The following is a 144179-nucleotide window of genomic DNA, read 5'->3' as shown; positions in this document are numbered from 1 at the left end:
CTATCACCCTACCCGTTCCCTATGTGCCGCAAATGACTTTTGACTAACATCTCTACTAATCCAAACCTCCCACTCTCAGCTCCAAGACTTTTCCCGAGCTGCACCATTCCTCTGGAATGCTCTACCCCAAGAAACTATGACGAACCACAACTTACTCAGCTTCAGATGATTCTAAACCACATCTTTTTAGGGTGGCCTATCACATTCAATAATCAAATTCAATTCACAGAGTCCCTCCACTACTCCTCAGAACATAACTCTCTGTCAAACTGCATTGCGCCCAAAAGCATCACAGAGATTGGCTGATGACTGGTTCATGAAAGCTTTGTCTATCCCCATTTCTTTGAGATGGCTGAATTGTCGTTGTAAATAAGCACCTGTACATTGTCCTCCCACCCCACCTCATTGTAAATTGTAAGCTCCTACTAGCAGGGTTGTCTTTATTTTTGCTGTAATTATTGTATTTTCTATAACTGTTATTTGCTTGTATATGAACCTCTGTATTGTAAAGCGCTGCAGAATAGATTGGCGCTATAGAAATAAAGATTATTATAACCTATTTATAATGGGAATTGTATGGCTGAGTCCATTTATTTATGTCTTTAACCAGTACAGGACCAGGTAAGGTGAACTTCATTTTATTTTCTCAGATTAGCTAACCTTACTTAAGACATTTGGGAGATAATTGTATTTTCAAAGATTATCCATCATCATCATGGGTGATTTCAAAATCCCCAATGGGACCCATCAGTCAGCCACCTACACTCTTATCACTTGCCTCATTCTTAAATTATATGCAGTAGTCCTCTAAAGCCAGTCACACAGATTGACATACAAAAAACCTCATCTCTTCACCTACCTTTATACACTATGTAACCTTATTTCTCCCCCATCTGACTACTATATTCACTTTCTTATACCTGACCTCTTCACCTGCCCCCCCCCCTGAAGTCCAGTAGATAGGCACATTCATGCAGAAACGGCTCGCACTTTGACACACACACTTTTTTACTCCCTTTTACCATTGCCCGCCATATCCTCACTTTACAATGCTGACACAGCCACAGTTGCATGTATAGCAGAAGGCAACAAATCATTACACATTCTTGGCACACCAAATTCGCAAAGAAGCTGTGCCAATTGTCCAGGGTTGTAAGCCACACTGGAAGAAAACAGAATCACACGAAAACCTCACCACATTCAAGCAAGCAATGTTTATATTCAAGTTGGCACTTGCCTCTGCTAAACAGCACCATGTCACAAACTCTCATATCTTCTCCATCCCAATTATTCAACACTTTTAACTCCCTCCTCCACTGACCACCTCTTGCTGCCTCAAACTCAAAAATATTTATACAATTTGTTCCTTCCTCAACCCTGAATCTGTTAAAATTTTAGTGCACGCCCTCATCACCTCCAAACTCGACTACTGCAATATCTCCCTCTGTTGCCTCCCAACTAACACTGAAGCAGCCCTCCAGTCCCTCCTTAACTCTGCTGCCTGATTAATCCTCTTACACCCCTTTTATTTAACGTAATCTCTGGAGGCGGAGTTATCTTCCAGGCAGTATCTGCCCCATAGCCTGTGAGAGCTAATTTACATAATGGAATAAAAAATTATATTTCAACAACGAGGCATCTGATATGAGACTTACAGGTATGACATTTTTCAGCATTCTATAACCTGTATGCCCATATTAATAGTTTAAAAAGGTCAAAGTGGTGACAGATTCCATTTAAACTATTAAGAATGACCTACAAAGCTATTCATAATGTCTCCTCCACACATCTTCTAAATTATCTCTCATCCTCACAAGACCTCTCCTTTTCTCTCAGACGTTCTGACCCAGTCGCCTCCAAGACTTCTCCCGAGCATCCCCATCCTCTGGAATTCAGTATCCCAACATGTCCGATTGTCTCACATATTGGGAACTTTCAGACATTACCTGAAACTCAGCTTTTCAGGAAAGCCTACGGCTTGCAATGACCCTGCTGTAACATCACTACCACTGGCGCTGCTGCAACCCACCGACCTACTGTGTTTTTTCCCATTACCCTGTATACTGTAGTCCTGCAAGGACAGGGTCTTCTTCCCCTTCGTAACAGTCTGTCACTATTATTTTGTCCATTGTAATTTTATTTATACAGCATCATGGAATCATTGGTGCTATAGAAATAAATAATATGTAGCCAACATGTCGTTACTCTTCTTTACCAGTTCATTTAGAATGATACACTACAAGTGTCACTTGCCACGCAAGGAAAAAAAGAGAATTTTGTTTACTTACCGTAAATTCTTTTTCTTATAGTTCCGCCATGGGAGACCCAGACCATGGGTGTATAGCTTCTGCCTCCGGAGGACACACAAAGTAACTACACTCAAACGTGTAGCTCCTCCCTCCTAGCATTTACACCCCCTGGTAGCCAGTCCTAGCCAGTTTAGTGCAAAAGCTGAAGGAGGACATCCACCCACAAGTAGAGATAGAGTAAAACCCGGAATAACCGGAACCTCTGTCTACAACAACAGCCGGTGATAACACACGGAACAAGAAACCTGCCAACAGGCAACAGGGAGGGTGCTGGGTCTCCCATGGCGGAACTATAAGAAAAAGAATTTACGGTAAGTAAACAAAATTCTCTTTTTCTTTATCGTTCCTTTATGGGAGACCCAGACCATGGGACGTTCCAAAGCAGTCCATGGGTGGGAATAAACAGAAACACTGAGAAGTAGGCGAAACCTAACTTCACAAATGGGCGACAGCCGCCTGAAGGAGGCGTCTGCCGAAGCTCGCATCTGCCGAAGCATGAGCATGCACTTGGTAGTGCTACGAAAAAAGGCATGCAAAACTAGACCAAGTGGCAGTCTGACAGACCTGCTGAGCCGTAGCCTAGGCCTGAAAGCCTAAGAGGCACCAACAGCTCTGGTCAAGTGTGCCTTGATCCCCGACGGGAGAGGCACTTGAGTACACTGGTAGGTATCGGAAATGGCCGACCTAACCAACGAGCCAGGGTCGGCTTAAAAGCCGAGAGGCCCTTACGCTGACCAGCGGTCAGTACAAAAGAGAGGTGCACCGCCTAAGAACAGCGGTGCGAGACACATAGATCCGGAGCACCCGCACCAGATCCAGAGGATGCAACGCCTTTTCAAGCGATGATAGGAGCCGGACAAAAGGAAGGCAGGGAAAATGCCCCGGTTAAGGTGGAAACAGCAACCACCTTAGGGGGAAAGTCCGGAGTCGGACGGAGAACCACCTTGTCTTGATGAAAAACCAAAAAAGGGGGGACTCCGAAGAGAGTGCAGCCTAAACAGAGACTCTCTTAAGGGAAGTTATGGCCACTAGAAAGACCACTTTCTGTGAAAGACTAAACAAAGAAACCTCCCTAAGAGGCTCAAAGGGGGGTTTCCAAAAACCGCGAGGACCGAATTAAGGTCCCAGGGCTCCAAGGGCCGCCGGTAAAGCGGAATGATGTGAGATGCGCCCTGCATGAAGGAACGCACCTGAGCCAGCCTGGCGATACGCCGCTGGTACAACACTGACAGAGCCGAGACCTGTCCCTTAAGGGAATTGAGGGATAGTCCTAGCTGCAGACCGGACTGTAGAAGGGACAGAAGGGTCGGCAAGGCCAAAAGGCCAAAGGATACTTCCAAGCTCGAGTCATAGTGGAGATGACTTCAGGAGGGATACCAGAAGTTGTCAAGATCCATGACTCAAAAGCCACGCCGTCAATCTGAGAGCCGCAGATTCTGGCGGAAAAGACGGACCTCGTGAGAGGGACAGTCCGGGAGATGCCATGGCACCTCTACGGACAGACGGAGCAGGTCAGGGTACCAAGCTTGCCTGGGTCAGTCTGGAGTAATGAGAATGACCCGACGGCCCTCCTTTCTGATCTTGCGCAGGACTCTGGGTGAGAACCAGAGGGTGAAACACATAAGACAGACGAAGCTGGGACCAAACTTGAACCAGTGCGTCTGCCGCAAAAACCTGAGGATCGTGGAACCATGGTTTTACGGCTGAGACAATCTGCCTCTCAGTTTTCCACATCTGGGATGTGGGCTGCGGATATGGTGGACTAGGAGTCCTCCGTCCACAGAAGAATGCGATGAACCTCCAACATTGCCAGGCGGCTGAGTGTCCCGCCCTGGAGGTTGATGTAGGCAAACGCTGTAGCGTTGTCTGACTGGACTCGAATGTGCCTGGCCGCCAACAGAAGGTGAAAGACTTAAAGAGCTAGAAACACAGCTCTGAATTCCAGCACATTGATCCAGAGGGCTGATTCCGACAGAGTCCAAGTGCCCTGCGCTCCATGGTGGAGATATACTGCTCTCCAGCCGGATAGACTAGCATCTTGGTGAGGATCACCCGGGACGGAGTCAGGAAGGAGCGACCATGAGGCAGAGGGGCCGAAGCCACCACTGAAAAGAGCCCCTGGTCTGTGGCGAAGCCACCACTCCGTGGAAGGAGTCCGCTTGCTCCAACAGCGTAAAAATATCCAGCCGCAGAGGACGCAGAAAGAACTGGGCAAGGGAATCGCTCCCATTGACACCACATCTGATCCAGCACCTGTATTAGGTGCCTGATGGGACGACATCGACCGCCAGCGGAGGGACTGCTGTTTGACTCAGGGCAGCTTCACAAGTGCCGACAGAGTCTCGAAATGCGTCCCTGGGTATGGGAACTTCTGGGTCGAAGTCAGAGTGGACTTGGACAGAAGACAAACCACCCGAATTGGCTAGAGTGGCGAGAGTGAGCGAGGCACTCCGCTAACAGTCTGCACTGGATGAAGCTCAGACTAGAAGGCTGTCTAGGATAAAAGGATCACTGCCAACCCCTAGGGGTGCAGGACCGCAATCACAGCTGCCCCGACTTTGAGAATACTCGAGGGGCCGTGGCTAACCTCAAGGGAAGAGCCACGAATTGGACCACTCTGATTGCAAAACGTAGCCAACGCTGGTGTGAAACTGCGATTGGCACATGCAGATAGGCATCTCTGATGTCGATGTATGCTAGGGAATCTTCCTTAGGTCATTGATTGACCGCAGAGATTCCATGCGAAAATGCCACACCTGAACATGCTTGAGAAGCTTGAGATCCAGGTCGGAGGCACCGTCCTCTTCGGGTACTAGGAATAGATTTAAGCAGAAATCTCAGAACCGTTCCCAGTCGGGAACCGGTATAATTACCCCAGTGGCCTGCAAGAATGCCCCAGCCTGTGAGAAGGCGGCGGCCTTGGAACAGGGGGGAGTTGACAGAAAAAATCTGTTTGGCGGGCTGGATAGAATTCTATCCTGTAGCCGTGGGAGATGAGTATCTCGCACCCAGTGATCGGAGACGTGTTAAAAACCATACGTCGCCAAAATGGGAGAGCCTGCCACCGACCAAGGACATTGCTGGCGTGGCCAGATAGCCAGGAGGAGGCTGACTTAGTGGCAGCATCTCCTGCGGTCTGCTGAGGACGCGGCTTCGTGCGCCATTTGGGTTTACAATCCTTAGCTGAGCTAGTGGACGAGGCCGATGGCTTAGAGAACGATCAGAAGGAGGAACGAAAGGAACGAAACCTCGACTGATTCCTGCCCTGGACAGGTTTCCTGGTTTTATGGCATGGAAGAACTCTTTCCGCCAAGAGCTTCCTTAATAATTTCATCCAGTTGTTCCCGAATAGACTGGTCCCAGCAAAAGGGAGTCCAGCAAGGAACTTCTTTAGAAGCATCCGCCTTCCACTTCCGAAGCCACAGGGCCTGCGGATAGCGAGGAAATTAGCCGAGGCCACCGCAGAGCGGTGAGAGTCTCCAGCATGGCAGATATGGCAGAGGATGAAAAAGACAGAAGTCTGGAAGATAAGGTAACCATTTCGGGCAAGATTCCCTGTGAGGGAATGCATCTCCTCCAGAGAAGCAGAGATGGCCTTGAAAACCCGCACTGCTGCAAAAACTGGGGAGAACGAGGCCCCTGCCGCCTCCATACAGACTTGGCCAGAAGGAAAACCTGACGGACAGCAAGGCCGTAAGTGAGGAACCATCAGCCACTGGTACAACGGTCCGGGCTGAGGGTCTAAACACCGGAGGGATCACCTTTGGTGAATGAGCCCACTCCTTGACCACCTCTGGTGGAAGGGGAAAACCGTCCTCAGCACCACGCTTTGGGAAGTGTTTGCCAGAACAGACCTGGTCACAGTGGCCTGAAAACCTGGAGTGGTTAAGGAACACACTCGTTGCTCTCTTAGGCCAGGTAAACTGGTGCCCTTTTTGCCAGAAAGGGTGCTCCTCTGATACTGGCGGGTTGAGCCAGTACCGAAGTAATGTACCGTGGATCCTTAGGGAGGTGCCGTCAGGCACTGATACAACTATCCGGGCTGAAACACTAGACACCGGAGGGACCACCCTTGGTGAATGAGCCCACTCCTGGACCACCTCTGGTGGAAGGGGGAAACAGTCATCAGAACCACGCTGTGGGAGCGTCTGTCTGTTCTCTTTAAGATATACTGATGCCTTTCTGCCAGAGGGGGATACTCCCCTGATACAGGCGGATTGAGGTCCAGTACAAATATAATGGACGCAATCAAATCATTAGCATCTGCATCACCTTCGGACAGATCAATGGTACATGAAGTAGCGTCCGAGCCCCCAGTAAGGACATCCTCCTTGTCCAGTGAGTCAGCTCGTGAATCAGAGCTGCGGGACGGAAGGACAGGGGACCCTGCGTCTCCTTTAAGGAGGACGGGGTCTGAGGCCAGAAGAAGAGTCCTCTGAGAGCTTTGCTGAGCGAGCCGTAGCAGCAGAAACGCCCTGAGAAGGGGGCTAATGCATGCTCAGCACCACCTGCCGGAGCAGCTGGAGGGACCCTCCAGGCTGAAGAATCACTGTGTTTATGTGCTCGGTACATGTACATGCAGTGCATAATAACAGCCTTGCAGTCTTGCTCTGATGTGAGACATGCTGCAAAAGTGGGGGCTCTGTGAGAATGCATCTCCAGAACGACCCCCAGCAGAGTATATAAACAGAGAATATAAGCAGCTGCACAACCGGAGGGTGTGGCTGCCAGACCGTTTAACATACATTTCTGTGCTTCCAGTCCCCCAGCCCAGGCCCCCATTTGTCACAATGATGGTATCTCTGTGCTTAAGCAGACACAGAGAACGCTGAGAAAATGGCGACCGGAGCGAGGAGAGGGGGCGGGGCCTACTCTGAGAGCGGGCAAATGAAGTATACAGGGGAGGGAATCCTTCCTCAGTGAGGAGTGTCCGCTCCCTGTGCTAAACAGCCGCTGGGCGGAGCCACGCCGTCCCTCTGCAGTGAATGACATGCAGGGATGGAGAATCGAAACTAGGCCTCAGGCGAAGCCGGGGCCTAGATTTAAAAATGCGGCCAGCGTGCAGGCACCTTCGGCGCGGTTCTCCAGTGAAAACTGGGGAACCGGCCGGAAACGTTAACACAGTGATAAAACACACTGTCCCCAATAAATAAAGTACAAGGGACCCCTGGAAGGACCACTTTCTGTGGTAATAACGTCTCAATACTTAGCTTTGAGACGCAGGGCCATGTCCCTGGAGAGGGGTTAACGCTCCTTCCAGCAGGATCCATAGAGGCTGCGGATGGAGACCGGTCTCCTGCAAAGCAGTGAGAACCGTGATGGCTCCCACTTCAACCCAGAGCCTCTCAGAGGATGTGAAGGAGCGCGGCATGTGAAGGCTCCAGCCTTGTAAATTCAACCTTAACAGCACCGCCGACACAGTGGGGTGAGAAGGGACATGCCGGGAGTCCAGACTGGACCCGCTTTTCTTCCAAATCTTTGAAATCCAAAAAAAAATCAAAATCAAAAATCAGAGAATGCATGTGTGTGTGAGCCTCCTGAACACAAAGCACTGAAACTGGCTAGGACTGGCTACCAGGGGGTGTATATGCTAGGAGGGAGGAGCTACACGTTTGAGTGTAGTTACTTTGTGTGTCCTCCGGAAGCAGAAGCTATACACCCATGGTCTGGGTCTCCCATAAAGGAACGATAAAGAAAGAACCTATTAACCTAGTAACACACTTTTTTATGAACAAAAACCAAGATAAAAATAAAATAAAAAAGTATACCCTGTGTTTTTTGGTGGTGGCACCATGTTTAGAAGAGTAGTTTGCCGCATTTTCCTATACAGTTAAATTAAATGTTATGTAGATGCATTCTGGACAGACAGAGGCCAAAACAACACACTTTTGGCTTCTGTTTAGTGAATGGGGGTCTATAGAAATTCTAAAGTATACATTGGAAAGAGTTTCTGAAGTTAGTGAACTTAGCAATAGTAGTACCTAAATGAGGAGAAAAATGGAGGCTGTCATTGATTGGAATTGTCACAATTATTTTGCACAAACTTTGCCGACTGTCATGGCAGCGTCGGGAGCTGTTTAGATTTTGACATTTCGTCTGATGGTTTCTCTAGTGTCTGTGATCATCAACGGCAGACTCGGTCATCGACCTGCTGTGTGCTGATTCATAAGCAGACTAGCAAGAGTTAATCTCTGCTGTCTGCTTGTTTCTTTGATCACATGTTCTGGGAGGCCTATCACATCTGCTCCCCTTCTATTTATGATGGTTGAATCCTTCTACCCATGCCAGCTATAGTTTGTCTTTGTTGGTCTGTGAGGTGTCGTGTCCCAGACTTTCTGGTGAAAGTTGTACTTATTGCTTGGTGTGGTTGTCGAGTTTACCCATTGTTTTGTAGCGTGCTTCCTCTCTTGTTTTTCCTCCTCAATCTCTTATTATCTCAAACTTTGTGTGTGCGTGCTGTGTGACAGAGTTTTGGTTTTCCCTTGTCTGTCTTTATCTGTGTCCTATTCCTCCCTGGGGGGAAGTGGAAGGGGAATCAGATCAGCACTGGTCAGGAGCAGGGCAAAGAAGGAGACTCAGGCATATTTACCATCAGGAGTATCCCTGAGGTTAGGGATAGCATAGTGCTCCCTAGCTTGAAAGCTTAGGAGCCCCGTGTTCATCATGAAAGGAATGATCAAAACCAATTTCTTCCAAAGAATGTCAAGGATGCTATCACTTTCATAAAAAAGGTGTATTCATGGCAACTCTGACCCCATCATTGTATACTTGCATTTTCCTATGGTAAAAAAAATTGTTGAAGTGCACATTTAAGCCAAATTAGTCTTATCACAATAAACTTATAGACTTGGCCTTGCATTCCACCACAACAGTATTTAGGAAGATAATACTGCTGGGTACTATCCTTAATCAAAATGGTATTGTTGTCAAGAAGTATGTTGAAGCCATCTTACGAGGCATAGTTGAGTGCATTTAAGATCTCTCCAAGCAGACATCCTGTTAGCTGAGACTCAGAGGCCCTTATCTCTGTATCATCTGCTGCAAATGCTTACAAAAACATGTTTCTACTTCTCTCAGGACTCTGTTTATTGGTGTTTTATTCCTCAACAGCCAGCCATATTTACTTCTAAAGTTTTAGGCCAAGTGTGGAAAACCTTCTGGGAGACCCTTGGACGTTTAGTGGGAAAACCCCTTTCAAAGTTAATTTTAAAGTTTATTTTAATCAATAGATCTTGGAATGATAATAAGTTCCACAATTGGATGTGTTTTTTTAAAAAAGTTCCTGTGCTAAGAAAATTTTATATTTGTCACTGCTATATAATGTGTAATGGCCATGTCTGACTTTATGGGGACATTGTCTGATATCGTACAACATCTCCTTGGGAGGGGAGGATGCGAGATTTATTTTGTGAGGTAAAACCTTTTCCTGCCTGTTTTTTTTTTTTTTTTTCAAAAATCGTTTATTGAAGTGTATCAACAAGACAGGATACATACAAAGTAAGTGCAATTGCACCATTACAATATAGACAGTAAATCACTCAAAATAGACCGCCCAAGCTCGGCAATCCTACCTGTTTTTTAAAAATGTTTTACCGCAAATAAAAAGACCTACTTTTTTTCTCCGCAAAATTGGGGGGGAAATTGGGATCTGAATATAGCTTACTTGGGGAATGTGGGAGAGGTGGAACGGGGTAATAGGAAGCCGGCGGTGGCATGAGTGGGGCGATGCTGTGGGCCCTGGACTGGGCAGAGAGGGTGTCTCGGCGGCATGAGGAAGGCACCATTAATCTCCTGTGCAATGCAATGAACTTCAGGAAGATGGTGCCAGAGGCAGCTTATGTGCAGGTTGAGATCTCGGCTCTCCAGAAGTCAGTAAATTGAGTCAACCTGTGTGTAATTTATTCTCAGTATAACTACAGCTGTTCTGTGAAGGTCTCAGAGGTTTACTTGAAAACATTAGTGATCAAACAGTATCATAAAAAACAAGGAACACATCAGAAAAGTCAGGAATGAAGTTGTGGTGGAGAATAAAGCAAGAGTAGGTTATAAAAAAAAATAGCCCAAGCTCGAACAATTCAACCCATCATCCAAAAATGGAAGAAGTATGGCACAATTGAAAACCTACCAAGACATAGCCATCCACCTACACTGACATCTCAAGCAAGAAGAGCAGTAATTAGAAAAGGAACCAAGAGGCCATGGTCACTCTGAGGAGCTGCAGAGATCCACAGCTCTGGTGGGAGGATCTGTCCACAGGACGACTATTAGGCGGGCTTTGCACGCTGCGACATCGGTAACAATGTGTTACCGATGCTGCAGCGATAGTCCCGCCCCCGTCGCACGTGCAATATCTAGTGAAAGCTGCCGTAGCGATTATTATCGCTACGGCAGTTTCACACGCACATACCTGCCGTGCGACGTCCCTCTGGCCGGCGACCCGCCTCCTTCCTAAGGGGGCGGGTCGTGCGGCGTCACAGCGACGTCACACGGCAGGCGGCCAATTGAAGTGGAGGGGCGGAGATGAGCAGGATGTAAACATCCCGCCCACCTCCGTCCTTCTCATTGCAGCCGGCGGCAGGTAAGGTGAAGTTTCTCGCTCCTGCGGCTTCACACACAGCGATGTGTGCTGCCGCAGGAGCGAGGAACTACATCGCACATGTCGCTGCACCGGCATTATGGAAATGTCGGAGGCTGCAGCGATGATACGATGACGACGCTTTTGCGCTCGTTCATCATATCAAAAAGGATTTGCACGTTGCGATATCGACTGCGACGCCGGATGTGCGTCACTTTCGATTTGACCCCATCGACATCGCACGTGCAATGTCGCAACGTGCAAAGCCGCCCTTAGTTGTATACTCCACAAATCCTTCGAGCTAGCAAGTGGAAGAATGGAAGAAGGTGCTCTGGTCATATGAAACCAAAGTAGTGGTGGAAAACTAACACTGCATATCACCCTGAAAACACCATCCCCACTGTCATACATGTTGGTGGCAACATCTGGCTGTGAGGACGCTTTTCTTCGGCAGAAACAGGAAAGCTGCTTAGAGTTGATGGATACAGCTAAATACAGGACAATCCTGGAGGAAAACCTGTTAGAGGCTGCAAAAGACTTAAGACTAAAGGGTGCTTTACACACTGCGACATCACTAGCGATCTCGTTAGCGATGTGACATGCCAGATCGCAGATGCGATCTGCCGAGATCGCACATAGGTTGTGTTTTATAAAACATATAGGAACCGTAAGTTACATATAGTAGGTAAAAACTCGGATTAGCTGATATCTTAAATTAAAGAGTCTTTAAATTTACCAGTATAGAAGATACCCAAGAACCAGACGTGATTAAAATGTGCAAACATTTTATTTTTAATATGTTCATAGGGTATAACAATTAATAATCATAATGAAAAACCAAGACATGAGAGGGTACTAGATCTCAGATTGATCTGCCCAAGTGCCCAAATAGGCAGCTGATTGCCCAAATGCAAGTGCAAAGATTGCCAGAAAAGAGATGAGAAAGTCTCATTGCATGGCATAACAAAGGCAAGATGGCTTACCAAGCTGGCAGATCACCAAGTACGACCCGGGTATACACGTGGGGACCGGCGTCCCAACACGTCTTTCGCCTGATGTGCTTCGTCGGGGGACAGATAAAATAGGTGCACGGTACAAGGGTTATAAATGGACCCTAATTGCCACAGAACCGCCCCTTCAGCGGCGCGTCACAGTGCACCACACTGCTACGGGTCGCGCTGTGGTTCAGCGTCGGCAGCGGAGGCCGGGTGGAAGAAAACTTCCGATGACGTCACTAGTACTTCCGGTTCTCCGCTGCTAAGGACGCCACCACAGACGCGCCCAGAAAGGCAGGCAATGCACTAGTGATGCGTCACTAGTACCTCCCATCCAAAGAAGAATAGCCCTTCTCAGCCGGTAAGATAGATATAGTTCAATCAGAACTTAATCATATCACGATCGCCTATGGACTATATAAACGGGAGGTATATACCTTCTTTACAAGGTTTTAAAGGGGATCGTGAAAAGTTAGAGATAGTAAAGGACAAGATATTAGAAGGAGAAAAGTAGAAAGAGCAGACGTCTGCACAGTGCACATAGCAATCAAAGAGGAAACATAAATAGTCACATAACAGTGCATATACAAAAATATACAAATGCTGTATGATTGCTTCATAGGTCCAGATGCCACAGATGCAGCACGAACATTCACAGTATTATATGGAAGAAAAGCGCAATATATGTGAGTGCGCCTAGTGGATGGCCCACAGCACAGACACACATATAAAGTACAAGTTATATCCCAAAGGGAGTCCCAAAAGAGGAGGGGGGGAGTTCAGTCTGCACACTAAAGACCAATTTAATCAAGAGGCTGGATAATTAAAGAAACGGGGCAAAGGAGAGCCGTTCATTAAGCCCGTGAGGTGCCTGAGTACCAAGGGTAAAGATCCATCGGCACTCCACCTGTGCCAGACGTTTTTGAAGATCTCCCCCTCGGATCCCTAGATGTACCCTATCGATACCCCGGACTCGCAGAGATGTTGGGTCACAATTATGTACCTCTCTGAAGTGACGGGGTATCGTTTTTAGGGATTCAGGGTTGGTGGTCTCTTTGGCCGCTAAGATGTCCCGCACATGTTCCCTTGTGAGGATACGGAGCTCCCGGGAAGTCAAGCCAATATATATTTTACCACAGCCACATGTGGCGTAATAAATTACGCCAGATGTGCTGCAGGAGATATATTCTTGGATGGAGAATTCTCTCCTTCCATCTGCAGAGCAGAAGGTGGTAGCCCTGATGATGTTTTGGCAACCTCGGCAGCTACCGCATGGATAGCAACCAACTCGTTGAGGACCGCAGCCAAAGAGGGGGGTTCTCTTGACAACATAATGGCTATGTACCAGTATGTCTCTGAGACTCCTGCCCCTCTTTGCTGTCATCAACGGACGTTCAGGCAGATATCCCTCAAGGGATGGTTCAGTTTGAAGGATGGCCCACTGTTTACTCAACACACCTCTAATTTGTTCCCACTGACGACAGTAGGTAGAAATGAACCTAGCTACTGGGCCAGGTGGTGTCGCCAGCGTGTTATTCCCAGACAATAGCTGATCCCGTCGGGAATATTTGGCACGCTGGTAGCCCTTTTTGATGGACCTCCCACTGTAGCCCCTGTTAATGAACCTCTCCCTCATGTCTCCTGTGTCAGACTTCCGGGATTTCCAGTTCTCTTTTGAAAGAGCTTGCCCTCGGTTAACATGGAGTTTGCTGTTCTGTTGCCCTACTTCCTGTCCAGCTGTTTAAAAGGCCGCCTCTAAGCTTAGTCCAGTGCCTGAGTATACTGCTTGCTGTGTACTCCTGCTTTGCTGCTCTTGGTTCCTGATTGACATTTTGGATCCTCCCGAAAAACAACCGACACCGACTTTGGACTTCACTCGGACTCATCAAGCTGTGCCCGGACTCCGTCTGCCGTCTTTGGTCAGCACTTCTGCCCTGTTCCTTCCGGTTCGTAACCACTCTGGACTCTCATCTCGTGCGGACATTTTTGGACTATACCTCTGGCCCTTTGTGTCCCGGCTGCTGCGCATTTAGGCCTTCTGGGGTGATTGCCAGACAGTCCCTGTATAGGGGTTCGCTCTTGGTGGTCTTCCTGGGGGAGTCCGGTGCGTGGCCCCGGGAATTCCCTTCGCTCCGATCCTGGAAGGTATTTCTGGTGTTTATTGTTCTACTGTGTTTTGTTCCGTTTATGTACATATCGTTGGTTACCTGTTATAAACATTTCTGCACCAAGAACTCGTCTCTGATTGTCATTGCCCTAACGCAATCGAAATCCTCAGTACATTCAATAGTATTACATTATACTCAGGCCATAAAAGGATTTCGCTGGGGCAATGACTGAGACACGAGTAGATCAGCTTTTTTCCATGATTAACTCCTTGCAGCAGAAGATGGAGGCGGTGCAGACTAAACTTAGAGATGTGGAGGCACAGCTGGGCCATGATCACCAGGTACTGGGTCCGGCTATTCAGGATTTGCAAGTCAGAGTGGAGGCTCAGGAAGCCGTCCCCACTACGTCCGTATCAGCTGCCGGTATGCCTAGGTTACCCCCATTTCGTTTCAGTGGTGATCGTAGTCAGTTTCGTGGATTTGTTAACCAGTGTATACTGTTTTTTGATGTACATGCTGATTATTACCGTTCTGACCGGTCAAAAGTGTTATGTATAATCATGTTATTAACCTCACGAGCACTGGCTTGGGCTAATCCTATGATAGAGAATCGGGATATCCGTTTAAATCACCTGGATGACTTTCTGACCGCAATGGCGCAAATGTTTGATGATCCGAATCGCCGTGCTACCGCTGAATCGGCTCTCCTTTCCTTACGTCAGGGAAAGCGGTCTGTCGTTGAATACGCCACTGAGTTCAAGAGGTTAGTGGTAGACACCGACTGGGGAAACAATGCGTTATTGTCAGTTTTCAGAAAAGGTTTGTCCGGTACCATCAAGGACGAGTTAGCTCGTTCCGAATCTCCAGGGGATTTTGAACTGTTTCTCCAACACTGTGTGCGTATTGATACCCGCTTGACGGAACGTAGACAGGAAAAATGGGCAGCTGTAAACCGGGTAACCAACTTTGCGTTTCCTTCCAGAGAACCCGCTCTCAGGACGCCACGGGAGGCCGAGGACGTTCCTATGCAAGTGGACTCTCTGCAAAAGCGAGAGACCAACGAACGTCGTGAACACCGGCTCCGTGAGCGTTTGTGTTTCTATTGCGGTCAATCGGACCATTTCTTGATTGACTGCCCGAGACGTCCAAATCGCCCAAATAAGGTATTGGCAGCCATGGCAGAGTGTGACAACACGGACGCAGAGTCCGATATCTCTGAGGCAAGTGGACACCTGGATGCGGTATTTCCCTTGACTGTAATGTCAACATCACCTAAGGACTCAGAAGGGAAATACACCCATTGCTCGCTTCCCATTCAGATTCGGTGGGAGGGACAGTTAATACCTACATCTGCTATGATAGACTCTGGGGCAGGGGGTAATTTCATGGACTCTTCTTTTGCCAGGAAACACGGTATCCGGACTCAACAAAGATCCTCACCGGTTACCATGGAGACGGTAGACGGATCTCCGTTAGTTTCTGGACCAGTTGATCGGGAAACAGTACCCCTAGAATGTGTGATGAAGCCAGGTCAGCAGGAGACCCTTGTTTTCATGTTGATTTCTTCTCCCCATTTTCCGATTATTTTAGGAATTCCATGGCTACGGTCTACAAATCCAGTCATCGATTGGGAGACTAAGGAAATATCCTTCCCACCGCAGAGTGGTCCGACCATTAGTCCAACTGTACCGGTTCCAGTAACACCGAATGCGGAGGGCACTGTACAGGTACCTGTTCTACCCCCGGTTTATCATGACTTCGCTGATATATGCGACAAAAGAAAAGCAGATCGGCTTCCCCCGCATAGACCGTATGATTGTCCCATAGACTTACTCCCAGGGGCGGAGATCCCGTTTGGTCATGTCTACCCGTTGGCGGCACCTGAGCTAGAAGCACTAAAGGATTACATCGATGAAAGTCTAGCCAAGGGTTTTATTTGCCCTTCTACCTCACCAGCAGGGGCACCCATCTTTTTCGTGAAAAAGAAAGAGGGGACTCTGAGACCTTGAATTGACTACCGGGAACTAAATAAGATAACCATCCGGAACCGGTATCCGTTACCGTTGATTCCTGAGCTATTGGAGAGAGTCCAACAGGCAAAGATATTCACTAAATTGGATCTCCGTGGGGCATATAATCTACTCCGCATACGTCCCTGAGACGAGTGGAAGACAACGTTCAGATGTCGGTATGGACACTATGAGTATCTAGTGATGCCTTTTGGACTTTGTAACGCTCCTGCGGCTTTCCAACACCTAGTCAACGATATTTTTAGGGATATAATGGACCAATTCATGGTGATTTACCTGGATGATATCTTGATCTTTTCTGATTCCCTACAGGAACACCAGGAGCACGTCAAGACAGTACTTACCCGTCTGAGGGATAACCACCTGTACATTAAACTGGAGAAGTGCGAATTCCATTGCTCACAAATACAATTTTTAGGATATGTCATCTCTCCTCAGGGACTGAACATGGAGTCTGGCAAGATACAAGCAATTCTAGACTGGCCGGAACCGGGAAACATCAAGGAGGTACAACGCTTTGTCGGTTTTGCCAACTTTTACCGACGCTTTATCCGTAACTTTTCAGAGATCGTCCGTCCCATCACTCTGTTAACCAAGAAAGGACAGAAGTTTGTGTGGTCCGCCCAGGCCCAGGAAGCTTTCAATCGTCTCAAGGTTTGTTTTACCTCAGCGCCAATACTAGTACACCCGAATCCCGCACTCCCCTTTATTGTGGAAGTCGACGCTTCCGATTATGCATTAGGGGCTATCCTTTCCCAAAGGACTGGGGACAAGAGTCTCTTGCATCCGTGTGCTTTCTTTTCTCGCCGGTTGTCCCCTGCAGAAAGGAACTATGACATTGCGGACAAGGAATTGTTGGCGATTATTTCAGCTTTTAAGGAATGGAGACACCACTTACAGGGAGCTGCGCAGCAAGTGATAGTACTCACAGATCATCGTAACCTGGAATTTCTTAAGTCTGCCAGGTGCCTGTCTCCACGGCAAGCCCGTTGGAGCTTATTCCTTAATCAGTTCAATTTTATCGTTACATACCGTCCAGGTTCACGTAATGGGAAAGCCGATGCCTTGTCCCGAATCCACGCCATGGACTCCGTGCCTGGAACCCCGTCTCAGACCGTGTTATCAGATGCCAATTTCGTTGGAGTAATCCAGGACCAGGACTTGTGGAAGGACATCAAGCTGGCCTATGATGGTGACGTATTTCTTGCTGCCCCCCCGAATGATGTGACTCTTGTTCTTCGGAATGGTGTGTGGTTGAGAGAGCGACGTATTTATGTCCCGGAGGCCGTAAGACTTCGGGTTCTCAAGTTGGTCCATGACTCCGTGTTGGCTGGTCATAGGGGGGTACAGAAGACGCAGGAATTTGTGAGTCGTTTTTTCTGGTGACCTACCTGTTTAAAGGATGTAAAAGACTATGTCCACTCATGTGTGGTTTGTGCCCGGTGCAAGGTCCCTCGTGTGGCTCCTACGGGACTCCTCCAACCGTTACCCGTTCCATCTCGCCCTTGGGGATCCATCTCAATGGATTTTATTGTGGAGTTGCCAGTCTCAGGCGGTCACAATACCATTTTAGTGGTGGTGGATCGGTTGACAAAAGCTGCTCACTTTATTCCGTGTACCGGTCTTCCCTCAGCCGCAGAGACAGTGGATTTGGTTATCCAGAACATATTCCGATTGCATGGGGTACCAGATGAGATCATCTCTGACCGGGGCGTGCAGTTCACGTCTAAGTTCTGGAAGGGGTTTTGTTCGGCACTCCAGATTGATGTCTGTTTATCTTCTGCATACCATCCTCAGACAAATGGGCAAACCGAACGGACTAATCAAACCCTGGAACAGTACCTCCGATGTTATGTCAGCCATCTGCAGGACGATTGGTTGAAGATGCTTCCTTTGGCGGAGTTCTCGTATAACAACACTCAGAGCAGCTCCACTAAGGTAACGCCCTTTTTCGCTAACTTGGGTTACCATCCGAATGTTTTGCCTAGGTCACCGGTTGCGGTTTCGGTGCCAGCGGTGGAGGACAGATTGACGGAGCTACGACAGAATCTGGAGGTTCTAAAGGACACTGTGGCTTCGGCTCAGGAGCGTTACAAGAGGTCGGCAGACACTCACCGGAAACAGGCACCCATGTATAAGGTAGGGGACTCGGTGTGGTTATCCACCAAAAACCTGAGATTGGGTGTTCCTTCGCAGAAGCTGGGACAGAAATTCATCGGTCCGTTTAAGATCACCGGGATCGTGAGCCCTGTGGCCTGTCGGCTGCGGTTGCCGCAGCATTTAAAGGTACACCCGGTCTTTCATGTTTCTCTCCTCAAACCCGTTTCCCCTAATACGTTTCATGGTCGTGTCGTGCCTCCTCCTCCGCCTGTGATGGTTGACGGCGAGGAGCAGTTCGTGGTTGAGGACATTATTGACTCCCGGCTCCATCGTCATCGGCTTCAGTATCTGGTACGTTGGCAGGGGTACTCCCCCGAGGACGATTCCTGGGAACCCGTGGGTAACATTCGTGCGCCCCGGAAGGTTGCTCAGTTTCATCGGCGGTACCCGGACAAGCCAGGCCCTGATCCGTCCTGAGGCCGTTTCTGGGGGGGGGAGTACTGTCAGACTTCCGGGATTTCCAGTTCTCTTTTGAAAGAGCTTGCCCTCGGTTAACATGGAGTTTGCTGTTCTGTTGCCCTACTTCCTGTCCAGCTGTTTAAAAGGCCGCCTCTAAGCTTAGTCCAGTGCCTGAGTATACTGCTTGCTGTGTACTCCTGCTTTGCTGCTCTTGGTTCCTGATTGACATTTTGGATCCTCCCGAAAAACAACCGACACCGACTTTGGACTTCACTTGGACTCATCAAGCTGTGCCCGGACTCCGTCTGCCGTCTTTGGTCAGCACTTCTGCCCTGTTCCTTCCGGTTCGTAACCACTCTGGACTCTCATCTCGTGCGAACATTTTTGGACTATACCTCTGGCCCTTTGTGTCCCGGCTTCTGCGCATTTAGGCCTTCTGGGGTGATTGCCAGACAGTCCCTGTATAGGGGTTCGCTCTTGGTGGTCTCCCTGGGGGAGTCTGGTGCGTGGCCCCGGGAATTCCCTTCGCTCCGATCCTGGAAGGTATTTCCGGTGTTTATTGTTCTACTGTGTTTTGTTCCGTTTATGTACATATCGTTGGTTACCTGTTATAAACATTTCTGCACCAAGAACTCGTCTCTGATTGTCATTGCCCTAACGCAATCGAAATCCTCAGTACATACAATAGTATTACATCCTGATTCAGTTTCAAAAGTACCATCCGAGGAGCACAGTCTGCGTAATCGCAGAAACTGGCCTGTCGGGATTGCATTCACCGCTGACCTGGGATGCCCTGAGGTAGCGTGGAGGAGGGAATTAACCGTGGTGGTCTTGCGAAATGTGGTAGATACTAGGCCACTAGGCTCAATCTATATCCGGATGTCGAGGAAGTCGATGGTCCTAGGTCCGATCTGATGAGTCAAGTAGATGTTAAGGTCATTGGAGTTGAGTCGACGCACAAAGTCCTCTAGCTCAGAACCGGTTCCCCCCCAGACGACAAAAATGTCGTCAATGTAGCGGAGCCAGCACTGCGCATGGGAGCTCGCCGGCACGCCGTCCCCGAAAACCTCCCTCTCCCAGTAGCCGAGAAAGAGGTTTGCGTAAGACGGCGCGCAAGCCGCCCCCATCGCAGTGCCGCGCTGCTGGAGGAAGAACCGGTCCCGAAACACGAAGAAGTTGTGCGTCAACACAAACTCCAACAACTCCATGATCAGACCGGACAAGGACCCATCGAGATTACTCGCATCCAGATAGAACTGTGTGGCTGCAAGACCATCGCGGTGGCCAATGCTGGAGTAGAGGCCCTCGACGTCCATGGTTACCAACAAAGCCTCCTCCTCCAAAGTAAAACCCTCTAGTCTCCTAAGGACGTCAGAAGTGTCTCTGACATGGGAGGGCAACGTCTCCACCAAAGGATGTAGGTAGTGTTCAATGAATTTACATGTGACGTCGCAAAGCCCTCCCATGCCAGAGACAATGGGACGTCCCGGAGGTGTCTTAGGATTTTTATGGATCTTTGGGAGGAGGTAAAACGTTGGAACCACTGGTGTTTTGACGAGGAGGCCCTCATAGATTTTTTTAAGAATAATCCCCGCCTCAAAGGCCCTCAGCAAAATCATCTCCAGGTCATTGGTGTATCCACGCACCGGATTATGATGGAGAGGCTCATAGGCCTCTCGGTCCCTCAGTTGGCGCCATGCCTCCCTTTCATACAATTCCACCGGCCATACCACCACGTTTCCACCTTTATCGGCAGGTTTGATCACGACACCCTCAAGGGACTGAACCTCTCTCAATGCCACCTGTTGTTGCCTGGTGAGATTGTTCTTCCCACCCTTCTGAGGGAGTTGCCGAATATCTGTTGTCACCGGTCCTCCAAAAATTTGAATCGGAGGACAGAGTGACAGAGGTGGAAACATGGTGGACTTCGGCATCGTATGGCGTGGAAAATTACCTGGTAAGTGGTGCGCAGACTCCTCCTCCAGTTCCTCGAGTGTGGCTATGGCTTCCTGTTCACGGATGGAAATACTAGATTCTCCTGTAGCTTGTTTAGAATGCAGCTTGTGTAGTACTAGCTTCCGCAGAAACAGGTGGAGGTCCTTAATTACTGAAAAAAGATTAAAGTTAGTCTGGGGTACAAAAGACAATCCCAGTTTAAGGACCTCAATCTGGATGGGGGTAAGCATATGTTTAGATAAATTAATTACCTCAAGATGTGATTCTGCCCCTTTCTTCTGAACTGGAGGAGGAGCCGCCCGTCCACCACCAGAGGCTATGGTTATTTTATTCTGAACATTAGTGGCCCTAGTATTGGGTCTCAAGTTCCTAGTTTTGTCAGGTGCGGGGTCCTCATCCAATGAAGAGATGGATGATGCCGAGATCGACATAGATGAAGTATGATGTTTCTTCTTGGGATGAGGTGTACCCCGCCAGCGAAAGACCTGGCCATTCTTATAATCCATAACATCTCGCTGATATTTTTTGGTCTTTGTGTTAAGAATTTCTTTCTCCCATTTAGAGAACTCCCTATCCAATGAATCATTATACTTGGATAGTTCGTCAGGGGTTAGTTCCGAGGTCAGGTAGACCTGGGCATCCGCAATTTCAGTCTCTAAATCACTAATGGACTTCTCATTCAGCTCAATCAGGAGCTGCATGAAAGTTCTGGAGCAGCCAGACGCGGCTTCCTCCCATTTAGTTTTAACTGTTTCATCAGAGACAATAAAAGAGGGAAATACCCTGACTCTCAATCCCCTCGGAACCAACCCTCTATCCAAATATCTCTTCATAAAGGCTACGTTCCACCATAATCTCGTCTTCCTATTGAGCATAGATTTCAGACTGTTCATGCGGTCTAGGGCAGTTCTAGAACTCAAATTGGGTAGCTCATCCCCTCCAGCTTCAAATACCCGGTCCAGTTGTGTTTCCCACGTTTTTTCGCGGGCTTTGAGATCCATAGGATCCTGAAAATAGCCTGTGATAAGCCACAGAAATACTGCAATATAAAACATATAGGAACCGTAAGTTACATATAGTAGGTAACAACTCGGATTAGCTGATATCTTAAATTAAAGAGTCTTTAAATTTACCAGTATAGAAGATACCCAAGAACCAGACGTGATTAAAATGTACAAACATTTTATTTTGAATAATGCCACAGATACAGCACGAACATTCACAGTATTATATGGAAGAAAAGCGCAATATATGTGAGTGCGCCTAGTGGATGGCCCACAGCACAGACACACATATAAAGTACAAGTTATATCCCAAAGGGAGTCCCAAAAGAGCAGGGGGGGAGTTCAGTCTGCACACTAAAAACCAACCAACCATTTAACTTTTCACGATCTAACTTTTCACGATCCCCTTTAAAACCTTGTAAAGAAGGTATATACCTCCCGTTTATATAGTCCATAGGCGTTCGTGATATGATTAAGTTCTGATTGAACTATATCTATCTTACCGGCTGAGAAGGGCTATTCTTCTTTGGATGGGAGGTACTAGTGACGCGTCACTAGTGCATTGCCACCCTTTCTGGGCGCGTCTGTGGTGGCGTCCTTAGCACTGGAGAACCGGAAGTACTAGTGACGTCATCGGAAGTTTTCTTCCACCCGGCCTCCGCTGCCGACGCTGAACCACAGCGCGACCCGTAGCAGTGTGGTGCACTGTGACGTGCCGCTGAAAGGCCGGTTCTGTGGCAATTAGGGTCCCTTTATAACCCTTGTACCGTGCACCTATTTTATCTGTCCCCCGACGAAGCACATCAGGAGAAACACGTGTTGGGACGCCGGTCCCCACGTGTATACCCGGGTCGTACTTCGTGATCTGCAAGCTTGGTAAGCCATCTTGCCTTTGTTATGCCATGCATTGAGACTTTCTCATCTCTTTTCTGGCAATCTTTGCACTTGCATTTGGGCAATCAGCTGCCTATTTGGGCACTTGGGCAGATCACTCTGAGATCTAGTATCCTCTCCTGGGTCACGTGGGGTATTTTTCCTTCCATCATTTCTCATGTATTGGTTTTTCATTATGATTATCAATTGTTATACCCTATGAACATATTCAAAATAAAATGTTTGTACATTTTAATCACGTCTGGTTCTTGGGTATCTTCTATACTGGTAAATTTAAAGACTCTTTAATTTAAGATATCAGCTAATCCGAGTTGTTACCTACTATATGTAACTTACGGTTCCTATATGTTTTATATTGCAGTATTTCTGTGGCTTATCACAGACTATTTTCAAGATCCTATGGATCTCAAAGCCCGCGAAAAAACTTGGGAAACACAACTGGACCGGGTATTTGAAGCTGGAGGGGATGAGCTACCCAATTTGAGTTCTAGAACTGCCCTAGATCGCATGAACAGTCTGAAATCTATGCTGAATAGGAAGACGAGATTATGGTGGAACATAGCCTTTATGAAGAGATATTTGGATAGAGGGTTGGTTCCGAGGGGATTGAGAGTCAGGGTATTTCCCTCTTTTATTGTCTCTGATGAAACAGTTAAAACTAAATGGGAGGAAGCCGCGTCTGGCTGCTCCAGAACTTTCATGCAGCTCCTGATTGAGCTGAATGATAAGTCCGTTAGTGACTTAGAGACTGAAATTGCGGATGCCCAGGTCTACCTGACCTCGGAACTAACCCCTGACGAACTATCCAAGTATAATGATTCATTGGATAGGGAGTTCTCTAAATGGGAGAAAGAAATTCTTAACATAAAGACCAAAAAATATCAGCGAGATGTTATGGATTATAAGAATGGCCAGGTGTTTCGCTGGCGGGGTACACCTCATCCCAAGAAGAAACATCATACTTCATCTATGTCGATCTCGGCATCATCCATCTCTTCATTGGATGAGGACCCCGCACCTGACAAAACTAGGAACTTGAGACCCAATACTAGGGCCACTAATGTTCGGAATAAAATAACCATAGCCTCCGGTGGTGGACAGGCGGCTCCTCCTCCAGTTCAGAAGGGGCAGAATCACATCTTGAGGTAATTCATTTATCTAAACATATGCTTACCCCCATGCAGATTGAGGTCCTTAAACTGGGATTGTCTTTTGTACCCCAGACTAACTTTAATCTTTTTTCAGTAATTAAGGACCTCCACCTGTTTCTGCGGAAGCTAGTACTACACAAGCTGCATTCTAAACAAGCTACAGGAGAATCTAGTATTTCTATCCGTGAACAGGAAGCTATAGCCACACTCGAGGAACTGGAGGAGGAGTCTGCGCACCACTTACCAGGTAATTTTCCACGCCATACGATGCCGAAGTCCACCATGTTTCCACCTCTGTCACTCTGTCCTCCGATTCAAATTTTTGGAGAACTGGTGACAAGAGATATTCGGCAACTCCCTCAGAAGGGTGGGAAGAACAATCTCACCAGGCAACAACAGGTGGCATTGAGAGAGGTTCAGTCCCTTGAGGGTGTCGTGATCAAACCTGCCGATAAAGGTGGAAACGTGGTGGTATGGCCGGTGGAATTGTATGAAAGGGAGGCATGGCGCTAACTGAGGGACCGAGAGGCCTATGAGCCTCTCCATCATAATCCGGTGCGTGGATACACCAATGACCTGGAGATGATTTTGCTGAGGGCCTTTGAGGCGGGGATTATTCCTAAAAAAATCTATGAGGGCCTCCTCGTCAAAACACCAGTGGTTCCAACGTTTTACCTCCTCCCAAAGATCCATAAAAATCATAAGACACCTCCGGGACGTCCCATTGTCTCTGGCATGGGAGGGCTTTGCGACGTCACATGTAAATTCATTGAACACTACCTACATCCTTTGGTGGAGACGTTGCCCTCCCATGTCAGAGACACTTCTGACATCCTTAGGAGACTAGAGGGTCTTACTTTGGAGGAGGCTTTGTTGGTAACCATGGACGTCGAGGCCCTCTACTCCAGCATTGGCCACCGCGATGGTCTTGCAGCCACACAGTTCTATCTGGATGCGAGTAATCTCGATGGGTCCTTGTCCGGTCTGATCATGGAGTTGTTGGAGTTTGTGTTGACGCACAACTTCTTCGTGTTTCGGAACCGGTTCTTCCTCCAGCGGCGCGGCACTGCGATGGGGGCGGCTTGCGCGCCGTCTTACGCAAACCTCTTTCTTGGCTACTGGGAGAGGGAGGTTTTCGGGGACAGCATGCCGGCGAGCTCCCATGCGCAGTGCTGGCTCCGCTACATTGACGACATTTTTGTCGTCTGGGGGGAACCGGTTCTGAGCTAGAGGACTTTGTGCGTCGACTCAACTCCAATGATCTTAAAATCTACTTGACTCAGATCGGACCTAGGACCATCGACTTCCTCGACATCCGGATATCGATTGAGCCTAGTGGCCTAGTATCTACCACCATATTTCGCAAGACCACCGCGGTTAATTCCCTCCTCCACGCTACCTCAGGGCATCCCAGGTCAACGGTGAATGCAATCCCGACAGGCCAGTTTCTGCGATTACGCAGACTGTGCTCCTCGGATGGTACTTTTGAAACTGAATCAGGAGACATGAGGGAGAGGTTCATTAACAGGGTCTACAGTGGGAGGTCCATCAAAAAGGGCTACCAGCGTGCCAAATATTCCCGACGGGATCAGCTATTGTCTGGGAATGACACGCTGGTGACACCACCTGGCCCAGTAGCTAGGTTCATCTCTACCTACTGTCGTCAGTGGGAACCTATTAGAGGTGTGTTGAGTAAACAGTGGGCCATCCTTCAAACTGAACCATCCCTTGAGGGATATCTGCCTGAACGTCCGTTGATGACAGCAAAGAGGGGCAGGAGTCTCAGAGACATACTGGTACATAGCCATTATGTTGTCAAGAGAACCCCCCTCTTTGGCTGCGGTCCTCAACGAGTTGGTTGCTATCCATGCGGTAGCTGCCGAGGTTGCCAAAACATCATCAGGGCTACCACCTTCTGCTCTGCAGATGGAAGGAGAGAATTCTCCATCCAAGAATATATCTCCTGCAGCACATCTGGCGTAATTTATTATGCCACATGTGGCTGTGGTAAGATATATATTGGCTTGACTTCCCGGGAGCTCCGTATCCTCACAAGGGAACATGTGCGGGACATCTTAGCGGCCAAAGAGACCACCAACCCTGAATCCCTAAAAACGATACCCCGTCACTTCAGAGAGGTACATAATTGTGACCCAACATCTCTGCGAGTCCGGGGTATCGATAGGGTACATCTAGGGATCCGAGGGGGAGATCTTCAAAAACGTCTGGCACAGGTGGAGTGCCGATGGATCTTTACCCTTGGTACTCAGGCACCTCACGGGCTTAATGAACGGCTCTCCTTTGCCCCGTTTCTTTAATTATCCAGCCTCTTGATTAAATTGGTCTTTAGTGTGCAGACTGAACTCCCCCCCCTCCTCTTTTGGGACTCCCTTTGGGATATAACTTGTACTTTATATGTGTGTCTGTGCTGTGGGCCATCCACTAGGCGCACTCACATATATTGCGCTTTTCTTCCATATAATACTGTGAATGTTCGTGCTGCATCTGTGGCAGTCCTATTATGACTCAATTTTAACAGTGTGTCTTTTTATTTGTCTAGCTAAAATGGATCCATTGCTATTTTTCCGCCACTTCCCTCCCATTCCAGGCCTTGTTGAGGAATGAATTGGATTTTCATGGCAATTTTGCCTTCTAAATGAGCTTGATGCATCTGGACCTATGAAGCAATCATACAGCATTTGTATATTTTTGTATATGCACTGTTATGTGACTATTTATGTTTCCTCTTTGATTGCTATGTGCACTGTGCAGACGTCTGCTCTTTCTACTTTTCTCCTTCTAATATCTTGTCCTTTACTATCTCTAACTTTTCACGATCCCCTTTAAAACCTTGTAAAGAAGGTATATACCTCCCGTTTATATAGTCCATAGGCGATCGTGATATGATTAAGTTCTGATTGAACTATATCTATCTTACTGGCTGAGAAGGGCTATTCTTCTTTGGATGGGAGGTACTAGTGACGCGTCACTAGTGCATTGCCTGCCTTTCTGGGCGCGTCTGTGGTGGCTTCCTTAGCAGCGGAGAACCGGAAGTACTAGTGACGTCATCGGAAGTTTTCTTCCACCCGGCCTCCGCTGCCGACGCTGAACCACAGCGCGACCCGTAGCAGTGTGGTGCACTGTGACGCGCCGCTGAAGGGGCGGTTCTGTGGCAATTAGGGTCCCTTTATAACCCTTGTACCGTGCACCTATTTTATCTGTCCCCCGACGAAGCACATCAGGCGAAACACGTGTTGGGACGCCGGTCCCCATGTGTATACCCGGGTCGTACTTGGTGATCTGCCAGCTTGGTAAGCCATCTTGCCTTTGTTATGCCATGCATTGAGACTTTCTCATCTCTTTTCTGGCAATCTTTGCACTTGCATTTGGGCAATCAGCTGCCTATTTGGGCACTTGGGCAGATCACTCTGAGATCTAGTATCCTCTCCTGGGTCACGTGGGGTATTTTTCCCTCCATCACTTCTCATGTCTTGGTTTTTCATTATGATTATTAATTGTTATACCCTATGAACATATTAAAAATAAAATGTTTGCACATTTTAATCACGTCTGGTTCTTGGGTATCTTCTATACTGGTAAATTTAAAGACTCTTTAATTTAAGATATAGGTTGTGTTTTTTTGTAGCGCCGGTCACATGTGCGATCTCGGCAGATCGCATCTGCGATCTGACGTATCACATCGCTAACGAGATCGCTAGCGATGTCACAGCATGCAAAGCACCCTTAAGGCATAGGTTCACCTTCCAGAATTAAACCCCTGTCACAATTCCCCCTAGAGGTGTGTTTGGATGTGCGTGACAGTTCAGCCATTTAAATCTGGGGCAGGGACGTTAGTGAGCTGTCAGCGTTCCCCCGGCAATTCAGCTCTGTTACATGCCTGCTGAGAGCAGACACACAGAGCCGCGCGATGAGAATGAACTCGGATGAACTTCACCCGACTTCATTGTCATCCCTCGGCTCTGTCTGTGTGTCGCGTCCTGATTTAGCAACGCAGTCTTTGAAGCTCCGTAAGGAAGTCTCTGAAAGTCCAAAGCGAGATGCAGAGCAGTATACAATGTTCAGAAAACAAACGCAGAGCATTTTCTAGTGTCCAGAACAGTCCCGTGCTCTGCTACGGCATCAATTCAATGGTGGAAGCAACAAAGCAGTATACAATGGTCAGGAAAAAAATGCGGAGGAGTTAAGTAAGCCAGTTTCCGTGACAGCAAAGCAGGTCAGGCTAGAACTACAGCAGGGGCTAGGCATCAGCAGCAGGTGAGCAGAACCTCAGAAGAGCAGCAACAGGAGTCTCACACAGGATTTGCTGAAATAACTTGAGATGCCACTAGGAGTAGGAAACCAGGCAGAATACTCAAGCAGAGGACTGGAGGCTGCACTGGGATTATAAAGGCAAGAGGACAGAGAACACATGGAGAAGAATGAAGCAGGGGACACCATCTTGGAAAAGGACAAAAAGCCCAAAAAGGATCAACAGAAAAACCAGAGTCCTGACATTACTTCCTCCTTAGAAGCAGCCTCAGGACGATCCCGGGGCCGGTTTCTCAGGGAATCGCTGGTAAACATTTGCAATCTTCTGAAGGGCACTGATGTTATCCACATGTTCCCAAGAGTCTTCTTCAGGGGGGATACCCTTGCCATCTAATTAGATACTGGAGCCGATTCCTGCGAATCCTAGAATCAATAATCTCCTCCACCACAAATTGTTCCTGCCCATCAATCATCACAGGTTGCGGAGGAACCTGGAAGGTATTGGGAGACACAGACTTTAATAAAAAGAAACATGAAAAACCGGGTGTACCTTCATGGTCCTAGGCAGCTTTAGATGACAGGCCACAGAGCTCATGATACTGCTGCTCTTGAAAGGACCAATGAACTTCTGTTTGAGTTTCTGAGAAGGAATGTTTAATTTTAGATTCTTAGTGGACAACCACACGGAGTCTCCCACCTTGAACATGGGTGCTGATTTCCGGAATCTATCAGATGCTGTCTTGTAACGTTCTCGAGCTGAGGTCAGAGACTCCTTCATAACATCTAGATTTTGTCTCAAAGCAGTCAACCTCTCCTCCACTGCCAGAACCGGAGACTAAATTGGAGACCTAGGCAGGATACTTGTATGGTAACCCAGATTGGCAAAGAAAGGTGTTACCTTAGTAGAGGCACTCAGAGTTGTTGTAGGAGACTTCAGCTAGCGGAAGTAACTCCAACCAATCATCCTAAAGATGGCATGGAATAGGCAGCAGTTAAAGAAGACCTGTAGGAGAAGCACGAGGAGTCTTAAAACGAGCACAGGCCTCGCAAGGGAGAACATAGTCTTTAGTATCCTTCAGGCAAGTCAGCCACCAGAAGAAAAAAAAAAAATCAGCTTAGGAATTCTTGTGTCTTCTGTACTCCCCTATTACCAGCCACCTTGGAGTAATGGACCAACTTTAGGATCTGCAGTTGGACAGCCTCAGGGACGTAAATACGTTGCTCTTGGAACCACATGCCACCCTTAAGGACTAGATTGATGTCAACGGGTGGATTAGCCAGAAATACACCACCATCATAGGCCTCCTTGATCTCCTTCCACAAGTCCTAATCGTGGATCACTCCAATGAAGTTGGCATCAGATAGAATGGTCTTGGATGGGGCTCCAGGTACAGAATCCGCAGCATAGATTCAGGATAAAGCATCAGCTTTCCCATTACGAGAACCTGGACAGTACGAGATAACAAAATTAAATTGATTCAAAAATATATTCCAACGAACCTGAATTTTACTGGATTCCATGTTCAGCCTCTGAGGAGAGATGACATAACCTAAGAATTGTATCTCAGAACGATGGAACTCACACTTCTCCGGCTTGATATAAACATGGTTCTCCTCTTTCAGACGTTTCAAGACAGATTTTACATGTTCGTCATGTTCCTGTACAGAGTCAGAAAAAATTAAAATATCGTCCAAATAGATTACCACAAACTGGTCTAGTAAATCTCTAAAAATGTCATTAGCAAGATGTTGAAATGTTGCAGGGACATTACAAAGCTCAAAGGGCATCACGAGATATTCAAAATGTCCATACTGACATCTAAGTGCTGTCTTCCACTCATCCCCGGGGCAGATACAGATCAAATTATAAGCCCCGTGAAGATCCAACTTAGAGAATACTTGGCATGATGGACTCTCTCCAATAATTTGGGAATCAAAGGCAAAGGATAACGATTCCGGATGGTCACCTTATTGAGTTCCCGATAGTTGATACAGGGCCTGAGGGTCCCATCCTTTTTGACAAAAAAGATAGGTGCCCCTGCTGGTGAGGAAGAAGGGCGTATGAAGCCCTTGGCCATGTTTTCATCAATATAGTCCTTGAGGGCTTGCAGCTCAGGTGCTGCCAAAGGGTAAACATGACTGAAAGGAATAGCTGCCCCTGAAAGAAACTCAATAGGACAGTCATAATGCCTATGTAGAGGGAACTGATCAGCGTTCTTCTTGTCACAAATGTCAGAAAATTAATTATACACAGAAGGTAACGTAGATACCTGTACAGGATGTTCCTAATCCAGAGACTCTGGGACTGCTTCAGTTATGGCTGAATTGCTCCTTGCTGGGAAGGTTATCTCCTTGGTCTCCCAGTTTATGGTTGGATTCTGAGAACGCAAGCAAGGGATGCCTAGAATCACAGGGAAATGAGGACAAGAGATTAACAAGAAGGAAAGCTGCTCCTAATGATTTGGCACCAATATAATGGTTAGAGGTTCAGTCTCCTGATCTACTGGCCCAGAAATTAAGGGTGAGCCATCCACTGTTTCCATTGTAATTAGAGAAGCTCTTTGTTGTACCTTAATACCATGTTTCTTGGCAAATGAAATATCCAAAAAATTACCTCCTGCGCCAGAGTCAATCTGCAATGGAAATCCACTGTCCTGAACACAATATCTTAGGCTGTTTTCACACTTGCGTTGTGAGGCATCCATCACAGTGCGTTGTGTGACGCATGTGAAGGATGCGTTGCAAATAGTGTGCTAATAAAGGTAATGGATTCCTGTAAAAGAACGTTTTACGGTTTTTTTTGGTTTATTTTATGTTTTGCTGGGTAAGGAGATTTGCGGTCGGGAGGAGAGAGAGAGGGAGAGGTAACCGCAAATCCCCTGAGTGACTGCAGTGAGCCGCGAGATCAGCTGTGCCGTCACCTCGTGTCACCTGAATGAGGGCACAGCTGATCGCGCGGCTCACTTTTGCTGCTGCGTGGAGCTGATAGAGAGCGGTCATGTTCTACGGCTGCTCCTGTCAGCTTCATGTAGCAGTTGCTGGATGCGTCGCGGGACCTCGTGTGGATTACGCCGGACCTGAAGGGGTATTTGGGGATTAATAAAGTGGGGAAAGTGAGTGTTTTTTGTCTTTTATTCCAAATAAAGGATTTTTTCGGGTGTTTGTGTTTATTCACTTTCACTTACAGGTTAATCGTGGGGGGTTGTCTCATAGACGCCTGCCATGATCAACCTAGGACTTAGTGGCAGCTATGGGCTCTTGCCATTAACTCCTTATAACCTCGATTGCCACCGCACCAGGGCAATTCGGGATGCACCGTCTAGAGTCCGGGACTGTCGCATCTAATGGATGCGGCAATTCCGGGTGGCTGCTGGCTGATATTGTTAGGCTGGGGGCTCCCCATAACGTGGGGCTCCCTAAATCCTGAGAATACCAGCATTCAGCCGTGTGGCCTTATCTTGGGTGGTATCAAAATTGGGGGAGACCGTACGCCTTTTTTTTTAATTATTTATTTATTTTACTGCACGATATAGACCCGCCCACCGGCGGCTGTGATTGGTTGCTGTGAAACAGTCACTCAGCGTGGGGGCGGGTCTGACTGCAACCAATCATAGGCGTTGGTGGGTGGGGGAAGCAGGGAATACGAGATTGAATAATGAGCGGCCGGCATTTTCAAAAGAGGAAAGGCCGCCGGAGCTTTGTGACAGCTGTGTAGTGCCGCGCCCGTCATCAGTGAGTATGAGAGAGGGGGTGAGAGGGGGGAGAGAGACCAGGAGTGATTTTAAACGATTTAGATCGTTCTGCTGGACATGCTGAGCATGCTCAATAGAACGTGACGGAATTTGACAGCGGATTCCGCCGCTTAGACACCTTGGCAGATTCCAACGGAATCCATCAAGGTGCGTTATTTTAATGACCCAAAAACCGCTACATGTAGCGTTCCCTCCGCCCGACGCTGCGTCAAAATAATGACTCCGCATCGTCCAGCGGATGCAACGCAGACACTTGCGTTACAGTGTGTCGTCAATACAAGTCTATGGAGAATAGCGCAGTGCGTTAACGGACTGCGCTATTCTCCATAGTGGCGGATTGCGCTGAACACAAGTGTGAAAGCAGCCTTAATTGAGAGAGAATAGTGAGAGTTCTTTTCCTCCTGCTCCCTGGGAGGTGTAGCTACAGAAAGAGAATGAATTACAGCATTTAACGGCAGGATAAATTCTGAGGCATCAGATTCATCATCACAGTTGTTATATTCATGTAACGCCCTGGCCTATCAGGTCGTCACAGGACATTGTGCAATCTGCCCTTCTGCATGGTGTCCATCTCCTCCTTGGTTACGGATCCCTAACCTATGGTGTTGCTAAGAACAAGCTAATCAAAATCCTAGAAACACTCTGCACCACACCCACCAGACACACCAGTGGACAGGCTGAAGGGAATAGGGCTGGACACTTGGGGGGTTGGTAAGGGGAGGTCAGGAGTGTCAGGAGTAGTCAGTCAAGTGGAGGAGAGTTCACAAGTCGTTGGAGGAGGTTAGGAGCTGGGCTCCTCAGTTACTAGGTGTCAGATGTTGGTCTGGGCCTGGTAGGAGCTGGATCCCTAGTCGCTGGGGATCGTGTCAGGGGGCACGGAACTGCTGATGAGGGCAGCCGGCGGCCATGAGCCATCTCCAGGCAGGAGCCAGGGCACGACGGGGTACGTGGACCCTAGGCCGGGAAATAGCTTCAAGCGTCCTGGTAATTTACTCGACGAGGGCGAAGATTTCACGTTTCGTCCTCCACCCGCTCCAAAATCGGGGTACTAGCGCAACGAGGGGGATAGGACTTTCCCAATATACAGTCCAGAAAATCCCAAGCGTGAACCCTGAGAGCAAGCTCACTCCGTTAGCCATACGGGTGAGCGGGACTCGTTCAGTTTCAAGCTGAGAGGGACCAACTACAGACAGAGGTGCCAAGGTCAAGTTTACAGGCTAACAGGCAACACCATAGGGCACGGATCCCAGCATGCTCCCTCCTTGCTGCAGCGGTGCTAAGAATTCTGGTTTACAAGTTGTCGGTGTCAACGTTATTGGACTGAGTGAGTACGCAGTGCCCCTTCCCTCTCCAATGGTGCTCCCCTCTCACCATCACCAAGCCCCGGGGCATCTCCCCCCTACTCACGGAGGGGTTAAACATCTGGCTGCCATTCCACCGCCACCGGGTGCTCCTAACAGCAGCGGTGGTATCCCACCTTACCACACACCGTGGGTGGTGTCACAAACTCTAACCACAAAATCCCCTGTAAATACCCGCCCTTTTAGCTCGAGTGTCTGCGTGACCCCACTCGGGTCCGGAGACCCCTCGAGCCACCCCGGATCCGGATCCGAGCGGTGGCCCGGCTGCTGGCGCTGGGGCAGTACATTCATCCACAGCTACTACCACCTTGTTAGGCCACTTGGAACTCTTAGGGCAGTTGATTAAGAAGTGGTCAGATTGGCCGCAGTATAAGCACCGACCTTCCCGGAGGTGGTGCTCCCAGCGCTCAATACTTTCACGCCTCTGCACTGAGTCAATCTGCATAGGTACCTCCTCCATCTCCCGAGATGTTTTACCTGCAGGATCCTTATGAGGAATGGAAAAGTTAGACATACAATTAAATACAGACATTTTCTCCTGCCTATGCTCAGTAAGGCGAATGTCTATGCGTACACAATGTTGAATAAACGTTTCCAGTTCTTGTGGTGACTCTGAGCGAGCGAATTCATCCTTTATAATGCTAGACAGACCTTTCCTAAAAATAGGCAATTGTGCATTACTGTCCCAATTAGCATCCACTGCTAGCCTCCTAAATTCAGTAGCATATTCAATAACTGAACGTTTACCCTGGAGCAAAGATAAACAGGTTGTTTCAGCAGTGGCAGTGGTTAAGGTCGACATCAAACATTAATGCCATAGTAGCTAAAAAATCATCCAAATCATTTAACCGTGGATCACGAGACTCAATCATCGGATTCACCCAGGCGAGCGCTCGTGAGATCAGCAGCATAATTATACACAACACTTTGGATCTATCAGTAGGAAAGCGGTCAGCATGTACATCCAAATATAACAGACATTGATTCACAAATCCGCGAAATTTGTCGTGATCACCATGAAATCTCAACGGTGGCAACTTGGGTAGTCCGACTGGTGGCAGAGACCCAGAGGAAGATGCTACTTGTGTCACCATTTGCTTATTTATGTCCTGAAAAGCCTGTCTGGATGGGACTCTTAACCCCTTCACGACCGCGGGCAGTAAAATTACGTCCTATTTTAACGTGACTTAACGACCAGGTACGTAATTTTACGGCCTAAACTTCATTTGATTGCCGTGCCCATAGCAACGGCTTTCAAATGATGTCCCCTGCTGTTTCTTACAGCAGGGGACCTTTGCTTGACCCCAGGGGGGGTGGCATCGCCACCCCCCATAGGCGATCGATGTGATTGGCTGTTCAAATCTGAACCGCCAACCACATTGTTCGCACTAATTTCGGCAAAAATAATGCCGGAAATAGTGCGATACTGTGAGATCCTGCTATGATCTATTGTAGCAGCTACAGCAGATCATAGCCGGATCTCTAACATGTCGCCCCCAGCCCCTGCAGCACTGATTGGAGCGATCGTGCTATGACGCGCAATCGCTCCAATCAGTGTGCAGTGGGGCGGTCTGATCTGCGGGTGGCCGCCCTCCCCAGGCCTGTCCTGGTCTGGGGACCCTCCCCCAACATGTCTGCAGCGTGGAGTGGCTGGTACTTTTGGTACCACGCCACCGCTGCTGCTGCCGCCGCCGCCTCTGATGTCACCGCCGCTCCTGCTCCAATGGTAAGTATTCCGCTCCCTGCGCGCTCACTCCCGTGAAGGCCCCTGCGCGCTCCCGTGAAGGCCCCTGTCCGTGCTCCCCCCGATCTGCCCCCCTACGCCCCGATCTGCCCCCGGCATCCCGATCTGCTACCCACGCGATCTGCCTGCCTCCTCTGTCATCTCTATTCTGCTTCCAAGGTTCCTTCCTTCTGCCTTTGCTTCTCCGCCCCCTCTGCCCCCCCTGCCCCCACCTCTGCCCCCCCTCTCCCCATCCCCCTCTGCCCCCCCCGACGTCCTCTTACCTGCCTTCACGGGTCGTCCGAGGTCTTCACTGGCCCGATCACATCTGCCTCCATCGCTGGGTCCTTCTGCTGATGTGTCCAACGTCCTGCCTGCTGCTGGTGTAAAGCTGTCTATCTCACTGCCTTCTTGTTCCTCTGCAACTCTTCTGGTCAGTGATCCTCTTGGTACTGTGAGTATAACTTTTTTTTTTTTTTCTTGTATCCTGTCCATTTTTACACTTCATCCGTCCGTGCGTCCCGCCAAGCGCTGATCAGGGATGCAGATAACGGATTGGCATCCCTGCTCAATTTTTGGCTTGACTTTTTTCCGTATTCGCGACGCTTTTTGTATCGCGTCCGTCCGTCCGTCCCGCCGAGCGCTGATCAGGGATGCAGATAACGGATCTGCATCCGTTGTCAGTTTTTGGCGTGACTTTTTTCCGTATTCGCGACGCTTTTTGTATCTCATCCATCCGTGCGTCCCGCCGAGCGCTGATCAGGGATGCACATAACGGATCGGCATCCCTGCTCAATTTTTGGAGTGACTTTTTTCCGTATTCACGACGCTTTTTGTATCGCATCAGTCCGTGCGTCCCGCCAAGCGCTGATCAGGGATGCACATAACGGATCGGCATCCCTGCTCAATTTTTGGCGTGACTTTTTTCCGTATTTGCGATGCTTTTTGTATCGCATCCGTCCGTGCGTCCCGCCAAGCGCTGATCAGGGATGCACATAACGGATCGGCATCCCTGCTCAATTTTTGGCGTGACTTTTTTCCGTATTTGCGATGCTTTTTGTATCGCATCCGTCCGTGCGTCCCGCCAAGTGCTGATCAGGGATGCACATAATGGATCTGCATCCCTGCTCAATTTTTGGCGTGACCTTTTTTTTTTCCGTATCCCCAACGCTTTTTGTATCTCATCCAACCATGCGTCCTGCAGCGGCCGATCAGTGCACTGCGTCTGTGCGTTTGAAAAGTCAAATGGCGTTCCTTCTCTTCTGAACCCCACCATGTGCCCAAACAATTGATTTCCACCACATGTGAGGTATCTGCGTACTCAGGAAAAATTGCACAATATGTTTTATGGTACATTTTTTCCTGGTACCGTTGTAAAAAAAAAAAAGCTACCTGGTTGATACAAAAATTTTGTGGTTAAAAAAAAATAATAATTTTCACGGTTCAACGTTATCAACTTCTGTGGAGCCCCTGGGGGTACAAGAGGCTCACCAAACATCTAGATAAATTCCTTGAGGGGTCTAGTTCCGAAATGGGGTAATTTGTGGGGGAGCTCCACTGTTTAGGTACCATAGGGGGTCTCCAAACGTGACATGGCGTCCGCTAATGATTCCAACCAATTTTGCTGTCAAATGGCACTCCTTCTCTTCTGAGCCCCGCCATGCGCCCAAACAATTACTTTCCACCACATATGAGGTATCTGCGTACTAAGGAGAAATTGCACAATACGTTTTATGGTGCATTTTTTCCAGATACCCTTGTGGAAAAAAAAGCAACCTAGTTGAAGCAACCGTTTTGTGGTAAAAAAAAAAAATTCTTTTCACAGCTCAACGTTATAAACTTCTGTGAAGCCCCCAGGTGTTCAAAGTGCTCACCAAACATCTAGAAAAATTATTTGAGGGCTCTAGTTTCCAAAATGGGGTCACTTGTGGGGGAGCTCCATTGTTTAGGCACCTCAGGGGGTCTTCAAACCCGACATGGCGTCCGCTAATGAGTGCAGCTAATTTTGCGTTCAAAAATTCAAATGGCGCGCCTTCCGTTCCGAGCTCTGCTGTGCGCCCAAACAATTGATTTTTACCACATATGGGGTATCAGCGTACTCAAGAGAACATGCACAATAAATTGTATGGTGCACTTTCTCTTTTCTCCCTTGTGAAAATGAAAATTTTATGGCTAAAGTAACATTTTTGTGTTAAAAAGTAAAATTTTCATTTTTTCCTTCCACATTGCTTTGGTTCCTGTGAAGCACCTAAAGGGTTAATAAACTTCTTGGATGTGGTTTTGAGTGAGGGGTGCAGTTTTTAGAATAGGGTCACTTTTGGGTATTTTCTGTCACCTAGGTCTCTCAAAGTCACTTCAAATGTGATGTGGTTCCTAAAAAATATTATTTTCTTAATTTTGTTGGAAAAATGAGAAATCGCTGATGACCTTTGACCCCTTCTAACTTCCTAACGAAAAAAAAATTTGTTTCGAAAATTGCGCTGATGTAAAGTAGACAAGTGGGAAAGTTTATTTAGTAACTATTATGTGTGACATATCTCTCAGATTTATGGGCATAAATTTTCAAAGTTTGAAAATTGCGAAATTTTCAAAATTTTTGCAAAATTTCCTACATTTTCACAAATAAACGCAAAAATTATCGGTTTAAATTTACCACTGACATGAAGTACAATATGTCACGAAAAAACAGTCTCAGAATCGCCAGGATTCGTTGAAGCGTTCCAGAGTTATAACCTGTCAAAGTGACACTGGTCAGAATTGCAAATAATGGCCCGGTCATTAGGGTGTTTTAGTGGCCGGGGGTGAAGGGGTTAAGCCAGTGAGTTTGCTTTCCTGATCCGCCATTCGTGCACTCAGGTCCTGTAAAGTTTGTGCAAACACTTGCCGATTGTGTTCAATGGCTCCAACTTTGCTCTGCAGACCTTGCACATCTTTCTGCAGAGATCTAATCAAGGAGAACATCTGCTCTAACTTAGGTTCAGTAGGCATTGCTCCAGCAGACTCCTTAAATGAGTATCCTGTTATAATTATAGTGGATAACTCAGGAATCTATTTGCGTGGAGCAAAGACACAACTGAACCCGGTTTATAGGTGATAAAGTTTGTATTGTAACACACGGTGATTATCAAACAAGTGCAGAGGAAAAACAATCAAGTCCATAAACACAGAGTGAAAATATCAAATGAAGCCTTTAAGGCTGGTTTCACATCAGCGTTTTTTTGCCGGTCAGCAAAAAAACGCAAAACGCATCTTACCAGATTCGTTGTCTGCTCAATGCAATGTCAATGGACTTGCGGCATTATGCGTTTGCATGCGGTAGTGTCAGGATCCAGTGAGTTGCAGTTTTTTACCTTTTATCAAAAACACAACTTGTTGCGTTTTTCACCTCCGTCCAAAAACTGCATGTCACCGGATCCTGTACATTGCGGCAGTAGCTGCAATGTATTTCAATGGGCGCCGGATCCGGTTTCAACAGATGCGGTTGTATGTTGCAGGAAGGATCCTGTTTGCTGTACAGAACATGGCCTGACTAACTGACTCTCTCTCTTCCTCTCTCAGGATCCAGTCACATGTAGTTTCGTTTTTTTGCCTCAATTCAAAAAAACGCTGATGTGAAACCAGCCTAAGGGTATGTGCACACTAGGCATTTTTTGTGGCATCAAAAACGCTGCGTTTCTGGCCGCTAAAAAATGCACCAAAACGCATAAAAATGCATGCATTTTTACCGCGATTTGGTGTGTTTTTGGCTGCGTTATGCTGCGTTTTTGTTCACTGCGTTTTTATGCGTTTTTTTATCAGTGAACAATGCCATTAAAGATTGGTGAAGGAAAATAAAAAAAAATAAAAAATAAAATGTGATGTCATTTCCTGCTTCAATCTGTTCTCCTTCATTCTCCACTAGTGTATGCAGGAGAGCATACAGCAGCATCAGAACTACAAGGCTCAGCATGTTCCATTCAGTATTGTATGCTGGAGGGAGAGGCAGGGAGAGCAGAACTACAAGTCTCAGAATACTCCATCCACTAGTGTATGCAGGAGAGCAGACAGCAGCTACAGAACTACAAGGCTCAGCAAGCATCCTCCATCCAGGACTGTATGCAGGAGTTTTTTTCTCAAAAATGTAAAAAAAAACTACGTGGGCTTCGCCATATTTTTGTATGCTAGCCAGGTACAGCAGACAGGTACGGGTTGCCCCCAACCCCCAGATGCCTATTTGTACCCGGCTGGGAACCAAAAATATAGGGAAGCCCTTTTTTTTTTAAATTATTTCATGAATTTCATGAAATAATTAAAAAAAACAATGACATGGGCTTCGCCCAATTTTTGTGTCCAGCCAGGTACAACTAGACAGCTGGAGATTGGTATCTGCAGCGTAGGGTGCTCATGCTTTCTGGGCACCCCTGCTGCGAATTGCAGTCCGCAGCCGCCCCAGAAAATGGCACTTGCATAGAAGCGCCATCTTTTGGAGCTGTATCCAACTCTTCCAGCGGCCCTTATGCCAGGTGGCTCGCTGGGTAATAATGGGGTTAGGGCTAGCTGTGTATTATCAACTGGATTTACTCCCGAAATTCATGGTGTCACGCCAATATTAGACATGGCCACCATGAATTTCTAGTAAAGTTAAAAAAAAACACAACAGAGAAAAATATTTTTATTAGAAATAAAACACAACACAATTAGTGACTCCATCTTTATTGAAATAAAGAACCCCCCTCCGCAGTAATCCTGGGTCAAGGGTCCAGTGATGTCCAATCCGGATCCAATATCATCTGATCGGTTTGCCAGAAAAGGGCAAAGCGATCAGATGATGTGTCAGGCTCAAGGATGTGAATCACATGACACATCAGCTGATTGTATAAATGGCATTTATACAATCAGCTGATGCATCAGTGGATAAAAAAAAACAATAAACACACGTCTGTGCAGACTCCCATCCGATCGCTGCAGGACCCGGCGGTAATCAGTGATGAGGTCACCTGACAGCATCAGCTGGTAGTTTAAGCCGGCCAGGCGGTAAAAACCCGGCCTCACCGCAGGACTTATACTATCAGCTGATGCCGTCAGTGGCCCGCATCAGGTGACCGCATCAGCGGATCACCGGCAGGTCCTGCAGCCATCGGACGTGTCCCGGGAGTCTGCAGAGAGGTATGAGATTTTTCTTTTACTGTTCACTTTTGATTTTGCAGCTCCTTCCACCTTCGATCCGGACATGGCGCAGGACGGGAGGTGGAAGCAGGGGTGGCAGTACCGGGAGGATTCACTCTTCTGTGTTTACCAACACAAGGAATCCTCTTCATGTACACGTCACTGTACTACCCACCCCTTGCATTTATAGCTGCGTTTTTAGTCATAGAAACGCACTAAGACGCAGCTATATTTAAAATTTGCGTTTTTAATTGCGTTTTTGAACAGCTCATTGAACTCAATGGGTGAAAAACGCAGTGAAAAACGCAGGAATAATTGACATTCTGCGTTTTTGTGGGCACCACAAAAATGCAGCTAAAAAAACCCGCTGTGTGCAGACAGCAAAAATGAAAACTCATAGACTTTCCTGGTGAAGCAAACTCATGCAGTTTTCTGAACAAAAACGCACCCGAAAAACGTGCATAAACGCTGCGAAAAAAGCCTACTGCGCACATAGCCTAAGCAAAGTCTCTTGAAAACCTCACAGGATAATGTGATTTAGCAATGCAGTCTTTGAAGCTCCATAAGGAAGTCTCTGAAAGTCCAGTTTCTAGGGTCTAGAACAGTCCCGGGCTCTACTACGGCATCAATTCAATGGTGGAAACAACAAAGCAGTATACAATGGTTAGGAAACAAATGCAGAGCAGTTAAGTAAGCTAGTTTCTGTAACAGCAAAGCAGGTCAGACTAGAACCACAGCAGGGGCTAGGCATCAGCAGCAGGTGAGCAGAACCTCAGAAGAGCAGCAACAGGAGTTTCACACAGGATTTGCTGAAATAACTTGAGATGCCACTAGGAGTAGGAAACCAGGCAGAATACTCAAGCAGAGGACTGGAGGCTGCACTGGGATTATAAAGGCAAGAGGACACAGAACACATGGAGAAGAATGAAGCAGGGGACACCATCTTGGAAAAGGGCAAAAAGCCCAAAAAGGTTCAACAGAAAATCCAGAGTCCTGACAAGCCTTTTTGGTATCTGACCCGGACCTCCAGACTACCAAGCCTCACAGCAAGCCCATGAGTAGTAACTAGCATCACATCACAACTGGGCTGGCATTTTTTTTCTTTCTTCCCTCCAGTATGAATCATATTCGTACACTTTACGATGAGGCGATGAATCTAACAGAGTTGGTTCAGGATCTAGCCAGGGAGCACCAAAGACTAGAAACCTTGTAGTCCCAGTTGCAGGTTCAGTGTTCTAGCATGATGTGCTTCCCAGAGCCCTCCGCTGCCAGCAGCAGCTTTGATGCCAGTAACTTCTGATGAGCAGTTAAGTCTCTCCTGAATCAGCAATGCCTCTCACTATTTTTTTTGAGGAGAAAAACTAGTATAGGCTACTTTTTACCCTGTGACCCAATAGGTGAGAATAATCATGTCCCTACTGCGAGGGGGTCTTCAGACTTGGTCTTTTTTTTTGTCCGAACAAGCCCTAGATTGGTCAGCCATTAATGCCTTTTAGGAGACTTAGGATAAATCTATGACGAACCCAGAAGTGTCCAACAATTGGTGCCAAAGATATGAACATGACACAGAGTGGCTGCATCACTGAGGACTATAGTATGGAGTTCTGGCAGGGATGTAACGACCGCGGTCGCAGAGGTCGCCACTGCGACCGGGCCCGCAGGGTTATAGGGGCCCGGCAGCCGCTCTGCAGAGCCGGCTGCCGGGCCCCTATGTGTAGTGCCGCTGTGTAGTGGCCGACAATGCGACCATCAGGGGGCCGGCCTGTGAGTCAGGGGAGCCCGGTGTCAGTAGAGGGGCCCCTGACCTGGAGAGGCCCACCAGCCGTTTCTGAGCTGCAGCAGAGCAGGAGTGCTCCAGTCCTGACCTGCACAGCAGACGGAATTCCATCCTGCAGGACCTGCGATGACGTCACGCCCATGTGACTGTGTGGGAGGAGACACAGGATGCCAGGCAGAAAGCAGAAGATACTGAATCCTGAAAGAAATTTGGACACATGATGAATGGTAATAAGAAAAGAGGGGACATGAGGGGGGGAGGGGGTGCAGGATGAGTGGCATATGAGGGAAGATGGAGTTGCAGGGTGAGTGGCATATGAGGGCTGCAGACTTACAGAAGGATGTGAAGGGGTACAGAGTGTTTGAGAGGGGTAAGTTGGGGTACAGGCAGGGTGAGATATGTGGGCAGGGTGTGTGACATATCGGGGTGTAGTGTGTGTGATATGGAGGTGCAGGCTGTATGGGAAGCAGGGTATGTGACATATGGGGGTATAGTGTGTGTGATCTGGGGGGTGCAGGCTGTATGGGGAGCAGGGTGTGTGAGATATGGGGGTGCAGGTTGTTTAGGGAGCAGGGTGTGTGACATATGGGGGTATAGTGTGTGTGATCTGGGGGGTGTAGGCTGTATGGGGAGCAGGGTGTGTGACATATGGGGGTGTAGTGTGTGTGATATGGGGGTGCAGGCTGTATGGGGAGCAGGGTGTGTGACATATCGGGTGTAGTGTGTGTGATATGGAGGTGCAGGCTGTATGGGAAGCAGGGTATGTGACATATGGGGGTATAGTGTGTGTGATCTGGGGGGTGCAGGCTGTATGGGGAGCAGGGTGTGTGAGATATGGGGGTGTAGTGTGTGTGATATGGGGGTGCAGGCTGTATGGGGAGCAGGGTGTGTGACATATCGAGGTGTAGTGTGTGTGATATGGAGGTGCAGGCTGTATGGGAAGCAGGGTATGTGACATATGGGGGTATAGTGTGTGTGATCTGGGGGGTGCAGGCTGTATGGGGAGCAGGGTGTGTGAGATATGGGGGTGCAGGTTGTATGGGGAGCAGGGTGTGTGACATATGGGGGTAAAGTGTGTGTGATCTGGGGGGTGCAGGCTGTATGGGGAGCAGGGTGTGTGTGATATGGAGGTGCAGGCTGTATGGGAAGCAGGGTATGTGACATGGGGGTATAGTGTGTGAGATATGGGGTTGTAGGTTGTATGGGGAGCAGGGTGTGTGACATATGGGGGTGTAGTGTGTGTGATATGGGGGGTACAGGCTGTATGGGGAGCAGGGTGTGTGAGATATGGGGGTGCAGGTTAAATGGGGAGCAGGGTGTGTGACATATGGGGGTATAGTGTGTGTGATCTTGGGGGGTGCAGGCTGTATGGGGAGCAGGGTGTGTGAGATATGGGGGTGCAGGTTGTATGGGGAGCAGTGTGTGTGACATATGGGGGTATAGTGTGTGTGATCTGGGAGGTGTAGGCTGTATGGGGAGCAGGGTGTGTGAGATATGGGGGTGCAGGTTGTATGGGGAGCAGGGTGTGTGACATATCGGGGTGTAGTGTGTGTGATATGGGGGTGCAGGCTGTATGGGGAGCAGGGTGTGTGACATATGGGGGTGTAGTGTGTGTGATATGGGGGGTGCAGGCTGTATGGGGAGCAGGCTGTATGGGGAGCAGGGTGTGTGACATATGGGGGTGTAGTGTGTGTGATATGGGGGTGCCGGCTGTATGGGGAGCAGTGTGTGTGACATATGGGGGCAGGGGCGTATCTACCGCAGTTGCAGGGGTCAGAAGGAGAAGAGAGGTACTTGTTTTTTTATTTTGCTGGCTGCATGATACATGGAGGCCCTGGGGGTGCTGACTCCATGATACATGGAGGTCTATGGGACTGCATAATAAACATGAAGGACACCTTATACATGGACTAGGGGTGCATTATACATGGAGGAGTATGGGGCTGCATAATACAAAATGAAGGACACCTTATACATAGAATATAGGGGTGCATTATACATGGAGGAGTATGGGGCTGCATAATATAATATGATGATTTATGCCGCTGCATTATAATACATATAGGACAATGGGAGCTACATTATAATATATGGAGGACTATGGAGGCTACCTTATACATGGACTATGGGTGTGCGTTATAAAACATGGAGGACTATGTGGTGCAGTATAATATATTGAGGACTATGGATGAATTATAATATATGGAGAACTATAAGATGAATTATAATACATGGAGAACTTTGGGGAAATGGATTGTAATACATGGAGAACTATGGAAGTGCATTCTAATATATGAAGGGTTATGTGGGACCTTTTATATTATACGGAAGGCTATGTGGAGGCCATTATAGTATTTGGAGATCTATATAAGAGGGAGGGGGACAAAGATACAAGCATGGGATGGGAATGTTTTGTGCTGAGGGAAAAAGGCTCTTTCCCTCAGCACCCAGCTTTCCCATGCTCTGCTGTACATCTCTCAGCACCCAGCTTTCCCATGCTCTGTTATGGGAAAGCTGGGTGCTGAGGGAAAGATGTATAGCAGAGCATGGGAAAGCAGGGTGCTGATAGAGGGATTTCAGATCATGGGAAAGCTGGGTGCGGAGGATAAAAGCCAAGTGTCAGCGTCATTATCCTGTACCCCGAGTGTCAGTGTCATCATCCCATACCCTAAGTGTCGGTGTACGTGGAGGGGGGCCCCAGTCCAAATTTTGCACCAGGGCCCATCAAACTCTAGTTACGCCACTGAGTTCTGGCAATGGTTCATGGTGGTTCTATGGAATGATGCAGCTCTAAGGTATCAGTTTCACCTTGACCTTTCGGATACACTTAAGAACGCTCTAACTCTACATACTCCACCCTGTTCCTTGGGAGAGGCCATTACTCAGGCAATCGGTAGAATCGCAGGATTTGGGAAAGGCATAATGAGTGACATGGGGTATCGGCTATTTTTTCCATGCTTGGGCACACAGAAGTGAATGTGCTTTACAGGAACTAAAGCAATGTGGAAGAAAAAAATTAAAAATTTAATTTTTCCCACAAATATTTTATGACATTAGCCCCAAAGTTTGCATTTTCTCAAGGGTAACAGGAGAAATTGCATCATATAATTTGTTGTGCAATTTCTCCTGTTTAAACTCTTAGCCCTACCAAGCAGGGACAGAGCTCTTAGCATTACCAAGCAGGGACAGAGATCTTAGCTCTACCAAGCAGCGACAGCGCTCTTAACCCTAATAAGTAGAAACAGCGCTCTCATCGCTACTACCCAGGGATAGCTCTTTTAGCCCTACTACTCAAGGACAGCTCTCCTAGCCCTAATTCCCAATGACAGCTCTCTTAGCTCTGTAAGAAACGTGGTCATAGCCCTATTACCAAGGGACATCTCTCTTAAAAGCCTACTGCCCAGAAACCTCTCTCTTATAGCCTGACCACCCAGGGACAGCTCTTTTAGCCCTAATACCCAAGGACAACTCTCTTAAAACCCTACTACCCAAGGACAGCTATTATATAGCTCTAGCACCCAGGGACAGCTCTTGGATAGCCCTACAACCCTAGCACTAGTCCCCAGGGACAGTTATTGTATAGCCCTACTATATGGCGGTGCCATATTTGAACTTGAGGGGACGCAGTCAGCAGGCACTTAAAAAGGGTGTTTCAAGCACAGAGAGTAGATTCTATCTTTGAACCTTTACATCAGTGCGTAACTAGCCAGTACTTAGCATAGGCTCCAGCAAAAGCGAGCAGGTTCCATCTTGATTTAGGTCAGATGCAGCCAATAGTTAGCATAAGGAGCAGTCTATCTTGTTGGACTCTGAGGTCCGGGACAGCACCCTTAGTCCTGCTAAGCAGGTACAGCGCTGTCAACCCTGCTAAGTGAGGGCAGCGCTTATAACCCTGCTAAGCAGGAACAGTGCTCTTACCCCTAATAAGTAGGGACAGTGCGCTTAACCCTGCTAAGCAGGAACAGCGCTTTTAGTCTATCAAGCAGGCACAGTGCTCTTAGCCTTAAAAATTAGGAACAGCACTCTTAACCCTAATAAGTAAGGACAGCGCTCTTAGTCCTAATAAGTAGGGACAGTGCTCGCATCGCTACTACCCAGGAACAGCTCTTAGCCCTGAAACCAAGGGACAGCTCTCTTAGCCTTTCTACTCAAGGACAGCTATCTGAGGCGTACTACTCAAGGAGAGCTCTCTTAGCCCTACTATCTAGGCTCTATTACCAAGGAATATCTCTCTTATAGGCTTACTACCCAGAAACCTCTTAGGGCACTTTCACATTGTGTTTTCACCTACATTCTCTGGTCCCATCGAGGCATCCGTCCGAATCCCCCTCCCCCCCTATCAAAAAGTGCTTTGGACGTATACGCCGACGGGGGCCATTGACTATAATGGAGCAAACGGATTCAGCGTGTACTCTGTCTTGCAGTATTTTTGGGCATATACGTTTTCTTCTGGTGGACATCCAAACGTAGTAGAGTTTGGTCGGATGCCCCGATGGGACCAGTGAATGTAGGTGAAAACGGAATGTGAAAGTGCCCTTATAGTCCGAACACCCAGGGACAGCTCTCATATAGCCCTACTACGCAAGGACAACTCTCTTAAAACCCTACTATCCAAGGACAGCTATCCTATAGCCCTAGTACCCAAGCAAAATTCTTGGATAGCCCAACTACCTTGGGACAGTTGTCGTATAGCCCCACTACCCAGGGACAGCTCTATTAGAGCCCTACTAACCAGGGACAGCTCTCTTACAGTCCTACTACCCAAGTACAGCTGTTGTATTGCCCTACAACCCAGGCACAGAAGTTATATTGCCCTACTACCCAGGGACAGGAGTTATACAGCCCTACTTCCCAGGGACAGCTCTTATAGACTTACTACCCAGGGACAGCTCATTTATAGCCCTACTACCTAGGGACAGCTACCTTATAGTCCTACTACCCAGGGACAGCTATTGCATAGCCCTACTACCCAGGGACAGCTCCTTTATAATCTTATTAGCCAGGGACAGCTATCTTATAGCCCTAGTACCCAGACACAACCCTACTTCTCAGGGACAGCTCTTGTATAGCCCTTCTAGGGAAGACCTATCAACTGCTGCAGTGCCAAGAAAAGCTGGTCGGGTACTGAACCAAATTAGTCTCATCTCCCACTATGGTGGCTGGGTCTTTAAATAGGTTGTCCATTACTTTTAACAGTGCTGTGAATTTGGAGTCTGTGTCCATTTTGGTGGAGGTGGTGTAAAATGAACCGACTCCAACTCCTAAGATAATAGAATATATACTCAATGCAGTATGTGATGAATAATTTTTCACAAGAATTTGGGAAAGTTATGAAATGTCCTATAAATGTCTGTTCTATTCCTGATCAAAGAATCTAGGCTTTTAGTTGAGATTAATCTGTGCTGCACTTCAGCTACATGATAAAAGTAGTGAAGCTCCTCCTCTACAGATAAGGGTAAAAACAAAGACACAAAGAATGCCTGCAATCATCTCAGAACTGCTAGAGACTCTAGAGCAGTGATGGCGAACCTATGGCACGCGTGCCAGACAGGGCACGCAGAGCCCGCCCTGTCAGCATGTGCGCTGTCGCCTAATCCTGCCGCTTTGCGGTCGCGCTGGCAGTTCAAAGTTGTGCTGGAGCGGAGGAGACATTTCTTCTCATTCTGACACTTCTCCTCTCCTAGGCCAAAGGCCTGTGGCCTAGGAGACGGTGGGAGCGTCAGTAACTGGAGCCGGCATAATGACATCTTCTGGCCATGCGGGAATTGAAGACCCATCGACGCACAGCGGTGGAGCGGGTGCTCGAAGGTGAGGTTTTTTTTAAACTGTGTGCCGCTGTGCCAAGGTTGGGGGGGACCATGGCAGCACGGGGGAAACATGGCAGCATGGGGGAAACATGGTAGCATGGGGGAAACATGGCAGCATGGGGGAAACATGCAAGGATGGGGGAAACATGCCAGTATGGGGGAAACATGCCAGGATGTGGGTACATGAACATGCCAGGATGGGGAGATATGCCAGGATGGGGGAAACATGCCAGGATGGGGGTACATAAAATGGCAGGATGGGGAGACATGCCAGGATGGGGGTACATGAACATGCTAGGATGAGGAAACATGCCAGGATGTCAGTACATGAACATATTCACAGACTAATAACTCCTGTGTTATATATGGAATAATGTTTTTAATAACAGAAGCAAATAAATACACAATACTTCCACAATATAATCCAACGAATAGAATTTGTGCCAACTACACAATAGGAACATGTATCCCCCTCAAAAAAGTGTACTGTATAATCCCCCAAAAAGGTTCAGGAACATATGATAAATAACTCTGTTCCCCTATAAGAAAGGGTTTTGATCAATTAAATTGATATAAGCACATTATAAGTCGACGAGGGGGACCCTAGTGATACTTGAATGTCAATCAAGCATTACAGAATTACCCCTAATCAGTTCAATGGTCAAAAGTCCTAAAGTCAAGGTCCCTAAGGGTAACACTTTATCATAACCGATGATTCTACATTGGGATGTAATTCTGAAATTGTTGATGTTTACCATATAGAAGAGGAGGTTGCACTATTGACAACCTGAATACCCCTAATCGACCCAACGCGTTTCCCCTCGCCACAGGAGGTTCTTCAGGGGCCGGTCATAAACAGAATGAAAGCAGTATACAAATGAAAAATACACAGATTATCTAGCAGAAATAAATATGGTTTATATAGTATCCTCTGGCTAGATCCTATCTTCAATATCCCACGTTGTCAGTTGATGCTGAATATCATGAGATACAAATATAGATGTCATGAAACAAATTATTTAATCCTCCTTATGTTGTTTGCCATCCCACCTGGAGCAAGGTTGCAAATTCAGAATGAATTGTTGTGAGATTGGTACATGAACATGCTAGGATGGGGAGACATGCCAGGATGGGGGTACAGAAAAATGCCAGGATGGCGGAAACATACCAGGATGGGGGAAACATGCCAGGATGCGGGTACATAAACATAGCAGGATGGAGAGACATGCCAGGATGGGGAAACATGCCAGGATGGGGGTACATGAACATGCCAGTATGGGGGTACATGACCATGCCAGGAAGAGGGTACATGAACATGCCAGGATGAGGAAACATGCCAGGATGGGGTACATTTACCGGGATGGGGAACATTTAGCAGGAAGAGGAACATGCCAGGAAGGGTGACATTTACCAGGCTGGGGGTACATTTACCAGGCTGGGGGTACATGCCGGGATGGGGGAACATGCCGGGATGGGGTACATTTACCAGAAAGGGGGACATTTACCAGGATGGGGTACATTTACCAGGAAGGGGGACATTTACCAGGATGGGGTCATTTACCAGCATGGGGGAACATGCCAGAATGGGGTACATTTACCAGGATGTGGTACATTTACTAGGATGGGGTACATTTACCAGGATGGGGTACATTTACCAGGATGGGGTACATTTACTAGGATGGGGTACGTTTACCAGCATGGGGGAACATACCAAGATGGGGTACATTTAGCAGGATGGGGTCATTTAAGAGCATGGGGGTACATTTACCATGAATGGGGTACATGCCGGGATGGGGGAACATGCCAGGATGGGGTACATTTACCAGGATGAAGGAACATGCCAGGATGGGGTATATTTACCAGGGAGAGGGACATTTACCAGGATGGGAAAACATGCCAGAATGGGGTACATTTACCAGAATGGGGTACATTTACCAGGATGGGGTACATTTACCAGGAAGGGGGACATTTACCAGGGTGGGGTCATTTACCAGCATGGGGGTACATGCCAGAATGGAGTACATTTACCAGGATGGGCTACATTTACTAGGATGGGGTATATTTACCAGGATGGGGTACATTTACCAGGAATGGGGTACATTTACCAGGAATGGGGGAACATTTACCAGGATGAGGAACATTTACCAGGATGGGGAATATGCCAGGATGTGGCCATAATGGGGACAAATATACCAGAATGTAGAAAATATATATCAAGATGGGGGACATGTTTACTATTAAGTGGCTCAGGAAGTGGGACATAACTACACAATGAAAAGGGAGGGCAGCAACTCGTATGTCTTTATGGGATTTCAAGATGTTTAGACTTCGAAATGCAGATGTGGATTACAGGGTGAAATCTGATTGCATTCCATGCTAAAATCTCTGCTTGTCTAATATGCTGCATTTTTTTCCAGAAAGATCAATCCAACTGCTGTGTCTGGAAAGGGCAGTGGCTGAGCTTCAATGTGTGGTAAGCATGCATGAGCGTGATGCCTCCTGCTAAGAGAAGATTGCAAAGGTAAGTTTAAAATTAATTATTTTCATAATAGGATTGGTTGGCACTTTGGAAAAAAAAATTGGGTTTAGGGCTACAATTTGGGTACTTGGCCTGTAAAAGATACTCCATGACTGAACTAGAGTGAACAAAAAGTAGGGATTAAGGTAAGTATTGCTTAGGCCCCCTTCACAGGTCTGTGAAAAACATTTGTGTTTTGCATGGCCGTGTTCAAAGTGCGTATGGCCCATCCGTGTGCCGTGATTTTGGCACACTAGTGTTCACCGTGTGCTATCCGTGATAGCACACGGAGAGCAGGAACCTTTTACTCATCTCTCCCCGGCATGCTGTCTCTGGTGCTGCTGCTTCCGAATCCGTGGTGCAGTGAATATTCATGAGAATAATGAACGGGTCTGAAAGCAAGTGACAGCAGCGCTGAAAACAGCAGCGCTAGAGACAGGCAAGTATAGAAAATCACTTTATTTCAAATACACGTGTTTTCTCCAGTGCGTGTCACACAGATCACATCAGTGTGTGGTCCATGTAACATCAGAGCTGCCGGAGAAAAACGGACTGGTCTCTGTGCGGAACACAAGGACACGCATGTGCTCCATACGGACATGCGGTCCTTGTGAAAACACTGTGCACACTTTAATGGGTTTGCGTATGTCCGTGTCTCCGGTACGTATGAAAACAGACGTCATACGTACCAGAATCACTGACATGTGAAGGGGGCCTTAAAGCAAGTCTAAACTTTCAATCAACAGCAAAATAATCCTTTAGAATTCTATAATCTTGTTGAAGCTGATTCACATCTCTCTCCTATTTATCACATGTGCTGTGTTGTGCACACGCTGCAGCTGGCAATAAGAGATAGTCTGCAAGGGGGACATGCTGGAACTCTGATTGGCAAAGTGAGGAAATTGGTTATTGTTACCAGAACCACTAAAATTGATTGCATCTTGAAGAGACATGCTGGAAAAGGGGCAATTGTTGATCAAGCCACTCAATGGGGCAGCACTTATCTAATGATTGAACGATAGCTTGAGCTGAAACCCTTTCTTATAGGCCTCTTTCAAACGTCTGTGAAAAACCACACGTTTTGCACTGATGTGTAAAAGGTGCGTATGGCCCTCCGTGTGCCGTGATTTTGGCACGAGTGTTCTCCGTGTGCTAATCGTGATAATACATGGAGAACCGGAACTTTATGCTCACCTATCCGTGGTGCTGATGTCTTCTGCTCTGTGGTCTCCAGTGCTGCTGCCGCTTCCAGGCCTGAGAGCAGTGAATATTCGATGAGCATAATGAACGGGGTCGGAAGCAAAAGACAGCAGCGGTAGAGACATCAGTGCTGGAGAAGGTGAGTGTAGAAATTAATTTTATTTCACAGAAATGTGGTGTTCTCCGGTAGGTGTCACACTGATCACATCCGTGCAGTCTGTGACACCCATGCTGCTGAAGAAAAACAGACATGTCTCTGTGTGCACGTATGCTCCACACGGACACACGTTCCATGTGAAAACACGCACGTGGGCACAGACCTATTGATTTTAATGGGTCTACGTGTGTCAGTATCACCGGTACGTATGAAAACGGACGTCTTGTATACCGGAGACACGGATGTGTGAAGGGGGCCGTAGACATATCCAACCCCCAGGTAACACTAAATGAAGATCAATGGACACAGGTGGCTGAATTACAAGCTGAGGATTTAACTCCTGGCATTTTCATAAAGGAGTGGAAGAACTTGCTGTTTTGCCTATCCCAAAGAGGTTTACTCGCAGATGGCATTGCTGCTTCAATGAAATGGAGAGAGACACTGCTTTTGGAAAATAAAATTCTACTGCCAACAGTGTATGTGGACCCAAATCATCATATATTGCTGTATGATTAACAGGTTACTAAAGGAAAAGAAGCTCTGACAGAGGTAGCAATTAGGATGGATGATTGGGCTACAGGACTGCCAAAAGCTAGAGGACTTGGATCCTGCCAGTGCTACTGCTGTCATATCTTCAGCCTCATCAGATGAGTTTAATTTTGAAAATTATTTGGACGACATGAAGCAGGCAAAGCGTTTCAGAAGTGAAAAAGATTCCACTCCTACCGTGTTTTTCCAAAAATAAGACCTCCCCAAAAATAAGCCCTAGCAGGGATTTTCAGCATTTTCGGAGCAAGACTTAAATATAAGCCCTCCCCCGAAAATAAGCCCTAGTCGCGGATCAATAATGAAGTGTCTGTTCAGCTAAAAAGGTTACAGATACTGCAGGACACTATATTATAGACAGCGGCACCCGGCAATTCCACTCACCCGATGCTGAGCGGCAGGACCTGTAGCTATCACACACCTGCACACATCAGCTCACACACACACACACACACACAATCAGATCTCACTCACACACCAGATCTCACACACAATCAGATCGCACACGCAAACATCGGATCGCGCACACACATCGGATCGCACACACACTCACCTCATCCAGCGACACCGATCTCTTCTCGCCGGCAGAATCCTGAGAGGCAGTGCAGTGGAGCGCAACGAACAGGACCTGTGGCGGGACACGTGACTTGCTCTCATTCCGTGTCCGTAAGCTCTGGATGTGATGTGTACGCGCGCGATCGGCTGTGTGTGTCTGCGATCGGCTTTATTTTCTGCGTTCGGCTGTGTGTGCCTGCGATCGGCTGTGTATGTGATCTGCTGTGTGCCTGCGATCTGCTGTGTGTGTGTGCCTGAGATCTGCTGTGTGTGATCTGCTGTGTGTGTGTCTGTGATCTGCTGTGTGTGTCAGTATGTCAGCTAGCAGCAGGGTAGGACGGTGTGCAGCACCGACCGGAGATCACAGGCGGAACTGGGAGCCATGCAGAAGTCCTGGTCTGGTATGAGTCTCCTGGGAAGTGGGGGGTCTGCTTTTTTGTGGGGGTAAACTTACCCCCAACCGTGTTTCTCCAAGAATAAGACCTCCTCCAAAAATAAGCCCTTTGTTGCTTTGTTGGGGGGCAAAAAAAAAAAAAAAGACAGTGTCTTATTTTTGGAAAAACACGGTATAGCAAACAGATTGACCATATTGCAGCAAATTTTTTCACTTGCTCACAAAGAAGAAGAGTTCAACTGTTTATCAAAACTGACTGTGCATGAGGCAATTCCTTTATACCCTGAAATTGTTAGAGATGTTGCCCATGTAGTTACCACTTTGCCATCAACCACAGTTACTGTAGAGAGGTTGATCTTTAGTCTTAAAATAATTAGGTCAGATTTGAGGTAATCTTTGAAGGAGAATCAGATGTAGGCGATACTATTTCTCAGAACAAATTCAAAGACTGTGCAAATGTAATTCCGTACATTTTTGTTGAAAACTGTTTTTCACCACTTACTGCAGTGTATTGCATATTTACAGTTTATTAAAGTTTTTTGTGTTCTAAACTTGTATTCTAATAAATATATTTTATAATCTAAGCAGCCGGATCATAGTATCATAATAATGATTAAATGCCTGATGTTACCATTTTACTACAGTAAATATATCACAAACAGGAGTCATGTATGAGGGAGTCAGAATCAGGGAAACAGGAGTTGGAGGTTTGGATAACTCACTCTACAGCCCTGACTTTTACATTGATTGACTATCTCTTGGATAGATCATCAATGTCTGATTGGATGGGGTACGGCTGCCGACACCCCCGCCGATCAGGTGTAAGGCTATGTGCGCACTGGGAAATGGAATTTTCTTGAGAAAATTCCGCATGCTCTCAAAGATTACCGCACCCGAGGTAAAAAAACGCGGGAAACCGCACCCGAAAACCGCATGCGGTTTGCTGCGGTTTTGTTCGCGGTATTGCCGCGTGCGGGTTGGGATGTGCTTTATTGCATTCAATGCAATAAAGCACATTGAAAAAAAAAGAAAAAAAAAAGTCATTTAATTCTGAGATAGTAGATAGATAGACAGAAGAATACATAGAGGGATAGATAGATAGACAGACAGATAGAGGGATAGATAGATAGAGGACAGATCGCTACATTTCCCACGGTCGGCAGTGAGTTCACATTACCGGCCGTGGGAAATGACCGGTAATTACCTCTGCTGTCTGCTGCTTTCATTCAGCGCTGTGTCTGTGACAGTCGCGGCTGGATGGAAGCAGCGCAGGACCTGTGGATTACGCCGGAGCGGTGGATTACGCCGGAGCTTTGGCGCGGGAGGGGTTAATAAAATGGTGAACGAGGCTTGTTTGTTTTATTTAAAATAAAGGATTTTTCGGTGTCTGTGTTTTATTCACTTTACTTACGGGTTGATCATGTCAGCTGTCACATAGACGCTGCCATGATCAAGCCTGGAGTTAATGGCGGTGGTCCCCCACCATCATTAACCCCTTGTATTACCTTGCTGCCACTGCTACATGGCAGCAAGAAGAGCCGAGGACACGCCGGTGCTGCCGCATAATGCATGCGACAGTGCCGAGGCAGCTGAGGCTGATATTCTCGGCTGTGGGAGGGGGAGTGAGGCGGGGGACATTAACCCTGCCCCTCTCCCTCCCCAGCCTGAGAATACCAGGCCGCCGCTGTGTGCTTACCTCGGCTGGAAGGTAAATATGCAGCGGAGCCCACGTTCTTTGTTTTCTATATTTCCGTTTTCTTTCTATGTGTCTGTGTTCTATGTCTGTGATGTCTGTGTGTGTGTGATGTGTGTGTGTTCACTCTCTGCACGGCTTCCTCTTCCTGTAATGACATCACTTCCCTGCAAACCGCAGACAGGCGATGTACATTACCGGAGGTAAACCGCGAAATACCGCAGGGAATAACGCAGGAAAATGCAGTGAACCGCACAGACTTTGCTGCCTGCGTTATTCCCTGCGGGATTTCATGATTAACATTGGAGTCAATGGAGTGAAATCCCGCAGCGATGTGCGGAAAAGAAGTGACATGCAATTGTTTTTGCTGCGGGAATCCCACAGCAAAACATGCAGCTGTCAAATTCTGCCCAGTGCGCACAGGATTTTTTTTCTCCATAGGATTTGCTGGTGATTCACTGCAGAGATGTTATGAACATTTTCTGCAGCGAAACATGCAGCAAATCCGCGGCAAAATCCGGTAAGTGCGCACATAGCCTTATTGGTCCTGGCAGCTGCAGTCAGAAATGCTTGACCGACCGGTCAACTGATATTGACCACAGCCGAGTACTGCACATCTGCCTCCCATTCAAATCAATAGGGGGCGAAGGTGCAGTGCCCAATATCAGAAATCGGGGCAGCTCCGGAACTAATCATTTCCGACCACCTGCTACTGCCCACAGCACCGATAACAGCTGATCGGCGGGCATGTGTGGTGTCCTACCCAGGCCGATTAGACATTGATCATCTATCCTAAGAAAAGGCCACCAATGGAAGACTAGTGGACAGCCTCTTACTGTACCTTGCTGCACTCACACAGCCGGGATCTGATTGGTGCTGCCCGTGGTTTGAGCAGCATGACTCAGGTGACAGATTTCCTATAAAATACAAAGGGTTTTTTTCTGCTAATTTGAAGGTTCAATGCAGTATTTTTCCTTTTTAAACCTACTTGCCGGCCTTTATTCAGGGGCAGCGGGCCCCATAGTAGCAGTGCTCATTGTGATGCCCCTTTTCACTATAGGCTGTCAGAATACAGAGGTTATATGACAGGCCATTACCATAGGGCAGGGGCACACAGTGCACTGATTGGACGCCCCGCTATTCCTCACACTCCCGCCACTGGGACACAAGGCGCCACGCTTTCATGACGGTTACAGCCACCACTCACACGGCCGGACACGCCCACTCCGTGCGCGCGCCTAGCAGCAAACTCGCGCTCTTCTGGACGTTTCTGTGACGCAGCGGGAGCGCGGACTGGAGATGGCTGCATGTGCCACAGTGCGCGCCTCTCGCCCCGCCTACACGAACACCCGCGGTGGGTAATGGCGGGCGGCAGAGTACCAAGAGCCTAAGTCACGCAGGCAGCACGGTCAGAGCTTAGTAAGACAATTCCCAGTCAGAGGCCACCCTTTTCCTCCGGCCACGTCATTCAGCGGGTGACGCACTGCCGCACCTCGTTGCGTAACACAGGACTTCGCCATTAAAGTAGAGCCTAGGAAAAATAAAAACTGAGGGAGCGAGTCCCGCCGCTTCCGCTCGTACCCCCGCAGCGTGACATCACTTTTCACACATTGCCATGTTTTGTTCTTCCCACAGCTGTCAACCAGCACAAGCCTCGGGCACGCGCACGTCAATTGGCTCCGCCCACAACCTAGTGCCGTACGTTTCGCTCCCACGTGACGCTCAATGGGCGTGTCTTACGTGAAAAGGAAGAGCGCGCGCCGCACAGCTCCAGCCGCAGCTCAGCCTGTGACGTATAGTGTGCGTGGCCGGGGTTAGCCCGAAGGTGGTCGCGACCAGCTGAGGACAGAGCCCGAGCACTGGGGGAGGGGACACAGAAAGCAATATTAATAGACGAGCCGCCGCTGGGAGACGCCCGCCTGCAGTCCGCGCTTACGACGTGTGTGGGCGGCTCCGGGGTGTAGCGTGTCCCGGATATTGGAGGGGGGGCAGCACCACCTCCTCTTACTCCGCCTCTTCCTCGACTCTCTCCTCCTCCGCCCAGCTCGCCCGAATACCCGCCCGGCACCGGCAGCAGCGAGAGCATCATGGCGCTGAAGCGGATTCATAAGGTGAGGGCTAGCAGCCTGTGTGGTATCCGGTATAGGTGACACTCCCGGAGGCGGGAGTGCGGCCCGGGCCTGCGGTGATGTCCGCCCTGCGCAGCAGCCGCCGGCTCCGCTCCCTCACTAGGCGGTGATTTTCGCGGGTTTGGGCGGGCGCGCTGTCCTGTGTGGGTCCGCGCCTTCCCATCCCCCACGCCGCCCCTCTGCCCCGTCTGTAGGTTCGCCCTGGATGTGGCGGGCGGGCGCCTGCCTCTCATGGCCCAGCCCGCAGTGTAAGATGGCGCCGCCGCCTCGGTGTTATTGCCGCACAGGCGACTGTCGGGCCTCGGCTCGCGGGGGACTGTCCGAACTGTCGGGCCTCGGCTCGCGGGGGACTGTCCGGACTGTCGGGCCTCGGCTCGCGGGGGACTGTCCGGACTGTCGGGCCTCGGCTCGCGGGGGACTGTCGGGCCTCGGCTCGCGGGGGACTGTCCGGACTGTCGGGCCTCGGCTCGCGGGGGACTGTCCGGACTGTCGGGCCTCGGCTCGCGGGGGACTGTCCGGACTGTCGGGCCTCGGCTCGCGGGGGACTGTCCGGACTGTCGGGCCTCGGCTCGCGGGGGACTGTCCGGACTGTCGGGCCTCGGCGATCTGTGGCCGCGCTGCTGCTTTCACTTTCCCGGGGCCTGCTCTATGCCCGGCTCTGTGCTCTCAGCCTTCTCTGCTGTTACGTCTCTACTAATAGGACTTCCTCCTTGTACTTCCTGACTACAGGCCTGTGTAAGCTATATTTTAGACTACACTGGAGGCCCACCACCACCTCTGACTGCACAGGGCCCCTTCTGTCACCACCTGCCACAAACATGACACAGGTGCCTTTCTTTCCTTAGCTGTCCTATTGTTGGTCACATCCTAAGGTTCCAGTCTACCAGTGTAAAATGTGCTAATTCTTAATGGAATAGACCTGCCAACAAACTGGATGAGCGGTAACTGTCCCGTCTGACATTTGCACTATGTAGGATGCTGTCTTCAGACTTGCGCTCTTTTTTTAATTCCTCCACCTCGTAGCTTTCACAGTAATGACGGATTGGGGTGACGCGATCCTAATAACTTCGTTAGGAGCTCTGATTATTTTGGTGGGAATAGTGCAGTGTAAGATGCTTTTTAGATCCAAAATAGTCCTGGAGCAATATAACTTTTCTCTAGCATACAGCTTGCCCTGTGATGTGCGTGTTTCCCCCACCTTCCCCAGTACTACATTGTGCAAAGAAAAGCTAATGGTAATCGTGAGTGTCGTCAATGGCACCTTGAATACAGGATACCGGTTTTCAACTAGCTTGTTAACACCTTATTTACCACTCCATGCCTTCAGTTTGGCTGGTCCAGAGTCTGCAGCAACGTTTATTCGTCATTGCTTTAAAGGGAACCTGTCACAGAGCAGATCAAAGTATTGTAGTGCGCCTGCGCAGGGTCGGCGAGTATGACTGGTGGATGAAGGTGGCCAAAAGAGGCGGCACCAGACAATGGAGACGCCCATATGACCAACCAAGCAACCATTAGGTAAGTATTATAAAGTGTTTTTTATGTTCTCACAGCGGCCTGGGTTCTTATATACAGCATGTTATAATGCTGTATATAAGAGCCTGGTGGTGGTGGCCGCAGCTTATAGGGCAAACTGGTGATGGGTTCCCTTAAAGTTCCTCCAATTCTATTAGGTGCAAGTCTGCTGCCTGACAGACAGTTGTGGACCGAGAAGACGGAAGCTCTTAGTAGTGAATGAAGGCAGCAGCCCTTGGTAACCTGTTCTGGGAATACTGCTTGTTCTTGTCAGATTCAGTCCCTATCAGGGACCGATGTCATGAGAAGGGACTGTTCTGCAAACTTAACTGGTCACTCTGGATTCACACTAGTGTTCAGAACTGTGTGTTTTTGTTTTTTGTTTTTTTTTTGGTAGGTAAAATAAACTGGCAAAATGGCAGTCCTTCGAGAATTGGGTTTGATCAGTGACCTAAATGGTGCCGAACCGACGATATTGAAAATAGGGCTAGTTTGGTTTCAGTGTGGTTTTTAATCATTTTGCAACCAATTGATAGGTCTCATAGGCTTACAGGTGACATATTGAGCAATCTTAGAAATGTAGCCCACGCTGTGCCTAGCAGATGCCAACTGTTACACAGCCATTATCTGCATGTAATGGCAGTGGCCAGATCTGACCGATGCTGTTGACAATCACTGACAGCTACATTTAACCTCTTAATAACCCATGACTTACTAATGACATCATGGTTGATCTCCCTGTCTTTGATGTGGGTTTGCATGCCAAGCCCGTATCTTTCCCTGCACATGATCTGATCAGCTGACAGGTGGATTGGAAATCAGTCAGTGGCTGTTAGGCCAGAGTCACACTGGCGTATGACTCAGCGAGTCTCGCATCGGCATCACCTGACACAGCCGCACACTTTCGGACAGGAGCTGGTCAGCTGCAAAGAAAAACATGCAGCTGAGAAGCTCCTGTCCATAGTGTGCGGCTGCCCCGGTTGATCGCCGAGTCAAACACAAGTGTGATTCTGGCCTTAACCAGTTAAATTCTGCTGTTGATCTGACAGCAGGATTTAATATGCAGATGGGGGTGTGATCGTGGGGCCCTGTGTTATTGCAGCCAATGGGGGCTTGGTATTCAAAGGCTTGGGAGACCCATGGTAATTGGGCGTTGCGTCCTGTCCCCCCAGCCTAAAATATCAGCCTGCAGCCTCCCAGGATTGCCGCATCCATTTGATGCGGCAGTCCCGTCACTTTACTCGGCTTTTCCTGATTGCCCTGGTATGGTGGCAACCGGGGTAAGGAGTTAATTGCAGCCCACAGCTGCCACTAAGCCCTAATTAGTAATAGGGGTGTCTCAGACATCTCCAATCTACGTGAAAGTAAATAATCACAAACACCCAAAATCCTTTATTTGAAATAAGACAAAGCACTCTTTCACCACTCTATTAACCCCCAAAACACCCAACATGATCAACACACAAGGTCCCATGACTTTCAGCTCTGTTACATCTGGAGCTCACAGCGAGCACCGTAGAACATGACTGCCTGCTGTGAGATTCAGTTATTTCCGATTTTATGGAAGTATAAAATAAATCTGATCGGTAAACTGCGTAACAAGAAAAACCAACACACACCAGAATTAGTTAAGAGTTCCTAACTATTCATACTCTCTATACTCATGAGTACTGTCTAATACTCGCATATTTGTCCCGATTAGCGTGTAATGAAAGTCAATGGGGAAAAATACGCAAAGTAACAAGTAACCCGAATGCTGTACTATTCGTGTGAGAAGTGATTAGTGCGGATTTCGGGTTACTCGTTAGGCTATGTGCGCACGTTGCGTACAGTTCACTGCAGAAATTTCTGCAGCGATCTGAAGAGCACACGTGCGCTTTAGATCGCTGCAGAAATGTCCATAGTGAGCGCCGATTCCATGCGCTCTGCCTGCAGCTCCTGCCATAGACAGAGCAGGGGCTGCCGGCAAAGCGCAGGAAAGAAGTGACATGTCACTTCTTTTTACGCAGCGCTTCGGCAGTAGCCGAAGCGCTGCGCTCTTAAACGCCACGTGCGCACGGCTCCTGCACAATCTCCATAGACTGTGCAGGGGACGCAGGACGCATGCAGTTACGCTGCGCTACAAAGCGCAGCGTAACTGCATGTTTTTACGCGACGTGCGCACATAGCCTTACTTTGTAAGTATTTCCACATTGACTTGCATTGCCCATGCTATTCAAAACGAATACGTGAGAATTACTACTCATTATGAGTATAGCGAGTACGAATAGTTAGGTACTCTCTAAACTCTAACCAGAAATGCATTTTTTTTTTTATTTCTGCCATAACAGAAAAAGTGTAGTAACAGGAGATTAAAATATCTTACTGCAAAATATGAATAAAAATCAGGTCGGTGTGCAAAATAGCCCTCGCACAGCTCCATATCCCTACAATTAAAAACATTACAGCTCTTGGAAAGTCGTTGCACGTGTAGAGATTAAACAGAATAAGAAGGCTATGTGCCCACGTTGCCATTTTGTGTGCAGATTTTCTGCACATAAAGCATATTTTTGCACGTTCATTTTATTTTTTTTTTTGTCATGGCTATTGCAGGGGTTCCTGCTCTTTACTCCCACAATCGCCGCCGGGTCTCTGGCTGATGGTGCAGTTGGGACCTGGCTCTGACTGCCCAGAGTGGTGCCCGTGCCGCTCCCAGCAGTTTAACACCCTGAATGCTTTGATCGCAGCATTTGGGAGGCAGGGAGAGGAATCTATAACATCTCGCTGGTGGTCCGGTCACTGTAATGCGATAACGGGGACCCGATGGCTGCTGTGGCAACCAGGGCTGTGGAGTCGGTAAGCCAAACCTTCGACTCCGACTCCTCAATTTCCCTTGCTACGACTCAGACTCCCACATATATTGCTTATATTTAAGTGAAAAATGTATTGTAGTACAATGTGAACATCAGACATTTAATAACTTTTATGAAACAATCAAGGTTTTTAGGTAGAAATAAAATATTTATTGGAATACAACTTTAGAACACAAACTACTGTATTTTTCGCATTATAAGACACACCCCCAAATTTGGTGAATGAAAAGAGAATTTATTTTTTTAAAGGGAACCTGTCATCAGGAATTTGGCTTTCAACCTAAACGTTTCCCCCTCTGCAGCTCCTGGGCTGCATTCTAGGAAGGTTTTTGTACTTTTTGTGCCCCTTTTTAAACCAAAATAAACACTTTATAAACTTGTACCTTTCTGTTTGAAAATCTTGTTAATTTTCCATGGGGGCGGGCCGTGTGGCGTCCGTTGCTGTAGCTTACGCCGCCCCCCATGCTCCAAATCATGCCTCATAACGCCGCCCACTGCGCCGAGGTCCCGTGCACGCCGGGACACCTAGTGACGTGGTCGCATGCACGAGAGTATGGGCGGCGCTGTGATTGCATCGCAAGTGCGCGCCCATACTCTCGTGTGCGCGCTCTCCCCTCTGTACGTCGCTCAGATCCTCTGCTTCTCCTGTGCTCCGCTCCTCCCATCTATTTCCTGCTGCAGGGTACGATGGGAAGGAGGTGACGTCGGGCCGGCGCAGAACGCTGGAGGCAGTGGGGGAGAGCGCGCACACGAGAGTATGGGCGCGCACTTGCGATGCATTCACAGCGCCGCCCATACTCTCGTGCCTGCGACCACGTCACTAGGTGTCCCGGCGTGCACGGGACCTCGGCGCAGTGGGCGGCGTTATGAGGCATGATTTGGAGCATGGGGGGCGGCGTAAGCTACAGCAACGGACGCCACACGGCCCGCCCCCATGGAAAATTAACAAGATTTTCAAACAGAAAGGTACAAGTTTATAAAGTGTTTATTTTGGTTTAAAAAGGGGCACAAAAAGTACAAAAACCTTCCTAGAATGCAGCCCAGGAGCTGCAGAGGGGGAAACGTTTAGGTTGAAAGCCAAATTCCTGATGACAGGTTCCCTTTAATGTTAAATGGGGTCCGTCTTATAATGCCAGGGTCCGTCTAACAAATCATATAGGGTATACGTCTCTCATAGCCCCCCATCCTGTAATTGGCCCCCTTAATCTGGATATGGCCCCCTTATATTGAATATAGCCCCCTTGTGCTGGCACACGTCCCATACAGGTGGCACAGGTCTCCTATTGCTGGCACACGTCCCATACAGATGGCACAGGTCTCCTATTGCTGGCACACGTCCCCCTGTGTTGGATATGGCCCCCATGCTGCTGCCCATAGTAAAATAAACTTTCCTTACCTTCTCCAGCGCTGTAATCCCTCGTGTCTCCCATGTGGTTCAGCTCCTGCACTTCCTCGTTCTCGGCCAGTCATGTGATCAACACAGTGACATGATCTCTGCGTGCCTGATCACAGCATTAGCAGTGAGATCGGGGAGACACGCTGGAGGAGGTAAGGAAAGCTCTATTTTAAAAATGCCAGCAGCATGGGGACCATATCTAACACGGGGGGCATGTGCGATCAAAGGGGGGCGCAGGCACATATATGCGCCGCTCCCCCAGCCCATCGCCGCAGTGCGGTTTCAGCACAACGGTGGATAGCGGCTGTGCATATTATGAGTGGGAGCAGGAGATCTCCAGCAGCCTTCACAAGCCTCTGCCAGCCTCCACCAGCCCCCCCAGCACCGCTCCAGAGTTGCCCCCACCTCCCCTGGACCCGTATATTCGGATTATAAGACGCACCCCCTACTTTCCCCCAAAATTTGGGGGAACAAAAGTGTCTTATAAAGCGGAAAAATACGGTAATTGTAAATATGTAATACACTATGTAATATACAGTAGATTGCATATATATCGTGTGTATATAATTACATATTGTATTACATATTTACAATTTATTAGTTTTTTTTTGTGCTCTAAAGTTGGATTCCAATAAATGTTTTATCTAAATATCGATGATTTCATAAAAATTATTAAATGTCATGTTCACATTGCACTAAAATACATTTTTCACTAAAATATAAGCTATTTACTAAACATTAGTATGTTTTTGTTGAAAACTTTTTTGCCACTTACATAGTGTATTACATAGTGTTATATATAACACTATATAATTATGTAATACACGAAGTGGAAAAAAGTTTTCAACAAAAACATACTAAACACTTGTGCAGTCTATCAATTTGTTCTAAGAAATAGAATTGCCTCCATCAGGTCCTCTTTCGCAGATGACCTCAAATCTGACCTAATTTTAAGGCTAGAGAACAACCTCTCTACACTAACTTGGGTTGGAGGCAAAGCCGTAACCACATGGGCAACATCTCTAACAATTTCCGGGTATAAAGGAATTGCCTGATGCAGTCAGTTTTGAGCGGTTTAATTTTTCTATTTCTTTGAGAGCAAGTGAAAACTTTTAATGAAATCTGGTTAATCTGCTTGCTATAGGAGACTGAGGGAAATCTTTTTCCTTGCGGCAATGCTTTGCCTGCTCAATGTCATCCAAATACTTGTCAAAGTTAAATCCCTCATCTGATGAGGATGAAGATATGGCAGCAGCAGTAGCACTGTCAGGCCCCAAGTCCTCTTGCGCCTGGCAGTCCTGTAGCTGCTCATCCTAACTGCTACCTCACTAAAAGCTTCTTTTTAGTGATGAGCGAGTATGCTTGTTACTACTCGGTTCTCGCACGAGTATCAATGTACTCGGGCTACTCGGCGGGGACCGAGTAATCTCGCGATACTCGTGCTGTACTCGTGGTCTTCATGTTGGCGCTCTTTTTAGAGCCAGCCCTTATGCAGGGATTGGCTGGCAGACCACTGCAATGCCACAGCCCTGTTGTGGAATTGCAGTGATTGGCCGGCCCTCACAGCATGACCGTGCCTTTAGCCCGACACTTCCCCGCTCGGCTACGGCCCCTCCCGCACTCCACTCCGCGTGTATATATATATATGCACGCTTACACACACACGTACGTTTTTTTATTTAATTTACAGTTTTATGGTTTCTACATGCTGCCGGTGGTCATTTCACAAAAATACTCGGGTCTCCCATAGGATAACATTGGGCTCGGTGCTCGGGCCGAGTACACGAGTATCTTGGGAGGCTCGGCCCGAGCCTCGAGCACCCGAGCTTTTTAGTACTCGTTCATCACTACTTCTTTTCCTTTAGTATGCTGTTGATCAATAAGCAGTATACGCTGACTTTGGTCCACAAACAGCTGCCAGAAGAATTTGATTTTTCAATAGCTGTGTCTCTCCGTTTCATTGAAGCAGAAATGCCATCTGCGATTAAACCTCCTCTTTGGGACAGGCAAAATAGCAAGTTCTTCCACTCCCTTATGAAAATGCCAGGAGTTAAATCCTCAGCTTGTAATTTTTTAGTCACGGTAAATGGGTGATTAAGCAATTCCTTCGATTCAGCCACCTGTGTCCATTGACCTTCATTTAATGTTACTTGAGGGTTCACCATATCTATAAGAAACTATTTTAGTTCAAGCAATCGCTCAGTCATTAAATAAGTGCTGCCTCACAGAGTGGCTTGATCAACAATTGCCCCTTTCCCAGCACGTCTCTTCAGGATGGAATCCATTTTAGGGGTTCTGGCAGCAATAACCAATTTCCTCACTTTTCCAATCAGCTTTTCAGCATTTCCGCCCAGTTTCACACATCTGGCTTATCGCCGGTTTGGTGGATGTGGCGCACACCAGTACAGTACAGTGGCAGCGCCGCAACATCCGGGTCACATGACAGCATGTGACCGGCGTTTGTTGCGCTGCCACTGTTCTGTATACACTTTACTGGAGTGCACCGCATCCGCCAAACCGGCAAAAAGCCGGATGTGTGAAATCGGGGTCAGTCTTGCAGACTATTTCTTTATGCCAGATGCAGCGTGTGCACAACACAGCGCATGTGATGAATATGAAAGTGTTTTGAAGCAGCTTCAACAAGATAATCTAATCCTAAAGTATCATTTTGCTGTTCTTCTATCTGTTCCTCAGTTGCATGAACAGTGCTGTGGCTCCATCTCTAACATTCATGCTAAATTTTCTTCTAGGTGTTGTTCATTACTCTCATTCATCAGTTTAATTGTACTTATGTTTGAAGCATTGTTTGTTACAATGGCAAGAACCTGTTCTTTTTTGAGTTCGTAATCTTGCAGAACTTTTTCCACTAAGGCCTGGAGAAACTGGCTGGTGTGATGAGCTTTACTATCTTTTATTGCCAGTGTCTTACTAACAATTTCTTTCTTGTCACAAACATATCGAACATAAGCAAAATAATTCAGTGAAATGCAGTGACTCTGCATCCCAGCAAAGGCAATGGGTTTCCAGATAGGACATTCAGACACAGCGTTTTGTGAGGATCCGTTTTTGTGCTCAAAAACAGATCCTCACAAAGAATGAGCTTGCCAGCTTGTCTGTTTTCTAATCTGCTTTTGCTATTGAAAGCATTATTTGAGCGAAACAACCTTTCAGGTGATGCGGTTTTTTAAAAAGCTGATCTGCTTTTGCAGCTGACAAACGTATCAAAAAACACTGCGAAAACTGTGTGAATGTAGCCTTAAATCAGGAATAGAACAGCCATTTATAGGACATTTCATAACTTTCCCAAATTCCTATGAAAAAATATTCAGCACATTCTGCATTGCACTACTGTCCCCAATTTATTATATATTTTAGGAGTCGGTGCATTTTATACTGACTCCGACTCCACCAAAATGAGCTCCGACTCCACAGCCCTGGTGGCAACCCTGGGTCAAGCACTGCAGTGGATTATAGAAAAGCAGAAAGGGAAAAAAGCAGGTTTGAATATATATATTATATTATATTTTCATTGCGGTGTGCCAATTTTGTACAGCAGGCATGTGCCGCGCACTCGCAGGTGCAATCCACCCGCACCTATTAGCCACATAAATCACGCTGTCAAAATGTGACTGCGCGATTTAAATGCCCGCTGCGGGAACGTGCCTTTCCCCACCGCTCCTGTTAAAGCATTTCTCCTGATCAGAGCGATGCTAATCTGATCATGAGAACTTAATGAGTGATTAGACTGCTGATCCTTATAGCCCCCTAGTGGGGGACTAGTAAGAAAAAAATTCAGATAGCCCACCCCATTCGCCCCACTGAAAATTAAACTGTTAAAAAAAAAAAAAAAAATTGGTGCTTTCAAAAATGCCCGATAAATCAATCTGGTAAAAGGCGTAGCGGGAACCAACTTCCAAATGTCAGAATTACGTTTTGGTCGTCACAAATCTTGCATAAAATGAGAACAGGCGATCAAAAAAAATAGTATCTGCGCAAAAAATTGTACCATTTAAAGGGGACCTGTCAGCACTTTTTTTGCCTTATAACCTGTGGCCGCCACCACCGGGCTCTTAGAATGCTGTATATAAGAGCCCAGGCCGTTGAGAACATAAACACTTTATAATACTGATTTAAATGTTGCGCTGCGGTGGATGTGGCTCAAATGGGCGTCTAAGTTCTCCAGCGCCTTTCGGCCATCTTCGTCCTCCTTATGAAGCCTGTGTGTATGGAGTGTCTACATCATACACTCTCGCCAGTCCCGTGCAGGCGCACTACAATATTTTGATCTGCCCTGCTCCAATTTATTATTCCCCAAAACACCCCTGTAGGTCTGACAATCCTCATGAGGTCCCATGACTATCCCGACTTTGCTATGTGTGAAGTCGCAGTTTGCGGTCACATTAGAAAACATTGCCTCTCTATGCGGCTTCAGATATAGTCAATGACTTCACCTGAGGTCACAGATTAGGTTCCCACTATACTCCTGATGTGAATTCATTGAACCCCGTGACCTCATCTCAGGTGCGTTCATTGAACGCCATACTGGATTAGGCAGCGTGTCCTTGAGTGCAGACATTTCTACACCACCTAAAGTATTCAACGTGTGCACAAGGTCTAGGACCGCATTCAACCTCCATATGCAGATTTGTAATATAACTAACATTGTATGATAGCAAAAATAGCTGTCATATCTGAAACTCTATAACCTCCATTGCTGTTAAATTGTCCTTCAAGCATAGCTGAGTCTCTGGGCGGCGATCCGCCTTCTTTCTAAGGGGACGGTTTGTGCAGCTTCACCGCGACGTCACACGGCAGCCGTCCAATAGCAGAAGAGGGGCGGAGATGAGTGGCCGGAACATGCTGCCCACCTCCTTCATTCCTCATTGCCGGTGGACGCAGGTAAGGAGATGTTCGTTGCTCCTGCGGTGTCCCTCATAGCGATGTGACGCTGCAGGAAAGTCGAACAACATCGTACCTGCAGCAGCAACTACATTTGGAAAAGGAGCGACATGTCAACGAGCAACGATTTTTCACGTTTTTGCGCTTGTTGATCGTCGCTCCTTGGTGTCACACGGTGCGATGTCTCTAACGGCGCCGGATGTGCGTCACGAACGACGTGACCCCGACGATATATTGTTAGCGATGTCGCAGCATGTAAAGCACCCTTAGGCCCTGTGCGCACTAGGCGTTTTTACCTGCTGTTCTACCCGCGGTTTTGCTGCAGAAATTTCTTGAGAAATGTTTAAATTGTCTCTCCAGGACTGGAGACAAACTCTAGCGCAGCGCCACCTATTGGAAGTAGCGATCCTAAAAGTTAAATGTGGATTTTTAACAACCCTTTACCTATAACTTGGGATTCTGATCTGGCATATATATCCTAATTTGCAGACACTGTGTTTCGGGGTGCTTGCCCCTCGTCAGTGCAAAGTATGGGGTGTGTGATCTGGCTCATGAGAAAGCTATGTGGGGATCATGGGGGAACACTATTCTCCTTATGGAGACTTTGCAAGCCAGTCTGGCTGCTTTCAAGTAAGGGGACTTATAGCTGCCATGCCCCTTTCTGCAGACATTTCCCAGCAAAACCTATGGGAAAAAAATAGCTGTGCGCACACTGCGTTTTTTCTTTTTCTCAAGAAAATTCTTTCTGAAGATTTTCTTGAGAAAATGTGCATGTCACTTCTTTTCCACAGGTACCTGCGGAATTTCACTCCATTCACTGTAATGTAATCTCGAAATACGGGGGTATACCGCAGGTAGCAAATGATGTGCGGTATAGCCGCGATTTACCTGCGGTAATGTTCATCGCTGCCTGCGGTTTTGCAGGAAGTGATGTCATTATGACAGAAGAGGAAGCGGCGCAGAGTAAACACACACACGTCACACTCCCTGGACACCGCACAGAAGCACTTCCGTGTGACCTCCAGGTGCCTGTGCAGTCTGTGTCCCGCTCCGGCCCCGCGGCTGCCTGCACTCCAGTGTCTGCCCGCAGTGTCAGCAGCTTGTCACCCTGCAGTGCGTGCAGTCGCGGGGATGCCGAGCGCTGCTGTCAGGAGGTTAGATGAGATCATTACCTGCTGTGACGATCTGATGTCACCGCTGTCACTGCCGTCTATGCCCGCGGCCAGAGACTGTCACTAGCGGTGACGTCACGGGCTCTCACGATACTGCTGAGATCGTGGCGGGCATAGAAGGTAGTGACAGCGCTGATGGCAGGACTGCAGGAGATCATCACAGCAGTGACCTGGGCTGACCTATTCATGTTAACTCAGGTCACTGCATTGCGCTCCCAGGTAATGGGGAACATTCTGTTCTTCATTGACTGGGACAGGGACTATGGTATGGATCGTCATGGGAACCCCTTATTGGACTACACCAGACCCGGATTTGATTGTTCTTAATAAATTGGTGAAAGAGGGAATGTGGGGAGTGTTTTTTATTCAAATCTTTTTTTTTTTGTCTTTTTTTTTTATTTCTTACTGACTGGGTTGGTGATGTCGGGTATCTGATAGACGCGTGACATCACTAACCCCAGGGCCTGATGCCAGGTGACATTACACATCTGGCATCAACCCCATATATTACCCCGTTTGCCACCGCACCAGGGCAACAGGATGAGTTGGGGTGAAGCGCCAGGATTGGCGCGTCTAATGGATGCACCACTTCTGGGGCGGCTGCAGCCTGCTATTTTTAGGCTGGGGAGTGTCCAATAACAGTGGACCTCCCTAGTCTGAGAATATCAGACCCCAGCTGTCAGCTTTACCTTGGCTGGTGATCCAATTTGGGGGGGACCCCACGTTTTTGGTTTTAAACTATTTAATGTAAAATAACAGCGTGGGGTGCCCTCTGTTTTGGATTACCAGCCAAGGTGAAGCTACCAGCTGTGGTTTGCAGGCTGCAGCCGTCTGCTTTACCCTAGCTGGCTACAAAAGATGAGGGGACCTCACGTTTTTTTTTAAATTATTATTTTTTGGCTAAATAAAAGGCTAAGCACCCTTTAGTGCCACATGAAAGTCACTAAAGGGTGCCAGCTTAAAATATGCAGGGGGTGGGACGTTATGTAGGTCTCTCATCTATCCATCTTTCCCTCTATCCATTATCTGTCTATCGATTATCTATATTTATTGCAGTTAAGCATAAAAAAAAACACAGGGACAAACCTGCGGCAAAAACGCATGCGTTTTTCCCGTGGTTTTGGTGCGTGTTTTTTTTTTTTTTTTTTTTTTTTTTTTTTACCGTAGGTGCGGTAATCTTCAACTCCCAGAAGTTCTTGAGAAAAATCACTTTTCTAGTGCGCACATAGCCTTAAGTTGGCACTGGTGTTAAAGGGAATCTGTAAGCAGGTTTTTGCTACCCCCATCTGAAAGCAGCTTAATGTATAGACCGAGACCCTGATTCTAGCAATGTGTTTTACTAAGCTGTTTGATTTTATCAAAATGACAGCAATGTATTTTCTCCTGCAGATCTAGCAGTTATAGAGCTCATGAATGTGCTGTGCTACGTGGCAGCAGGCCAAGTAGTCCTCTACTGATCACATCACTGACTAATCGGTAGATTATCAAAACTACACTAAGCAGCTCTCAGGAATCAGGATCTCTGCCCTTACATTATACTGCTCTCAGACTAGGTGGCAAAACCTGGTGACAGATTCCTTTTAAATTTGTTTTGCTGCTATGGAGCAGACTGAACTACTACAGGACGTATCAGTGGTGAAATCTCATTCTCAGAATTCCCTTTACGTGTAGGAGTTTATGGTAAATATATTTATCCAATGTAAGCTTTGGCACCTAAACAATTCCTAAAATGAAAGTGCCGTGCCCCTGTTTAGTCCTTCTGCAACAGATCCACTAATGACTCGGGTTGGTTAAACAGAAACTCAGCTGTATTTCTGTGAATGGCATAATGTTGAAGCTGTTGAATTCTTACTATTTATAGGGAAAATGTTGCGTAATGGGGCTATAATGTCTATTGAATAAGCTCAGAATAACTGATCAGTGAAGGTTAAACGCTTGGACCCTTATCACTACAAATGGTGTGCCATGTCAGCTACTTCAGTGTATAGAAATAGTGCTCATGGGCAATTGCTATATTTATTTTATGAAGCCCCGTTTGATCGGCGTTGCCACCCTTCAGGTTCATTGGAGCTTAATTGAACACCCCATTTATACCCTGAAAGTAATAGTATTCCCATATGTGGTGTGGTTGTTTGAATTGTGCTCAGGAGCTACCCCGATTCCTACAGGGTTGCATTTAGCACCTGCTTCAGTGAACCTTTTCACAACCTAACCCCTTAGTGACAAGCTAATCTTGACCTTAATAATAAAGCCAAACTTTAGAAATTTGACCAGTGTCAGTGATAATTCTGGAATGCTTCAACGGATCAATGATTGTGTTTTGTGTTTTTTTTTTTTTTTTTTTTTCTCTCTCCTCTCCAGTGACAAGTAAAACTTTACTTTTCTGGTAGATTTAGAATAACTTTTTGTGTGAGGGGGGAAATGTAAATTTGTCAAACTTCACAATTCGCAACCCTAAACATAACACAAGACTTGCATGTTTTCAGTGGATCCTCCTTTGCTAAAGATAATGCCCTGTAAAGTGTTCAAAAGTTGCTTACCCATTCCCTCCCGACCCCCAAAGTTGTACTATTATGTCTTTATATAAATCCAGCCTTCACATTGCTTCATTAGCAGAAAAATAACATTGATAGACAGACCAACTGATGCAGTCTTGAGATCTCTAATTTTACTGACCAGAAGAATTGTTGCCAGGGCATTTACCATACAATAAATGCCATAAAAATGAAACTCATCACACAAGGACAGACTTTGCCTTTTCCATTATTTACCCACACTTGGATTTTTTTTTTCTGCTATATTATATGGGGAAATGAGGAAGTCATTCAAAACTGCAACTCGTCTCGTTAAAAAAAACCAAACTAGTGTATAAGTTTGTTTTTTTTTTTAAAGAATAAAGAAATGAAAGCATTTAAATTGGCTGCGTCACTAAGGCTGTGCGTATTGCATGCTTTTACGCTGCGTCTAGCACTGCAGCGTAAACGCATGCTTTCTGCATCCCCAGCAAAGTCTACGTAATATGTGCACATTCCATGCGCACGTTTGTTTTTAGAACGCAACGATTTACATGCTGAAATTTGTGGCTTAATCGCTGCGGTCTAAAAAGCAACATGTCACTACTTTTGTGCGTTTTGGATGCTTTTTCCACTCAATGGAAGAGCAAGCATCCAGAGCGCATGAATTCTTCATCCATTCTGCATTCAAAATACTTCCAAAACACAGCTTTTTGGCAGCGTTTTGAAATGCACATGCAGTGAGAACGCCGTGGAATATTTGTCACGGCAGAACGCAACGTGCGTACATACCCCAAGGCTTCTTTCACATGTCGGTGAAAACCACACGTTTTTCACTGATATGTTAAAGGTCCGCATGTCCCTCAGTGTGCCGTGATTTTGGCAGATGAGTGATCTACGTGTGCTATCCGTGATAATACACGGAGATCAGATAGTTATACTCACCGGTCCATGCTGCTGCTGTCCGTGGTGTGAAGTCTCCAACCACCGCAGTCTCTCCGCTTCTGTTACTTCTGGGTCGGCTGTGCATATGCATGAGCATTATTAGCCAGGCTTGAAGCAGAGACAGCAGAGGTTGAAAACAGCATCGCTCGAGACAGGTGAGTTTTTTAAATGCACATAATTTTTCTGGTACGTGTTTCATGGATCACACCATTGTGTGGTCCATGGGACATCAGTAATGCCAGAAAAAAAAACCTGACTTGTCTCCGTGTGGAACACACGGACACGCGTGACCACTGCACAGAAACAGATCAGTGAGAAAACACTGTACACATACCAATTGATTTTAATAGGTCTCCCTATGACCGTGATTTTGGTACGTATAAAAACTGCAACATATGTACCAGAATCACTGACGTGTGATGGGGACCGAAGAGGGTCAATTGTAGTAGGCAATGTTCACACACTGCATCTTTTACTGCATTTTTGGTGCGTTTTTGAGGTCACAAAGATGCACCCAAATACATGCATTTCCTTCTCCCAGCAAAGTCTGAGACTTGTTTTGCTGGCCGCACAGGGGATCTTTTTTTGGCTGTGTTTTTGAAGATGCAGCATTTCAATTCGGTTTTTGCCAGCCTTTGAGCCCTTCCAGTCAATAGATTTTGGAAAAAAAAATACTAAATTTGGCAAAATGCAGTGAAAGATGTGTCAATGATTCCCTTAAACCCCCCCCCCCCCTTCAGTTTATTTTTTTTTTTTTTTCTTCCCTATAATGTCTTGCTGCATTCTTGAGGAGTTTAGTGTTGAATTCATGTGTAGTTGAAATATTTGGTTTTCCGGTACTTTGCGAGACAAGTAGTTGCTAACAACCTGCCTGTTCTGGCCGGCACCAATCTCTTGCAGCTCAGAGCGGTATCTGACTGCACCTGCTGATGTAGCAGCGTCTCTTACTCTAAGGCTGTAAGCACACAAAAGGTCCGCTTCTGAGCGCAGCTGAAAAGCTCTGTTCTGAAGCGCCTGGTGCCTGCAGAATTCGTGCGCTCTGCATGCTGCTTCTCCCTATAGACAGCATGCAAAGCGCACGGAAGAAGTGACATGTCACTACTTAGAACGCACGCTTCGGGCAGCAGCCGAATCGCTGCGTTCTAATACGCTACATGTGCACGTCTCATGCACAATCTTCATAGATTGTGCTGGAGACGCAGGACGCATGGTTACGCTGCGGTGCAGAACGCAGCGTAACTGCATGCAATATGCACACGTGCGCACATAGCTTAACTGTGCATCACTGTAGATCTCATGCTTGACAGCTGGATTCTTGCTATTTTGAGTGCCATCTCCCACCAGTTAATCAGCAGTGACGCCCCATCAACAGAGGAGAAGCTGAAGAGCTGCTCGGTTTAGATAAAGTCAAATGAAGCATTAGAATCTCTGGCAGGAGAGTTGACTGCTCTAAGCAGCCAGAGATCTGCACCTGACAGAACAGCCAGGTAGTTGGCAACTACCTGCTTATTTTTCCCCTTAGGGCTGAGAAGTTAAAGTCCCAAATCAACCCCCCCCCCCCCCATTTTTTTTTCTTTTTTTTGGGGGGAGTGGGGGGACTTGAAGCAACAGAATAACTGTTCAAAGCAAGTACAAGAGCTTGCCGTATCATAAAACGGCCATACATTTACTACTTGCTGGTGCACCTTAAAAACAAGCAGGTTAGAATCTTCTCTGCCTTTTTGTCTATGAAGCCAAAGCTGTCCATCAAAAAGGGTGGATGGACTGACCATGCCATGATGCCCTGAGCCCTGTACGTGGTTTGGTCAGTCTTTCTGTGCGAAGTCCCTTTTGTGCTATGTACCTGACTAAGCATTAAGGGGTACGTTCACACTATTCGGAGACACTGCATTGTAGATTCTGCATGATGCGCTAGGTTTCTCCGCAGGAGGATGCAGTGTCCGTGCCCACAACCAGGATTCTGGGTTCAGCAGATTTTCCCCCTCCCTGAGAACATTCACATTTTCATGAGAATATATTGACATGACGCTGCTCGAAAAACCACGCAACATAGAAAAGCACAGTGGGCATGTTTCTACTGTATAACAGTGTTTTGGATGCAGCAAATATGTTTTATCTGTAATGATGCTAATCCTGAGCATGTACACTCTACCCTAAGGTAGGCAACACACTAGCGTATGGCATCTGATGCGAGATGCTAACGATCCTCAGCTCAGGCTCTGCTGCGAGCGTGAGCAGACTGTCATGCAACTGATCTGATCTTGCGATCGGATCACAGTTGTGGAGTAGAGGGAGATGGTGATCTCTCAATCTTTTCCATTGTCAGCCTTTGCAAATGTCGCACTGCTCTCAGATGTTTCACTCGCAACCGTAGATTTTTATGGGTGTGTATGAGGAGATACTTGCAGACAACCATAGCAGGCTGCGTTTAATTTTTCTTTATTTTTTTTCCCTTCAGTCCAATTTAGGGCTGGGGGGAAAAACTCAGATCTGAGCTGCCTGATTGGTTAAAGGGAACCTGTCATCAGTTTTATGGCTTATAAGCTGCAGCCAGCTCCAGTGCGATTTTATATACAGCATTCTAACATGCTGTGTATATAAGAGCCCAGGCCACGCTGTAGAACATAAACACCTTTTTATAGAACCTAAACCAGTCGGTCCGGTGCCGATGGTCAGATGGGTGGCGCTGTTCTCCGGGACAATCAGTTTTTGCTCTAGAAACAAAACTTGTGTGCACACATACCATTATGCTGTCAGTGTGTTATGTGGATGTCACCTGGATAACAGACAGCACACGCATGCGCACCTACACCACAGACCGTGCAAAACGTGTGTTTTGCACGGATATGTAAAAGAGGCCTTAGGCTGAGTGCAATGTCAGATTTTCGCTCGCTGTCGGACCTCAGTCGCATGACACTCGGCCCCTGCTGTGCTGCCAGAAAGTGTCATGCGAGCATCACACTAGTGCCCCGTGTGGCCCCGGCCTTACAAGGAGTGATCACACCTTGGAAGAGCTGTTGCACCAAGTGGACTGACATGAATCATGGGAGATGTCATTTGAAACTAAGGAGAAGATTATCAAACTCTTAGGCTATGTGCGCACTGGAAAATGGAATTTTCTCAAGAAAATTCCGCAGGCATTGAAAGATTACCGCACCCGCGGTAAAAAATCGTGACAAACCGCATGCGGTTTTACCGCGGTATTGCTGCGGTTTTGCAGCGTGCTGGTTGGTACATGTGCTTTATTGCATTCATTGCAATAAAGCACATTGGGGGAAAAAAATAATTTCCTTCTGAGATAGTAGTAGATAGACAGAAGAATAGATGGAGGGATAGACAGATTGCTGCATTTCTCACGGTTGGTAGTGAGTTCACATTACTGGCCGTGGGAAAATGCCCTGTGGTTACCTCTGCTGTCTCGCTGCAAGGCTGTATTCAGCGCTGTGTGTCAGTCGCGGCTGGATGCAAGCATCGCAGGACGTGGATTACGTCGGAGCTTTGTTTTGGGAGGGGTTAATAAAAGGGTGAACGAGGCTTATTTGTGTTTTATTTAAAAATCTGTTTTTTCACTTTACTTACGGGTTGATCATGTCAGCTGTCTCATAGACACTGCCATGATCAAGCCTGGACTTAGTGGCGGCGATCCGCCGCCATTAACTCCTTGTATTACCCTGACTGCCACTGCATCACGGCAGCAGGAAGAGCTGGGGACACTCCGGTACTGCCGCATAATGCATGCGACAGTCCCGGGGCAGCTGCGGCTAATATTCTTGGCTGCAGGAGGGCTGAGGGAGGGGGGGAACATTAACCCTGCCCCTCGCCCTCTCCAGCCTGAGAATACCGGGCCGCCGCTGTTGCTTACCTCGGCTGGAAGGTAAAAATACAGCGGCGCCCACGTGTTTTGTTTTCTATATTTCCGTTTGCTTTCTATGTGTATTCTATATGTCTGTGTTCTATGTCTGTGATCTGTGTGTGTCTGCTCCGCTTCCTCTTCCGGTCATGACATCACTTCCCTGCAAAACCGCAGGCAAGCGATGTACATTACCGCAGGTAAACCGCGAAATACCTCAGGGAATAACGCAGTGAACCGCACAGAATTTGCTGCCTGCGTTATTCCCTGCAGGATTTCACGATTACATTGGAGTCAATGTAGTGAAATCCCACACCGACGTGTGGAAAAGTGACATGCAATTGTTTTTGCTGCGGGAATCCCTCAGCAAAACATGCAGCTGTCAAATTCCGCCCAGTGCGCACAGGATTTTTTTTTTCCCATAGGTTTTGCTGGTGAATCACTGCAGAGATGTTATGAACATTTTATGCAGCGAAACATGCAGCAAAACCGCAGGAAATCCGCGGCAAAAACCGGTAAGTGCGCACAGAGCCTTAAAAGGGTAAATCATCACGTAGTTTTGTAAAAGATGTTGGTTCAGTCAGCTGTGTAAAATCTAGACCAAATACAAACATGGGAAGGTTGTTAAAGGCAAACATACTGGTAGACCAAGGAAGACATCAAAGCGTAAAGACAAGAAACTTAAAGCAATAGGTCTCCATAACAGGAAATGCACAAAAAACAAATGAGAAACGAAGGGGAGGAAACGGGAGTCAATGTCTCTGATCGAATTGTAAGGAACCGCCTAAAGGAAATTGGAATTTACATACAGAAAAGCTAATCAATAAAAAGATGACTGCCTGAGTAGAACATGTAAATTTCCAGTCATTGACGATATGGGGCTGCATGTCAGGTAAAGGCACTGGGGAGATGGCTGTCATTACATCTTCAATAAATGCCCAAGTTTACATTGAAATTTTGGACACTTTTCTTATCCCATCAATTGAAATAATGTTTGGGGATGATTAAATCATTTGTCAAGATGATGCTGCATCCTGCCATAGAGCAAAAACTGTGAAAACATTCCTTGAAAGAAGACACAAGGTCAATGACATGGCCTGCAAATAGTCTGGATCTCAAGCCAATTGAAAATCTTTGGTGGAAGTTAAAGAAAATGGTCTGTGACAAGGCTCCAACCTGCAAAGCTGATCTGGCAACAACCAGAGAAAGTTGGAGCCAGATTGATGAGTACTGTTTGTCACTCATTAAAGGGGGCTTTACACGGTAGCGATATCGCTGGCAATTTGTAGCGATAGCGAGCGTGTAAGTACCCACCCCCGTCGCGCATGCGATTGTTTGTGATCGCTGCCGTAGCGAACATTATCGCTACGGCAGCGTCACACATACTTACCTGGTCGGCGTCAGCGCTGTGACTACCGAACAATCCCTCCTTCAAGGGGGAGGGACGTTCGGCATCACAGCGACGTCACCGCAACGTCATTAAGCGGCCAGCCAATCAAAGCTGAGGGGCGGAGATGAGCAGGACGTAACATCCCGCCCACCTCCTTCCTTCCACATTGTGGCCGGCGGCAGGTAAGGAGAGGTTCCTCGCTCCTGCGGTGTCACACACAGCGATGTGTGCTGCCGCATGAGCGATGAACCACCTGGATAAACAACCCTTACAGATTTTTGAGTTTGGGACAACCTCTCCATGGTGAACGATTTTCACAATTTTTGAGGTCTCTTAAGGTCGCTGGTCAGTGTCACACAATGCGATATCGTTAATGACGCCGGATGTGCGTCACTAACAACTTGACCCCGACTACAAAACGTTAACGTAGCGTGTAAAGCCTCCTTTAGTCCATGCTTCAGACTGCAAGCTGTTATAAAAGCCAGAGGTGGTGCAACAAAATACTAGTGATGTATTGGAGTTTTTATTTGTATGTTTTTCATGATTCCATAATTTTTTTTTACACAGAATTGAGTGATTCCATAATTATTTTTTTTTTTTTTCTTTCCTGTTTGGTCTTGAAAAGTAACCGTTAATGGATGGCACATTGTTTTCATGATATTTGTTGTGTTTCTTAAAGCCAGAAAGTTGCTGTGAAGATGTAATTTACCCTCTCACTGTATATGCTGTGATACTATGTCATGATATGCATATTTCCCTGGTTGTATTAGTTGTAATTCATGTATTTCCTTGGGGGAGCTACTGATCTCAATGTGTCTCTCTCATACAATTGTAGTCTTGGCATCTAATGTGATTATGTAAATAGCCTGTCCTCTTCTTTCCAGAGTTGTGTATCTAATCTGTAATTGAATTGGCCAGTGAAGGAATAGTCATTGCTCTGCACAGCAGGGGATCCCTTCATCTACTGTGGCTGGCAGACATATTGGAGCCCTGTGATGGACCAAACCATTGATGATAGGATGTGTGACCCCCACCCCCTGAACATGGTGGGCTGGTCAAGGAGCACAGACAATGCATTTCCCTTTTTGTAACTTCAGAGCTGAGCTGAAACTTGAAGGGAGCAGGAGCTCCAGCCTGGGTGGCTGTGGACACGGACGGAGCTAGGCCTGTGTGGCGGCCCGTGGGATTGTGTGGAACTCTTTGGACTACTGTAAGGACGATTGCTTTGTAATCCGGTCCGAGGATTGTCGGGAAGGGCCCCCGAATCTGTTTTACGTGGACTTATCGTGTGCTGTTCCAGTGTTCTTGTGAATAAACCTGTTGGATCGTTCCTCGGCCTGTTGTCTCTCCTTGCTCTGCTGTACCCCCCGTCACAAACTGGTGGCAGCGGTGGGATCAGAGCAGAAGGAATGGAGGACAATGGCTCAACATCAGGAACCAGCACTGCAGAGTACAAGACCTGGACTTTGGGGAGCCTGCAATCAAAGGCCCGTGAAGTAGGAGTTCGTTTCAAAGGACTCTCCAAGGAGCAGCTGATTGAGGCGCTAGAAGGAGTCTGCTCGCAAAATGACGTGGAGGAAGGATCCTCACAGCAATGGGAGGAAAGACGGGAGCTGGAGGTAAATACCCAAAAAAGTCAATGGATTGAGTGGTACAAGGAAAAGATGGCACTGCTTGGAGATGAGGCCACCATAGAAGATAAGAGGGAGGCCATGCGTGGAGCTGAAGAGAAGGAGCGCAGGATGGAGGAGATGGCATTGCTGGATAAGCAGCTCGCTGTGGAAGCCGCGAGAGGTTCCAGACAGACTGTAACCCCAGCACCCATCATGAGGGAACTTCCCAGAGTGTCCCGCAAAGACTTCAAGCAGTTTAATGAGGCTGCTGGTGACATTGAGGGCTTCTTCCAGGACTTTGAGCATCAGTGTCGATTAATGGAAGTCCCAGAAAGGGAGCGCGTCCGGCATCTGGTTGGGCTCCTAGAGGGGGGAGCTGCTGAAGCCTATAGAGCTATGGACCCTCGGTGGAACTGTGAGTATGCGGATATTAAACAGACTATTCTAGAACATTATGCTGTGACCCCAGACACTTACAGGACTCAGTTCCGTGCTTTAGCCTGTGATGGGGAAGTGTCTTTTAAGATATATGCTCATAGACTCAAACAAATATGTAATCGCTGGCTGGAGGCAGAGGAGGCCTTATCTTGGGAGACCTTCCTGCAGGTCATCCTAAAAGAACAATTCTTTGCCCAGTGCCCCGCTGAGATCCGGGAATGGGTGCGTGAGAGAAAACCAGCGACAGTGGAGGAAGCTGCTGCTCTCGCTGATGAGGCTCTCACCATCAAGCCTCAGTGGAGGATTCTGTTGGAGGATGGAGAGACGCCTAACAGCTCCACAACACCGGATGCCCCCAGTTATTCTGTCCCCATTGTTCCCCGTTCCTCTAAGCCACCACATGTTGATACCCGTGTTAATGTGCCTCCAGTTGCTTCTACTGCACTTTCTGGAATACGCCGGGGAGAGGAAGTAACAGAGCGCAGGTGTTATGTTTGTAGGCATCCCGGGCATTTGCAGGCCTCATGCCCAGCCAGGCCATGGAGGAATCATCCTCAAACCCCTACAGCACCTTCAGGTGGGAGCCGGCATCCAAGTTCCCCTACCCCTTACCCAAGAGGACGCCTTGGATGGAGGGAGACCCAGCTCAGATGCTATCAATGTGGACAGCCAGGGCATCGGCAAGTCTCCTGCCCAGCTGTTCAAATGAGGACTGATCCTGCACCCAATCGGATTGTTAATTATTTACAGCCCAGTGCCATGGAGGAAGATGTGGCACCGTTATGTGAGGACTGGCCTAGTGACTCAGCCCCCCATGTTGCACCACCAGGAGTTTACGGGGTGCGACCCGCAGTTATGACGACTTCTGCTCATCGAGGTAAGCACTTGCAGGAGGTTGTGCTGGATGGACAGAGACTTGTTGGATTTTGTGACTCGGGTGCTTTCCTCACACTGGCTGATCCCCGAGTGGTTCGGCCTGAGGCAATCCATAGAGGACCTGGGATTGTTATTGAACTGGCTGGTGGACAATGGAGGACTATTCCCACAGCCACTGTGGATCTGAACTTTGGTTTTGGGGTCAAGCGATGTGTGGTTGGGGTGATGGGTGGTCTGCCTGCAGCTGTTCTCCTGGGCAATGATGTGGGAGAGCTACGATGCCAATTCGTGGCTGCATGAAGCCACATGTAAGTAACGCTCTGCCTGTGTGTACTTAACCAGTGACCTGTAGAGGTCCCTAGTACGTACACAAGTTGGGAGGGGGAGGGATTGTGAAGATGTAATTTACCCTCTCACTGTATATGCTGTGATACTATGTCATGATATGCATATTTCCCTGGTTGTATTAGTTGTAATTCATGTATTTCCTTGGGGGAGCTACTGATCTCAATGTGTCTCTCTCATACAATTGTAGTCTTGGCATCTAATGTGATTATGTAAATAGCCTGTCCTCTTCTTTCCAGAGTTGTGTATCTAATCTGTAATTGAATTGGCCAGTGAAGGAATAGTCATTGCTCTGCACAGCAGGGGATCCCTTCATCTACTGTGGCTGGCAGACATATTGGAGCCCTGTGATGGACCAAACCATTGATGATAGGATGTGTGACCCCCACCCCCTGAACATGGTGGGCTGGTCAAGGAGCACAGACAATGCATTTCCCTTTTTGTAACTTCAGAGCTGAGCTGAAACTTGAAGGGAGCAGGAGCTCCAGCCTGGGTGGCTGTGGACACGGACGGAGCTAGGCCTGTGTGGCGGCCCGTGGGATTGTGTGGAACTCTTTGGACTACTGTAAGGACGATTGCTTTGTAATCCGGTCCGAGGATTGTCGGGAAGGGCCCCCGAATCTGTTTTACGTGGACTTATCGTGTGCTGTTCCAGTGTTCTTGTGAATAAACCTGTTGGATCGTTCCTCGGCCTGTTGTCTCTCCTTGCTCTGCTGTACCCCCCGTCACAGTTGCCATTTGAAATGACTTTAGTTTTGCACCCTGTCTGTGATGTGCTTTTTTTTAAACAAAAGTAAACTGAATGAACATCCTCAAAGCCAGGTTAGTGCATCATTTTTGCTGGGGGTTGTAATGTGGTTCAGGGGGTGGATTTCACTGATGGGTTCGCTTTAACGTACATTTTTATTTTGAATGCTCTTATGTGCTGCAGATATTGTCAACCATTGTGCCTCTATTGGGCCTTTCAAGGGAACCGAAATTTATTTGTATTTACTACAATACTTACACTATTCTGCAATTCATGTTTTTGCATGTCATTACGAGGGAAAAAAAATTACCGTATTTTTGCTTTATAAGACGCACCCCTAAATTTGGTGAAGGAAAAGAATTTTTTTTTTTTTTAATGTTTACTGGGGTCCATCTTATAATGCCAGTGTCCGTCTAACAAATTATATAGGCTATATGTCCCTCATAGCCCCCCATCCTACAATTAGTCCCCTTAATCTGGATATGGCCCCCTTATATTGAATATAGCCCCCTTGTGCTGGCACACGTTCCCCTGTGCTGCCTATGGCCCCCTATGGATTGCACACGTTCCCCTGTGCTGCCTATGGTCCTCTATGGATTGTACACGTTCCCCTGTGTTAGATATCGCCCCCAGGCTGCTGCCCATAGTAAAATAAAACACTCTTTCCTTACCTCCTCCAGCGCTGATCTCCCTCCTGTCTCCCTCCGTGCTTCTGTTCCTCCACTTCCTGGCTCTTGGTGCCGGTCATGTGATCGGCAGAGCAGAGTGATCTGATCTATGCGTGCCTGATCACAGTGGAAGCGGGCACACCGGGGAGAAACGCTGGAGGCTGTAAGTAAAGCTTTTTTATTTTAGAATGAGCAGCAGCATGGGGGCCATATCTAACACAGGGGGGGGGGGCGCATGTGCGATCACAGGGGGGCACAGGGACATATAATATGCGCCGCTCCCCCAGCCCATCGCTGTGGTGCGATTTCAGCACCATGGTGGTGGACAGCGGCTGTGCATGTTATGAGCAGGAGATCAAAGGCTGCAGCCCGCAGCTTCACCTGCCCCCAGCAGCGCTCCAGAGCGGACCCTGCTCTATGTATGTATGTATGTATGTATGTATGTATGTATGTACACCCCCCCCCCCACCCCCCCCGTATATTCGGGTTATAAGACTGTACTCTACTAAAAATGAGCATAGCAAATCTGCATTAATTTGGCAGCTACTCCTTCCCCCCACCCCTCACATATACTGCACAATTGCATACTCTGTTCTCGATAGGGAGAAGCCAAATCTATCACACCACCTTCCCTCCTGGAGTATGTGCACTCGACGTCTTGGAGGCTGAGGCACACATCTAGTTTTTCAAGACACGTTAGGAAAACGCCAGCAGGTAGGTGTGCGTGTGTGTGTGTTTATGCAATAGTGCCTGACATGGTTTGAGAAGGGGTAATCTGTGTACTAGTGGAAAGTTGGCTAAGCAAAGTGAAGATTCTGTGATTAACAATGGTTAATGATCCTAGATGGCTTGAATAATCCTGAGGATGTAAAAAGTTTTAAAGGAATTGTCCAAGTTTTATACTGTATTTCTAGTTTCCCTTGGCTATGTCGTCACTCTCAGATTGGCGAGAATCTGTCACTCCCACCAATCTATTGTAAACAGAGCAGCTTCGGTCACTGTGTATTGCCTTGGTGAGAACTGCAATTCTGTGCAACAACCAATACACCTGACCGGGGCTGTGCGGTCTGAAAACAGATGATCCATCGGGCTGACAGGTGTCAAACCTCCAACAACTTAATATTAAAGCTTCAGCGACTCCTCTAAATTATTTGCACAACTCTGGTTTCGTGTATGGTGTCCTGACTGAAATGTTGCCTTTGTAAGTATGGAGGCAATCCTATACTTGGGCAATATGCCACTTCAAAACACAACAAAATCTAGTTACAATAAAAATATACAAAAAGTATTATGCCCAATTAAGTTTTTTTTATTCTTCATATAAAGTTATAAAAATTCAAATTTATTAAAATTATACATTGCAGGTGCTATAACAAATAAGGGGATAGCACAGCGTCCACACAGTATATCAGGCAGGGGTCTCTTGTATAAATAGCTGCTAATATAATAAGTATTTTTTGGCATTTCAAATTGCACTTCATTATATTAGCAGCTATTTATACAAGAGACCCCTGCCTGATATACTGTGTGGACGCTGTGCTATCCCCTTATTTGTTAAAGCACCTGCTATGTATAATTTTGATAAATATTTGAATTTTTATTAGTATTTTAATTGGGCATAATACTTTGGTTTTTATTAAAACCAGATTTTGTTGTTTTAAATTCACTATTTAAGTTTTGCACTAAGGCCCTGTGCCCACGGGAGAAAAAACCTGCGGATTATCCAGACAAATCCACAGGTTTACGCAAGTACAGACACTCCTATGGGATTTGGGGAGTGCTGTATCAATGCTGCGGTTTTTGTGGCTGCGGGAAATGCTGCAGATTTCCCGCAGCTGCATGTAAGTGCTTGTCTATTATTCCTGCGTATTGTTCTGCGCGGATCTCTGTACTTAACCTGCCTTGATTGAAGACACCGGAGACTCTTCCTTCGGTGTACAAGAGCAAGACTGAGCCAGGAGCGGGCTTAAAGAGTTGGGTGTGGCCTGCACGAGCTGCGGTCATCTGACAGCCAGAGCTCGTCCAGGAGCCGGCCGGAAACAAAGTTACTGTGTGATAGAGGTAAGTATGAACTCACTGATCACTCCAGCACTTGTTCTGCATGGAGGATGCAGTGCCCAAGCCATGGTACTGTGTCCTCAATGCAGAATGACCGCACCATATCTGCAGGACCTCCGCACCAAAAACACAGCACAACTCAAAGTTGTGCTGCGGATTTCTGGGAGCTCCTGCGGATTTATCCGCAGGACACTTTCCCCGTGGGCACATGGCCGAAGTCACTTATTATATTTGATTTCTAATATGCCACTTCAGGAATTTTTCGATTTACTTCCCTGCAAGTTGCCACAATTTGCCCTTATTTAAATCTTAAATATACTGTAACTGTCAAATGATTCATATCAAACTTTCCATAAAATGTCATATTTATTGGTCTTTGAAAAGTATATCTGCCCTCCAGTTTGTGGAAAGCGAATTGGTTAAAGCATGTAGCTTCAGGTATTTGGGTCAGTAGTTGTGGCATGTTGTGAGCTGCTGTTAGTCATTGCTGCCTTCATTTCCCTGCGGCATGTCTTCCAGCATATTCACTGCTGAGCTAGGGTCCATTTCTCTGTATTTCACCTACCACGTAGGGAAGCCTGATCTACCAGATTGACGTCAGAGATCTGAAAAGTTTGTCTAGATCCAATAACCATTTTGTAGTAATCTATGGCCTTGAGGTAAGGGATGTTCGCTTGTAGTGTGATTAGAGATGAGCAAACTCTCAGATAACCCTATCTGGTCCCTTTCTTTTTTTTTAAAAAAAAAAAAAAAAAAAAACCTGGTTCTGGTCCCCATAGAAGTCCATGGGGACCAGAATCCAGAGTTTAAAGATGTTGATGAGGGGATAGGCGCACGCGCTGTAATCACCGAAGATCCGTCATGGTGGCACACTGCTTCCGGGTTGCACATTCACTTCCAGTGCCGTACACTAGGCTCATTGCATACGCACTGCTTTCCCCAGCCGTCCTGGTGTCTGTGATTGTTTGCAGTCAGACGTGCCCCCAGCCTGTGTGACAGCGTCTGACTGCAACCACTCAAAGGTGCTGTCTGCGGGTTCATATCGTGGTATAAAAAAAATAAAACCATTGTCATGGGGTCCCCCGCGCTATGATGCACAATAAAGCCCACGGATACATCAATCACAGCTGTATTAAAATAAAAAAAAGTAGCTGCTTTTTTTTTTTTTTTGTGTGGTCTTAGCGGAGGTGGAGGCTGCTATTCTCAGATTGGGGGAAGTCCATGCTTATTGGACCACCTCAGAGCCAAAAAATAGCACTCTGCAGCCGCCCAAGATTGTTGCATCTATTAGATGCAAGAAGCCTAGCGCTTTACCTGGCTCTTCCCAATTTGTCGTGGTGCGATGGCAGTCTGGTTAATGGCAGCCCACAGTAGCCAATTAATCCTATATTTGTAATGGGGAGGGTCCGAGACACCCAATCACTAATCTGTAAGTGAACGTACATAAACACTGAAAAAATCATTTATTTGGAATAAAATACACCCTTTCACCACTTTATTAACCCTAAAACACCCCTGCAGGTCTGAGTTAATCCACATGAGGTCCCATGACGATTCAGCTCTCCTACATGGAAGTCACAGCGAGCGGCCATAGAGCATGACTACCTGCTGTAAGTGCAGACAGAATCGCTGAGCCGCGATCAGCGCTGACATCACTCAGGTGATTTTTGATCGCAGGTGGGAATGTTCCAGGGTAGGAAAACAAACCATGTGAATGATTTTAAAAATAATTTATTTTTGCTGTAACATTAATGTACTCACCCCCCCACCACCACTTCCCCCTCAATGGGGGAAAATTCATCATATGCACTGTGTGAACAAGCCCTTAGTGTTACAGTGGACGGTTTTCCCACAATTACGCAAACCCTTAAATTACTAAAATTTGAGTTTTTGTTGTTCAAGCGCTATTGCACCTAATATGTAAGTTAGGGTACTTTTTTTTTCATAGCTTTTTCATGTGCAGAATACTTGCGTTTTTGGTGGGCTTCCACTGTGGACATGCACTAAATGCAGATGTCTTGACATGTGGATTTGGAACACACCGCAGGTCAGTATAATAAAGCACCGTGCGTTTGAGATTTCTAGAAATCCCAACAACTTTTCTGGAACTGTAAGACGCTGCATATTTGAGCAGTGTCAAAAACTCCTCCTTATGGAAACCACTTTAAATGCTAATTCATCAAGACAGTTATGCTTGGGAAGTGGTAAAAGCTTTTAAAAAGTAACAACTTTTTTATGTAGCGGGGAGTTATGTGAACTTTTAGCGACTTGTGACAGAAATCAGTCTGAATCTGCTCCAGAGAAATGGGGTGGTTGTTGCTCCATCCACCAAATTCATTAAATCTGCCTGCATTTTGTATGGCTCAATAGAGGTGCCAAATGCTTCTTAGGCCATGTGCCCACGGGACGCTCGTACCTGCAGATATATTTGCAGGTACGGCCGCATGTTTCCGGCAGCCGCAGCTATTTTTAGCTGCGAGTTTCCAGCGGAATAGCTGCAGGAACATGCGGAGGTTCACGCGATTTACCTGCGGAAATCCCAGCCTCTATCTCCATAGCGGAGGGCCGGTATCTCCAAGTAAATCCGCATGAATAATTGACATGCAGTTAGGTGCGGCTGAGGAATCTCCGCAGGAGATTCCGCAGCCGCACTTTCCGCAGCGTGGACACACACTCCCCATGTCCCATAGGGTAACATGGGGAGTGCCTGTACATGCTAGAACCTGCGGATTTATCTGGAAAATCCAGAAAAATCCGCAGGTTTTCCGCGGCAAAAAGCTCCCGTGGGCACATGTCCTTATTGGATTGAGTGGCTTCTCCAGCGAGGTGGAGCGTGTACTTTCAATCTTGATTGATCGGCCCCTTAATTTTTTTTCAGTACAATGAATAGGACCTGGCAATGGACTGTCAACAGTGACTGAACTGTGGTGAACACTAGTTACATCTGACTAGCTGTTGGTGTTGGACTGATCATTGTCCTGGAAAACGCCTTTAACAATACCTACATTCATTTTCAATGTGCAATCTCCAGCTTTCCAGTGCAGGCAGGCTCTTGTTTAGTATCCACTACAGCAGTTTAGGTAGTGTGAAATGGCCTTCAGTGTGTTATCTGTGCTCTCAGTAATATTTCCACTGATCAAGGTCTTGCCACCAAAGTGCTGTGGTACCCACAAGCTAAATACTGATTGGCTGTAATTTTTGTAATCTATGGCTTACCAAATAAAGTTACTACTTTTTTTGGTTTGCATCTTTTTAGTAACATTTTACAAATTTTAATACAAAAAATAGAAGGAATAAGGGAGGAATTAGGGAAGGCAAAAAGGAAAAACAAACAGTTAAGTGTCTCCTTTTTGGCCAATTTTGTCATAATACAAATCTGCTTCTTTTGTCCTCCTGGACTTGATCAGTCACTCCCAAAGTTCTGTTTATGGGTAATCTCCTTATGGTCTGAGGCAATCTGATAGTGTCACATCTACAGGTATAGTGCATGGCAATGCATTACAGCCGTGATCAGTCTAAATTAATGTCTCACAGGGGACTGTGTGTGTGTGTGTTATAAATAAAGGAAAAAAAAATTGACTTCTCCATATAAATAATGGAAAAAAATTTTAAACGTGTATATGTATGTAAAAAAAGTACACATTTTGGTATCTCTGTGCTCGGAACAGCTTGTTCTATAAATCTCACTCTAGTTAACCGCTTTAGTGAACACCAGGCAGAAATTAGGCTTTTTCATCAAACCTTTGGAAAAAGTTTAATAACACGTGAAATATAAATATAGTATCTCTGCAAAGGGTCATCTTGTCCCACAAACCACTCGCCATACATCTCCGTCTGCTGAAAGATAAAAAAAACAACAAAACTGTAGCTGTCAGAATATGGATGCAAAAGCATGTTTTTTGTTTTTTTTTTCTTCTATAGCATTTTTGTGAGTGAGGCAAGCAAAACAAATTTTATCACTGTAATCATACTGACCTGAGGAATATAGCAATGCTATCACTTTTACCAAACTGTGACCAACAACCATTTCTAAATTACTTGCTTTTGTTCATTCTGCCTCCCAAAAATCAGAATAAAGTTATCAGAAAATTTGTGCCCAAAAATGGTACCACTTAACGTCCTGATCCTGGAAAAAATAGCCCTCGAGTATCAGCAGAAAAACGAATAAAATTATAGCTCTCAAAATAGTGATGCAAAAACTTAAAACATTGTTTGAAGTAGCCATACATTAAAAACCCAAAATAAACCTGGTATCTCTGTAATGACACTGACCCAAAATAGTAACCTTTTAGTTATACGGCTAGGTGAATGGCATAAAAAAATTATAAATTCTTGACCTGCTGTTGATTTTGTTCTACCTCCTAAAGATTGCAGTAAGGAGCAGCTCCCATTTATCCTGCGCTCTATGCTGAGCGGTTACATAAAGGATTACATGTAAATCTCTAAAATACACAATTTCTGGATGGAAACCGTGATGGAACATACACTGAGTTGGATGGAGATATTGTGGACTCTGGCCTGCAGTGGCATGTACGTTTGAGCAGCCCTGGTCAAAATTACTGTCATGAACAGTTAAGCAAATTAGAAATTATTTCTAAAAGGCATAAAGTTAAAGATTACAATTTTTTTTTTTTTTTTTTTTTTGCCTAAAAAATTTTCTTTAAATGGGAAAATGGGCCAATGCAAAAGTTTAAGAACACTGCATTGTTTCTACCTAGTATCACCCCTTCTGGCACATATCAGCTTGTAAGGTGTGGCTTTTTTGTTTTGTGTAGTTTTTTGGGATTTTCATCCATTCCTCCTTGAAAAGTCTTCCAGTTCTGTGAGATTCCTGGGTCATCTTACATGTACTGCTCTTTTGAGGTCTAGGCAAAGATTTTCAATTATATTCATACCAGGGGACTGAGTAATTGAGAGCCATTTTAAAACCTTCAGCTTGCGCTTTTTGTGGTAGTCTGTTGTGGTTTTGTGGCATTTGTAGAAGCCATCCCCTTTTTTCAACTTCAGCTATTTTACAGATTGTGTTATGAAAAATGAAATTTCAACAAACTCTTGATGCTCTCTACCTGTGAAATGTTTTGTGCCATTGACTGCAACACAATCCCAAAGCATGATTGATCCACCATGCTTTGTGGCGATATGTTTTTACTGATTCTGTGTTTTTTTTTTTTTTTTTTTTTGTTTACTTTGCTGGCCTTTCCTAGAAATGATAGTGAACAAGCCATAAAACCCTAACAGACTAAGGTCTGAAACCTTGGTCAAAGTTATGAGCACACTTCTCCAAGGGTGCCCAAACTCTTTTATTGGCTTTTTTTTTTTTTTTTTTTTTTTTTTTTTTTAACTTATGGGAACCTAACACTAGATTTTTCCCTATTAAACTAAAAGAATTACCTTCTGCAGCTCCTGGGTTGCATTCTATGAAGGTGCACCTTGGCCTGGACTCTCCTTCCAGACCCCAAATAACTTTATAAAACCTGGGCGTTAAGTATGTTAATTACCTGTGTTCAGAAATTCAGTGACTGTGGCGGAAAGAACAGGCGCATGAGGTCTTAACTGATAAAAACAGTGAGGATTAATAGGGTGCACTCACCTATAGATGTTGAGAAGTCACAACACCTATTGACGCATATATGCTGGAGGAGACCGCTGCGGACCCGTAAAATGGAAACAGACTTCTATAGGAAATTGGATCATCGCCGCGCTTGTCACCATTCAATCCAAAGAATTATTCAGTCATTTATTTGGGAACATTAACAAAGTCTACGCGTTTCAGGGGTCTCTGTCCCCTTAGGACAATGTAAAAATTATGACACAGAAGATATTCAAGGGCCAAGGTGCACCTTCATAGAATGCAGCCCAGGAGCTGCAAAAGGTGGTTCTTTTAGCCCCTTAAGGACGAAGCCAGTTTTGTACTTAATGCCCAGGCTATTTTTTGTAATTTTGACCAGTGTCCCTTTATAAGGCTAACTCTGGAACGCTTCAATGGATTCCAGTGATTCTGAGATTGTTTCTTCGTGACATATTGGGCTTCATGTAAGAGGTAAATTTAGGATGATATTTTTATTTTTTTTTGTGAAAAAATATGAAATTTGACACTTTTAAAATTTTGCAATTTTCAAACTTAACTGGTTTATGGGCATAAAAATTATGTCACACAAAATAGTTAATAAACTACATTTCCCACATGTCTACTTTACATCACAATTTTTGAAACAAAATTTTTTGGGGTTAGGAAGTTATAAGGGGTCAAAGTTCATCAGCAATTTCCCATTTTTTCAAGAAAATTTACAAAACCATTTTTTTTTTTTTAGGGACCACCTCACATTTGAAGTGACGTTGAGTCCTAGGTGACAGAAAATACCCAAAAGTGACACCATTCTAAAATCTGCACCCCTCAAGGTGCTCAAAACCACATCAAAGAAGTTTATTAACCCTTCAGGTGCCTCGCAGGATCTAAAGTAATGTAGAATGAAAAAAAAAAAAATTAACATTTTACCTAAAAATGTTGCTTTAGCACTAATTTTCTGACTTTTTTTAAAAAGGTAGCACCAAAAATTGGAGCTCACACTTTGTTACCCACTTTCTTATGAGCGCGCCGATACCCCACATGTGGCGAGAAACCTCTGTACGGGCAAATGGTAGAGCTTGGAACGAAAGGAGCAATATTTGAATTTGGGAAAGGAAATTTGGCTGAATTTGGAATATATTCTCAAATTTGCAGAGCTTTTGGGTTTCAAGAACAGACAAACCCCATAAATGTCTTCGTAAGTTATACCCTGTAATGTATTTCTTTACAGAGGTAGGGAGTAGTTTGCCACCATTTTTTATGCAGCTGATGCCTATTATAGATGGTGCACCATTTGGTCTTCAGTCAGGGTAAAACTGATGGAATCCCAGAACCTATTCAATGCTTACAGAGACATTGTGCTACCAAACAAGAAAATCCTTCCAGGAATTATTACTCACAAAGGGCGGCATGCCCCTAAAAACACATTTACTGGACTTGGTCTTGCTAACAAAACAGTTGTAGAAGAAAGAATAAACTTTATTGGACGGCAGGGCAAAATGTTCAAATGTGGAGGAGTAGGCAGCCACTATGTGGCAAACCTGAGTGTGCCAAAGATGACAGAACACCAGCAGGGCCGGAAGGACAGCTTTATCTTCCAAATAACTGGTCGTACAATGTCTTCTTAGCTCCATCAATCCCTATATGAGGGACAAATGTGCCAAGCGACATGGTACACCATAACAGGCTCCTGCCCGCCAAGGTAGGAACCGCTATGTGCACAAAACGACCAATCCGTTACAGAATTTTGAAAGTATTGTTCGATGCAGGTGGTTCGGCAGGAACCCTGCAGTAAAGCCCATAGTGTATGAATAAGGCTAAGTTCACATTTCCGCTAAAATGTATCAGTCACAATCCGCTGCTCTTGTAAACAGCGGAATCCGTTTAGCGGATTCCGCTGCTCCCATAGACTTGTATGAGCAGCGGATTGTGACTGATGATGCTGCGTTGCACCCTCCGCCCGACTGATCAGTCGTGGAACGACTGACCGCCGGGCGGGAGGAACGCAGCATGTAACGTTTTTTGAGCAGCGAGATCCGTCGGATTTCACTGCGCATGCTCTCTGGCTCCCTGCACACGTCACCAGCTTTGGTTGGTTACCCGATATTTACCCTGGTTACGGTGCAAGGAGCCAGCGCTAAGCGGTGTAGGCCCGTAACCAAGGTAAATATCGGGTAACCAAGGTAAACATCGGGTGCTTTGCTGTTACCCGATATTTAGGCTGGTTACGTGTGCAGGGAGGCCGACACTTCCCGCTCGGCCCCGCCCCCTCCCGCACTCCGCACATGTATGTATGTACACACACACACACACACACACACCTGTCCCCAGCCATGCAGACAAGCACTGCCACTGACACCCTCGTCTGGCCCCGCCCCCTGCTCGGCTCCGCCCCCTCCCGCACTTTGCATGTGCACACACATACATACATACATGCACATACATACATACATGCACATACACACACTCACACATACACTCACCTGTCCCCAGCCATGCAGACCGCAGCACTTCTACTGACATCCTCAGCGCCTGGCCCCGCCCCCCGCTCGGCTCCGCCCCCTCCCCCTTTTTGCATGTGCACACACACACATACATACATACATACATGCACATACACACACTCACTCACAGATACACTCACCTGTCCCCAGCCATGCAGACCGCAGCACTTCTACTGACATCCTCAGCGCCTGGCCCCGCCCCCCGCTCGGCTCCGCCCCCTCCCCCTTTTTGCATGTGCACACACACATACATACATACATACATGCACATACACACTCACTCACAGATACACTCACCTGTCCCCAGCCATGCAGACCGCAGCACTTCTACTGACATCCTCAGCGCCTGGCCCCGCCCCCCGCTCGGCTCCGCCCCCTCCCGCACTTTGCATGTGCACACACATACATACATACATGCACATACATACATACATGCACATACACACACTCACTCACACATACACTCACCTGTCCCCAGCCATGCAGACCGCAGCACTTCTACTGACATCCTCAGCGTCTGGCCCCGCCCCCCGCTCGGCTCCGCCCCCTCCCGCACTTTGCATGTGCACACACATACATACATACATACATGCACATACACACACTCACTCACAGATACACTCACCTGTCCCCAGCCATGCAGACCGCAGCACTTCCACTGACATCCTCAGCGCCTGGCCCCGCCCCCTGCTCGGCTCCGCCCCCTCCCGCACTTTGCATGTGCACACACATACATACACACATACATACATACATGCACATACACACACTCACTCACTCACAGATACTCACCTGTCCCCAGCCATGCAGACCGCAGCACTTCCACTGACATCCTCAGCGCCTGGCCCCGCCCCCCGCTCGGCTCCGCCCCCTCCCGCATTCAGCATGTGTATACACACACACACTCACACACTCACACACACACACACACACTCACCTGTCCTGCAGTCACTGCGGCACTGACGTCCTCAGTGCCACGGCCCCGCTCGGCTCCTCCCCTCCCCCCCGAACTCCGCCCCCCGCACACAACGGAATCCGACAAAGAATTCTGTTCTTTGTCATCCGTTGTACAGCGTTGAACAGCGCATCAGTCACATGCGTCAAGCGACGCATGTGACTGATACAAATCAACGGAAATGTGAACTTAGCCTATGGCACAGCATCATTGTTAGGGGATCCTCCAATAAAATGATCATGCCCATAATACCAAGATAAATGCAAAGAAACATTTTGTGTAGCAAGACCTAGTGGTAATATATGAGTAAAACTAAAATAATTGGTAAAAAAAAATGTTTGAGTAATGAAGTCCTGGAAAGTTGTCAAATGATGAGACTTTTCAAGAACATTAGTGGGGCCCACACTCTGGAGTCCAAAGACGTGGGCATGTGGACTGGGTTTTGTCGGAATAATTGTTTGGTATGTGATGATAAAGTCCTGGAATTATTTGTGAAATGGGGTAAAATGTGTTTTACTGCTGAAAATTTTCTCTTACTAGTCCAAGAAGAAAAAATTACTGGGGCCCACTAAACAGAAATATAAAAGTAAAGTATTTGCAAAATTAAAAAAAAGCTGCTACCACACAGTTTGCTGTAATTTATTTATGACAATTAATAATTGTGGGATGTGTGGTAGGTTTCAAAACAGGGGGAGATGCAAAGGCCTGGTTGGGAGGGGCACATGGGGCAGTAGTACCGGGAATCGCTCCTTGTGCCGTGCTTTCTACAAACACTGCATCTTTTTTGGGGATACCTTTGGGTGGGAGTGGAAGGGATGGGGCGAATGAAATGACGCTCGGACAGTCTCCGGACATCCTCTGACTCGAAGGCTTCCTCCTGTGCCTCCGAGTCAGAGGAGGCTCTCAATAATTTTCTCCTGGTATTGGAGGAAAGAGAGCGGTCCTTGAGATTTTTTTTTTATAGAGGATGAAGCTATTATAGGTAGCAACCTGTAGGAGATAGATTGCTACCTTTTTATACCAGGTCCTGGTTTTCTGCTTCACTAGATAAGGCTGAAGCACCTGGTCAGACAGATCTACACCTCCCATGAACTTATTGTAGTCTGCGACACAGAGCGGCTTCTGTTTGTCCCTGGTGGCGCCCCTGTCCCTTACCGTCACAGTGGTGTCCGCATGCAATGTGGTGAGCATGAAAACGTCCTTGCGGTCTCCATTTTATGGCAAGAAGATGGTCACTTGCCATTGAGGAGGACGCACCCTTCTCCACACGTTTAGACACCAACTGTGACGGTAGACCAACTCTGTTTTTTCTGATTGTTCCACAGGCCCCTGTGTTTGCAGCGAGGAGGGATTTAGAAAGGGGGACACTGGTGTAGTAATTATCGGTATACACGTGATAGCCTTTCTCAAGGAAGGGGGTCATTAGCTCCCAAACAATTTTGCCTGGGATGCCAATTGCCTGGGGGCAGTTTGGGGGCGTTTATTTGGCGATCCCTCCCCTCGTAAATGAGAAAGGTACACGTGTAACCGGTTGTGCTTTCGCACATTTTGTATAATTTTATACCATATTTGGCACGCTTGGAGGGGATAAATTGGCGGAAAGACAGACGGCCCTTGTAGCTCATAAGGGACTCGTCTATAGAAACATTTTTGTCAGGGGTATACGAATTTAGGAAGGTAGTTTTTAGAAGGGATATTAGGGGTCTCAATTTATAAAGTCGGTCATAGTTTGGGTCATTTCTTTGGGGGGCTTGGGAATTATCGTTAAAATGCAGGAATCGCAAAAGGGTCTCATATCGGGATCGGGTCATGATGGCTGCAAACACAGGGGTGCTGTGCACTGTTTTTGTTGCCCAGTACGAGCGGAGTGTAGGTTTTTTTCACTAACCTCATGTTAAAAGTAATGCCCAAAAAATTTTTTTAGTTCGGGGACATTTGTGGGGATCCAGGAGCGGGAATGGATGGAGGTAGGATTTTGGGATATATGTTGACGGGCATATAAATTGGTTTGGTGGACAAATAATTGGAGGACTTCTGGGGTAACATAAATTTGGAAAAAATCTAATGGGGTAAAATTTGTGACATTTACATTTATACCGGGGGTTGCTACAAATGGAGGAATTTGAGGGGAGAAGGACGGACCAGGATACCATAGTGGTCGGGGAAGGGAACTACTTGGACCGGCCTCTGACGTTTCAGCAGTGACGACCGACTCCGCTACCATCGGGCTGTCTGATCCCGAGGAGGAAGCAGAGTCGTCACCATCCGAAAATCGCTCGATTTCAGAGGCAGACTCTGTATCCGAGCCTGAACTGCCGGAGGCAAGAAGCATGTATGCCTGCTCGGCGGTAAATGTTCTCCGCGCCATTACGGTATTTTTCACTGCCTAGCAAAAAAAAGGAAAAAAAAATACAATTTTTTTTTTTTTTTTTTTTTTTTTTTGAAAAATAGATTTTTTTTTTTAACCCTGATCCTGACCCTGACCCTGATCCTGACCCTAGAAAAAAAAAATCTAAAATAAAAAATTCTAACTAAAGGGGGATTCTGACGGAGGTGATGAGGATATTTGGGGGGGGGGATATTTTGGGTGAGGATATTGGAGATGAGGATGAGTGATTTATAATATAAATTGGTGGGGTTTTTTTCTGACAAACAGCAGCAAATGTAGTCTCTCTCTCTCTTCTCTCCCAGATCAACTACAAGGGAGAGAAGTGGGAGGCAGACCCAAATGCTGCCATTTCCAAAATATTTTGGGTATTTGATCACTGTGATAGGGTCTAACACTGATCAAATGTCAGGAACCAATGAAATTAATTCCTGACGTTGCTAGGTGGAAGGAGGCAGACTTCAGCGGTCGAACTGCGCATGCGCCCGCCATTTTACACGGACATGAGAAGGAGGGGGGCTGGGGGAATGCCGTGGGAACTCGGTAACGAGACCCAGGTACCGGGGGGGGGGGGGGGGGGGACCGAGAGGGACCGGAGACAAGCACCGTTCTCACATTTGACTCTTTAGAACACGTCAAATGTGAGAGAAACCATTAAAAACCGGCATTTCATTTTGCTGGTACATGCTTGCCGTTATTCGGTTAATAACGGCGATCACCGTACCTTTTTAAATGAAAAAAAACGGCCCGAACCGTAATCTCCGGGGTCTCGGCTACCCCCGGCAGCTGAGACCCCGGAAATTTTCTGACTCTGGGGGGCTTTAGTTAAAAAGCTGCGGATCAGAAGAAGTACCCTAATTTGTCGCCGTTAAAAGGCGTATCGGCGGTCGTTAAGGGGTTAGTTTTAATAGGGAAAAATCTGACAGGTTCCCTTTTTTTTTTTTTTTTTTAAAAAAGGCTTATAAAAGGTAGAGAGCATACTCTGTCTTTTTAGAGTTCATGTAATCAACTTGCTTCACTGTTCACAGTAATATATGGAGATTGCAAACTATTCTGGTAATCTATGCTCCAAGTCTCTCCATGAGGCTTAGGCTAGTTTCACACTTGCGTTGAATGGTATCCGTTGCACTGTGTTGTGTGACTGATGCAACGGATGTGTTGCATATAGTGGCGCAACGGATGCTGCAAAACAATGGAACCCGTTTTGATTTTTTTTTTTTTATATACAGTTTTACCGGCGGCAGACTATTGTGAACGATCAGCTGATCGCTCCCTGCAGCCGGCCGCCGGGTGATCAGCTGATCGCTCCCTGCAGCCGGCCGCCGGGTGATCAGCTGATCGCTCCCTGCAGCCGGCCGCCGGGTGATCAGCTGATCGCTCCCTGCAGCCGGCCGCCGGGTGATCAGCTGATCGCTCCCTGCAGCCGGCCGCCGGGTGATCAGCTGATCGCTCCCTGCAGCCGGCCGCCGGGTGATCAGCTGATCGCTCCCTGCAGCCGGCCGCCGGGTGATCAGCTGATCGCTCCCTGCAGCCGGCCGCCGGGTGATCAGCTGATCGCTCCCTGCAGCCGGGTGATCAGCTCACAGCAGGGAGCTCTGTGTTAGGTATAGCGTAGGAGCCAGTCTATCAGATCCAATGCACAGGGAGCTGCCATATTTGAGGTAACTGTTACACAGATGGCAGCCCCAGTGTTTCAGTAGAAATAGAATTAAAAACTAATCAATTTTAATTTTGTATTAAACATTGATTCCATAATTCCTAATAAAAAAATTAAAAGTGACTCCTCCCTTTTAACCATAATAGTTCTTATAAATAACCAAAAACTTGGGGCTAAAACTACATCTTGGGAATTAAAAATGGAATTTTTTTTCCCCCCCATGCAATGGTATAAAATTTTGAGGCACATGTGGTGTTAACATGCTCACTGCACCCTTAAAGTCATTGTGTACTTTGTAAAATGGGGTCACTTATGGGGGGCGGCTCTGCTTTTCTAGCACCTAAAGGATGATGGCAAAAACTTTACATGAGTTCCAGAAAAACCTGGACTCCAATATGGTGCAAACTCCCTTCTGAGATTTGCACTATGCCTCATGTAGCTTTCGACCACATATGAGGTATTAGCGAGCTTGGGGAAATTGCAACAAGTATTAAGTTGAGGCTTGCCACAATTTTATCCAGCCTGTTTTGGGAGTTTTTTGAAAGTTTTTCATTTATATATATTTTTATTTTTTTTTATTTTTTACTCTAACTTTCAGTTTTTGGCTAGATCTTGCCTATTTTTATCTTCACAGGAACTGAATGATTTGGCCCGTGATCCTCCAGCACAATGTTCTGCAGGTCCAGTTGGAGATGACAGTAAGCATTACTGAATAGATTGGGCGTTAGAGGATAATTCCTTCATGTTACTTTCATGTTTGTGCACATTTTACCCATTACTGGCTGAAGATAACTTAGAAGTGTCTCCACAAAATTGCCAATACAAATAAATTTCCCAAAGAGATTTAAATGGTGACTTTTGCAGGAAGGGTGTATGAAGCACGCTCACAAAAGCTGCACCTGCTAAGTAAACTGCAAGTGCTGGCTTAAGGCTATTCGCGCACGTTGCCTTTTTTATGATTACAAAGATGCCGTGCTTTTGGCCACAAAAAAAACTGCACAAATGCACCCGCGGTAAAAATGCATCCAAAAAAGCATGTTTGTTTTGTTTTACGCGACTTTACTGAGTCTTTTTTTTTTTTTTCAATTTACTCAGTGGGTGAAACGCTGGCAAAAACGCAGAAAGTGACATGTTGCATTTTTTTTGTGGTCACCACAAAAATGCACCTAAACAAAACTGCACTGTATGGACAGCAAAAATGAAAACTCATACACTTTGCTGGGGAAGCTAAGTCATGCAGTTTTTAGATCAAAAACGCACCCGAAAAAACGTGCAAAAACGCACCGTGCGCGATAGTCTATGGCTGACACCCACCCATTGAAGCCAAATTCACACATCTGTGAGTGTCCAGACATTACTGATGAATAATATTGCTCCCCCACCCCTCATTTTAGATGCTGGGGTAAATAGCAGCCATGTTTAAGTGATTGTGTAGTGTTTCCATATTGTCATCTGTAGCTGCACACTAGTGATAATCACGTGTTAGCTGGTGCCTACTGACACCGCACATTCCTGGCATATATTGGTATGAGTCAGGCACAGTCACAGATTTAATTTTATAGGGATCGCTAATTTTAAAATGCACTGCACTTCAGCATTACAATCTGTTGTGCCATCACAGGCCATTAGAGGAATGCGTTATCTACCCCAAAATAGAGCCAATAATGTCTGCTCAAACATCTTATGAACTGAAGTTTTGGATGGCGTAAAAAAAGCTGTTTAACAATTTCCCATGAGTTTGGTTTGCTAACTGTATAGACTTGCGATTTCATGTCTGTTGTACAGTGAATGCTCCAATCCACCTCGCATACAGCGAAGGCCACAGAAAAAAATCAGTCATCTTAGAAGGCAACTTAGGTTCTTTAAGAATGAGCGTAGGTGTAACTCTGAAAGTGTGCCGATGCTTAAACAATTTTTCAATCTCTTCTAGTGTTTCATTGGCAAGCAACAATTATGGGTCCTGTAAGTATGAAGCCCATTAACCTCTATGCGTCTTGTTTGTCCACTTTTCATGTAAACTGTTCATGTGCCAAGAAAGGAGACATAACTCCAGAGTAAGGCCATGGTCACACATCCAGTATTTGCTCAGTATTTTTACATGCATATTTGCCAATATCAGGAGTGGAGCAACAATCAGAAGTATCATGGAAACACGGGCAGCATTTCTGTATCACTCATTCCTGGATTTGGTTTACAAATACGGAGGTAAAATACTGAATGTGTGAACGTGGCCTAACAGGTTTAAATGATTTTATAATAAAGAAAAAAATAATGGCTCATCTGAAAATAGGAAACTTATAATTAGAAACATCCCCTTTATTTCCTTGGATTGATTCTCCATTCACAGGTAAAATCTCTTCAGTGAGTACTGACTTCAGGATTTAACACTTTGTGCTTCTAAAGTTCTATGGGACGCAGTAATTTGTTTTTTCAGGAAGGAGAAATGGCAGCAGGATGTCTGTGCCACTAGCTCCAGCCTCCTCCCTCCAGATGCACGGTCGTCTCCACTCTGTAATGGAAAGATCACTTTTCACTGAAGAGTTGTCCATGAATTCAGAGTAAAAAAATCAATCCAGGAGAGCACATTTCTCTCATTACAAAGTTACTTATTTTTATGTACTAGGATCAAATAAAAATTAAAAATGCAGTTACTTGTTTTTAATATTACCAAAGCTAAAATTGGGTTCACGTTTATCTGCGTAGAACTATCAGAAGATATGTAGTTACCTGCAGTTTTCTAGAAATTATTCTGTGTACCCCAGACACTGACCACATACAATCTATAAGATTGTAGAGCACACGTTCTCTGTGAAGGCTTGGCATTAGGCGTCATTCACACGCCAGTGTGTGTATGGCAGTAGTTTTGCATTAAACTCTTCAGTCACCATATTCTTGGCAAGTGCATGCCAAATATTATCTTTCGGGAGCTGGTGTAAGGATCTCCCATTTAAATAATTTATAGAAGGCCTCAAGTCTGACAAGTCACTCAACAAAAAATGTTTTGGCTTGTCTGCAACCTGTGGGCTTGTGCCTTTTTTTTTTTTTTTTTTTCATAATTGGCCACATAAAAAGAAATTGGATTAACAGGATTAGATGTTTGTGGCGGCTGAGAGTTACAACACAGCTACGTTGGTGATTCTTGTGTCCAGTGTCGCGGTGTATTGGCACACTTTATTCTCCATGTTTTGCAGTTAGCCCCAGTCTGAAACTTATTGTGTTTAAACTGCTTATCCTGGACCATTTGTTAGTTAAGCAATGAAAAAAAATAAACTAAGAAACAGGCAGGTAGTTATTGACCTGTGCCGGCACAGAGTGGTGCGAAGAGAAGCCTCTTGGTTGGTGTGGATCAGTTGAATCGCTGGCAGGAGTGACCTGTGAGCTTTCTGAGCTGGTGCCAGGTGGAACATGTTGTTAGCAACTACAATGGAGATCTTGCACAGCTCTGTACAATGCTCCACTTGTGTATTTGGGAAAGGGGTCTGTGTGCATATCTGCAATCTGTACACAGACTTGTCCCCTGACAGTTCAGTTTACTGCAGTGAGGCAAAGTACGCACAGCTCTATTTAATAATGCATGCAGTTTGCATTCTCCGCTGTATAATGGCTGATATCACAAAGCAGTTTATGGTAGGAACAATGCATACTTTAACCCAATAGTTGAAATGACCAGTGTCCTTGTACATTCAGTCTTTAGGAATATCCTGAGACTTTGTATTCCAGCCGCATTTACTTTCCAAAATACTTACTCTTGACATAATTGTTTAATCATCTCTCCTTGTTGCAGAATGACAGTCCATATCAAGGTGGTGTTTTTTTCTTGACGATCCATTTTCCTACAGACTACCCCTTCAAACCTCCCAAAGTAAGTAATTGTGTTTTGTTTTTTGTTTTTTTTTAAAAAATCAACCAAACCCATGCCACAGAGAAAACCAACTTCTAATGAAAGTCCTCACTAAAGCCTGTTTTCAAGGGGATCGGTCATCAGGTTTTTGCTACTTCATCTGAGAGCAGTATGATGTAGGCAGAGAGCCTGATTCCAACTATGTATTAGTTTTCTGGGTGCAGTGGTTGTGACCCAATCAGATTTTGGCTGTAGCATATAGCTTTGCTCATGCCCTGTTCTTATTGCTGCCTAGGTCCCCATGGTCTCATGCTTCCTCTACTGGTAGGGGCAGGCAAGTGACCAGGGAAACCCAATTGGCTACGGCAGAAAACCTGTGACCACTGTGTACTGATTAACATCAGATGTCAAATGTGTGTGATGCATTAGGTGAACATTGGCAATCTCCAGTGGTGGTAATGTGCATTGCAGATTGTGACGCATGGCTTTTATTTTAACAAAGCACTCGCAAACCTTTTATTAAACCTGTGAAAATTTTGTATATAGTACAGGTAAGGTAATATATTCACAAATCACACAACAGTCTGTGATCTAAAAGCTGCTTTTAAAAGGTAATTCTTTATAGTGGTAGAACGAGTGTCCTTAGACTTGTAAAAGAGACATCCACGCACAAACAGATCTAACAAGCCAGAATAGAAATCGTGTGGTCCCCCTTCATAACAGACCACAACAACAAAAACCTGGGAAGACTGTGATCGGTGAGTATATTACTGCAGTTGCACTATATACATATTTTACACAGCCTTGGTCAGTTAGATTTCTGACAGTCCAAATCTTCACAAACCACAAATTCAATAGTGTTTTGTAAGAGTTGTGTACCCAAGAATAACATTTTGTTTTGAGAAAATCCAATTAAGCTAAAAATTTACAGTTTGTGGTCATGGCAAAACCTAGATCCTGAATATACTTGCATGTATCAGTTTACTGTGTCTAGTATTTCTGGTTTTCCTCACTGTGACAACCACTCCCAAAACACCTGAAGCATTTAGTTGATGAGGCATTCTATTAGTCAGGGCCCTACACAGTATCACTGTACTGAATATTATAGCTGTAGTGATGACAATTTCCCTTTAGCAGATTTAAATAGCAAACCACCTGAGAATGCACAAACAGCGGGTGTTCTGAAATACTCTGGCATGTTGGCCAAAACCTACTTGGACCAAGGAGCTGGGAGCACTGACTGACTAGTCATGGGGACAGATCCACACTGTCCAATTGGTGTCACCTTCTGTCTCCCCACCTTCAGACTAAACAAGCAATCAACAGGAAGGGAGCTTAGTGTTACCAAGGGCAGCAGATTCTCTGTGCTGCTGAATTCCAATGAAAATCCAGGACAATGTTAGTTAGATCGTCACAGCAGGTAATGATCTCATCTAACCTCCTGACAGCATCGCTAGTCATCCCCTGCAGTGACCTGGGCTGACCTATTGATGTTCGCTCCGGTCACTGCATTACACTCCCAGCCAATGGGGAACATTCTGTTCTTCATTGACTGGGACATTGACTATGGTATGGATTGTCGTGGGACCCCCTTATTGGATTACTCCGGAACCGGATTTGTTTTTCTTTTCAATAAATTGGTGAAAGAGGGAATGTTTTGGAGTTTTTTTTCAAATAAAACTTTTTTTTTTTATATTACTGACTGGGTTCGTGATATCAGATATCTGATAGACGCCTGACATCACTAACCCCAGGGCTTGATGCCAGGTGACATTACACATCTGGCATCAACCCCATATATTACCTTGTCTGCCACTGCACCAGGGCACGGGATGAGTTGGGGCGAAGCGCCAGGATTGGCACATCTAATGGACGCGCCAATTCTGGGGCGGCTGTGGCCTGCTATTTTTAGGCTGGGGAGTGTCCAATAACAGTGGACCTCCCTAGTCTGAGAATACCAGACCACAGCTTTCAGCTTTACCTTGGCTGGTGATCCAATTTGGGGGGGACCCCTTGTTTTTGTTTATTTTACATTAATTAAGAGTGGGGTGCCCTGTTTTGGATTGCCAGCTGTGGTCTGCAGGCTGCAGCAGTCTGCTTTACCCTAGCTGGCTACAAAAGATAGGGGGGACCCCACGTGTGTCTGTCTGTCTGTCTCTATATCTACTCATGTATTTATCTTTCTTGCTGCTTCCGGTTTTGCAGTCCACAAAAAAAGGAAGGCACACGGACGGCAAAAATGGAACAGTCATGTGAATGTAGCCTGCATGTGTTCCCTATAATGGTAGGGTTCGGTACAAAACGATGGGGGGGGGGGGGGAGGAGAGAGAGGGGAGAGGGTTGCAGAGCCTGATGTGGTGTGTGGTGCAGAGCAGTGTGTGTGTGTGCTGTTATTTCCATTGCTAGTGATAACAGGTCAGGTGCTGGGGCAGAATACTGACAGGGAATGTGTGTGCAGAGGGGGGGCGGGGCTGGACACCGAGGCTGGGCGGTGCCAGCTTTGACTGAGGTTTGGCACAGGAAGTGGTCAGTTTGCTGGAGCTGAATGTAAACAAAGAGCTGCAGAGAATAAAGTCATAATTCAAGAGGAACAAAAGTTAGAAAACAAAAAATAACAATGATGGGGTGTTATGACAATACAGCACAGAAACTCAAAATATTTTGGTAAGCTAATGTCGGACAACTCCTTTTAAGTAACTTAATAAAAACCAAATATATTCCCATCTCTCGTTTATTTTTACCAGGTAAACCAATATAACTGCACAAAATTAATAAACATTTCTGACATGCAAAAACAAAACCCCAAAAAATTAGTGACCAGTATAGCTACCTTTCTTTATGATGACACTCAACAGCGTACCATCCATAGATTGTCAGTTGCTTGATCTGTTTACGATCAACATTGCGTGGAGCAGCCACCACAGCCTCCCAGACACTGTTCCGAGAGGTGTACTGTTTTCCCTCCCTGTAGATCTTACATTTTGAGGGACCACAGGTTCTCTATGGGGTTCAGATCAGATTAACAATTGGGCCATGTCATTATTTTTTCATCTTTTAGACCTTTACTGGCCAGCCACGCTGTGGAGTAGTTGAATGCATGTGATGGAGCATTGTCCTGCATGAAAATCATGTTTTTCTTGAACGATAGCGACTTTTTCCTGTACCACTGCTTGAAGTTGTTTTCCAGAAACTGGGAGTTGAGCTTCACTCCATCCTCAACCCGAAAAGGTCCCACAAGTTCTTCTTTGATACCAGCCCATACCACCAGGGCTGTGGAGTCGGAGCTCATTTTGGTGGAGTCTGAGTCGGTATAAAATGCTCAAACTCCTAAAATATATAATTGGGGACAGTAGTGCAATGCAGAATGTGCTGAATATTTTACTAAACATTTAGTATAATGCTTATATTTAAGTGAAAAATTTATTGTAGTACAATGTGAACATCAGACATTTTAATTATTTTTGATACAATAATCAAGATATTTAGATAGAACATAAAATATATTTATTGGAATACAACTTTAGAACTAATATATTTTATATATATATATATATATATATATATATATATATATATATATATATATATATATATATATATATATATATATATATATATATATATATATATATATATATATATAATATATATATATATATTGTATATCTACTGTATATTACATATTTACAATTTATTACAGTTTTTGTTCTAAAGTTGTATTCCAATAAACCTTGTTCTATCCAAATATCTTGATTATTGTATCATTAAAATTATTAAATGTCTGATGTTCACATACACATGTTCATGTACTACAATACATTTTTCACCTAACTATAAGCAATATATGTAGGAGTCTGAGTCGGTGCAAGAAAAATTGAGGAGTCTAAGTCGAAGGTTTGGTTTACAGACTCCACAGCCCTGCATACCAGTACCCCACTTCCACCTTGCTGGCATCTGAGTCGGAGTGGAGCTCTCAGCCCTTTACTGATCCAGCTTCTGGCCCATCCATTTGGCCCATCAAGAGTCACTCATTTAATCAGTCCATAAAACCTTTGAAAAATCAGTCTTAAGATATTGCTTGGCCCAGTCTTGACATTTTATCTTATGTTTTTTGTTCAAAGGTGGTCGTTTTTCAGCCTTCTTTACCTTGGCCATATCCCTGAGTATGGCACACCTTGTGCTTTTTTGATACTCCAGTAACATTGCAGCTCTGAAATATGGCCAAAGTGGTGGCAAATGGCATCTTGGCAGCTTCACGCTTTTTCTTCAATTCATGGGCAGTTATTTTGCGCCTTTTTCGCCCAACAAGCTACTTGCTCCCCTGTTGGCTATTCGCCATGAAACGCTTGATTGTTCAGTGATCACGCTTCAAACGTTTGGCAATTTCAAGACTGCTGCATCCCTCTGCAAGACATCTCACAATTTTGGACTTTTCAGAGCCCGTCAAATCTCTCTTCTGACCCATTTTGCCAAAGGAAAGGAAGCTGCCTAATAATTAAGCACACCTTATATACGGTATTGATGTCATTACACCACACCTCTCCTCATTACAGAGATGCATATCACCAGATTTACTTAATTGATAGTTGGCTCTCAAGCCTATACAGCTTGGGAGTTGGACAACAGGTATAAAAAGTATCATGTGATCCAAATACTTTTGCCTAATTCTGCATACTGTGTAATGTAATGTAATCCTGAAAACGTGAGCTCTTGGAGGCTCTTGAGAACTAGAATTAAAGAATATTGAGGTGAAAGTCATTTTATAGTATCATTTGTTCTTCAAGACTTCTGCTGCTCACCCTGACATGAGCATTGCTCGCCATTAAGGCTCTAAAAGTGCAACTTCTCTTCAGAATACCCGGTGGTTTAGGTCAGGAGATATACTTTAGCCACTGAATCCCGTTCACCCTGTTATTAAGATATGCAACAGTGGCCTTAGATGTGCTTTGGATCGTTGTCTTGTTTCATCATAGAACAGTAAGGGGTGCTTCACACACAGCGAGATCGCTGCTGAGTCACTGTTTTTGTGACGCAGCAGTGACCTCATTAGCGATCTCGCTGTGTGTGACACTGAGCAGCGATCTGGCCCCTGCTGTGAGATCGCTGCTCGTTACACACAGCCCTGGTTCTTTTTTTTTTTTTTTATTGTTGCTCTCCCGCTGTGACGCACAGATCGCTGTGTGACAGCCAGAGAGCGACGAAATGAAGCGAGCAGTGAGAGCAGGAGCCGGCATCTGGCAGCTGCGGTAAGCTGTAACCAGGGTAAACATCGGGTAACCAAGGTGGTTACCCGATATTTACTTTCGTTACCAGCCTCCGCCGCTCTCACGCTGCCTGTGCTGCCAGCTCCTGCTCCCTGCACATGTAGCTGCAGTACACATCGGGTTAATTAACCCAATGTGTACTGTAGCTAGGAGAGCAGGGAGCCAGCGCTAAGCAGTGTGCGCGGCTCCCTGCTCTCTGCACATGTAGCGACGTTATGATCGCTTCTGCCATCATAACAGCGACATACAAGGTCGCTGTTACGTCACAGAAAATGGTGACGTAACAGCGACATCGTTGTCCCTGTCGCTATGTGTGAACCCAGCTTTAGGCTTTGTGCCCACTACTTTTTGTTTGGTGTTTTTTTTTTGTTTTTTTTTTTTTTCTTTAGCACAACTTGTTTTGGCAAAAAAAAGCGGCTTTATTTATTTTTTTTTTTTTTCATGCTGCTTGTTATCTATTGAGATTGGGGGGGGAGCAAAAACAATTGACATGCTGATTGCTTTTTTCGTTGCTGAAAAAAAGTGGGCACAAGTCAGGATTCTCAGACTTTGCTGGGATGATTTTTCCTTGCAAAAGTATGCAAGAAAGCATGGAAAAAGAGCCTTATGGGCACAAGGTCTAAGGCTACATGCGCACTGCGTTTTTTTTGTCGCGTTTTTGCTGCATTTTTTTGGTGCAGTTTTGTTGTCAGAACTTTCTGACATCTGACTTCCCAGCAAAGTCTGAGAAGTCAGATTTGCTATGCGCACATTGCAGTTTATTTGTCAGCGTTTTTTGACAAGTTTGTGACTAAGGCTACTTTCACACATCCGGTTTTTGCTCTGCGGCACAATACGGCACTGCAGAAAAACCGCAACAGTTTTTTTTTGCCGCCGGTTGCGGGTTTTTTTTGCATAGACTTACATTAGTGCCGTATTGTGCCGCATGGGCTTGCGTTCGGTCCGGTTTTTGCCGCACGCGGCAGATTTAGCCGATGCTGCGGCCGGATGGAACGTTGCCTGCAACGTTTTTTGCTCCGGCAAAAAAAAACTCATCCGGCCGCTGCGGCGCATTTTCAATGCATGCCTATGGACGCCGGATGCGGCGCGATGCGGAAAAAAACGCACCCGGACACCGCATGCGGTTTCTTCCACTGCGCATGCTCAGTAGCGTGCCGCAACCGGAAAAAAACGGACAGGCCCCATGTAAAAACTTATGCAAAGGATGCGGTGTTTTCGCCGCATCCGTTGCATAGGTTTCACAGCCGGAGTGAGCCGCACTGCTCAAACCGGATGTGTGAAAGTAGCCTAAAGGATGCAGCATGTTCATTATTTCTTGCTTTTTTGTCACCCACTGAAATGAATGAGGGCATGAAAAACTCAAGGAAAAATGCATGCTATCAAATTGGTGCGTTTTGACATGCATTTTGCATGCGGTTCTGTCAACAAAAACTCAGCTCACCAACTTAATTCCAGAATGACAAAATCAATGCTTCGGTGTCTGTGCCTCTCACCATTTTGGAAATTTTAACTGTGTACACTATGCGGTAAAAATATCTTGCAAATAACATTCTCCTGACTGCGGCAATACCAATATTTATTTATTTATTTATTTATTTATTTTATTTTTTTTAACTTCCCCTTTTATGGGACACTTAACTTAAGTGCCCTGATCACTGATATCTACTGTAATGATCAAGCATTATATTAGATTTCAGTGCCGCACTCTGTCAGATGCATGGTGTGCGAGGCCTTTGTAGCTGGGTAACCCAAAGTTTATGGTGACGTTTTTTATGGCAGTGATCTGGTATCTGTGATCGCATTACAGGGACCTAATTGCTTGAGGAGAATGACTCTCCCTGCCATCTAAATGCTGCAATAACTATTGATCGCAGCATTTAGGGGCTTAAACTGCAAGGAGCAGTGTGGGCACCGCTCCTGGGAGTGATAGTTGGGCTTTGGCTACGAGGTAAGCGCAGACCTGGCGGGGGTACAGCGCCTGAACCCCTGTGATCGCCAGGACATAGTGGGTAAGTCCTTGGTTGTTATGGCCCAGACAGCCAAGATGTACCCATTACGCCCAACGTCGGTAAGAATTTAATTGCTGCAATACCACACACATGCGATCAGCATATTAACATCAAAATAGTATCAATAAAAAAAATCAGTTTAAATTTTACTGCTGGAGTGGTCCATTTAATCTAAGTTCCCTAAACTCACACTTGCCAGTCAGTGTGACCTGCCAGATGAATCCAGAGTTTGCTACACGATACGGAAGTCATAACTTACTGCAAGTCTAAGAGCAAGAACGAGGCTCTCGTAGACACACAAATTCTTGTGACATTACATCTGACTTTCGGTCAGTCAGAAGTTGTGGTCACAAGATGGCCAATTGGGTTCAGAGCGGCGCCAGGAAAAGCTGAATACTGCAGCAGCTGGCAACTGTAGTAGGCTCGGTCACCTTATGTTGGTGGCACCACTCTAGCTAGCACTTAAATTAACCAAAATAAAAAATACCTCCTGGAGCGGTGCTTTTAGTAATAAACAGTTACAGGAATTGGAGACCAATTTCCGTCATCCTCAAAGTAGATGTTGGCTTGTGAAGTATAGCTAAGGCTTGCCTGGTATGGAGGAGCTCCGCTTAAAGACCTGTGACTATAATGTTCAGCACTAATCGCTAAGGTGTTACTGCAGTATTAAGCAGTTGGTTGATCTTCCTATGTTTCTGCTGGATTTATTTTTGATTAGCGCCCTCGCATTTACAGTTTTAACCCCTTTACAACAGTCGTAAAGATTAAAACGGTGGCAGGAAAGGGTACTTTTCTTCGGCGCTCCATTGGGAGACCCAGACGATTGGGGTGTATAGCACTGCCTCCGGAGGCCACACAAAGCATTACACTAAAAAGTGTAAGGCCCCTCCCCTTCTGGCTATACACCCCCCGTGGGATCACGGGCTGCTCAGTTTTCAAGCTTTGTGCGAAGGAGGTCAGACATCCACGCATAGCTCCACTGTTTAGTCAGCAGTAGCTGCTGACTATATCGGATGGAAGAAAAGAGGGCCCATATAGGGCCCCCAGCATGCTCCCTTCTCACCCCACTTGCGGTTTGTAAGGTTGAGGTACCCATTGCGGGTACGGAGGCTGGAGCCCACATGCTGTTTTCCTTCCCCATCCCCCTGAGGGGCTCTGAGGAAGTGGGATCTTACCGGCCCCCACACCCTGAGGCCGGGCTCCATCCACAGACCCATAGAACCTGCTGGATACGGAGCTGGGTACCGTTCAGGGACAAGGCCCTGCAACATTCAGGTACTCTGTGTCCCCGTACAGACAGGCACAGCACACTCCAGACTTGCTGGGTGTGCTAGTGCGCCGGGGACAGTAGCGCTGCGCGCTGGGGTTTGAGTCACTGCAGCTTAGCTGAGTGACTTTATGTATTGGGAACTACCGCGCCGGCCGCTCCGGGAGCGGCGGCGCGGCTGGGACTTGTAGTGCGCCGGGGACTTAGCGCCGACCGTGCTTTTACGACGGCGGCGCTTCTAAATCTAGTCCCCGGCTTTTGCGGCCTAGCTCCGCTTCGTTCCCGCCCCCACCCTGTCAATCAGGGAAGGGGACAGACGCTGGGCAATCGTCAGCGCCGAGGGCTGGAGCCTTATTTACATGCTCCAGCCCTCTCACTGGGCACAGTGGGACGCAAGTTTCCCGCACTTTGTCTGAGCACGCCCAGGGCCCGCCCCCCCCTCCACAGACGCCGGCAGCCATTCCTGCTTGCAGTCTGGCTGGAGGACGGACACAGGCTCTGGGAGACCCAGACTAGGGATTTCTGGCGACCACACACCCGCGTTTAGCGGGCGGTAAGCAGCACATTCGTGCTGGCCCCACTAGTGCCACAGTGTTAGTTGGTGTACTTTTTTCCTGTACCAGATATATATATGTATATTGCACTGTAAGGTCGCTTCTTGGCTTTATACCCTATATTGCTCTGAGGAGACAACAACATGTCATCCACAAAACGCAGGGGTGCCAAGGCACAGGCTGTATACACTGCTTGTACAGCATGCGGGGCTAATCTACCGGCAGGCTCCAACGACCCCCATTGTGTGCAATGTTCGATCCCGGTGGCACTTCGTCAGCCAGAGTCTATGGTGATAGTGGCCCAGGCAGAGACGCCTGTGAACCCTGCCCCGGTGACTGGGACAGAATTTGCAGTTTTTGCTGATAAAATGTCTGTGACTATGACAAAAATCCTGGAGACCTTGCAGTCCAGGCCAGTGGCTCAGACCATGGACACTGCTGTGTCTATGCCCCCCGGTCCCCCTCAGTTGGAACTAATCCGTACTTCAAGGGGGTCCCAGGCATCACAGGCTGAGGACTCTGACTCGGATGACAGTCCCAGGCGGCCTAAGCGGGCTCGCTGGGAGAGACCCTCCACGTCATCCCGCTGCTCAGGGTCTCAGCGAGAAGGGTCTCTATATGATGAGACAGAGGTGGGTGATCAGGAGTCTAGTCCTGAGACCGCACTCAATCTGGATACGCCTGATGGTGACGCCATGGTAGATGACCTCATAGCGGCCATCAATAGGCTGTTGGATATTTCTCCCCCAGCCCCTTCAGCAGAGGAGGCAGCTGCACAGCAGGAGAAGTTCCATTTCCGGTATCCCAAGCGTAAACTGAGTACTTTTCTGGACCACGCTGACTTCAGAGAATCAGTCCAGAAACACCACGCTTATCCAGACAAGCGTTTCTCCAAACGTCTTAAGGATACACGTTATCCCTTTTCCCCTGACGTGGTCAAACGCTGGACCCAGTGTCCAAAGGTGGATCCCCCAATATCCAGGCTTGCGGCTAGATCCTTAGTCGCAGTAGAGGATGGGGCTTCACTTAAAGATGCCAATGACAGACAGATGGACCTTTGGTTGAAATCTGTCTATGAAGCTATCGGCGCGTCGTTTGCTCCAGCATTCGCGGCCGTGTGGGCTCTCCAAGCTATTTCAGCTGGTCTGGCACAGGTGGCCTCTATCATACGTCCAGCAGTGCCACAAGTGGCGTCCTTAACTACGCAAATGTCTGCGTTTGCGACCTACGCTATCAATGCGGTACTGGACTCTACGAGCCGTACCTCAATGGCGTCCGCCAACTCTGTGGTTTTGCGCAGAGCTTTGTGGTTAAAAGAATGGAAAGCAGATTCTGCTTCTAAAAAATGTTTAACCAGCTTGCCATTATCTGGAGACAGACTGTTTGGCGAGCAATTGGCGGAAATCATTAAACAGTCCAAGGGTAAGGACTCTTCCTTACCCCAGCCCAGGTCAAGCAAACCTCAACAGAGGAAGTGGCAGTCGAAGTTTCGGTCCTTTCGAGGCTCGGGCAAGCCCCAATTCTCCTCGTCCAAGGGGACTCAGAAAGAGCAAAGGAGCTCTGATTCCTGGCGGGCTCAATCACGCCCCAAGAAAGCAACCGGAGGTACCGCTTCCAAGGCGGCTGCCTCATGACTTTCGGCCTCCTCCCTCCGCATCCTCGGTCGGTGGCAGGCTCTCCCGCTTTTGCGACATTTGGCTGCCACAGGTCAAGGACCGGTGGGTAACAGACATTTTGTCTCACGGGTACAGGATAGAGTTCAGTTCTCGTCCTCCGCCTCGGTTCTTCAGAACTTCCCCACATCCCGACCGAGCAGATGCCCTTCTGCAGGCGGTGGATTCTCTAAGAGCAGAAGGAGTGGTGGTCCCTGTTCCTCTTCGGGAACAAGGGCAAGGTTTTTACTCCAATCTCTTTGTGGTGCCAAAAAAGGACGGCTCATTCCGTCCTGTTCTGGACCTAAAACTGCTCAACAAGCATGTGAACGCCAGGCGGTTCCGGATGGAATCCCTCCGCTCAGTCATTGCCTCAATGTCTCAAGGAGATTTCCTTGCATCAATAGACATCAAAGATGCTTATCTCCACGTGCCGATTGCTACACAGCACCAACGCTTTCTACGCTTTGTGATAGGAGACGACCATCTTCAGTTCGTAGCTCTGCCATTTGGCCTGGCGACAGCCCCACGGGTTTTCACCAAGGTCATGGCGGCAGTGGTAGCAGTCTTGCACTCTCAGGGACACTCGGTGATCCCTTACTTGGACGATCTACTTGTCAAAGCACCCTCTCAAGAGGCATGCCAACTCAGCCTGAATGTTGCGCTGGAGACTCTCCAGACGTTTGGGTGGATCATCAACTTCTCAAAGTCGCATCTGTCACCGACCCAATCACTAACGTATCTTGGCATGGAGTTTCATACTCTCTCAGCGATAGTGAAGCTTCCGCTGGACAAGCAGCGGTCACTACAGACGGGGGTGCAGGCTCTCCTTCAAAGTCAGTCGCACCCCTTAAGGCGCCTCATGCACTTCCTAGGGAAGATGGTGGCAGCAATGGAGGCAGTCCCGTTTGCGCAGTTTCATCTGCGCCCACTTCAGTGGGACATTCTCCGCCAATGGGACGGGAAGTCAACATCCCTGGACAGGGAAGTCTCCCTTTCCCAGACGGCCAAGGACTCTCTTCAGTGGTGGCTTCGTCCCACCTCATTATCACAGGGAAGATCCTTCCTACCCCCATCCTGGGCGGTGGTCACGACAGACGCGAGTCTGTCAGGGTGGGGAGCAGTGTTTCTCCACCACAGGGCTCAAGGGACGTGGACTCAGCAGGAGTCCACCCTTCAGATCAATGTTCTGGAAATCAGGGCAGTGTATCTTGCCCTACTAGCCTTCCAGCAGTGGCTGGAAGGAAAGCAGATCCGAGTTCAGTCGGACAACTCCACAGCGGTGGCATATATCAACCACCAAGGAGGGACACGCAGTCGGCAAGCCTTCCAGGAAGTCCGGCGGATTCTGATGTGGGTGGAGGACAGAGCATCCACCATATCCGCGGTTCACATCCCGGGCGTAGAAAACTGGGAAGCAGACTTCCTCAGTCGCCAGGGTATGGACGCAGGGGAATGGTCCCTTCACCCGGACGTGTTTCAGGAAATATGTCGACGCTGGGGGGTGCCGGACGTCGACTTAATGGCGTCTCGGCACAACAACAAGGTCCCGTCATTCATGGCGCGGTCTCGCGATCAAAGAGCTCTGGCGGCAGACGCCTTAGTGCAAGATTGGTCGCAGTTCCGGCTCCCTTATGTGTTTCCACCTCTGGCACTCTTGCCCAGAGTGCTACGCAAGATCAGATCCGATTGCAGCCGCGTCATACTCGTCGCCCCAGACTGGCCGAGGAGGTCGTGGTATCCGGATCTGTGGCATCTCACGGTCGGACAGCCGTGGGCACTACCAGACCGACCAGACTTACTGTCCCAAGGGCCGTTTTTCCATCGGAATTCTGCGGCCCTGAACCTGACTGTGTGGCCATTGAATCCTGGATCCTAGCGTCTTCAGGATTATCCCAAGGGGTTGTTGCCACCATGAGACAGGCTAGGAAGTCCACGTCTGCTAAGATCTACCATAGAACGTGGAGGATTTTCTTATCCTGGTGCTCTGCACAAGGAGTATCCCCCTGGCCATTCGAGTTACCTACTCTTCTTTCCTTCCTGCAAGCTGGGTTGGAAAAGGGCTTGTCGCTCGGCTCCCTTAAAGGGCAAGTCTCGGCACTATCCGTGTTTTTTCAGAAGCGTCTAGCACGACTTTCTAAAGTGCGCACGTTCCTGCAGGGCGTTTGTCATATCGTCCCTCCGTACAGGCGGCCATTAGATCCATGGGATCTAAACAGGGTACTAGTTGCTCTCCAGAAGCCGCCCTTCGAGCCTCTGAAGGATGTGTCACTTTCTCGACTCTCACAGAAAGTGGCCTTTCTGGTAGCGGTCACGTCTCTTCGGAGAGTGTCTGAGCTAGCAGCGCTGTCATCCAAGGCACCCTTCCTGGTGTTCCACCAGGACAAGGTAGTGCTGCGCCCCATTCAGGAGTTTCTCCCTAAGGTAGTATCCTCTTTTCATCTTAATCAGGGTATCTCCTTGCCTTCCTTTTGTCCTCATCCAGTTCATCGGTATGAAAAGGATTTGCATTTGTTAGATCTGGTGAGAGCACTCAGAATCTACATTTCCCGCACGGCGCCCCTGCGCCGCTCGGATGCACTCTTTGTCCTTGTCGCTGGTAAGCGCAAAGGGTCGCAGGCTTCCAAAGCCACCCTGGCTCGATGGATCAAAGAACCAATTCTTGAAGCCTACCGTTCTGCGGGGCTTCCGGTTCCGTCAGGGCTGAAGGCCCACTCAACCAGAGCCGTGGGTGCGTCCTGGGCTTTACGACACCAGGCTACGGCTCAACAGGTGTGCCAGGCAGCTACCTGGTCGAGTCTGCACACTTTCACCAAACATTATCAGGTGCATACCTATGCTTCGGCGGACGCCAGCCTAGGTAGAAGAGTCCTGCAGGCGGCAGTTGCCTCCCCGTAGGGGAGGGCTGTCTTGCAGCTCTAACATGAGGTATTTCTTTACCCACCCAGGGACTGCTTTTGGACGTCCCAATCGTCTGGGTCTCCCAATGGAGCGCCGAAGAAGAAGGGAATTTTGTTACTTACCGTAAATTCCTTTTCTTCTAGCTCCTATTGGGAGACCCAGCACCCGCCCTGTTGTCCTTCGGGATTTTTGGTTTTTCGGGTACACGTTGTTCATGTTGAACGGTTTTTAGTTCTCCGATGTTACTTCGGAGTGAATTTGTTTAAACCAGTTATTGGCTTTCCTCCTTCTTGCTTTAACACTAAAACTGAGCAGCCCGTGATCCCACGGGGGGTGTATAGCCAGAAGGGGAGGGGCCTTACACTTTTTAGTGTAATGCTTTGTGTGGCCTCCGGAGGCAGTGCTATACACCCCAATCGTCTGGGTCTCCCAATAGGAGCTAGAAGAAAAGGAATTTACGGTAAGTAACAAAATTCCCTTCATTCCCATCCGCTGTGTTAAAACGGCCGTTAGAGAAAAAAGGGGTATAGCGCCCCCCCCTCCTTCCCAGCGTCGGAAAATTACGGAGTTTCAGCTACTGGGGGTAGTGACTTGACAGGAAAGGTCAGCACTTTTTAAGAAAAAAAAAAAAATCTTCCACCTAGCATGATCAAACATGTCGTTCAAACCACCACAGTACCTGCTCTAGCGACTATTCCCCCCCCCCCCTCCATGTTCCTCCTCCTTCTCAAAAGATGTTGTTCGCATGCGCAGAGCGGCTGTCAACCGGCTCCCTGCTAGCAGTGTCACTGAAGTTACTGCAGATCACACAGACCTGGTGTGGACTCAGGGAGGGTGAGTGCAGTGTTCTCAGTTCACTGCACACACTCATCACATGAAGGGCTTGCTCTTCCAGAAAATGGGGATGTGTTCCCTAAGCATGCCCCCCCAATATTCTGGAAGGTGCAGAATCATTGTGGGACCTCCCAAATGGATTACTGCTGACCAGATTTTATTTATTTTTTTTATTTTTTTTTCCCAAGTTTTTTTTGTTTTTTTTTTTTTTTTTTTGTCGTTACTGACAATTTGTCTGGTATCTTCATAGACGCCACAACATTACTAACTGCTGGGTTTGATGCCAGGTGACATTACACAGCTGGCATCAACCCCTTGATATTGCTCAATTTGCCATCGCACCAAGGAAACGGTATGAGCCGGGGCGAAGCGCCAGAATTGGCACATCTAATTGATGCGACACTTCTGGGGCAGCTGCAGCCTGCTATTTTTAGGCTGGGAAGGGCCAAATAACCATGGCCCTTGCCACCTTAATACCAGACCCCAGCTTTCAGCTTTATCTTGGCTGGCAATCCAGTTGGGGGGGTGTGTATCAAAATGGTGTGTGTGGGGTGGGGGTGGGGGTTTCCACGAATCAAATTATCCTAAATTTATAACTATCGTGAAGTACAATGTCGTGGAAAAAAAGTGAGAATCACCGGGGTCCATTGACACTGGTCAGATTTGAAAAAAAAAAATGGCCTGTTGTAAGTACAAAATTGGCTTAGTCCTTAAGAGGTTAGAGGGTTTGTCTGGTGAAGAGGGGGAAAAAAAATCTATCCACTGGATAAATGACTTCTTGATTGGTATGACTGCTGGACCCGCAGTGATCAGCAGAGCGGACGTCTTCTATTTCCATTAGCATGCAGTGGCACTGTGGACTGGCACGCCACTCATTTCCTCAGGTGCCGTACTCTCTATGGGGCTGTTGGAAAAAGAATGATGGTTGGGTACTTGATGTGCTCTGCCATTTTGTAATCTTGTAGAAAAATTCCCAGATTTGCAGGTTTTAACTGGATATATGTAGTCTTAAACCCTGACCTTTTTTAAGCTTTATAACCTTACTGAAAATGCCATAGAGCTACTAAATGATCATGTACCTGAATGCTCTGATGCAAATTACCAACTAAAAACAAATTTTTCTATTAATGTAAAAGCTTACTGAATTACTTGCTTTAAATGACATTTGACTTTAAATGTTGGATTGCTCGGTTATCGTTGCTTTTTTACTTGATAGGTTGCGTTTACAACGAGAATCTACCATCCAAATATTAACAGCAATGGCAGCATTTGTCTTGACATACTCAGATCACAGTGGTCCCCAGCTTTAACTATTTCTAAAGGTAAGTCTAGCTGCTGTTTAACATTTGTATTGCTGTTGCAAAATTCTGTGGGTTTGCTACAGATTTCTGCATTGAAAAAGGTAAATCAATGAAAATTTGCTGTGAGATTGACATGCTGAGTTTTCCAATCCACACCACGGGTCAGCGTGCGCTGCCGGTTTTAATTGTTAGGTTATGTGCCCATGGGACTATGTACTCACGGATTTTGCCACTGAAAACCTGTGGATTTATCTGGATATTTTCTTTTTTTTTTTTTTTTCAAGAAAAATCCGCAGGTTTTAGCAAGTAGACCCTCCCCATGTTATCCTATGAGACATGGGGAGTGTCTGTGTCCATGCTGTGGTATGTGTGGCTGCGAAACATGCTGCAGATGTCCCGCACCCTCATAACTGCATGTCAATTATTCCTGCGGAATTCCTGGTCCTCTACTATGGAGATAGAGGCCGGGACGTCCGCAGGCAAGTTGCATGAATGTCCGCAGGTTTACCGCAGAGATTTCGCTGGAATCCCGCAGCTATTGATGGCTGCGGATTCCAGGGAGCTGCTGCAGGAAACCTGCGGACGTCCCGTGCGCATGTAGCCTTAGGCTATGTGCGCACTAGGCGTCTTTAGCTGCGTTTTTTACCGCGTTTTTGTGCTGAAAACGCAGTGACATTGCTTCCCCAGCAATGTCTATGGGTTTTCAGAAGTGCTGTCCTCACACAGCGTTTTTTTGTAGCTGCGTTTTTGTGGTGACCACAAAAATGCAGCATGTCAATTATTTCTGCGTTTTTCACTGCGTTTTTCACCCATTGAGTTCAATGAGATGTTCAACAACGCAATGAAAAACTCATATAGCCGCGTTTCTATGACTAAAAACGCAGCTATAAACGCAAGGGGTGGGCAGTGTAGTGACGTGTACAGGAAGAGGATTCCTTCTGTTGGTAAACACAGAAGCATGAATCCTCCCGGTACCGTCACCGCTGCGTCCACCTCCCGTCCTGTGCATGTCAGCTCCGTGCGGCGCCATGTCTGCGCAGGAGGTGGAGGCAGCGGCGAAAACCAAAGTGAACAGTAGAAAAAAAAAGTCATATATATACTCACCTGTCTGCCGGTGCCATGCCCGCTCCCATCTCCTCCCGGTACCGCCGCTCTGGCTGTGTGCAGTCTCCCCGGGGCAGGACCTTGCTTGCAGGACCTGGCGGTGGATCACCTGATGCAGTCACCTGACGCATCAGCTGATCGTAGTCTCGCCGGCTTTTTCGCGCCCGGCCGGCTATCAGCTGATCCTGCCGTCAGGGGACTTCATCAGCTGATTACCGGCAGCTGCTGCAGCGATCGGACGGGATCAGACTCCTGTCCAATCGATCGCTCCAGGAGCTGCCGGTAATCAGCACAGCACATAAGTGAGTATTTTTTTTTATTTTTTTTTTTTTTGCACTGATGCATCTGCTGATTGTATAATCGGCTTTTATACAATCAGCTGATGTGTGATGTGATTCAGGCACTTGATCCTGACACATCATCTGATCGCTTTACCTTCCAGCAAACCGATCAGATGATATTGGATCCTGATTGGACGGCGCGGGACCCTAACCCAGGATTACTGCGGAGGGGGGGTCTTTATTGCAATAAAGATGGAGTCACTAATTGTGTTGTTTTTATTTCTAATAAAAATATTTTTCTGTGCGTTGTGTTTTTTTTTTTTATCATTACTAGAAATTCATGGTGGCCATGTCTAATATTGGCGTGACACCATGAATTTCGGGCTTAGGGCTAGCTGATAATATACAGCTAGCCCTAACTCCATTATTACCTAGCTAGCCACCCGGCATCAGGGCAGCTAGAAGAGTTGGATACAGTGCCAGAAGATGGCGCTTCTATGAAAGCACCATTTTCTGGGGTGGCTGCGGGACTGCAATTCGCAGTGGGGGTGCCCAGAAAGCTTGGGCACCCTGCACTGTGGATTCCAATCCCCAGCTGCCTAGTTGTACCCGGCTGGACTCAAAAATTAGGCCAAGCTCACGTCATTTTTTTTTTTAATTATTTTATGAAATAATTAAAAAAAAAAAAAGGGCTTCTCTATTTTTGGTTCCCAGCCGGGTACAAATAGGCAGCTGGGGGTTGGGGGCAGCCCGTACCTGCCTGCTGTATCCGGCTAGCATACAAAAATATGGCGAAGCCCATGTCATTTTTTTTTTTTTTTTCGTTTTGGGCAAAAAACTGCATACAGTCCTGGATGGAGGATGCTGAGCCTTGTAGTTCTGCAGCTGCTGTCTGCTCTCCTGCATACACTAGTTCTGCAGCTGTCTGTCTGCTCTCCTGCATACAATGAACATTTTGCAGAAGGAAATGACATCAGACCTTTTTTTTTTCTTTTTTTTAATCAACAATCTTTAATGGCATTGTGCACTGATTAAAAACGCAGTGAGCAAAAACGCAGCAAAAAACGCACCAAATCGCGGCAAAAACGCATGCGTTTTTGTCGCGTTTTTTAGCCGCGGGTGCGTTTTTGAGACAAAAACGCACATAAAAACGCAGCGTGAAAAAAACGCCTAGTGTGCACATACCCTTACTGTACACTATTGAGCAGACTTTAGAACGTTGCATTGTTTTCTTGCACTGCAATATGCAGCACTTTCCACATGCCAGAAACTTTTCAGCGGGTATGCTATTCACGAACATTCTATATCGTTATGGAAAATCTGAAGTCTCAGCTGTAAAGTATTGCTGTGGCTGCCATTGTAATTAATGGTGCTTTTACAACAGTTGAACCCTCACCTATCGGGAGCTTATGGCTTTTCCCAGTTAAGGTATGAATTTTTTTTTTTTTTATAAAAGTAATTGGCTGTAGCTCCCTTTTTGTTAAAAACCAACAATTCTGAAGGTGATGTGTATCCTAACGATGTAACTTGCCAACCAATGTTATATTCATAACCCTGGAAGAATAACTCCAGATTTCCGAAATGCGAACCATTGAAAATGTTTTTATATAAATTCTGCTGATTTTATAACAAATTTTAATAACCTTCACTAGTAAATTTTCTTGACTTTTTTTTTTTTCTTTCTGCAGTTCTTTTGTCAATTTGTTCACTGTTATGTGACCCAAACCCAGATGACCCTCTAGTGCCAGAGATTGCACGGATCTACAAAACAGATAGGGAAAAGTAAGTATTACATGATCCGTGACCTTTATTAAATATGCTATTTTTTTTTTTATTTATTTATTTATTTTTTTTTTTTTTTACCACATCTAACCTTTTTATAATGCAGATTTATAAATACACTAAAGCAGCTTGAATCTCTTGGTGGCTGCTTCCAAAAAGTTGTATGTTTAATTTACTAGGTACAATAGGCTAGCAAGAGAATGGACAGAAAAGTATGCTATGTTGTAGGGTAAGAGTCATTTGAATATGGACTTATGAAATTACAAGCTTTGGGTGTTGCATGGATAACACTTATGCTGGTTGAATATAGAGGTTTTGTGGTTCCATTTGGTACTGTTGCATGGCCAAACTTGTAGCTGCCAGATGTAGGTATGGTTTCTTTGTCTGCTCATGCAGTGCATTGTAGGTAATTGTCTGTTTGAGCCTGCTATCCTTACTGTAATTTTGGAATGGCCAGGTTTTGCTCATGTTGTATGGAGCTCCCTTTTCTTTGATGGCATGTGGTTATGGGAAAAACAGGTACGGTCACATCACTGACTTCACATTCTAGTGAATGCGCCACTTTCTACTAAGACATGGAAAGGCTTTGAGAACTGAGAATTTGCAGCTTGTCCATTACCGCCTTACTTGCTGCGGTCAATAGCTGCCACAACATGTATGACTTTGACTGATTGCTCCCTCTAACACTTCATTGAATCGCCACATCAGGGATCTTATGGTTGCAATGACAACTGGACATTGAAATGTTGCCTACAATCTGCCATAGCTTAAAATCTAATAGATACTGCCAAAGGCTTGATCCTAATTGGCTGTGTAATACTGTGTAATGCACTGTGCCACAAAAATAGTGCAGGGTATTTGTGCTATGAACCCCTTCTTCCTCCTTGGGCAATTTTTTTTTTTTTCTTTTCCTCCCGGTCTTCAAAGCTATAACTTTTTTTTTTTTTTGTTTAATGTTCCTAACAATTTAATATGGGAGGAATCCAAGAAGTTAATTAACAGAAAAAAAAATCCTCAAACTTTAACTTATTAAAAAAAGCTTTAAAAACAAAGTGACGATATCAATGAAAAACTCCTCCATTAAAAAAGGTAACAAACAGGAAACTAGTTTATATAAGGGAGTGAGTGTAAACGTATACAAATACTACAGGGCCCTATGAATGGCCCTACCTTGCTGCAGAAGTCGGCACCCTAAAAAGCGCAATTGGCGCCCCTGCTCACCAATGACTCTCCCTGGAAATTCCCTAAAGAGTCCTTAAACTAGAACCTGCCCGAACCAAAAGTTATCCACAAAATGTAGATTTGGCTGTGAGGGGTTAAATAACTAAAATAGCCAAAGCAAACACCACAATGACTGTACTCACTGCAATTTGCCAAATAGAATAACAAAAAAAACAAAAAAAAACACATGAGGCTTGTTTTTGGTAGAATGAGTTTTACTTTTGAATGACACCATTCATTCTGCCACATGGTGCTCTGGAAAACGGGGAAAGAATTCAGAGTGCTGTGGAACTGCAAAAAAAGTGCTTACCATGTTCAAGCTGACCTAACTGATTCCCCAGGTCAGTTCGAGAACGCAGACTCCAAGCGTGTAGTTTTAAGTGATGACAAATTAGGAGATTTTCAACAGAAAAGCTGCTTTTTGGTAATTTGGGTAGATGCAACGTTGCGGTGGTCAAGAAAAATGGCAGGATGGAATAAGTGTTAACTTCAAAATTGTTGTTTTGCTTTTTGTACTTAGCTGAAGAAACAAGCTTCTCGATTTGTTTTACTGCATAACGAATGCTGTAAATGCCGCCAGCCCCCAAACTATGGCAATTTTTTTTTTTCCCCTACTTCTGTTTTAATTTTATATTGGAGCTTCCCCCCCCCCCCCTTTTTTTTTTTTTTTTTTTTTTTCTGTACATTTTATGCAGTAAACTTCAGTTACTGCTTCTAACCAGTCTCTGGTAACACTCTGGATTTACCTAAATCCAGTTTGCAGCCAAAGAGACTCTTCTAAAATCGCTCATCTGTTTATACAGACTGACCAGCAGCACAATGCCACTGCCAATTGGTAAACGTTTACCCGTAGGCAGACCAAACCCAACTATGCACACTGAAAGATGTGTACTAGATCACTTGAGAACAATGGCAGCCCATGTGCACTGACAATGAGTCCTGATGACATGGGATGAAGCGCTGCCGAGGGTTATGTTTTATGCTGCATAAAAGATCATTTCACCCTATGAACGATCATTTTGCTCGTTCATCGGGTGAGTAGCGGCTGCCTGTTCGCACAATAACCTAATTGCGAAACAAGCAGGTTTTTGCCAATTAACAAAAATTTGTGTAAATGCCCCCATTAGAGGAAAACTGTTCTACAGTATAGAAGCGTGGGCACATTTTTTCTTTAGCAATTGGTCCATTTTTGTGTTTTCAATGTGCAGTGTGTATATATGTAGGATAGATATCTGAAGTCCACTATAACTTTGGGTTCAAAGGAATGGGCAGGTTTCCTGTTGATTGCAAGAGAGTAAGCTGTGTCTCCTGGTTAACGGTAAAGTGTCCATAAATTTCCTGCAAATTGCTAGAAGAGAAAACCTTTTGGGTGAGTATCCATCCAGTCTATTTTAAACATTCAGGTGTTTTCGGTTTTTTTTTTTTTGTTTTTTCCTGGTAAGCGAATGGAAGTGAATTTTGCATCCAACACTCAAAGGCTTTTGCCTTTCAGCTGCCCAAATATATTTTTGATGTGTTCATCTAGATTAGTGATGCATCACTAAACCATTTCCTAAGATATTACAGGACCCGCTCAGCAGTTGTTTGCTTAGCTTAAATATTTCAATCTTTTTAAAGAAGCATTCTCAAGTTCTCGAGCAGCTATGAGCGGTGTAGTTTCCTTCCTGGCTTCTAGCACGGCGGGCTCTCCTCCATGAGTGACAAATATGGAGACACTATTGTTAGTTTAAACGTCAGATACCAAAAGCAGACAGCTGTTTAGACCTCCTATGAAAGCTGTGGCCTGTAGTGAGCAGTCTCCCTGCTATGAACAACGGGAGCCGACACAAACATAAGCCACTAAATTCTTAATGGCTCTCTGGGTGTAAAATGTCTGGTGTTTGGAGGCTGAAACCCTGCCCACTTAACTTGGCTTGTTGCAAGTGGTGGGCAAGGTTAGCAGTGGGTGGGCAGGGTTTATACCACATTAACATAATCTTAAATATGTTCACCAGGGGGTGAACACATAATAGGCATCTATTTAAGATCCAAAAGATCTTGCTCTTTTTGGTGAACATAGCCATGTCAGCCAGATCACCAAAAAGAGCTGGACTGCCCATCACTAGTGATCTGATGTTGCAGGAAAAGGGGGGGGGGGAGCAGATAACTGCTGTGTAGAAATCAGTGTGCTGGAGAGCGGTGGCTGGTATGTTGGGAGTTAAGCTCTCTTGGAATGTCACTGCTGCACACTAGGCCTGGATCTGGAGGCTCCATAGAAATGAGTTCTGAAAAAGACAATCTTTGACTACGGGAGAATGACTGGAGGTAGAAATAACAAGACAATTGCAATCTTGCTCATTTTTATGCTTTAACAAATTGTGTTGAGTAACTGTTTTCCATTAGGGCTCGTGCAGACATCTGATTTTTCTCCATGAATGAGAGAATTTTCTTTGGGGGGTCCGACTTTGTCTGATCCGAGTGTCATGTACTTTATTCTAGTACATAGTGAAAAAGAACATTTCTCCAGACTCCTTTCTGACAGTTTAGAAAGCTAGCCAGATAGCAGTCGCACGAGAACATCGGACATCTCAATGAGCCCTACCTCCTAGATGTGAACATTCTTATAAGCAATTATCTCAGATAATATATATCTTACCAATAGTGGTTAATTCAAAGCACCATTTGACTGGACTCGGAGATGTCTGACCACTTAATGTTTTGTTTTATTTGCTTTATAGATGGCATTTAACAAAGATTTGTGCTTTCACTAAAATCTTGTCCAGTGACTGCCCTTTTGATTTCCAGGGATCAAGGTCCTAGAAGCCTCTTGTTTTTTCGTTTTTTGTTTTTTTTTTTTGTTTACAAATTTAATTTCCTGCTAAAGGAGAGTATTTGACAAAAGCTTCATCGAATGAGGGGGGTGTCTAAAGTTATTGGTCAACCTGTCAGATACACCTTCACCTCACTTATTGCTACATCATACCCTCCATAAAAATCTACTTTTCTTTGGTCGAAGTGAGGCTAGTGACATCATTGTGTGATATTGTTGCAGTTAATTTTCAGAATAGTTAAAAAAGCTTTTGCACAAAAGCACAGGATTCACCCAGATTTCTTTAACCCATGATCTTGTGAACTCTCAGGATTAGGTTAAGAACACACATCCGGCTTTTCTGCCGTTTGTCGGCTTCGGCGCACTCCCGTAATGTCTATACAGTACAGTGGCTGCTCTGCAACTTCCTGGTCACATGCTCCAGTCACATGACAGCATGTGACCGGAGCTTGTCGCACAGCCACTGTACTGTACACAGTGTCGGATCCGGCGCACTCCCGTACAAACTGCAGAAAAGCTGGTTGTGTGTTCTTAGCATAGTCTAAGTGGCAGCTGGCATCTTCACAACCCTTGCTCAAGGCTGAACAAATTGGAGCACATGTTATGAGTTTGCAAGAGCAGTCCAGCTTGCTTGTGTGTTCTATGCATGTCAGTTTATGGATATTGGGACCTCCTAATATGCTTAAATTGTCAATTTGTCTCCATATGTTGTGTGCACACTGGAACCAGTGTCAAGCATGATTTAACTGGATTGCGTGGGTGTTTTGACTTGGCAACAGATGCTTTCTAGTAACCTTCATCTCAATGTGGAATATTAAGAAGTGCCCCGTCTTTCCTTTCTTTCAGTTTCTCCCCTTTAGTACTCCATTTTTAAATTCCTCAATGTAGATCCAGTGATATAAGCCCCTTTATTTTGGGGAACCATTATAGCAAGTTTTGGTTCTTTGCAGAGGGGGGTTGCCTACTAGATTCTTGGGGTTTGGGGGGGGGTTATATAGGTTCCTCTGCATAAATACTTTACATGGCTTTTAGAAGGGGGTGTAGCTTGCAAAGTAGTATATTTCTTCACTAAAGTCCAGGTCTTTGGAACAATATAATGACTTCTTGAAATGCTGGATAGTCAGGAAAGCTTTAGGAATGTAATAAGTAAATGCTGGCTACTTAGTCTGGTGACAGGTCCTCTTTAAAGGGGGTGTGTATATAGGACTTGAGATGCATGCTGTCTTGAATTGGCACCATAACTTTTTGATCCTGGTTTTGACGCTCCTCAGTCTAATTTACTTTAAAGAGGACATTTCAGTCAAGTTTCCAGCGTGTTTCTCTTGTGTTTTTTTTTGTTTTGTTTTTTTTTTTAATGGTGCTTTTACCCTAGGATTTTTTTTTCTTTCCCCTTAGAAATTGGTAGTTTTATTGCTAACTTTGTGAGCTCCTTGGTAGAAACAAAGTCCATAATGCAGGAAAAACAAGTGTCCCAATGGAATCCTGTTTGCAACACCTCATTTTGTAAAGATAACAGCTTGTACCATATGGCCGATTTTTTTTTTTAAAAAAAAAAAAATCAAACACTCTGGAGTAGAGGAGTAAAATAGCCTATGTTGTAATCCTGTACATCACTTTGAAATGTTTTTCGGAATGAACCTACCTCCCCAAATAAACATACACCATTATATAGAATATATATTTAATGTATGTAAATTAGTGGGTTTTTTTTAAAAAAAAAAAGTGTTTTCAAACCATGCAGAACTGTACACTTGCTGTATATTCTAATCCTTTTCTGTCTTGTTCTAGGTACAACAGAATAGCCCGGGAATGGACTCAGAAGTATGCTATGTGATGCTACCTTCAAGTCTAAATACACCTGCATTATAGCTGGAATAAAATAAACTTTAAATTACTGTTTTCCCCTCCCTTTCAGACCTCATCTACTTACCCCTTCCTTATTTTTTTTTTTATTTTTTTTTTCTTTTATTTTGTGCTGCCTCCCTTCATGCACATGCTCATATGGGAAGACTTTTAGCTCAGCATCGGACAGAAACTTCTCTAGACTGTCACGTAGTTGCCAGAATACAATTGCCCAAGATGTTAATCTTTATCAAACTGAGCATGTGTTTAAAACATGGCCGTCGTCTTCACTGTAACTTGGTTATGAGATAAACCCATTCTTCATTTCTTACTGAAGTGGTGAAGATTAGAGCCTTCTGTTTTGGGGGTAGGGAGGGGAAAGTGTCAGGCAAAATTAAATAAAATTAAAAAAGTAAATAAATCCTCTTGTCTTATTGTAGGATTCAGCAATGTGGATTTACTATGGATTTTTTTTTTTTTTTTTGTGTTCACAACCTCCAGACGTTTAAGACTTTTCATACACTTTATGCTTAACTGATGTTTTGGGTGGAGAGTTGGTGTTGAAATTATATAGCTGCAGAAGTAATGTATTTTATGCATGTCAATAAACATGACAGATTGGAATTAGAAGGTGAAACCCCATTGAATGGCAAAGATAGGCTCCAAAGTTCTGTAATTTTTCATTGAGGCTTTTTTTTTTTTTGGAGGCTGAGCTATTAGTTAATCTCTCTTCCAAAACACTGATAATATAGCACTGAATAAAAGGATTCAAGAGTCAATGGACGACTGATCAACTAATAGCTTTTTTTTTTTTTTTTCTTCAATAAAGTTGCATAAACCAATGTTAGCTGCCTGAATTAATCAATGTTTGCAACCTTATTTTCTATGTAAATTCAACAAATCTGTGTGTATATAAAGTTTGGATTTTGTTTTGTTTGACGTCAAATTATAGTGTATAGAGCATAAACTTTTTTTTTTCTCTTCCCCCTATGTTCATTTAAACCTGTTTATCCACTTATATGCCAAATCCGTTTGTTATTGCCCATCCTGGGCACAAATTCCAGCAATTAATATTGGACTGGCTGTGGGGAGGGGTCAGTGTGGTTTAGAGTATCCTGGTTGTTTAGCAGATTGAACATTCATGGTATATTATCAACTAATAAAGTTTTTCCTAACTTCTGGAATATTGAGCTGCAAATCATGTAGTGAGACTGGCACTATTGGGACAGAATTGTAAAGATTCACATGGGCAGATTTTACACAGCCAAATTCTTGCTGTCATGTAGACATGTGGGACTGGTTGAGAAGCTTAAGTGAGATATATAAATTTTTTTTTTTTATCCCCCTTTTTTTTTTTGTGAGATGTTAATTAGATTGAAAGGATTATTTGCTCTGCTGTTTACAAAATCCGTATTTTAGTGCAAACAACAAGTTTAATCTATAGGTGAATTATCATGAATGAATATAAAGCAGTACTGTCGTTTTTTTCATTTCACAATAAAACAAAAAAAAGCTGTCTGTGCCATTTTAGTATTTCCCTCTTTGTTACAGATGTCATACATAGCCTTAATACCTTCAGGGCACTTAGTGTGCCTTTTTTTTTTTTCTCTTCTTTACACAGTACTCAGTTGTTGGGCACTAAAATGTACAAGATTCTCTGTTTAAACTGTTAGCACAGCTGTAGGAGTAAAGTTCCCCTTGACAAAATTTTTTAATAGTGGAACAAAAAAGAAAAGACCTAGTTTGATTTTGAACTTTTATTAATTTTGATACACTTTTTTTTTTTTTTGTTTTTAAAATGCAATTTAAAATGGCAGCTATTGACTACATTTCACATATCCTCTAAAGAGATGGTTCACTACAAAGTATAGTGGCAAAGCTGTGTAAAGCTGTGACAGAAGGCACTTGCTAAATACCTTCTGTTGGCCATTCTACCTGTCAGCGGTGCTATCTGTCCACTTATTCTCCATCACGTGACCTAGACTGCAGTCACCTCTGATGTCCGGTAATGTTAAGTCACCTTCAGGAATTGGAAGTTGACCCAAGGCGGTACCCAGTTTGAGTGACTGGGTTGTGGGTGTAGTTTTAGCACACGTCACAGCCCCTCGTGTGCTCTCCTTCACTGCAGAGCTGTAATGCTGTGATGTATGGTGAAACTCCATCCATAGCCTAGTCACTCAGACTAGGTCCCGCCTCTGTGATGCCGCATCAACTTTCAATTCTAGAAGTTGATTTGTCCACAGCAGACATCAGAGGTCACTGCAGCACAGGTCACATGATGGGGATGACCAAACAGCGATAGCACCACTCAGAGGCAGAATGGACAACAGAAGGTAGTTAGAAAATGCGTTCATTCACAGCTTTACACTGATGTGGCTACAATGCTTTGTAGTGGACCACCCCTTTTAAACAAAGTTCCTAGGCTTTTGACTCCTTGCGATTCTACAGCTCAAATTACTATTGCTGTACATTTGGGGCTGTATGTTTTTGCATGTTAAACGGAGCTTGTCTGTCCGCTGACACTATTAAACCTGCACTTGTAGGTAGTTAATAGCGTTATAGAAGTGCCAGAACCATTGTGCACTACTGCATTGGCTGTCAAGTTTACTTACCATACACAACACAGCAGTGGAGGTAATTGTAATTACTCTGGCCACCTGCATGAGTGAAAGCTGGTGGCTCCCGGACCAAAGTTAATTTTCTTTGGGTCATTCTCAATACTGTCAAAGCAACTCCATAATGCAACAAACCTGCAGATTAACCCCATATGTTAATACTGTTATCAGACTGGATGAGTAAAATATAATATCTAGATATATTTTACTCATCTAGATCTATATACTATATTTTACTGATCTAGATCTATATACTTCTCACTTAGAAACAGACTTCCAAGCAGAAGCAAACCCCATTTATATGCTAACCTCTGTATCTGGATCCAGTTGGATGAAAACTCATTGGGTGGGCTGTGCACCTGCAGTAAATTGGATTCTTAAATTAGAGATTTATTTTTTAAATGCTGTTACTGGTGCCCTTGTTAAATGGGGGGAGGAGCAAATGTTACCCACTCTCCCTCCCTAGGGTAAGTGCTTGGTTATCACATTATGGTGCGCTCTGTTCCCCACATCTAAATTTCTTCAACCTCTAGCTGGTAAGTGTGATATGATGCAGGAAGTTATATCATTTAGCTGTTTTGTGTGACCGGTTACAGTTTGCTACATATTTAATCCCTAATTCTAGCCTGGGGTCTCAAACTCATCTGGGTATATGGGTTGCACATAGAAAGAAAATCAACTTAGGAGACTGTAGTCTTTGCAGGACAAAGTGAAATTTTTAGTGATTCTAATGTGGATTTTTCTTTCTTGTCGATACACCTTTTTGAGTCAGTGTAACACAGTTTATGCTTTCATTTTTTTTTTTTTTTTGTTCCTGATGTTTATTTTAGGTGTTATGGTACAGTTTTATAGCACAGGTTTTTCATTATAGCGATAATAAACATGTGTGAGACAAAGTTTGGACACACCTCATCTCTAGAACTATTAAGAGGAGACTTTGTGCAGCAGGCCTTCATGGTAAAATAGCTGCTAGGAATTTACTGCTAAGGACAGGCAACAAGCAGAAGAGCCTTGTGTGGGCTAAAGAACACAAGGAATGAATATTAGACCAGTGGAAATCTGTGCTTTAGTCTGAGTCCACATTTGAGTTCCTTGGATCCAACCACTGTGTCTTTGTAGAAAAAGGTGAACGGATGGACTTTACATGGCTGGTTCCCACCGTGAAACAAGGAGGGGGAGGTGTGATGGTGCCTTGCTGCTGACACTGTTGGGGGATTTATTCAAAATTGAAGGCATACAGAACCAGCATGCCTACCACAGCATCTTGCAGTGGTGTGCTATGCCATCTGGTTTGCGTTTAGTTGGACCAGCATTTATTTTTCAACAGGACAATGGCCCCAAACACACATCCAGGCTGTGTAAGGGCTATTTGACTAAGAAGGAGAGTGATGGGGGTGCTATGCCAGATGACCTGGTCTCCAGTCACCAGACCTGAACCCAATTGAGAGGGTTTGGGGGTGAGCTAGATTGCAGAGTGAAGGCAAAAGGGCCAACAAGTGCTAAGCATCTCTGGGAACTCCTTCAAGGCTGTTGGAAAACCATTTCCGGTGACTACCTCTTGAAGCTCATCAAGAGAATGCAAAGTAGTAATGAAAGCAAAAGGTGGCTACTTTGAAAAGAACCTAGAATATAAGACCTATTTTCAGTTGTTTCACACTTTTTTAAGTATTTCATTCTACATGTTTTAATTCATAGTTTTGATGACTTCAATGTGAATATAATTTTCAGAGTCCTGAAAATAAAGAAAACTTTAAATGAAAAGGTGTGTCCAAACTTTTGGTCTTTACTGTGTATATATGTATGTACAGTGCTGGCCAAAAGTATTGGCACCCCTGCAATTCTGTCAGATAAACAGTTTCTTCTTGAAAATGATTGCAATCACAAATTCTTTGGTATTATCTTCATTTATTTTGCTTGCAATGAAAAAACACAGAGAATGAAACAAAAATCAAATCATTGATCATTTCACACAAAACTACAAAAATGGGCCAGACAAAAGTATTGGCACCCTTAGCCTAATACTTGGTTGCACAACCTTTAGCCAAAATAACTGCGAACAACTGCTTCCGGTAACCATCAATGAGTTTCTTACAATGCTCTGCTGGAATTTTAGACCATTCTTCTTTGGCAAACTGCTCCAGGTCCCTGAGATTTGAAGGGTGCCTTCTCCAAACTGCCATTTTGAGGTCTCTCCACTAGTGTTCTATGGGATTCAGGTATTGACTCATTGCTGGCCACTTTAGTAGTCTCCAGTGCTTTCTATCAAACCACTTTCTAGTGCTTTTTCAAGTGTGTTTGTCATTGTCCTGCTGGAAGACCCATGATCTCTGAGGAAGACCCAGCTTTCTCACACTGCGCCCTACATTATGCTGCAAAATTTGTTGGTAGTCTTCAGACTTCATAATGCCATGCACACGATCATGCAGTCCAGTGCCAGAAGCAGCAAAGTAACACCAAAACATCAGGAAACCTCCGCCATGTTTGACTGTAGGGACTGTGTTCTTTTCTTTGCCTCTTTTTTTTCCTGTAAATTCTATGTTGATGGCTTTTCCCAAAAAGCTCTACTTTTGTCTCATCTGACCAGAGAACATTCTTCCAAAACGTTTTAGGCTTTCTCAGGTAAGTTTTGGCAAACTCCAGCCTGGCTTTTTCCCCTGCCGCCCATGACAGCACCACCTGAGAGATGTTCCGCCCACATCAGGACAGGAAACCACTGATAAAAAGGCGGTACCTCTCCACATCAGTTTTGGTTTCCTGTCCTGATATGGACAACCCATTGCTGTCCCAGGTCCAACCCAGTGTGTGGAAGCCTGGTACTTACCAGAAGCCGGTGCTCGGGCCTGGTTGCACCCCCCCCCCCCTCGGTCTCAGGCCTCTGTGGCGGTGTGGTGCGGGTCAGGAGTGGGAGCTCGGCCCAGCGTCGCTCCAGAGATGTGCGCACTCACGGCGGCCGCTGGAAGGCTTGTCCTTGCTCTGCAGCACGCTGGAGTGAAGCAGGAAGCGCCGACCGGAACTGACGCGTGGACCCTGGTGACGTGTGCAGTGCGACTAGGAAGTGACTGGTGTACGCATGCGCACTAGGATCCAAGATGGCGGCACCCATGTAACGGAGCTCTCCCTTTAAAGTGTGGCCGGCGTATGGGACGGGTGAGTTTTTTTTCTCCATTTTCTTCAGCGCTCTATTGGGAGACCCAGACGATTGGGGTATAGCTACTGCCCTCTGGAGGCCACACAAAGCACTACATTAAAAGTGCAAGGCCCCTCCCCCTCTGGCTATACCCCCCCCGTGGTATCACGGGTTCTCCAGTTTTAGCTTTGTGTGCGAAGGAGGTCAGACATTCCATGCATAGCTCCACAGATTTTAGTCAGCAGTAGCTGCTGACTGTTTCGGATGGAAGAAAAGAGGACACATATAGTGTCCCCAGCATGCTCCCTTCTCACCCCTGGATGGTGTTGTAAGGTTGAGGTACCTATTGCTGGTACAGGGCTGGAGCCTGACATGCTGTTTTCCTTCCACATCCCCTGGTAGGGCTCTGTGGAAGTGGGATCCTGCCGGCCTCTCAGCTCTGATGCCGGGCTCCATCCACAGACCCATTAGAACCTGATGGAGACGGAGCAGGAGTACGATCAGGGACAGGCCCTGCATCATACAGGTACTCTGTGTCCCCGGCAGGCACAGACACACTCCGGGCTGGCTGGGTGTTGTAGTGCGCCGGGGACCGCAACGTGGAGTTGGTGTCCCTACAGATTACTGGGGGATTGTTTGTGTTTGGGAACGCAGCGCCGACCCCCTCTGGACCGGGCGGCGCTGCTGTGACTTGTGGTGCGCCGGGGATCCGCCGTCCGCGCTTTTACGGCGGCGGCGGTTATAAATTTAGTCCCCGGCTTTTTGGGCCTAGGACGCCGGCAGCTCCGTTTCGTTCCCGCCCCCACCCTGTCATTCAGGGTAGGGGAGAGACGCTGTTCGCTAGCAGCGACGAGGGCTGGAGCCTGTTTTACATGCTCCAGCCCTCTCACTTGGCACAGAGGGAAGCAGGCTTCCCGCTCTTGGCCAGGAACGCCCAGGGCCCGCCCCCCTTCCTCTCTCGAGACGCCGGCAGCCATTACATGCATGCCTGGCTGGAGGAAGGACGCAAGGCTCTGGGAGACCTGGACTAGGGGCTATCTGGCGACCACACACCCGCTTTTTAAGCGGGCGGTAAGCGATTTTTCTGTGCTGGTCCCTCTAGTGCCTCACTGTGTATTAGTGTACTGGGTACAGATATATAGATATTGTATTTCTTGCACTGTGAGGTGCGCTTCTGGCTGCATATCCCAGATCGCTCTGTGGAAGCAGCAACATGTCATCCTCAAAACGCAAGGCGGCCAAGGCAAAAAGGGCTGTGTATACTGCGTGTGCTGCATGTGGGGCTAATCTACCAGCAGGCTCCGATGACCCCCATTGTGTGCAATGCTCCGACCCGGTGCTGCTTCGCCAGCCGGAGTCGGGAGAGGTAGCGACCCAGGCTGAGACGCTTGTAAGTTCTGCCCCGGTGACAGGGACGGACTTTGCAGTTTTTGCAGATAACATGTCTGTATCTATGGCAAAAATCCTTGAAACCTTGCAATCTATGCATGGGGCTCAGTCCCTGGGCACGGCGAGGCCTCTGTCCTCAGGTCCCCCTTACTTGGAATGTATCCAGCCCACAGGGGGGTCCCCGGCTTCACAGGCCGAGGATTATGACTCAGATGATGGCCCCAGCCACCCTAAGCGAGCTCGCTGGGAAAGACCCTCGACGTCTTCACACTGCTCAGGGTCTCAGCGCAATCAGTCTCCCTGTGATGTGTCTGATGAGAGTGATCAGGAATCCACTCCTGGAACCCCTCTCAACCTGGATACCCCGGATGGGGATGCCATGGTAAACGACCTTATCTCAGCCATCAATAGGCTGTTGGATATTTCTCCCCCAGCCCCTTCAGCAGAAGAGGCGGCTGCGGAGCAGGAAAAGTTTCGTTTCCTTTATCCCAAGCGTAAATTGAGTGCTTTGTTAGATCACTCTGACTTCAGAGAATCAATCCAGAAGCACGACGCTCACCCAGAAAGGCGTTTCTCTAAACGATCTAAAGATACGCGTTTCCCTTTCCCCCCTGAGGTGGTCAAGCGCTGGACACAGTGTCCAAAGGTAGACCCCCCGATTTCCAAACTTGCAGCTAGATCCATAGTTGCAGTGGAGGATGGCGCTTCACTTAAAGATGCCAATGACAGACAGATGGACCTTTGGTTAAAATCTGTCTATGAAGCTATCGGCGCGTCGTTTGCTCCGGCATTCGCAGCCGTATGGGCACTCCAGGCTATTTCAGCTGGCTTAGCAAAAGTGGATGCTATCATGCATCCAGCAGTGCCGCAAGTGGCGCACCTTACCACGCAGATGTCGGCGTTTGCGTCTTACGCTATCAATGCGGTCCTAGAATCTACCAGTCGCACCTCAATGGCGTCCGCCAATTCGGTAGTTTTGCGCAGAGCCTTGTGGTTAAAGGACTGGAAAGCAGATGCTGGTTCCAAAAAATGTTTAACCAGTTTGCCTTTGTCTAGAGATAGACTGTTTGGCGAGCCATTGGCTGACATCATTAAGCAGTCCAAGGGTAAAGACTCCTCTTTACCACAACCCAGAACATCCAAACCTCAGCAGAAAAAGTGGCAGCAGAGGTTTCAGTCCTTTCGAGGTTCGGGCAAGACACCATTTACCTCGTCCAAAGGGACTCAGAGGACGCAAAGAAACTCAGATTCGTGGCTGACTCACACACGCCCCAAGAAAGCAAATGGAGGTACCGCTTCCAAAGCGGCTACCTCATGACTTCCAGCCCCCCCCCTCCGCATCGCCGGTCGGGGGCAGGCTCTCCCGCTTTTCCGGCATTTGGATGTCACAGGTCAAAGACCGGTGGGTGACGGACATTTTGTCTCGCGGGTACAGAATCGAGTTCAATTCTCGTCCTCCAGCTCGGTTCTTCAGAACCTCCCCACGTCCAGACCGAGCAGATGCTCTGCTGCAGGCGGTGGATTCCCTAAAAGCGGAAGGAGTGGTTATCCCAGTCCCTCCTCAGGAACAAGGGCAAGGGTTTTACTCCAATCTCTTTGTGGTTCCAAAAAAGGACGGCTCGTTCCGTCCTGTTCTGGACCTAAAACGGCTCAACAAACATGTGCACGCCAGGAGGTTCCGGATGGAAACCCTCCGCTCTGTCATTGCCTCAATGTCCAGAGGAGACTTCCTTGCCTCAATAGACATCAAGGATGCTTATCTCCACGTGCCAATTGCTACAGAACATCAACGTTTTCTACGTTTTGTGATAGGAGACGACCATTTTCAGTTCGTAGCTCTTCCATTTGGTCTGGCGACAGCCCCACGGGTCTTCACCAAGGTCATGGCGGCGGTGGTGGCAGTCTTGCACTCTCAGGGACACTCGGTGATCCCTTACCTAGACGACTTATTGGTCAAAGCTCCCTCTCAGGAGGCATGTCAGCACAGCCTGAATGCTACGCTGGAGACTCTACAGTCTTTCGGATGGATCATCAACTTTCCAAAGTCGATCCTATCACCGACTCAGTCACTAACGTATCTTGGCATGGAGTTTCATACTCTAGCAGCGATAGTGAAGCTTCCGCTGGACAAGCAGCGGTCACTACAGACAGGGGTGCAATCTCTTCTGCAGGGCCAGTTGCATCCCTTGCGGCGCCTCATGCATTTCCTAGGGAAGATGGTGGCAGCCATGGAAGCAGTTCCCTTTGCGCAGTTTCATCTGCGTCCACTTCAATGGGACATTCTCCGCCAATGGGACGGGAAGTCAACGTCCCTGGACAGGAAAGTCTCGCTTTCCCAGACGGCCAAAGACTCTCTACAATGGTGGCTCCTTCCCACCTCATTGTCTCAGGGAAGATCCTTCCTGCCCCCATCCTGGGCAGTAGTCACGACAGATGCGAGTCTGTCAGGGTGGGGAGCAGTATTTCTCCACCACAGGGCTCAGGGGACGTGGACTCCGCAGGAGTCCACCCTTCAGATCAATGTTCTGGAGATCAGAGCAGTGTATCTTGCTCTACTGGCCTTCCAACAGTGGCTGGAAGGAAAGCAGATCCGAATCCAATCGGACAACTCCACAGCGGTGGCATACATCAACCACCAAGGAGGGACGCGCAGTCGGCAAGCCTTCCAAGAAGTCCGGCGCATTCTAATGTGGGTGGAGGACAGAGCATCCACCATATCCGCGGTTCACATCCCAGGCGTAGAAAACTGGGAAGCAGACTTCCTCAGTCGCCAGGGCATGGACGCAGGGGAATGGTCCCTTCACCCGGACGTGTTTCAGGAAATCTGTCGCCGCTGGGGAGTGCCGGACGTCGACCTAATGGCATCCCGGCACAACAACAAGGTCCCGGCATTCATGGCGAGGTCGCGCGATCAAAGAGCTCTGGCGGCAGACGCCTTGGTTCAAGATTGGTCGCAGTTTCAGCTCCCATACGTGTTTCCGCCTCTGGCGCTCTTGCCCAGAGTGCTACGCAAGATCAGATCCGAGTGCAGCCGCGTCATACTCGTCGCTCCAGACTGGCCGAGGAGGTCGTGGTATCCGGATCTGTGGCATCTCACGATCGGTCGACCGTGGTCACTGCCAGACCGACCAGACTTACTGTCCCAAGGGCCGTTTTTCCATCAGAATTCTGCGGCCCTGAACCTGACTGTGTGGCCATTGAGTCCTGGATCCTAGCATCTGCTGGATTATCTCAGGGAGTCGTTGCCACAATGAGACAAGCTAGAAAGTCGAATTCGGCTAAGATCTACCACAGAACGTGGAAGATTTTCTTGTCCTGGTGCTCTGCTCAGGGAGTGTCTCCCTGGCCATTTGCATTGCCCAAGTTTCTTTCCTTCCTGCAATCGGGGTTAGAAAAGGGCTTGTCGCTCAGCTCCCTTAAAGGGCAAGTTTCGGCACTATCCGTGTTTTTTCAGAAGCGTCTAGCACGTCTTCCTAAGGTGCGCACGTTCCTGCAGGGGGTCTGTCATATTGTGCCCCCGTACAAGCGACCGTTAGATCCATGGGATCTGAACAGGGTACTAGTTGCTCTCCAGAAGCCGCCCTTCGAGCCTCTGAAGGAAGTTTCCTTTTCTCGGCTGTCGCAGAAAGTGGCGTTTCTTGTTGCGATCACATCGCTTCGGCGAGTGTCTGAGCTGGCAGCTCTGTCATCTAAGGCTCCCTTCCTGGTGTTCCACCAGGACAAGGTTGTGCTGCGCCCCATTCCGGAGTTTCTTCCTAAGGTCGTATCCTCTTTTCATCTTAATCAGGATATTTCCTTGCCTTCTTTTTGCCCTCATCCGGTTCACCGGTATGAAAAGGCCTTACGTTTGCTAGATCTGGTGAGAGCACTCAGAATCTACATTTCCCGCACGGCGCCCATACGCCGTGCCGATGCACTTTTCGTCCTTGTCGCTGGTCCGCGCAAGGGGTTGCAGGCTTCTAAAGCCACCCTGGCTCGATGGATCAAAGAACCAATTCTAGAGGCCTACCGTTCTGCGGGGCTTCCGGTTCCTTCAGGGCTAAAAGCCCACTCCACCAGAGCCGTGGGTGCGTCCTGGGCATTACGTCACCAGGCTTCGGCTCAACAGGTGTGCCAGGCGGCTACCTGGTCCAGTCTGCACACTTTCACCAAGCATTATCAGGTGCATACCTATGCTTCGGCGGATGCCAGCCTAGGTAGAAGAGTCCTGCAGGCGGCAGTGACACCCCCGTAGGGGAGGGCTGTTTTGCAGCTCTAACATGAGGTATTTATTTACCCACCCAGGGACAGCTTTTGGACGTCCCAATCGTCTGGGTCTCCCAATAGAGCGCTGAAGAAGAAGGGAATTTTGTTACTTACCGTAAATTCCTTTTCTTCTAGCTCTTATTGGGAGACCCAGCACCCGCCCTGTTGTCCTTCGGGATGTTTTTTTGTTGTTTGCGGGTACACATGTTGTTCATGTTGAACGGTTTTTCAGTTCTCCGATGTTATTCGGAGTTAATTTGTTTAAACCAGTTATTGGCTTCCTCCTTCTTGCTTTGGCACTAAAACTGGAGAACCCGTGATACCACGGGGGGGGTATAGCCAGAGGGGGAGGGGCCTTGCACTTTTAATGTAGTGCTTTGTGTGGCCTCCAGAGGGCAGTAGCTATACCCCAATCGTCTGGGTCTCCCAATAAGAGCTAGAAGAAAAGGAATTTACGGTAAGTAACAAAATTCCCTTCTTCTCATCATGGCAGGAGATTCACCCCGCAGCAAGGAGTCACCGCAGCGTGGCTCAGAACGTGGCTCAGCTGATCGTTCCAGGACTGCTGTTTCCAGTCCGGGCAGCGTTCGGTCGGTGGGTTCCAATAGGAACAAGGGAGAAAAGAATCCGCCTCCAGAATCCGGTATTGCCAGGAGTCAAGGGGGGTGAGTGAACTTCGTGGTCAGCTATGTTTACCAAGGCCCCGTTTCCATGTCCCCTCTCTTGTTAGGTACAGAAAAAGTGTACCTCCAAGCAGCGTCACAAGGAATGTGCGATATGCCAATCCTCCCTGTCACCTGATTACAACAAGGTCATCTGTTCGGGCTGTATCCAGCAGACCCTCATCAAAGATGGGCCAGGGTTCTCTACAGAATTGCGCACCATTATCAGGGAAGAAGTACAGGAATCCCTAAAGGGGGGCAAGAGACGCAAGAAGTCTCATCATCTTAAGCTGTCTACTTCTGATACTTCGGCAGGTTCGGCTCATGACTCTCAGTTGTCGGATTCATCGGGATCCTCCTCATCCGATTCTGACTCCGAGGAAGGTGGTAGACCTTGTTTCCCTACTGCGGATGTGTGCCCCTTAGTGGAGACGGTGCGATCAACCATGGGAATGGTGGGCCCCTGGGGGCCCAAATCAACCCGAGATGTAATGTTTGGGGGATTAGATTGCAAAAAACGTAAGGGTTTTCCTATTCCCCAGAAGGTTCAAGGTCTCATAGATGATCAGTGGAGAAAAGTGGACAGAAGGTTGAATCTTAACTCTTCCCTTAAAAGGAAGTACCCGGTGGATGGGGAGGCGTCTACCTCCTGGGATAGAACACCGAAGATTGATGTCGCTATTGCCAAAGCTTCACGCTCCACTACCTTACCATTTGAGGACATGGGGTCCCTTAAGGATCAACTAGATAGAAAGGCTGATGGGTTTCTGAGAGGGACTTGGGAATCCACAGCGGGTGGCTTATGCCATGCGGTGACAAGCGCCTGTGTTGCCCGGTCATTGATGGCGTGGCTACAGCAATTGGAAGACCAGTTGAGAAATGACACTCCGAAAAAAGATATAATCTCGTCCATGCCCTTAATACAGGGTGCTGCAGCCTTTATGGCTGATGCCTCGGTTGATTCCTTAAGACTCTTTGCCAGATCAGCAGCGCTTTCCAATTCCGCAAGAAGGGCCCTCTGGCTGAAAAATTGGAAAGGTGATGTCCAATCCAAGGGACAGCTGTGTGGCATGCCTTGTGAAGGTATATATCTTTTTGGCTCGGGCCTGGATGACCTCCTCACTAAGGCATCCGATAAGAAAAAGGGGTTTCCGGTTTTCCCGGTGACATCCTCTCGCAGCTGGCCCTTTCGGAGACGTCAGTTTTTCACAAAAAAGTCCCAAAGAACACAAGATCAGTGGAAGGACCATAGGAAAACTACCTCTGGCTTTCTCTTTGGCAAACACTCCGACAATAAGAACAAATCAACCCAATGACGCCAGACATCAGGTGGGGGACAGGCTATCCCTCTTCCTCCATGCCTGGAAGACTATCTCCTCCAACACATGGCTCCTTCAGATAGTGGCGGAAGGGTTGAAATTGGAGTTCAGTTCACCCCCTCGGGGGTCTCCAATTATAACATCCTTGCGGTCCCCAGTGAGGCAGCAGGCCTTGGAAACAGAAGTAATGACTCTCCACTCCTTCTGGTTCAGAAGCCGGACTCCACCTTCCGTACCATCATCAACGTGAAGAACTTGAATTGCATCTGGTGCAGCGAGCCTTCAAAATGGAGACCACGAAGTCAACTATCCGGCTGTTGTATCCAGAGTGTTTTATGGCGGTTCTCGACCTAAAGGACGCCTATTACCACATCACTATTTTTCCGTCTCACCGACGGTTTCTCAGGTTCGCACTACACATCTCCAGGAGGCTGAGACACTTCCAGTTCAAGGTGCTGCCATTCGGGCTTTCTATGGCCCCAAGAATCTTCACCAAAGTCATGGCACATGTCAGGGAACGAGACGTTTTGATCATCCCGTATCTGGACGACTTCTTAATAGTGGGTCAGTCAGAGTCTCAATGTGCAGATCACGTGTCCAGAGTCATCACCATTCTGGAAGGCCTGGGTTGAGTGGTGAATCGGGAGAAGTCCAGACTTCAGCCTCTTCAGTGTCAAGTCTTCCTAGGTCTCATCTTGGACTCCACCAGGCAGTTGTGCGACCTGCCCGAGGACAAGATCACCAGGATCTTGTCCTTGCTCTCTTCAGTAAGGAGTCGCCCATGCATGTCCTTACGACAGGCTATGTCGCTGGTCGGGACTCTTACCTCTTGTATTCCAGGAGTATGCTGGGCCCAACTACATTCTAGAGTCCTCCAGATGGAAGTCCTAAGGTTTCAGAGACTGGAAGCTGTTTGGAGAAAATATTGACCCTGTCAGTAGACACCTTGCACTCCCTGGATTGGTGGCAGGACCCCTCTCACCTCCGGACGGGGGTTCCTTGGCTTTCCCAAGTCACAGACACAATAGTCATGGATGCCAGCCGTTGGGGGTGGGGAGCCCATCTGCGCCAACAGGTGCTTCAGGGTCACTGGAACGCTCAGTCACACAGTCCTCCAACTACAGAGAGCTCATGGCAATTCTCAAAGCACTAGAAGGGTTCCTACCTTTCTTGCGAGGACGCCATGTTCGGATCCTTTCAGACAACAGGGTGACGGTAGCATACGTCAACCACCAGGGAGGCACCAGATCTCCATCTCTTCTGACTGTCTCTACGAATCTTCCAGCTGGCCAAACAACATCTCTCCTCCTTGACGGCTCTTCATATCGAGGGGACAGACGAGGAAGAGACTTTCTCAGCCGTGACTGTCTCAGTCAGGGGGAGTGGTCCTTAAACCCAGAGATCTTTCGCAGGATCATTATGGGGCTTTTATGGGGTGTACCTATTCTGGACCTGTTCGCCACCAAGGCGAATCAGAAAGTGCACAAGTTCTGCTCACTCAACCTCAGAGACAGTCCTGTTGCCCTAGATGCGTTCCAGATGTCCTGGTCGGAAGGTCTCCTGTATGCGTTTCCTCCCCTGATCCTTTTGCTTTCGGTTCTCCGGAGGATAAGGGACGACAGGGCCGATGTTCTCATCTGGCCGAAACGAGCATGGTTTTACTGGCTGCTCTGGTGGATCCTTGGGTTCTCCCAGACGACCCCCATCTCCTTTCCCAGGGCCCAGTTCATCATCCCCACGACTCGGCTCTCCATTTGACAGCCTGGCGTTTGAGCGGCAGCTGTTAGCTAGATGGGGTTTTTCACCTGGCTTAATAGACACTCTTAAGAGTAGAAAGGCAGCCACCACGGCCATTTACGGGAGGGTCTGGAAGCGTTTTCTCCTTCAGTCGGGAGCTCGGGCGGAGGGCCCCCCTCCTATCTTGGCTATACTAGAATTTCTCCAGAGGGGGTTAGAATTGGGTCTCTCCACCAGTACACTCAAGGTGCAGGTGTCAGCCTTAGGGGCACTGTTTAATTGTGGGCTGGCACAGAATAAGTGTATTTGCAGGTTTATTAAATCTAAGTCCATGTCCGTGCCGGTTCAGGCTCCCAGGGTTCCCCCGTGGGACCTCAATTTAGTATTAGATGCCCTCACAGGGCCACCGTTTGAACCCTTAGGGGAAGTCCCTCTCAAAATACTGTCCCTTAAGGTTTTGCTTCTCATCGCACTTATCTCGGCGAAGAGGGTGGGGGATCTTCAGGCCTTATCCATAGTTCAGCCTTTTATCCAAATTCTGGATGATAGGGTGGTGTTACTGACTGATCCCTTCTACCTTCCCAAGGTTTCTAAACCCTTTCATCGATCGCAAGAAATCGTGCTCTCTTCCCTATGTGACCCCCCTCATATCGAGAAAGAGGCTAGGTTGCACACATTGGATGTCAGGAGGGCCTTAATCACGAACCTAGATAGGACAAAAGAATGGAGAAAAACTCAGGTCCTGTTTATCACATTTCAGGGGCAATTTAGGGGGAATGGGGCTACTAAGGCTACCTTGGCCAGATGGATCAGAGATGCTATCGCTCTGGCGTACTCAGCTAAAGACACCACTCCTCAGGGCATAAGAGCTCACTCCACTAGAGCGATATCTACATCATGGGCAGAGAAGGCTGATGCCTCTATTGACCAGATTTGTCTGGCGGCTACTTGGTCGTCTCCTTGTACTTTCTTTCGCCACTATAGGCTGGACTTATCCTCCACAACCGACCTTTCCTTTGGGAGACGGGTCTTACAGGCGGTGGTCCCTCCCTAAGGTGGTAGTTCTATATAAATCTCTCAGGTGGTGCGATCATGGGCGGCAAGGAAAAATCTTACCGGTAAAGGGATTTTCAATAGCCCATGACAGCACCCTTAGTTCCCCCCTATTCACTGGTTGTGGGCACCCTTCGGGGAGTGTTAGAGTTAATGGTGTATTCCTTTGGTGATGGTATGATTAACATTGTTGTTTGTGTTTCGTTGGTCCTCTCTGGCTCTGTAAACCTACTGATGTGGAGGAGAGGTACCGCCTTTTTATCAGTGGGTTTCCTGTCCTGATGTGGGAGGAACCTATCAGGTGGTGCTGTCATGGGCTATTGAAAATCCCATTACCGGTAAGTAATTAAGATTTTTTTATGTCTCGGGGTAAGAAGTGAGTCTTCCTGGGTATCCTACCATACAGTCCCATTTCATTCAGACGCCGACGGATAGTACGGGTTGACACTGTTGTACCCTCGGACGGCGGGGCAGCTTGAACTTGTTTGGATGTTAGTCGAGGTTCTTTATCCACCATCCGCATAATCTTGCGTTGAAATCTCTCGTCAACTTTTCTTTTCCTTCTACATCTAGGGAGGTTAGCCACAGTGCCATAGGCTTTAAACTTCTTGATGACACTGCGCACCGTAGACACAGGAACTTTCAGGTCTTTAGAGATGGACTTGTAGCCTTGAGATTGCTCATGCTTCCTCACAATTTGGATTCTCAAGTCCTCACACAGTTCTTTGCTCTTCTTTCTTTTCTCCATGCTCAATGTGGTACACACAAGGACACAGGACAGAGGTTGAGTCAACTTTAATCCATGTCAACTGGCTGCAAGTGTGATTTAGTTATTGCCAACACCTGTTAGGTGCCACAGGTAAGTTACAGGTGCTTTTAATTACACAAATTAGAAAAGCATTACATGATTTTTCAAACAGTGCCAATACTTTTGTCCACCCCCTTTTTATGTTTGGTGTGGAATTATATCCAATTTGGCTTTATGACAATTTTTTTTTTTCATTGAAGACAAATTAAAGGAAGATAATAATACCAAAGAATTTTTGATTGCAATCATTTTCAAGAAGAAACTGAGTATTATCAGACAGAATTGCAGGGGTGCCAATACTTTTGGCCAGCACTGAATGTGTGTGTGTGTGTGTGTGTGTGTGTGTGTGTGTGTGTGTAATATATATATAATATATACACACACACACGCAGTTCAAAAGTTTAGGTTCTTTTAGGTATTAACTTTTGATAGAAAAACACATTTTTTTTGTTCCAGTGAAGTTACACTAAACAGATACTCTTTATTGTTAATGTGGTAAATGACTTCTAGCTTCAAACATCTATGTTTGGGGTTTTTTTTTTTAAATGCAATATTAGGTGTATAGAGGCCCATTCCCAACAACCACAACTCTAGTGTTCTAATGGTACATTATGTTTGCTAACTGTGTTAGAAGGCTAATGGATGTTGAGAAATCCCTTGATAACCTTTGTGCAAGTATGTTTGCACAGCTGAAAACTGTTTTGCTGATTAGAGAAGCTATAAAACTGACCTTCCTTTTGGGCTAGTTGAGTCTGGAACATTACATTTGTTTTCATTAAACTCTCAAAATGGCCAGAAAGAGAGAACTTTCATGTGAAACTTGAAAGTCTATTCTTGTTCTTAGAAATAAAGGATATTCCATGCGAGAAATTGCCAAAAAACTGAAGATTTCCTACAATGGTGTGTACTACTCCCTTCAGAGGAGGGCACAAACAGGTTTTAAACAGAGTAGAAAGAGAAGTGTGAGGCCCTGCTGCACAACTGAACAACAAGATAAGTACATTAGAGTCTCTAGCTTGAGAAATCAACGCCTCACGGGTCCTCAACTGGCAGCTTCATTAAATAGTACCCGCAAAACGCCAGTGTCAACGTCTAGAGTGAAGAGGTGATTCCGGGTTGCTGGCCTTCAGGGCAGAGTGGCAAAGAAAAAGCCATATCTGAGATTGGCTAATAAAAGGAAAAGATTAATATGGGCAAAAGAAAGGACATTGGACAGAGGACGATTGAAAAACAGTGTTATGGACAGACAAATCTAAGCTTGAGGTGTTTGGATCACACAGAAGAATTTGTGAGACGCAGAACAATTGAAAATATGCTGGAAGAGTGCCTGACACCATCTGTCAAGCATGGTTGAGGTAATGTGATGGTCTGGGGTTGCTTTGGTGCTGGTAAAGTAGGAGATTTGTACAAGGTAAAAGGGATTTTGAATAAGGAAGGCTATCACTCCATTTTACAGTGCCATACATGGTGGAAAGTGCTTGATTGGAGCCACATTCATCCTACAACAGGACAATGACCCAAAGCACACCTTCAAATTATGCATGAACTATATAGGGAAGAAGCAGGCAGCTGGTATTCTATCTGTAATGGAGTGGCCAGCCCAGTCACCAGA

General features: G+C 46.6%; 1 protein-coding gene across 2 annotated transcripts; it reads left to right on the top strand.

The window, feature by feature from the left end:
* Window positions 1-56204: 56204 nt before the first annotated feature.
* On the top strand, window positions 56205-127128 carry LOC142311597 (ubiquitin-conjugating enzyme E2 D2). 2 transcript variants are annotated; one of them, XM_075350158.1, is made up of 8 exons: window positions 56205-56589; window positions 97585-97648; window positions 98881-98912; window positions 100735-100812; window positions 116489-116594; window positions 119647-119740; window positions 119920-119969; window positions 125559-127128. In XM_075350158.1, the coding sequence occupies exons 1-7, from the start codon at window positions 56566-56568 to the stop codon at window positions 119966-119968; spliced, it is 447 nt and encodes a 148-aa protein (XP_075206273.1). In that variant the 5' UTR covers window positions 56205-56565; the 3' UTR covers window position 119969; window positions 125559-127128. The 2 variants fall into 2 exon arrangements, with proteins under 2 accessions (XP_075206273.1, XP_075206281.1); XM_075350166.1 differs by lacking the exon at window positions 119920-119969 and having other exon boundaries at window positions 56211-56589.
* Window positions 127129-144179: the final 17051 nt, after the last annotated feature.

This window comes from Anomaloglossus baeobatrachus, chromosome 1, assembly GCF_048569485.1.
Source record: "Anomaloglossus baeobatrachus isolate aAnoBae1 chromosome 1, aAnoBae1.hap1, whole genome shotgun sequence".
NCBI lineage: Eukaryota > Metazoa > Chordata > Amphibia > Anura > Aromobatidae > Anomaloglossus > Anomaloglossus baeobatrachus.
This window is presented reverse-complemented; position numbering and strand designations above follow the sequence as displayed.

Coding starts and splice junctions, on each gene's coding strand:
- LOC142311597 (XM_075350158.1), top strand. CDS start 56,566: ATGGCGCTGAAGCGGATTCATAAG. Junction 56,590..97,584: donor CGCTGAAGCGGATTCATAAG/GTGAGGGCTAGC, acceptor TTATCTTCACAG/GAACTGAATGATTTGGCCCG. Junction 100,813..116,488: donor ACCCCTTCAAACCTCCCAAA/GTAAGTAATTGT, acceptor TTTACTTGATAG/GTTGCGTTTACAACGAGAAT.